General features: G+C 39.5%; 1 long non-coding RNA gene across 1 annotated transcript; it reads left to right on the forward strand.

Annotated features, from left to right (window-relative positions):
* The first annotated feature begins 109,825 nt into the window (after positions 1-109,825).
* Positions 109,826-112,558, forward strand: LOC143421765 (uncharacterized). Its single transcript, XR_013101331.1, has 4 exons — positions 109,826-109,981; positions 110,894-111,036; positions 111,738-111,902; positions 111,980-112,558. It is a non-coding gene; the product is annotated as an uncharacterized LOC143421765 (long non-coding RNA).
* The last annotated feature ends 31,621 nt before the right edge of the window (positions 112,559-144,179 follow it).

Genomic DNA, 144,179 nt, shown 5'->3' on the forward strand with positions numbered 1-144,179 from the left:
GATGTCGCTTTCAAAAAGTCAATAATATGGCAATCTTGAAACAGTTTTCTCTAAACTTGATTTATTTAGCAACTAAATGTAATTAACTAAATAAAACAGTATAGTTGTCAATTTCAAAATATCATATATCAAAATTAAATAGCAAATTAAAGCGGGTCGTATTGAGGTAAGACCCTTATTTTTCCATCTCTGAAGGCAGCGAGACTTACGATGTCCACCTGCTATATTTCAGAGGGAAAGTGCACCAGCTGTTAACCACCCATGAATACAGATCAGGAGCTTGTTGTGATGTGGCTAGAGGTTTGTGACGTGCATCAGCGGAGAACTAACTCACCACATAATGAGTGATCCTTATCAGCTCAGCGAGAGCCACACAAGTTTGAGTGAAAGGCCCATGGATACACACACAATATTCTGTCTCCACATTCTTCTCACATGCACTTTTAATGTCGCAGATGCATAGAGAAAATTTAGATTTAGTTGTCTATGACTATGAAGCTTCATATAAATCATCTAGGTGGCACAGTGTTTTGAAAAATGGAGCCTAATTCATGCAGAATATTTCATCCTTATCAGGGGAGGTGAGGTTGAGACACCGTGACACCATGTGTAGATGTAGATATTGGAAATAAATGAGCGTGTGAACATTTGCAACTCCAGCTTATGATCTTTTTACCTTTTGTTCTATTAATCGCCATGTGTCTGAACCCACTGGCTTCTTAATGATACAGTAATAGCCACTTATTGCATTATCTAACTACTAATGACAGGTGATTCAAATCGTTTAACTCTCAGGGCAAACATGAGTATTAGAATATAAAAATAGATTGCATAGAGGGGAAAGGTTTCAAGGAAGCCTTCAAGGAAGAAATTATCCAAACACTATAAATAAAAACTAAGGTCAAGCAGCCTGTGGTACAAGGTAAAAGGTTTTTTTAGAGAGGATGCAACAATGGCACTTGAAACCAATTTTGCTATTGGCTCGCACTATACCATGACAAAGCGTTTGCGCTCGCATGGAAGTTTCATCCCATTGAGTGATGTACAATGGGATGAAAGCCCAGCCAAGAGAAAGTAGGCCTTCAGATAGCAGCAGGCACAAAGGCATTATGGAGAAAAAATGCCAATTTGTATGTCTCATTTCTATAAATAACATTACACAAGTTTGTATTTATATCAAGACCTTGGGAGAAAACAGCTTTGTTGTTAAAGTAGAAATGTAAAGTGTGCAATTTAAAAAGTAGCACATTCTCTGATAGTGTAAGTAATATACAGCTGTGATCAAAAGCACTCATCAGCTTTTAATAATTTTTTTAATAATTTCTTTGAGCTTTTCCAGTGTGGAATGATTATACTGATTATTTTGAATATCTGAATATTTGACCACTCTTCTTTATAGTTCATTTAAATTGGTTGGTTTTCTGACATGGACCTGACTTTTAAGCAAAGTCCATGAATTTTCAGTAGCATAGAGGTCAGGGTTTTGGGAAGGCCATTACAGAAGCTTAATATTAGCTAAATATTATCCATTCCACAACCTGTTTTGGTGTATTTTTCATTTAATAGAGCGTGAAGAGAGGCTGAGGATGGGAGGGGGGGGCTGAGTCATTCAATAGGGACTCAGTGTAGCACAGTTACTCCTCCACAACAAAAGGAGCCAGCTGAAGTGGTTTAACCACCTGATTAGGATGCCTCTTGGATGCAATGTTCCAGACATGTCCTGCCACAGGGACACACTGGAGAGATTATAGCTATCGGCTGTATTGGGAAAATTCCAGCGTTAGCTTGATGAGTCAGAAGAGGTGGTTAGGGAGTGTGAAATATGGGCTCTGTGTAGACTGCTGCTCCTGTGACCCAGACCTGGACAAACCGCAGAAGAACGATGAAAGGATGGATGTAAACCTTTTAAGCCCATCGGAGCACGCTCTGATTTGCATAACTATTTTTAAATTCTACAAAATAAGCTGGCAAAATAATTTTATTTGGCATATGAAACCAGAGGAGTTGTACTTGCATAACATGCATTCACCGTGTCCCAATCATGGTTTCCTTCCACAAAGGGCTTTGTCAAAATCGCATAAAAAGCGCAACAACAAAAACATCATAATCTAGAAATACGCTTTGCCAATCTGATCAGCTGTTCATAGCATTTCCTACGTTGGAATAAATGTCAGCGCAAACTATCACATCCCCGCCTTTACCTGGAAAAACTGGAAGTGACTTTTCATAGAAACATACTTTTTTCCCTTTCGAAGGTTTATTTTAGTTTATTTTCAAAAATCATGTTTGCCTTTTTGTATAGTTTCTGGGATGCTTAGAACTTAAATTGCACTCTTTGGAAATAGTTAGTTTGATGCCCAATGCTGTTTTTTGTAAATTTTGCACAATAATATTTATTTTTGTTTTTTCTGCAGTTTGTAAAAATTAGTGTACCTCAAAAATGAAACTATGAAGACACTCAAAATAAATTTCATGTGGTTGAAAACAACTTTGAGCAACTTTATTGCATTTACAGTTTTGAGGGATGTACCTCTGACATTTCTTTAACTAGAAATATGTGTAAAAAAACAAAAATGATTTTCAATTTTTTGTATTTTTTTTGCACTTTTTGGCAATTTATGTAGTTACTATGGACTTAATGCATACGCAGTATTAAAAACTGGGATATAATGGTTCTGTTGATGGATAGCAACTTGAAATGCTCCAAAATAATGGCACTACAGAATTTAAAAGTTTGGTAAAGACGGCAGTTGACACCTTGAATGATAAATAAACGTGTTTGATGTTTGATCTTTTAATATTCATCTAAAACTTCGCTTGAGCTCCTTTTGTGGAACATCAGCCTTGTTCTTTAAAAAGTAGAAGGTTGTTAGAAGTGGTCAGTTGGTTAAATGCTATACTGTATATTTCTAAAAATAATCTCATGATTTGGGCTTTCCTTTGGGGAATGGTTTAAATATGTGTCAGACACCCTTTGTTTGGAACCATTTACAGCTGACATTTTTAGTTTAACATGGCATGTAATACTTTGTATTCTTGCAAATTGTTGCAAAGGATCAGACCTTAAAAGGGCAACTGTGAGAGCAAATTTACATCCCTGCCAGAAACTGTTCTGCTTTACCAGATGATTTGTCACAAAATACACTGACATTGATTTTTTTTTAATAACAATAGAGCAAATTTTAATAGATTATTAAACTGTCCGTAACTGACATAATAAAATAGCAGAACATATTTAAATGTTTCAGTTTTTGTAGAAATCTGATTTTAGGTCAAACTTCTGTCAAGAATGAAATGAAATTGAATTTTTAAACACATTAATTTTTTTTTTACCTCTAGGCCTCAGTAGACTTAAGCACTTATAAGTTGGGCTCTGATTAATGCATTTTAAAAATGACAACTTCTAGGTATTTAAATTGAAAAATGTAAAGTTTCTACATTTTACCAGGTGATGGATTTTCTGCAGTACCACACGTATGTGTTTCTCAGTCACCAACTATTTCAGTTATGAGCATCTAGTGGCAACTATTTACTATTACATTAGATTGCATTTTAGGTGGCATATTCTTGACATTCTGGAGTTTCACACTGGTAGTGAGGTTCATTCAGATGTTCTCATACTTGCATTATAAGTTAATCTAAAATGAACAAGCTCAATTTTTCACTATGGAACCATGCTTTATCCAAATGCAAACATTTTCTCGGCGTGAGGGAGCCACACTTCTTCAACAGACTCAATAACTTATGGTTTGAATCAAGAAGCATGGCCTGAGGAACACAAGGCAGATAAAATAAGTTGTCCAACCCTCTTTGGAAGTGTCTCAGCTCATACTATTTACCTGTAGAGATAGTCTAGCTCAAAAAAACCTCCATAAATAACGGGGCAAGCTTGAATTCATGACTATTTGTAATTGTGGAAAGTGTTGGAAAACCAACACAAGTAGTAGACCAAGTTCCCTCTTTTCTAAGAACAACTCGTTTATGTGGTCAATTAAAAGTCTGAAGATATCTTTGGGTTTGTTCCAAATTAAAAAGGTTTATTTGAACTTAAATCATTAACTTTTTTTAAACAAGTAGATTAAACTGAATCTAACTGTAGAACTAAGTAAATTCAGTAAGAAAAAAAAAGAAATAAAAAGAAATAGAAACAAAAAGAACAACTGGTCAAAGTGCTGACTTTCAGCTCTTGATTTTTAACTCACAAGATGAATCAGAATCAGAATCAGAATACTTTATTGATCCCTGGGGGAAATTATTTTTTGTTACAGTGCTCCATTTTAAACCAACATTAAGACAAGACAGACAATACGCTAACTAAGAATAGTACAATATATACATATATATACATACATACATACATACATAAGTCACTTATAAATAAATATTTGGAAAAGAAACATGTGTAGCTGTAGCAGCAAACAGTGTGTTAAGTGGATGCGTTGTACAGGGAGATGGCCACAGGCAGGAATGATTTCCTGTGTCGTTCAGTGGTGCTTTTCGGTAATCTCAGTCTCTCACTGAACGAGCTCCTGTGACTGACCAACATGTCATGGAGTGGGTGGGAGGTGTTATCCAACATTGTCTTTATCTTGGACAGCATCCGCCTCTCCGACACCACCTTGAGGGAGTCCAGCTCCATCCCCACAACATTGCTGGCCTTACGGATCAGTTTATTAAGTCTGTTGGCATCTGCGACCCTCAGCCTGCTCCCCCAGCATGCAACAGCATAGAGGATCGCACTGGCCACAACAGACTCATAGAAAATCCTCAGCATTTTCTGGCAGATGTTGAAGGACCTCAGTCGCCTCAAAAAATAGAGACGACTCTGGCCCTTCCTGTAAAGTGCTGTGGTGTTTTTAGCCCAGTCCAGTTTATTGTCAATGTGTACTCCAAGGTATTTATAGTCCTCCACAATGTCAACACTGACCCCCTGGATTGAAACAGGGGTCAAGTGTTTCCTGGTCTTCCTGAAGTCCACGATCAGTTCCTTGGTCTTTGCCACGTTGAGCTGCAGATGATTCTGCTCACACCACGTGACAAAGGAGTCGACCACAGCCCGGTACTCTGTCTCATCATCCCTGCTGATGCATCCAACCACCGCAGAGTCATCAGAAAACTTCTGAAGATGGCAGGTCTCTGTGCAGTGGCTGAAGTCTGTGGTGTAGAGGGTGAAGAGGAAGGGGGAGAGGACAGTCCCCTGTGGTGCCCCTGTGTTGCTAATCACCTTGTCAGACACACACTGTGGGAGACGTACATATTGTGGTCTTCCTGTCAGGTAATCAACAATCCAGGACACCAGAGAAGCATCCACCTGCATCGCTGCTAACTTATCACCCAGGAGGGTCGGCCTGATGGTGTTGAAAGCACTGGAAAAGTCAAAAAACATGACCCTCACAGTGCTCGCCGGCTGGTCCAGATGGGTGTAGACACGATTGAGCAGGTAGATGATGGCGTCCTCTGTTCCGAGACGAGGCTGATAAGCGAACTGAAGGGGATCCAGATGTGGTCTTACTATGGGTCGCAGCTGGTCCAGGATGAGCCTTTCCAGGGTCTTCATGATGTGGGAGGTCAGTGCCACGGGCCTGTAATCCTGGGGGCCACTGGGACGAGGCGTCTTTGGTACAGGGACGAGGCATGATGTCTTCCACATCACCGGGACCCTCTGCAGACTCAGACTCAGCATAAACAGTTTATGAAAGACTCCACACAGCTGGGGGGCACAGGTCTTGAGGACAAGGGGACTCACTCCGTCTGGTCCAGCAGACTTGCCTGAGTGAAGTCTCCTCATTTGCATCTCAACCTGGTATTGAGTGAAGGTGATGGGTGGGGGAGGGGTGTCAGGAATCTCACAGGAGGCAACATGTGAAGAGAGAGGCTGGCACAGTGGTGTGGCTCTGGATTCCAGGCTGACTGCAGGTGAGGTTGTGGGGGTGGGAGCAGACACTGTGGTGTCGAATCTATTGAAAAACAGATTCAACTCGTCGGCTCTATTCTCACCTCCCTCAGCTCCCCTGCTGTTGGTTGGCCTGAATCCAGTGATGGTCTTCATGCCCCTCCACACCTCTCTCATGCTGTTCTGCTGGAGTTTCCACTCCAGCTTCCTCCTGTAATTGTCCTTAGCCTCTCTGATCTTGTCCTTTAGTAACACCTGGACCTTCCTCACCTCCTCTTTGTTGCCCCCTCTGAAAGCCCTCTTCTTGTTGTTGAGGAGGGCTTTGATGTCCTTAGTCACCCACGGCTTGTTATTTGGGTAACAATGAACAGTCTGAGCTGGAACAATGGAGTCGGTGCAGAAAGTTATGTAGCCTGTGATACACTCAGTAAGCCCATTGATGTCCTCGGCGTGAGGCTCACAGAGTGTTTCCCAGTCGGTCACCTCGAAACAGCCCTGTAGTTCCGCTATTGCCTCCTCTGACCACCTCCTAACAGTCCTGGTGGTCACAGGTTCCCTCCTCACAATTGGCACATAACGGGGGGTGAGGTGAATCAGGTTATGATCTGACCTACCAAGTGGGGGGAGGGAGGAGGAGCTGTATGCATCCTTGACGTTAGCATACAGTAAGTCTAAAGTTTTCTCTCCCCTGGTGGGACAGTCCACATATTGTTTGAATGTTGGTAGTGTATTGTCCAGTGATACATGGTTGAAGTCACCCGAGATCACAATAAAGGCACTCGGGTGCTGAGTCTGTAGCCGAGCTATGGCAGAGTGGATAGTGTCACATGCAGCTGTGGGGTTAGCAGAGGGGGGAACATAGACAGCCACCAAGATGACGTGAGAGAATTCCCTGGGTAAATAATACGGCCTGAGTCCAACAGCACACAGTTCAGTGTCCGGGCAACAAATCCTTTCTTTGATTGTTATGTTGGCAGGGTTACACCACCGGTTGTTAACTAAAACAGCAAGCCCACCTCCTTTACGCTTACCGCTAGCGATGCTGTCCCTGTCCGCCCGAACAGTGTGGAAGCCTTCCACGGAAGCATTCTCATCGGGAATGTCCTGGTGCAGCCATGATTCGGTGAAACACATCAGGCTACACTCTCGGTATTCCCTCTGACTCCGTACCAGTGCTGAGAGCTCGTCGATTTTAATTGCCAACGATCGCACATTTCCCATCACGATAGACGGCAGACACGGTTTAAACCTCCTCCTCGCTTCGAGCCTCCGCTGTCTCACCGTCACCTTTTTTCTTCTCTTCTGTCCTTGACCTCTGCATCCCCGATGTGTTTTCCTCCAAATTTCAGCTGGTACTTCTGCGGGCCTGGCCAGCGAGCCGGCCGGCATCAGGGCGATCAGCTGATCTCTGGAGTAAACAGTCCGTGCGTGTAGGAGATGTGCCGCGGTCCCGTTCCATGATAAAAGTAACAGTTCCACGGCCACCAGAAGAACAAAAACTCTCTCAATCCACATGATTGAGTAAGAGATAGAAAACGGAGGAAAATACAAGTCAGAAAAAAAAAAAGAATACGTAAGAAAAAAGAGCTAAACTAAGAGAAAAGCAGGAGCGACTGTAACAGGCTGCACGCTGGTTGGCGCATGCGCACTTTAAAATGTAGAGTTATATAGTGTCCATGACAATCCCTGACTGATAGTGGTCTGTTGTGTGGTTTTCTATCCAGATGTGCAATTCCCGCATGGACAGAGCTTTGGTTAAAGGAGACAGCAGTGTTTCTGGATCATGTATACATATGGCATTAAATTGCATTTGTAGGTGTCACAGTCAGCTGTGTTCACAGTGATTTCTGGAAGTGTTCCTGAGTCTATGCAGTTATTTCTAACATAGAATCATGCCTATTTTTAATCCATGCTGCTCGAGGGCCTGAAGATCAAAATCATTTACTATTGATTTTTGGCCCTGTCTGTTGCACACAGGGATTTCTCTAGATTCTTTTTTGATGATATTATGAACTGTAAATGGTTCAGTCCTTGCATTTTGTTAAGGAACCTCTGGTAATATTTACTTCAGATAAACTCTGTTTCTCTAATATGCAGTTTTTTTTATACCCAGTCATGTTCTTGACCAATTGCTAGTTGGCCTAATTGGTCACATTTTTTTTTTTTTATCACCAATTACTTTTGTGTTTTGTTGCACTTGTGCCAACTTTTTCGAGATATTCAAATAATTATGTTAAGCCTTTTTTTTTCCCTTAAAATGATACATTGTCTCACTTAAAACATTTGATATGTTTTTGTGTGAAAAAATGTGAATTTATGATGCTTAAAATTGGCTTCCAAAACACTGAACAGTAGGGCAAATTATAACAGTTTCTAGGTGTTGCTATATAAAATGTAAATAACATTACTTGTAATCTTAAATGTATAGTATCTGAGGGATAATCATGGCTGCAATATTAGTTGAAGCTCTTATATGCAGTGGAAGTGTCAACATTTTTATTTTTACTCTACACCGTCCTACAAGCTTTACAAGGAAAGATTCAATAGTGGTCTGTATGAAAGCCAGCAAAGAGGGTCCAGAGTGTTTGGGGGGATTTTCTGTTTTTTTTTTCAATTGTGATCGCCCAATGTAGAGAGTAGCCAATGTGGTCATGAAAATTCACAAATACACAAGAAAACTTGTGATTAAAACCTTCAGTACCTGCGGGGACCTACGGTCACTAATGAAGGGCAAAATCCTGGTCCCCATGAGTTTGAAGGCATTTTTGAGGCTCAAAATGTGGTTTTAGTGTCAGGGTTACAATTGGGTTATGGTTAGGTTTAGGCTGAAGGTTAGGATTAGGCATTCATTTTTGATGGTTAGGGTAAGCAGCTAGGTAAAGCATTATGTCAGTGAGATGTTCTCACTAAGATATGAAAATAAGTGTGTGTGTGTGTGTGTGTGTGTGTGTGTGTGTGTGTGTGTGTGTGTGTGTGTGTTTGTTTGATGGAAAAGAGTCATTTGAAACATATGCTAAGGAAGTTCTTTATATCAAATTAAAGCTACTGTCACTGAGCGTTTGACTTTCAATTCCAATGTTAACTGGTGTGACAACATAACTTCATTATTTATAGTTAAATAAACAAGTCAGTGTTGCCTGTGACACAATAATCATAACAACATGGATTTTTTAAATCAATTATTCACTTTCTGTTGTGTTCTGTTCTCATCCTTTTTATTTTTTCCTTTATCCATTTATTTATTCATTTCTATCATTAATATCATTTCTGTTATTATTCACATTAATATTAAGAATCTAGTAATATAGCTGTTTCAGAGCTGACAGGCAGGAAAAAGGGAAGACCGAAAGGGCGGGAAAAGGCAGGAAGAAGAGGACAGAGCACAAGTAGAAAAGCATAGTGGTTCACAAACCCCTGCACTTGTAAGCTTCTGCTCTACATTTGAGTACACTACATGTGTTCAGCCCATCCATCCAATTTTTTTCCTGTTTATCCAATTCAGTACATCAAGGTCGTTTGGGTTGAAAGTAGACAGTAACACAGGGTATTTTAAAGATTAAGTGAGCTGTGACACAATGTATCCTGTGTTAGTGAGTTCACTAAAGAAAGATGAATGGAAATGTAAGGTCACAGTGTTTAGAAATTAGTTTGAAAGTATGAATTTGCAATGTACATTTGTACTTCAATAAACACTTTAAAAGATGATAGTTTGCGGTTTATAATGCTGAGTCTAAAAATCCTTATATATGTCACCTGACACACTTTTAACCCATCTGAGTCTGTCTCTCTGTCATTCTCTGTAAGCTCAGTAAATGGGTCACAGCCAGGTTGGGAGGAAGCCTTGATTTCCACAGAAATATGACCTTCACAAGGTAAAATCAGTGTCTACAGCGTATGTGAAATATCCACACACACATACAAACATACAATCATCTCTAATGGCCCAGTAGAAGTGGTGACTGCGGCGTGCAGCCCGGATCTCAGCTGACCCTTCCCACCCTGGACACAGTCTGTTTGACCTGCTCCCCTCAGGCAGGAGGCTCCGGTCCATTCGCACCAGAACCTCTCGCCACAAGAACAGTTTCTTCCCCTCTGCTGTTGGACACATGAACAATAACCACATGACTGTCCCCGCCACTCACACATGACCCTACGCTGTGTCACTGCATCATTTCATGTCTGGCACTGATCACCACCTGCACTCATGTATATATCCTTCTACGTAGCACTCTTAATTCTTATTCTCATGTATATATCTAATGTATATCTCATGCACATATCTTTCTTTCTACATAGCACTTTAATTCTTATTGTTTGCACTGAAGCACCGCAGCAAATTCCTAATGTTGTAAACCTCAACATCTGGCAATAAACCCATTCTGATTCTGATTCTGATTCTGATTCTGATGTATTTAAACTCCACCCTCTGCTTGCAATTCCCTTATTTTCTTATTTTCCTGTGTTTGGAACGTTTCTAGGTTGGGAGCTTTGGGCATTTTCAGTGTCTCTGTCTATGTAATAGATAAATAGATAATTGCATGTCTGTTTGAACAAACACACACACACACACACACACACACACACTCATTGTGTTTGAGAGTGCCAGCATAATGTTACATTTATCGGTTTATATGACTAAAGACTTACTTTTTGCCCACATAAGATACCCCACAATGTGACTGGAGGGAGAGATCACACCCAGGTCATCGAGTACTGCTGTTTTTTCAAAGCCACTGGCATTTCTCAAATATTCCGAAAGTGTTCCGTCATTGTTTGTGTCATGACACCCTTGGTTATTGCAAAAGCAAAAAAAAAAAAAAAAGCCTTATCTCACAGCTATTTATATATAAAGAACGGTGTGTGGGCTGTTACTTTTTTTAAAGTAATGCACTAGGTCAGCGGTCCCCAACCCCCGGGCCTTGGACCGGTACCGGTCCATGAGGCTCAGGTGTGAAATGTATGGTTTTCAGGGTTTTAAGCGTTATTTTGTTATCGTTTTTATCGTTAACTCGGTTTTCCTGGGTCTTTTCACGTGTGTTATCTTCTTTTTTTCGGTGCCGGTACTAGTTTTATTTTGTTGTATTTATCCGCGACACCTTAAAGGCCGGTCCGTGAAAATATTGTCGGGCATAAACCGGTCCGTGGCGCAAAAAAGGTTGGGGACCGCTGCACTAGATTACTTATTTACTCCACAGAGAAGGCCATTTGTAATGTAGCCTAATTACCAGTTAACAATATTAACCCTCGGATGGTCTAAGTCAAAAAAGGGTCCCTTTTTTGACTTAGACCATCCGAGGGTTAACCTTAGGCTAAAGTCTCTCACTGACACAAATCCCTGTCCCAGTGAGGACATGCACAGTATCATTCTTTCAGTGTAGCTCTGTGTTAGCATGTTGTCTTTGCAGATGTTTGCAAAGGGTCTTTGTTTGCAGCGTCAGCACAGCTTGCATGTTATAATCACAATCAGGTCCAAGATCTCTACTCTCCAGAAGTTGTTTGTGTATGTACACGCGCACACATGCATGCACAAACACACATAAATATATATGAATTTGTTTTTAGCCCCTCATTCAGACAATTGAAGAAACTTGGTGTAGTAAAGCAAAGTGTTACATTATTGCTCTATTAAAACATTTTTTAAATTAATGTATTTATTTTTTCTGCCTAAAACTCACCAAGTCCAAACAACATTAATAAGCACGTAAAACATGAACCACCGTCTCCTCTACTCCGCTGCCATCTCTCCAACCTCCACACTGGCTCAACAAAAGTCAGTCCACATTTGGAGATTGTTTAAAAGGGAACCATTATCTCTGTGTCCAATAATACACCGGCCAGTTTATGATGGCATCAACACCAAAGGGAAGCTTTTTGCACATCCCTCTGATACTACAGTAGCAATATGTCACAGAATTGCAGTGTGGGGTGGGCTGAACAGTAATATATCTTCACATGATGAGCAAGTTCAGGTTCACACAAACCTCAGATTCTCAGTTTTAGAATTCACATATTTGTCAGTGAGATGGCCTTTCTTTAAGTATTTTTTTTTTCTTCTATTCATGAAATGGAGAAAATGAACTCTCCCAAAGGATGGAGAGTGTAGGTCACTGTATTAGAGCAGGATTGGCCTTAACATAAAAATATGATGAATAGTAGGAAAGTGTGTGCAAAGCCATTTTATATATACACACAGAATATTACATGTGGAAACAGCATAAAAAGAAGATTACAACAGAAAAGCACAGCATTTGCCACTGTCATGATCAGTCATGACTCGCTGATCCTCATGTTTGAACTTACACTTAAAGCACAGTTGGACGCACAGGAGGGCAAGAAACAGCTAATGACTTTGAAGAAGTACTGTTTGAAGAAAAGGAGTGTATAATTAATTTAACTTAAAGACAAGCTATTGGTGGTGGTTTGAATCAGTTAGATATTTCATTTCATCAGATGCAAAAAATCACATTTTGTGAGGAAAGAAATTAAATGCTTCCGGCAAAGAAAACCTTTAATACAAAATATCAAATCTCAAAATCTTAAACTGTTAAATTTTAAGGTTAAAGTCTTTCTAAGAATTTTCGGATCAATTTTAATGTTTGAGGCCACATAATATGGAACAAATTTATTTTTACTTTGGTGACTAAATTATTAAAGTATACTCAAGGCAATAGGAAGAAATTTCAGACACATTATTTTAAAACAATAACCTTCATTAAGATGATAATGGACCAAAACGAGTAACTTAAATAGCAGCTGGTGTGTGTGGTAAACTAATAAAGGCAATATGAAGAAAGATTTGCCCTTGAGTTTCAAATACATTTCAACTATGTTCTGCATCTCAAAGGTTTAAAAGTCTTAAATACCTTAAGCGCAATATCGGAATTTCTACTTTTGGTGAAAGATGCTGATATTTGTGGGAACCATTGAAACTGTTAAACCCAGCTTAAAAAAATAAATAAATAAGCAAGCATAAATATTAGCAGAGCGTCTATGAAGATTCACATCATTTTAAAGGTTAAGATGTTAGGTGCTAGATATTTCTAAGAGCAATGAAAAAGCAGCTGGAAAACATGAATGTGCTTTGCTGAATCTTGCATACTAATCATATCAACATTCCATCCAGTATAGGATCACATATTGGAGTTTTATGATGTCTGTCAGCCCAAATATCACACAGGCTATTCGCAAAGCAGATGATGTCAGTTTTTGGACAAATGAAAGACACATAAGTTAATAATAAATAACACACCCTGTCAGATTTTTGGACAATTGTAATTACTGCTTTCCTATTATTATTATTTTTAACAGTGGGACCTTAAATGACAAGAAATGTCACAGTTTGAATGCCTTGAATGAAGTGCAGAGTGATTCATTTGGGGTTAAATTAGTTCTTTGTGGATAATTTCTCTTTTTGATCCATAAATAAATGCAATACTAATTCAAGCAGGAAGATGGCATCTCAATCAATCTCGTGCTTCAAGCTTGTTCCTGTGCTGCCATGATTAGTGCCTCTGTCCTGTCCTTCAGTTCAGCTTTGCCCAGCCATTGGTAGAACTTCTCAGTATCAGCCACTTTTTCTATCTGCCAGTGGTGCATGCCAAGCAGAGGCCTGTCCTTTCACAATGGTCCCTCTTCTTGCTCGGGTTTCTCCTGCCTGGGCATATGATCAGTTGTGGTCATCTACTGATATACTCATGGATCTTTGTTGATGTCTGCCACTGTGATGGTTACTGGATCCTGTTCAGAGAGGTTTCTATGGTCTGCTCTTAGCTCCACTATCCACTGAGCACTGTTGTAATGTGTTGTGTCCTTCTCCCATATGCTCTTCTCTAGCTTGATAGGACTGCTGTTCTCATATTCTTACCCTGGCACTGAGAGTACACGTTGGATGGAATGGCTTCTCACTTCTATCCTTCTATCCTCTTCAAGCGGCTGGCCAAGGCTGTGAATCTTCACTTAGCAGTTTCCAAGGCCTCAGATATGGGCAGCTTGCTGCACTTCTTAGGCATCCCTTTCTTCATCACGTCTTTGTGTAACTCCAATAGTTGGCTAACTTCCCTCCATGCTGCCTTAATTGTGGATGTGTGTGTTTGTATGTGATTCTATCCAGGTATTCTTTTACTGCAATGACAGTGTGTTTGAAATCATTGTCATGCTGATCAGTGAAGCTGTTGCTAAAATTTTAGATCAGACCAAAATCTCATCCCAAACAACACTGAAGAAATGAAACCCCAAACCATGACAGAGCCTCCGCTCTGTTTTATAGATGGCTGTAAACACTCACAATTATGCCTCTCTTCTGACCTTCATATTTACTGATGATCTTAACCAAAACTTTTGCGTTTTTGGTTCAAGTAAGATGAGTTGCCACAGATTTTCAGTTCTGTTCTTCTGTAATTTGGCATCTCTCAGCCTTTAATATTACTACTACTACTACTACTACTACTAATAATAATAATAATAATAATACTTATTATTATTATTAAGTATTATTGTTATTATTTCACTATATATTTTTTAACCTATAGGTAAGGTAATGCAATTTTAAAAGTAGGTCATTCTAAATTTAAAATTGCCAACCAGCCAGAATAAAGCCACATCACCACAGCTGTACAAACATGCATTTTTAAATGGATGAGAATGCAAGGGGAGCAGGGAGAAAGGAAGGGGGGGGGGGGGTTGGGTGGTGGTGGTGGCACTGGATTAGAGACACAGCAGGAGAGGAAACAAAGTACAACTGAATGGTGCACGATGCCTTTTGTAAGAACTAGTTTACATGGCTCTGCTGAAATGCCCAAAACAAATGAAGGCTGTTATCTCAAAAGAAAGAAAACAAATAAATGATTTGAGAGCATGAACTGCTCTTTCATTAATTGTTTTGTTATTGCTGGGATGATATCAACATTCATATTTATGATGTTCTGGGGTTGAACAAGTGTTTTGATTAAAGTCTTTTCCATGTTTTCTTTAAAAATTCTGTAATTCACACCTTAGTCCATAATTTTAGTGAGTAAAAACACATTAACTGCAATAGGACAATTTAAAGTTTGTCCATATTTATTTGATTTACTATTAAATTGATTATTAATGGAATTTTGTTTGTAGTTTCATTAGATAACACTTTTTGATCTATGAATTTTTAAGATTAATAACATCATGTTAATATTGTAAAATGTTTTCAAATTGGGATTAAACAAGAAACAGCATAATAAAACATAGATATGCAGCACATCCAGATCAGGAGTCAAAAACAGTTAAAAATACCCCCAAAACCTCACCTTTTCCTTTTATTGTAGCCTGCACTCTTTCATTGAGACTGGTAAGAATCTCACCTTACCTGTGGGTAACACCTAGCAGGCACACTTTGATCCCACTGTGCAAGAGTCAAGCAATTAAATATGTTGCTAATTTTGTGTTTTGTTCAGTGCATCATTCTCAAAGTATTGCATACGTACAGATGCATACTGTGGCTTTGTGTGTTGTGTTCAATGACAATGACAAAGACAAAGACACAAAGGAAAGAACAGGCTGCTATCACACAATGGCAGCTGAATAACAAGGCAGTTTCCTTAAATCATTACAGAGTATTTTTTCCTTTTCGTCCATCATGTCGTGCCACGTGCAGTAACCAAGTTCTGCCTGTCATCCTTTCTTTAATGATCTCCTCAATCATCAATATGTCTACATATATTAAACTTTTTCATGTCATTGCGTGGGTCTACCCTCTTCCTGACCAAGGATGTTTGCCTTCATGTTATATGACCCTTTGATCAGCAGTACCACACACACACACACACACACACACACACACACACACAGTATTCTTTGTTTACATGTATACCTATGTAAGATGCTATATGTTAATGACCCTATGCATATTCATGTAACCACAATAAAAGGAGTGCTGTGGGGAAACCTGGCTGAGAGTCTGACAGAGGTCAAGTGGTGGAACGACGCTTGGCTCCAGCCAGGTCTCCCTCATGCATGAGTAAACCAGAGAACTTTGGTGCCTTGAGTCTTGCTTTTTGCTGCGTAGCAGATTGTCCTTAACGTTCCAGCGAATAGGTTTATGCTACAAACCTATCAGTGTGCGTATGAGTTTGAATTTGTGACATGTCTCTTTCTCCCCTCACCCTCAACTGGTCATGGTAGATGACTCATCCGTCCCGAGCCTGCTTCTCCCTGTTAAAGGAGTTTTTTGTTCCCTCTGTCCCCAAGTGCTTGCTCATAGGTGGTTGTTTGATTGTTGGGTTTTTCTCTTTAAAAAACATTCTTTATATTGCAGGGTCTTTACCCTACAATATAAATCCAGTTGAGGTAACAATTGAACTGAACTGAACTCAATTGAATTGAACTGAATTTACACACACAGATACACAAAACCTTTGTGTGTGTGTGTGTGTGTGTGTGTGTGTGTGTGTGTGTGTGTGTGTGTGTGTGTGCCTTATTTGGATGATTTTCAGGGAATTTGTGTGTCCGTTTGTTTGCAGCAGCTCATTTGCGCTATTGCCTCTGTTGTTTATATCCTCAACTGATAGCTTTCTCTTCTAAAAAATAGGCTTCCAGTGTGTTTGTGGTGCTATTGTGTGGTCTGCCTCTTTGTCAGCATGTTAATATATGCGTGTGCATATTTGTGTGTGTGTATGTGTGTCCATTTGCCCAGCTAATTGAAAAGTGCCAGTGTTGTAAACAAGCTTAGAAAAGAGCGAACATTTGTCATGTGGCACACGGGCTCTGCACAGCAGGGCGGTGCATAGGTTTTGTGTGCCAGTGTGTGCGTTCAGGGCCTGCCAACCTCAGATGGAAGTCACTTATCTCGGGTACTTGCATCATTATATCTCCTCTCTCATCTCCTTCTCAACACGCTCATCTTTTTCCTCTCATCTCGTCACCTCTCCAGTCTTTCCTCTCCGTGATGTCCCATTGGTTGTGTTAACACGGTAATTCAGAATTTTGATGCTCTGTGTTTTTGCAAAGGTTTTTAAATTGATCAAACTGTTTACACAAACTAGATAAAATTCTGCCAGTGAAGATTTTTGCTGCGTCAAATAAACCAGTTAGCATGATATTCCATTATCCAACAATGGCCCACGCTATTATACTACTGCCAAATTATTTAATACTTTTCTCGCTGATATGTACCTTTAGAAACTCCATCCAGATGGCAGAACTGACGGAACTGAACATATCAGTTTAAAAAGAAAAGCTGTAATGACTTGAAACATATGATCAGAATATTTTTGGATTAGATTCTCAAGGATTGACCTCATAAAATGCTGAAAGAATAACAAAAATAAAGTAACCAATCCAGGCTTTTATCCACAAAACAGCTTACTGTGTAATTCACCAAGGTTGCAGAAAATGGCATGAATAATACAAAATTTTCCATTTTGTGTTTCATATACTGTGACATTGGGGTATATCAGCCTTAACTCTTAACAGCTCAATTTTAATCAATTGCATGCCATTTATTGCCCAATAATAACAACGGGTGTTTTTAAATTACATTTAAATTAAATTAAATTACATATACAATGTATCTGAATGATATCTTACACAGTTTTGTTTGTTTTTAAAAGTACAGTTATTCTAGTCTAGGAACAATCCGATGTTTAGTAGACAAGTTTACTTTAATGCTAGCATGGTGTGTAAGAATGCTAATATTTCCCCTTCCTGTTGCAAGTACAAAATTCAAGAAATCTTGTCATTCAGATTCATTCCCAGTCATAAAATTTTCCTAAATGTCACATGAAAGATAAATGTATACAAGTACTGCTGCAACATGTTTCAAAAGTCAACATTTTAGCCTTAGTGTCACCAAATAATAAAAAATTGCTAGTGATGGTGTCACGGCTCGGGGCAGCAGCCGTGTGAAGAGTGGAAGGAGGACTCAAACGCAGCACTATTTCAGACGTGAAGGGTGATTTATTGACAATACTGAACATAAAGTGGAGATGGCAAACAGAACTAAGGACGAACTAAACTGGGAGAAACTACACAAAGGAGTGGCAAACCTGAACATGAAGGGAGAACAGCAGGGAGAACAGCAGGGAGAGCATGCGCGTAAAGAGTTCGGGAGGCCGTCCACGAAGAAGGCCGTGACGGCGCGCAAAAAGTTCAGGGGGCCGGCCGTGCGGAAGGCAACGGCGGCCGCTCAGGCGATGGCGGTCCGGGGGCCGGCCGTGCGGAAGGCAACGGCGGCCGCTCAGGCGATGGCGGTCCGGGGGCCGGCCGTGCGGAAGGCAACGGCGGCCGCTCAGGCGATGGCGGTCCGGGGGCCGGCCGTGCGGAAGGCAACGGCGGCCAGTCAGGCGACGGCGCCCGGCCAGTAGCCTAGCCAGTGGTCTAGAAAACGGCTGTTTAGCTCCAGACCCAAACGAGGCTGGGCCAGGCGAGGCTGAAGGCACGGAAGCCGGGGCCGCAGCGGGCGAAGATGCTGAAGACGCTGCTGCAGGCGATGGAGCGGATGCTGAAGACGCTGCTGCAGGCAATGGTGCGGATGCTGAAGATGCAGACACGAAGGCTGGACCAGACGAGGATGCAGACACGAAGGCTGGACCAGACGAGGATGAAGCTGGGCCGGGCGAGGACGAAGCTGTAGCCGAAGCCGGGCCGGGCGAGGCTGAAGCAGAAGCTGAAGCTGGACCAGGCGAGGATGAAACCGGGCCAGGCGTGGATGAAACCGGGCCAGGCGTGGATGAAGCTGAAGCTGGACCAGGCGAGGATGAAGCTGAAGCTGGACCAGGCGAGGATGAAGCTGGACCAGGCGAGGCTGAAGCTGGACCAGGCGAGGCTGAAGCTGAAGCTGGGCCAGGCGAAGATGAAGCTGGACCGGGCGTGGATGAAGCTGAAGCCGGACCAGGCGTGGATGAAGCTGAAGCTGGACCAGGCGAGGATGAAGCCGGGCCAGGTGAGGATGCGTCCTCAGGCTGAGGTGTGGCCGTAGCAGGCGGTAGCACTGCCGGTGGTGGTACTGCAGGAGGCGGCGCTGCAGCCACAGGTGGAGAAGCAGCCACAGGTGGAGAAGCAGCCACAGGAGGCCGGACGGGCTCCTCGGGCCCCCCAGCCGACGTGGCAGCCGGTGTGGCATGAGGCCGGACGGGCTCCTCGGGCCCCCCAGCTAGCGAAGCAGGAGGCTGGACGGGCTCCTCGGGCCCCCCAGCAGGCGAAGCAGGAGGCTGGACGGGCTCCTCGGGCCCCCGAGCAAAAACAGCCGCAGAACCAGCGTGCACCGGGGCCCCCGGCACACACAAAACAAAACTAGGAGGCACGTGGGCCTCAGGCGCACATGAAACAAAACTAGGAGGCACGTGGGCCTCTGGCACACACGAAACAAAACTAGGAGGCACGTGGGCCTCTGGCACACACGAAACAAAACTAGGAGGCACGTGGGCCTCTGGCACACACGAAACAAAACTAGGAGGCACGTGGGCCTCTGGCACACACGAAACAAAACCAAGAGGCACGTGGGCCTCTGGCACACATACAGAGGGCTGCAGCTGCGCAGAGCACTGACCCTGCTCAGGCAGTGACAGCCCGGTGCAGTTCACAGCTGGCATCTTGGCCTCCAGGGGTCCAGAGTAAGCTGAGGGCAGTAACCCAGCCTCTGGGGAAGCCCCGGAGTGAGCAACAGTCTCTAACGTTGCCAGCTTTTGAGGAACAGGTCCGTTGTAAAACAGTTCATCTCCCTGCTTAGAAACAGCGGTGGAAAAACAGTGTGAATATTGTGACTCAGCCATTAACTGAACTACGGGTTGCGGTGATGCAAGCGGTGGTGGTGGCTGAGTGGCTAACTGGAGCGGCGGCAGAACAGGTAATTGTGTCCTTGGGGAGGCTAGCGGTTGAGCTACAGACTGGGAGGCTTGTGGCTGGACACAGAACTGAGCCGGAGAATGGCGACAAAGTCCTGGCTCAGAAGGGGCGGCAGAGAAACAGTCTCTCGGTTTTACAGAGGGTTTGTACACGCCCACTTGCGAAGGATATGTTACCACGAAGGTAGGTAAGCGACCCGTACAGTCTCCCATCCCGCTCTGAATAGCCCCAGAAAACAAAGTCCCGGAATCTGGGGAAGCCAATGCATCCCGCTCACTCACCGCCTCGGGCTGCTCGAAAGTAAATGCAGACGGGGGGTGAAGTCCAAGGTCCAAAAGGAGAAACTCCCGCTCCCACGAACAGAGCGAGTCCAGAAGCCATGGGAGACCGGTCACCAGACGCTGTAGCCACCTCTCTATAGCGCGCTGGGACGTGCCACCCGGGCTTTCCAGCCACAGGTCGATCAGCTCCTGTGTGGCATCGATGAGCGTCTCCCGTAGCTCCCTGGACGGATTAAGCGCTGCTGGGTCCATCTTGTGGTCGCGTCGTACTGTCACGGCTCGGGGCAGCAGCCGTGTGAAGAGTGGAAGGAGGACTCAAACGCAGCACTATTTCAGACGTGAAGGGTGATTTATTGACAATACTGAACATAAAGTGGAGATGGCAAACAGAACTAAGGACGAACTAAACTGGGAGAAACTACACAAAGGAGTGGCAAACCTGAACATGAAGGGAGAACAGCAGGGAGAACAGCAGGGAGAGCACGCAGGGAAATTCACCGGGTACGAACACAGACGACGCGACGAGGAACAGAGGCAAACACACACTATAAGTACACAAAGAGACACTGGGAAATCACACACAGGTGGGAGACACAGCTGGACCTGATTAACCTGACGAGACAGGGGAACACTAACACCAGGGACCAATAGAGGGAGCACAAACTCAGAACCCAGTACCTAAAATCCCAAAACACAAACCATCCCAAAACAGCCCATGAATAATAAAGAGAATAATAACAATAAAGAACATAAACACAAAGTCACTGAGTCATGGCCGCAGGACCATGACAGATGGTTCAAATTATAATACCTTAACTCATAATTCTATATCTAAATACAATTATATTTTTGTGGTATGTGTTTTGAACATGATGAAAACTTTAATTTTAGCAACTGTAAAATCACAAATCCATGTCATGACAGTATACTTTGAAATAAAGAAAAGAAGAAAAGCCCTGGATTTGCTTCTCTTTCACTTTGCAGCCTTTTACTGTGTAGACTAACTAGCAATTGTAGTGCTCTCTGCCTACTTTCAGTTTTCAGGTCAAGCTTTCTCATTGCAATCACTCTGTACCCTGAACACACATCGACATTGGTTGAGAGGGGAAAAAAAGGGCTTCATTCAACAGCTGAATTATTCTGCAGACGAACTCTGTGATACTTAAAAACTACAGACCAACCCTCTGCCCTCACATATTATAAATACTGCCAGCGAGAGTTAATTAATTCTTCAGTTAAATGATGTTACACTGGACACTTTTTTACTGTTCTGACAACTGACAACTCAATTTTACTATTTTAATGAAACCTTGAATAAAAGAAAGCTTGACTGTGGGGGAATGATGATAGTGAAGAGAAAAAAAAACTTTGATAACCTAGTCTATTTTATTTATGTGGAAGAATGGCAAATTAAACTTTTGAAGTATTTATATTAAAGAATCACTGTAGAGTAACTATGAAGAACAAAGGTCAGACTTTACATAAAGAAAAAGAAAAATTACCATGACTTCCAAGTGAAATGTATTCTACATTTACCAAACTTTACCAGGTGAATGGTAAGTAACATATTGATAAGTAACATAGCAACATACAACATTGGGGGGTATACTATAAATTCAAATGGTATAATGTATTAATATTGTCAGGCTTGTTATTGTCCACGCCACATACTTTTAGTCTGTTTGAAGGTCAGTGGAACATAGACCTCGCTCCAGGTCAGTTCTTGGTTTGGTTTGCTTAGTTTTTTGTACAGAATTCATTAAGAAATCGTTAGAAATCATGACGACTTGATTAAAGCGAGTGAGGGCTGAATGATATAAGAAGAAATGCAGAATTTTTAGCTTCTTTAATGTGTCTATTTGTTTGTCTGTTTATTTTTAAAATGATCATGACACTTTTAGGTATTGTTTTGTTCATTTCACCTACAACTCTACATTGGTTAGATTAATTTATTCATTTTCTGATTTTGCATCTTTTAGAGGTGCATTCCATGTGCAAGGACACAAGTTTAACAGGGTATTTATTGGTTTGCACTGAATGCATTATTTGATCTTAAAACTATTATTTAGTCTTTCAAAGATGGTTGCACACGGAAATACAATAAAGGTTAAACACAGCATATGAGATCTTTTGAGGTTTTGTCGTGACGTGACTGCGTTGGAGAAGTGCCATTCAAGGTGACAATGTGAAATCAGTCGTGAAAAAAAAAGTATTTCTCGACTGCTTACAAGTGGTCGCTGGAAGCTGACTGTCACTGTACTAGGTCTGTGACCCAGTGTTTTGTGTATTTTAGTTTTTTACTTTGATTATTATATTTTTTCCATGTGTCCTGTTATATTTTGAAAGAGTCTTGTGTTCTTTGTTCATTGTGTTTAGTTTCACTTCGCCTGTAGCATCATTAGGTTCATGTTTATCAGCTGTTTCCTCATGTGTTTTCACTCCCCCTAATCACCCTTGTGTGTTTTTAGTCAGTCTGTTTCTGTTCAGTTATTGCCACGTCGTCTGTTATCCACACCAGAGACTTCATAGGTTTTCCTCATTGTGTCACTGTGTTTCATAGAATTCCTAGTTTACTCAGTGCTCATAGTTTTTCATATTTTTTCACTGAGTTTCATAATCATTTAGTTAACACAGTGTTCATAGTCTTCTTAGTTTTCCTAGTTTCATGTTTTTCTTGTGCTATCAGCCACAATAAAGGCTCGCCTTGTGTTCCTCTGGGTCTACTTCAGGGTCCTGTTTCTTAAACCATTGGCGCACCCCGCCATTCATACAGACCTACAGACCAGTCAGTGACCTTGATTGCAACTTCTTTGCAACCAGTTTCACCCATCTATAGCCAGTACCCTCCAGATTTTTCCATAGCAGCCGGTGATTGAATCAGATCCAATATGGCGGACAACTCTTGAACAATGTGTGTATGGTATCACATGAGAAACCTAAATTGTTCAGTGTTCCTATGGAACAATTTGGTTATGACCTGTGAGTTTACCCAAAATTTTCTATTGTGAACATGATACAAAAACATATGGAAAAAGTAATGATGATATGATATATATATATATATATATATATATATATATATATATATATATATATATATATATATATATATATATATATATATATATATATATATATATATATAATTTGGGGCGGCTGACATTGGGTCGAAGGCAGGGGCCACGCCGAGCATGTTGCCAGTCCATCGCAGCGTCAAACGGGAAAGAGAGAGATTTTTTTTTTATTTCATTGTGATTCATTTTTGTAGTCAATGAGAAGTTTATGCTATAGTTCACAAAAATCACCAACATATTAGTGTGGGAAGAATCAGCATTCAGTTTATCATTTGATTCCCCCCCCCTACCGCAACATAACATTTTGTACAGGTATTCTGGTATTTCATTTGATCAGTATAACAGAGGTAAAAGACTGAAACTCAGCATAAGTTTATTTGCATGTGTGTGTGTCCTCTTCGTTACCAGGGAAAGCAATCTAAATGGAGATGGTTCCTTCCCCCTTTTAGAGACACAAAAAAATCTGACTACAAAATGAATGCAATCACAATTTCCTCCTGCCCTCCCTCTCCCCTCCTTCCTCCTTTCTCTTACACTTCCTCCTCCTTTGTATTATTTTCCCTTTGTCTGTCTGCTGTACATATTTAGATGTATGGCTCTGCAGAGATCTATACTCATATGAATGCAAGCTAGAAAGAAATATCAGCTACTTTAAAGTTTTTCTTCAAGTACAAGGAAGGCATTTCATTGGGGAACTTGCACCAAGTACAGGTGTGTGTGTGTGTGAAGAGGTTGGGTATACAGAATGCTCTCGTAAGAGAGTAGCAAATACCAAGAAAAAAATCGAGCTGTTCTTTCATGACACCAGTATGAGAAGCACTACGTGTTCTTTAATTTCTTGCAACCACCAAATCTCTTTCTGTGCTGTATGTGAAGGACTTTCAGCTGAACACAATCTAACTCCAAATGCAAGTGCATAATCAGATGTACACACAGGGACAGATGATTTTGTCATGTTCCTGTCAGCTACTACTGCAAATGGAAAAACTGGTTATTTATTCATTCTGACCACTATAGCATGAGTGGTTCAGTGCGTCACCAAGACTGTCACCTTTTATTTTTCACTTCATTTATCTTTTTCAGGCCCTGGAGCACATCACTAAAATAAGTTCTAAGATTATACCTCCATGTTGGGAAGAATCACACAGGGCAGTGAGGAGAAGTGCAGCAGTCAAATGAACAATCACCTGCAGGTTAGTTACTCCTGTCTGTGTCCAGAGTTGGCATTGAAATACTGAAAGTGGAAGTAGCATGAAGTATTAAAGTGTGTGAGACTGTTTCTCACATGCTCTTATGAAAACATCAAGTTATTTCAACTTTTTGTTTTACCAGGCACAAGATTGCAAGATTGGAAAGCATGGACTGAGGGCCAATAATTCATGCTGGTAAAAGGTAAAGAAACGAAAGCATTTATGCAATATACCACTGATGTTTTGTGCAACATTTTCCCAGAATTTAGTATAATCACAAAAAAAACATAAAAGAAAAAGTGCATTGTTATGTGGTTGCATTGCTTTAAATAATCTTATTTATAATCTGGTATTCAGTAACCATTTATAGCAAATGGTGCAAAGCAACATAATTGCTTTTTAATAATAATAATACTAATAATACGTATTGGTAGGGACCAACAGAAACAATTCTAAATGTATTTGGCAATACAAACATGTTTGTTCTAAAGGGTCTGGCTACTTCCCACGATTCAAAAATATGAATGTTATGTTAAATGGCAACCGGGGAAATTCTGTCAGTCGGGCGCCCTTTGGGTCATAACTTGAAAAAATTGACCTATAATAATTGCATGTCTGTAATTGTATGTCTAAGTTATTCTGCTAGTGGATTACTTAAATATATCAGAAAATACAAGTTTGCACCTCAGGCATGAAATCACAGTCATTAGTGAGGATTTATATCTCACTAAAATCCTTTTGAGGTCAACCCAGTTACAAATAATTTGAATCACATGTAATTGTGATTTGAAAAGACACTTAAGTACATTTTTACCACTATACTGGCAAAGCAACAGAAGGTGCAGATGGTTACACCTGCTGATGATCAGTTAATCAATTGTGTTTTATTAACAGCACCGGTCTGTTGCTTACTCTTCTAGTTCCTATGGTACTCATTAAGGGTATAGCTGCATAAAGTCCCTTGTAGTGATGGGATTTCCGGCTCGGCTCACTCTTTTGGCTCCGAACCGGCTCTTCGGGTTGTTTTGTTGCTTTAATTTATTTATTATTAACAATAATATAAAATTATGCACAAAAGGAATCACTAATGTAAAAAAAGTGGTTTTATTTATATATGTTTATATTTAAATATATACAGTGGCCCTTAGAGACAAAACACGTACAAACTCCAAAACACATTTCTAGCGTTAACTGAACTTCCAAAACAGAGCTACCTAGATCACTTAAATTACACAATTGAAAGCATATGTGTATTGTTTGTGTATTTATACACAAGCATTCATATATATATTCAAATAATTAAAAAAATGTTAATTTACCTGTTACTACCACACGCCAAATCCGGTCGTTGGTACTTGCTGGCTTGTGTAGCCTCTAGGTAACAAAAGCTCAACACTGCGCCTAGCATCCTGGAGCACTTCTGTTGTCTTTTCTACATGTTTTGAGTTTTTATGTGCTTCTGAGTTTTTACGTGTTTTGGAGTTTTTACATGCTTTGTCTCTAGGGGCCACCGTAAATATAATTTTATTTATTCACTCCACATGAAATGTAATAAATAAATCATATAATACAAAAACCAACTATTCACATTTCAACTTTTAACTATTTAAATTTTCAGCTTTTTCCTTTTAAAGACATTTAAAGTGAAACAACACAAAACACTGCAAACCACAACACAATTAAATATAAATTAAAATATGAAAACAAAAAGAAGATGCACATTCTCTGTCATATAGGCCTGCATGAATAAACTTTCTGAATCCTTTATCATCCGCAACTGAAAATAGTTGTGGATGATTACTATACCTTTCTAGTGTGATGTTGTTGTCCCTGGCTCTCTTTCTCTGTCTCTCCGGCTCTGTTCCTGTGCTACTGCGAGTGTAACTACCGCCCCTCCCCCCTCTTCCCAGCGCAAAGCACAAGACTCGCGTGCGGAGTGAAGCGGAAAAAAAGTGCGAGACAGAGGGTGAGAGAAAGAAAAAACAAAACAAACCCACGGCTTGCGATCTTTGACGTTGTTCACGTCAAAGATACGGCTCTAAGAGCCATTTCGTTCGCAACCGACACATCACTAGTCCCTTGAAAACATAACTTTACAAATGACTACATCAAATATCTCTATCACTTAAGTTAATTTGTGTTCTTTTTTTTCCCTGCTTCAGTGTCAATTCCCCACTATTACTAACATATTTTCCACTCTCTCTGCATTTCCATTCCATCTTGCTCTGTAACATCTTTGCCCCTGTGCCGCTGATTTTGCCACATGGCTAGTCAGGAAATATAGAACATAAAATAGAGGCAAAAAGTGAGGCAAAATCTCACTTATACATACAACAGAGTTAAATTGTCGAGCCTAACAAGTTCAATTTGTCTTTTTTTGTTGCCTTAAGAATATTTAATTTCACCTCAAAAAACAATTTCCCTCGGGATAAATAAAGTATTATCAATCAATCATTAAAGATTTCTTTTTAATATGTCCGCAACTTGCACATCTCATGAGAGTTAGAGGTTAAGCATCACTATGGTCTTTAAATGCAATAGCTGTTAAACTGTGTCTGTAAGAATGCACCTACAGATGAGCTTATTTGTTTTTTGTTTTTGTTTTGGAGCCATCCTTTTCTTGTGTTATCTTTTGTCAACCAAAGTCAATCAAAATACCAGACATTGTCTCAAAATGTTAGATTGAATTCAATTGTAGCCTCAAGATAAAGATGCTTTGCAGTCTCACAAAAAGTGTGACATCTGTGATCCAGTCACAAATTGATGCAAGTACTAGGCTGAAGAAGACACAAATGATTCCCAGATTTAGAGGTGGTCTGGGTCACATACATGTGGAAGTACAAACTTGCAATTGTATGCCTCTTCCAACCACTAAAACTATTGTTTACGTCCATGTTGGTTCAGAGCTGTAATATAAATATAAGTGTCAACAATTTAGTCTCTAACCTAATGTGAAATGTAACTTGATTTGTCTCTTTTGTTCTGGAGTTATGCCACGTGTGAACGTCTGTGCTTGGATCATCCTCAGCCCTCTCACACCCTTTGATGACTGAGTAGGTAAAATAGCAGTTTGCAGAAAACAATCATTCATCGTGACAAAATGGTTTGAAAACTGAAATAATGTCATGTATGTAGACACTGATGCCATATGGACTTGAACAACAATAGTCAGTTTAGTATTACTAAACATTAAATAACATTCATGACCTGACGGTTTACTAATGTCTGAACTTGTCTTTACTCAAACCTTATTTCCTGTCACACAGACTTTTTCTGTCTGCCTGACACAGGTGTAGCGATACATTTGAGTAACTCATTGGCATTCAGCAGGCTGGTGGAGCTGACGAGGTTTATTAAAGGGATCTGGAGCCTGATGCAGTCTCCCTTCATTAACCTCAATAGTACCTCAGACAGGTTATCTGGTAGACACACAAACACACACATGCAAATGACAGAAGAATGAGGGATGTGCAAAGACAAGGTATGGAAGAGAAACAAAAGCGATGCTGACATAAACAAATAGTGGATTTAGAGGAAGCAAACACTGAAGCACTGAAGGTAAATTGTGTATTTGAGTCAGATTGAAGTGAAACCTTCTAGAAAGAAAACAGTTAAGAATGAATGTAGCCTTTGTATGTTCATGGGCAGCTTGTGGTTCTACTGATATTTACTGCAGTCACAAAGTACCTTATTTTTGTCATTTGGCTGCAGTTTGTCCTGTGCCTACCAACTTGATTACACCATGATTAGTTGTACATTTTTTCACCATTTAGAAGCATTGACCTGAGATCTACATCGGGGTAGTCTCATTCTCAAGTCATCCCTCATGGTTGGTTGATCGGGACTTCTTGACATGATATTTTAACATGATAGTCCCCTTTAGCATCATTTTCTTTCTCATTTCATTTGGTTAGTTCAGACTTCTAGGCAGCACTATTGAAATTCATTATTATTGGGTTGCACTAAAAGCTCCTTGAAAAGCCCTATAGTTTCAAAAGTAAAATGGGAGGGAGAGCCTTCAGTTTACCGGTCCCTCTTCTATGGAACCAGCTTCCAATTTAGATATGGGAGACATACACTATCTCTACTTTTAAGATTTGGCTTAAAATTCCCATTTTTCATAAGGCTGGATCAGTTGACCCCAAATCCTCCCTTAGTTACGTGGCCATAGGTTTAGGCTGCTGGGGGATTCTCATGATGCTCTGAGTGTTTCTTCTTCAGTTACTTTCTCACTCACTGTGTGTTTATACACCTCTGCATTTATCGATTACTTATTCTTAATCGCTCGCCAAAGAGCTTGCTCATAGGGGGCCATATGATTGGGGTTTTCTGTTTTCTTTGTGTTATTGTAGGGTGTTTACTTCACAATGTAAAGCGCCTTAATGCAACTGTTTTGGTGATTTTGAGCTGTATAAATAAAATTTAATTGAATAGTCAGATTAACACCTACATTATCTGCATAAATCAAATTACAGTGTATAACAAGCACTGCAGATGCTCATATTACTTCTCTGTTCTTTCCTGGTCACATACACACTGTGTCTTGTTAGCTTCATTAGTCAAGTTAAGTCTGTCTCCTTTTTTTCTTTCTGATCATACTGACACATAAATATGCTCACACTGTACAACATGCTGACAAATCAGGTCTGACACTTACTGGGTCAGCTTCTCAGGCTGTCAACAGACAGATACAAAGACACAGACAAATACACACCTGCCCACTACTGTTCATAACACACATTAATGCATACAACGGCAAAACATCAAACATATAATTCCCATCCCTTGCTGACACACATACACACATCCACCGTGTCTGCGTCCCTATGTCTCATCTTGTTAGCTTTGTTATCCAGGCTAATTGACAGTTCATTACCAGGTTGTTCTCTTCACACCGAGAGCCACTGGCAGCTCCAAGCTTTTTTTTAATGGAGCTACAGGCTGCATTTTCAAACAGCATATTTTAATTCTAGTTGGCTGTTTTGCAAAAAGTCATAGTGCTACTTGAGACCCTTACCCAGACCTTTTTCTTGCGATTTTCATCCATCTGGGGAAGTTAAAAAGAAAAAAACGGAAAGACAATTCTGATAATCGCTATCATTATGTTACACAATAATGGAAACTGAATGAGTATAAACACAAGTTTTTAGCTGTGTTTTCTAGTCTGCGCAGTTAACACTGCCAGGCAAGAGTTTGGAAGTGTATAAAATATCTTCAGATCAAACTTTATTTTCTAATTATGTTACACTAAAACAACATTGTGCTCGGAATAACCACTTCCTTACAGTTTTTTCTAACTTTTTGTTTGGAGCTTTAGTAGATCGGTCATGTAATAGAATCTGAGATAACAAAAAACTGAGCTTAGAGAAAACTCTACAGAAAGTTTCGACACCAGACCTGCACATAGCAATCTTGTTCAGAGCATGTGTTTAATCTAATTTTTGACAATTTGAAGTGTTGTTTTAATTTGCAGTGACATTCTACATCTGTTTTTATTATATATGTCTATATATAACAAATATCTGTAACTAGACAACATTTGCCATTTATCCTAAATTAATTATGGAAACTTGGTAAAGGAAACTGACACATAGATTTTGGGATCATATCCATCTCCCCATCAGTCTGTGCCTAAAAGGTTCCCTTCCTTGCCCATCACCTGACCCTGCTCTTTCTGCCCTTCATTTCTACAACAGGTCACACCTGTCTTACAATGGATATGTACCAGCCCCTCCACTTCCATTTGCCTTGTTAATCACTTACAAACAGAATATCAGTACTAAAAAGACAGCTTATATTTATTCATTTATTTCAAATTCCAAAATGGCAGGTTTGACAGTCATTGGATTTCACAACTTCTGGCCAGCTTTTCTCTTCTTTGTTGGTATTACTTGTGTGTAAGTACTCATTGAGATGTAATTTGTCTTAAAAGTTGAAAAGTAAAACCAAACTCAATACTAATGTCTGGGAGCATAAAGCTTCGAAATAATTTCAGTCTGAAACCATTGAAGCCCCACAGTGTCTGCAATGAAAATTAATGTAGTCTTTTTCTTCTTCTTTTTTTTTTTTTTAAGCATGTGTGCTTCAGTGCATTTTGGATCAATTACTAATGAAATTTCCATACTCAGAGGCCTTCTGGGAAAATTCAGTGGTTCCCTCTCTTTGTAAGAGTATTTCCTCCCCCATATTTTCACATCCATATTCCATATATATATATATATATATATATATATATATTAGTGCTGTCAATAGATTAAAAAAAATTAACTAACTAATCTCACAATTTTCTGTTATTAATTGCGATTAATCTCAATTACTTTATTAATAGCCTGGCTCCAATTACATTTTTTTATTCTTTATATTTTAAGTAATTATCGTTGTTCACCGAAGTCCAGTGGTCTCCGGTGAGAGCGACATTCCTTACTTGCACAAGCTTGCTGGACTGCTGAGCCCTCTGGTCCCCATACAAAGTGTGCAGTCTCGACACAATGGTTCCTCTCGAGGGCAGATTGTAACACTCATCTCCTGATGCAGCACGAATGACTTCTCTCAGTCCATCATCTTCTACTATGCTAACTGGTCGGCAGTTTTTAGCTATCCAAACAACCAAGGAATTGGTTACCTTTTCTCTCACATTTTTTGTTATTCGTCCACAAGCACCATACTCCTGAAGCGTAGACTGGCGAGGTCCCGTAGAGGTGGATTCAGTTGGGTGTTTTGCTCTCAGGTGATACGCCAGTGATGAACTGCTTCTGTGGTACTTGAATTCAGCTTTGCAAATTGTGCATCTTACTCTCGTTTTGTCCAACAAGCCATCAGGCAACTTCTTAAAGAGAAACTTTCCACCCAAAAGTCCACCCTTGTCCATGCTTGCGTGTGTTAGCTAGTGTTAGCTAGATAGTAGCATAGTGTCACTTCTTCTTCTTCTTCTAATCATTTCTGTCAGGCCAAACGCCAGCATAGCACACTGTTGCCCCCTCCTCCAGAGGTGCTCATGAATTTAAAGGTCTTAGATTACAGGAAATTAATAAAAAAACAAAATCAGCGTTAAATTTTTTTAATGCATTAAACATTTCGCGTTGATCTTAACAATTAACGCGATAATTTTGACAGCACTAATATATATATATATATATATATATATATAACATGCATACACACACATATTGAATTAGCTTGCAGGGTTGCTCCATCAATGTCTTTCATTTTACAGACGTGATTCAATGTTGTATGCTTGTCCACATAATGAAAACCCAAAAAAAAGTTCTGCAGTAGTACAAATCCAAACCTCAATTAAGTATAACAAGTATGTCTGTGTTTGCAAAGTAGTTTTCTTGTCAGACAAAACAGCTGAGCTGATGTTATTGCTGTTGTAATTACACTTGAGCTCACAGGGAGCCGCTGGTTAAACTCTTACAAGCTGAGAGTGAAAGCTGAGGGGAAAGAGACATCAGAACAACACGAAACTGTCACACCGCAATATTGTCACCAAGAGAAGCACAGAGAATGTGTATTGGGGGAAATCAAGGTCATCACAATGCATCATTATTAAACCTAGCCATTGAAAAAGAAAAAAAAAATACAAAGCAGCACAGAATTGTCAGTGATATACCAGGCAGCATTTTTTTTTCAGTGGTACAGCTATTTAAGCATGTGTGAATGGAATCTGGATGGAAAATGGATTCTCCCAAAAATCTGCATGGTTTTGCGTGTCTCCATGAAAACATGTAATCATAGAGGAGAAGATCGTGAAATTAAAACTAAACATTTCAGACCAGTAGTGTCTCATTTTTTTCACTTTACACATGAATGAATGAATGAATGAATAAGCAGGCTTTTGCTTAGCCTTCTAGGATGTGCAGAGGATCACACAGCTTGGAAATCATCCCTTAGTTAATCTTATTAATCTTAAAGATCCTTTTCTTTCTTTTACCCTATACTTGCATTGCTGTGGGGGGGGGGGCTTTTGCCAGTTGCTGATATTCAACTGTATTAACTGCATTGCAAGGCAGCTACATGTTAGTGTTACTGTCATTGCAGTGACCTTGCCAGTTAGATTGGAAGGTGTAGAGCCACAGCTACTTGTATGTCCTCAGCCGATCTATATATGTAATTAAGGATTGCCGCAGGTGATTACCTGTCTGTGACAATAACACACCCACACGTTTCCTTTCTATTTCAGGCTTATGAAACACAAACATATACATACTGTAGCAGTCAGTCCTTCAACTGGACCATGATTACTATACATGGCTGTATTGATAGATCCATCTATAAAATATCACGGTAACCTCAACAGTTTTGCATTATGTAACCAGATCACTTGTGTCTTCTACAAGCTGTTACGTCACACATGATCAGCTTTAACAATTAACAAAGGGGATCCTAAAAAGGAACCCGACTGAGCATAACAACCTTCGTCATGTTCCATTTTATTTAATAAATACGTTGTTTATTTTCCCCCAAGGGCTACTGGCTCAGACCAACACTCATTAAAGCTTCTTCATGCAGGATGTCAATTATTACGGTAATTCTCTCATTTATGACCATCTATTGAATCGCTACCTTATCGTGGTGGAGGGGTTTGTGTGTCCCAGGGATCCCAGGGGCTATGTTGTCTGGGGGCTTTTGCCCCCTGGTAGGGTCTCCCATGGCAAACTGGTCCTGGGTGAGGGACCAGACAAAGAGCGATTCAGAAGACCCCCATGAAAAGAATATCGAGGGAACAGTTTACCCTGCCCGGGATAGGGTTACCGGGGCCCCGCCCTGGAGCCAGGCCCGGGGAGGGTGCCCGAGGGCGAGCGTCTGGTGGCCGGGCCTTAGTCCATGGGGCCCGGCCGGGCACAGCCCGAAGAGGAGACATGGGCCCATCCTCCCGCAGGCCCACCACCCGCAGGAGGCGCCATAGGGGTCGGGTGCATTGTGAGTCGGGTGGCGGCCAGGAGCGGAGGCCCTGGCGGACCGACCCCCGGCTGCCAAGACTGGCAATAGGGACATGGAATGTCACCTCTCTGGTGGGGAAGGAGCCTGAGTTGGTGCGTGAGGTTGAGAGGTACCGGCTAGATATAGTTGGGCTCACCTCTACGCATTGTCTGGGCTCTGGAACCAGTCTCCTGGAGAGGGGCTGGACTCTGTCTCAGTCTGGAGTTGCCCCTGGTGAGAGGCGGCGGGCTGGGGTGGGTATTCTTATATCCCCTCGGCTTGCTGCCGGTACGTTGGGGTTTTTCCCGGTGGACGAGAGGGTTTGTTCCCTGCGCCTTAGGGTCGGGGAACGGGTCCTGACTGTCATCTGCGCTTATGCGCCGAGTGGCAGTTCGGAGTACCCAGCCTTCTTAGAGTCCCTGGGGGGGGGTGCTGGAAGGTGCTCCACCTGGAGACTCTGTTGTCCTGCTGGGAGACTTCAATGCTCACGTGGGTAACGACAGCGAGACCTGGAGGGGCGTGATTGGGAGGAACGGCCTCCCTGATCTGAACCCGAGCGGTGCTTTGTTATTGGACTTCTGTGCTAATCACAGTTTGGCCATAACGAACACCCTGTTCGAACATAAGAGTGTCCATAAGTGCACGTGGCACCAGGATGCTCTAGGCCGTAGGTCGATGATCGATTTTGTAATCGTATCACCAGACCTGCGACCATATGTTCTGGACACTCGGGTAAAGAGAGGGGCTGAGCTGTCAACTGATCACCACCTGGTGGTGAGTTGGATCAGGTGGCGGGGGAGGACGCTGGACAGACCTGGTGCACCTAAACGCGTAGTGAGGGTGTGCTGGGAACGTCTAGCAGAGGCCCCAGTCCGCGAGATCTTCAACGCACACCTCCGGCAGAGCTTCAACAGCATTCCGAGGGAGACTGGGGACATTGAGTCCGAATGGACCATGTTCAGCGTCTCCATTGCCGAAGCTGCTGCATTGAGCTGCGGCCGCAAGGTGGTTGGTGCCTGCCGTGGTGGTAATCCCCGAACCAAATGGTGGACACCAGAGGTGAAGGGAGCCACCAGGCTGAAGAAGGAGGCCTATCGGGCTTGGTTAGCCTGTGGGACTCCGGAGGCAGCCGACAGGTATCGACAGGCCAAGCGGAATGCGGCTCGGGCAGTGGCTGAAGCAAAAACTCGGGTGTGGGAGGAGTTCGGAGAGGCCATGGAAAAAGACTTTCGGACTGCCTCGAAGAGATTCTGGCAAACCGTCAGGCGTCTCGGGAGGGGAAAGCGGTGCTCTACCTGCACTGTGTATAGTGCTGGCGGAGCGCTGTTGACGTCGACTGAGAAAATTGTCGGGCGGTGGAAGGAATACTTCGAGGACCTCCTTAATCCCACTGACACGTCTTCCGGGGAGGAAGCAGAGTCTGGGGATGAGGGGTGTGACCCACCGATTTCCGGGGGCGAGGTCACTGAGGCAGTTAAACAACTCCTTGGTGGCAGAGCCCCTGGTGTCGATGAGGTCCGCCCCGAGTTCCTGAAGGCTCTGGACGTTGTAGGGCTGTCTTGGTTGACACGTCTCTGCAATGTTGCGTGGAGATCAGGGGCAGTACCTGTGGACTGGCAGACCGGGGTGGTGGTCCCCATCTTCAAGAAGGGGGACCGGAGGGTGTGTTCCAACTACAGGGGGATCACACTCCTCAGCCTCCCCGGGAAAGTCTATGCCAGGGTGCTGGAGAGGAGGGTTCGTCCGCTAGTCGAACCTCGGATACAGGAGGAACAATGCGGTTTTCGTCCTGGTCGCGGAACACTGGACCAGCTCTTTGTCCTCTCGAGGATACTTGAGGGTGCATGGGAGTTTGCCCAACCAGTCTACATGTGTTTTGTGGACCTGGAGAAGGCATTCGACCGTGTCCCTCGGGGCGTCCTGTGGGAGGTGTTGCGCGAGTATGGGGTGTCTGGCCCATTGCTACGGGCCATTCAATCCCTATACAACCGTTGCAAGAGCTTGGTTCGCATTGCCGGCAATAAGTCGGACTCGTTCCCGGTGGGTGATGGGCTCCGCCAAGGCTGCCCTTTGTCTCCGGTTCTGTTCATAATTTTTATGGACAGGATTTCTAGGCGCAGCCAAGTGGCGGAGGGCTTTCGCTTTGGTGGCCTCAGAATCTCATCTCTGATTTTTGCGGATGATGTGGTTCTGTTGGCTTCATCGGGTGAGGGCCTCCAGCTCGCACTGGAGCGGTTCGCAGCCGAGTGTAACGCAGCGGGAATGAGGATCAGCACCTCCAAATCTGAGGCCATGGTTCTCAGCCGGAAAAGGGTGGAGTGCCCACTCCGGGTCGGGGATGAGTTCCTGCCCCAAGTGGAGGAGTTCAAGTATCTCGGGGTCTTGTTCGCGAGTGATGGGAGAAGGGAGCTGGAGATCGACAGACGGATTGGGGCTGCGGCTGCAGTAATGCGGACGCTGCACCGGTCAGTCGTGGTGAAGAGGGAGCTGAGTGTAAAAGCGAAGCTCTCAATTTACCGGTCGATCTACGTCCCTACCCTCACCTATGGCCACGAGCTGTGGGTAGTGACCGAAAGAACGAGATCGCGGATACAAGCGGCGGAAATGAGCTTCCTCCGAAGGGTGGCTGGCCTCTCCCTTAGAGATAGGGTGAGAAGTTCGGCCATCCGGGAGGGGCTTAGAGTAGAGCAGCTGCTGCTCCACATCGAAAGGAGCCAGCTGAGGTGGTTCGGGCATCTGGCAAGGATGCCCCCTGGGCGCCTCCTGGGCGAGGTGTTCCAGGCATGTCCCACCGGGAGGAGGCCCCGGGGCAGACCCAGGACACGCTGGAGAGATTATATCTCTCGGCTGGCCTGGGAACGCCTTGGTATTCCCCCGGACAAGCTGGAGGAGGTGGCTGGGGAGAGGGAGGTCTGGACCTCTTTGCTTAGGCTGCTACCCCCGCGACCCGACCTCGGATAAGCGGATGAAGATGGATGGATGGATGGATATTAGAATGCATGGCTCATAGCACACAGGAGAGACTGTGGCAGGTTTTGTGAATACATTTCACAGAACAAACGGTTTTCAAAAAAAGGGACTTTTGGCCTTTGAAAAAGCCTTTCATAACACTGTCCCTCTTGTAGAATGCTGTTGAAAAATAAGCTGGGATGTAAGATGACTCCGTTTGAATTGATGGTAACCTACTGCAAAAAAAATAAACACGGAAATAGAAGGGGGGTGGATCGTGGATTACATAAAGAAGATGTCTTGCTCTTTTGGCATCTCAACAAATTGTGCCAAATTGGAACAAGCAATATTTATACATAATAATACAAATGATACTAATAAGAAGTCATATACATAAATACTGTATGTAAAAGGTCAAGTTTTTGAACTTCATATATTGGCTGCATCTCATTATATTTCTCTTAATAATACAAGCAAACTATCTCCCCAGGGTACAAACTAGTGGTGTATGTGCACAAAACAAACAAATTAAACAAATGAAAGATAATAACTGGGGTTTCTTTGCATCTGGTATCGTGTTTTTTCTCAATGAGAGCCTCTCAGTCTAAGGAAAGAAAACTTCCAGAGTGGACGAGGTTTCACCAATTACTTCACAGCCTTTAACTGTGCAAACATTTTAGCATCACTGTGTCATCACCAGAATCAAAATTGGGAAAAACAAACAAAAAAAGGGCATCAAAACATACTTAATCCAAACCAGAAGTAAAATTGATTTTGGATAATTAGTTGAACGGCCTTTTGAACATATGGAATATTAAATTCAGTGGTAGGAGCTATCAAGGTTCGTATCCACGTGCCACACCACAGAGTCCCCTTTCATTCTGTGAAAGTTCAAAGTGTGTCTCAATTTCAAGATAATATTTCACAGTTATCGCATTTTTTAAAGTACATGGACTTCTTATAGGTTACTTCTGACCCCTGTTTAACCCCCATAAATCCCTGTTGAATGCGACAATGGTGTCAGACTTCTGAATAAGCACCCAAAACCTTGTAATGTTCAGCAATTCTGAGGTACTGGGCTGTGTTCATTGACTAAATTCCTGGTAAGAGAAACCACTCAGAGCAGTGTAGCCATGGTTAAGATTAGACAGTTTGAGGCTGAGAAACATCTACTATAGGTAGTTGTAGATGCAGCCACGTGATATCAACTTTAGGGAAATTAGTTTCCGTTGTGAAACTTGATTTCAGCAGTTTCACCAACACCACTATTAAGATGATTATAAAGGATACACATTTTCCAGGGTAGTCAAAGATATACCGTCACAGTTTCTGGCTATAAGATGTACTGTAAGGTGTGCTGTCAAAGGAGCTTGCAAAGAAAAGCGTCTGGACTTCTTTAAGTTGCTTGAAGACGTTTCACCTCTCATCCGAGAAACTTCTTCAGTTCACGCCCAGTTTCCCACCTTGGCTCAGGCGATTAGAGGATCATCAGGGGGTCCTTTTGTCCCTCTGTGGGGGGTCACTCCCACTAGGTTTATATCTGGGAGGCTCCACCATTTGACCTTAGAACTGAAGAAGCTTCTCGGATGAGAGGTGAAACGTCTTCAAGCAACTTAAAGAAGTCCAGATGCTTTTCTTTGCAAGCTCCTTTGACTACGATGACCTGGATGACTGAGAACCTTCACAGACATGTAAGGTGTGCTGTGTACAAGATAGGCAAATAGGGTCGACCCAGTCAAAAGCCTCTCATTGCAACTTAAATGAATGAAGATAATGGCGCAAACAAGAAGGTGCTTGTTAATCCGTCCAAATAATCTCTTATGTAGGGAATAAGAAAACGGCCCTGAGTATGCACCGGGCCTCTGCCAGCTCTGACCCACTCAAGCTGCTCTTGATAGAAAGGTGCTGAAAGACATGAAATAATAAAGAATAGTAGGTTGGTTAGCTAGATCTGAAACACATGGAATAAAAAATAACGAGAGATAAAGTGTAAAAAAGAGGAACTGAAAAATAACCGGAATGATGAGGCTAACAAGATAATATTGCAATCCAAGGGAGATACATACAGACCAGTACTGAGACTGCTTTAAATTGGTGGGGGATTGTGAGGTCTGGAGAAATCCAATTAGCAGACTATCATTTCCAACGAGAGGATTCTTCAATAATGCAGACCTGGTCAGCTGTGGTCAAATAAACCAGCCCTCAGTTTGCACCACTGATGATTACATTTCACAATAAACCACTGATCCTGAAACCACTGCAATCCATTCTCCAAATGGCTACAAGTGCAAAGAACATCAGTTTACAGCACTCTTGGAAAGAGAAGACATGGTTAACTTTTTTCCCCTCTTCTCATCTTTCTCCTTTTGCCCCAATCAAATATTCATTTCATTTACCCTTTTTATTTTCTCCATCTCCTTTTTACCTTCTTTTTCACCCTCTCTCTATAATAGCAAAATTGAGTGGAGGAGATGAAACAGCCATTAAAATATCCATTAAGAACAAATGACAGGCCAAACAATAAACTGCTCAGTGCTGATGTATTCAGCCAGCGTCTTGCACTTATCTACCTCAGAGAAAGCTGGCATTTGGTCATTGTTATTCATTTGTTAGTTACATTTAATTAAAAAAAAATCTTTACCTGTTTAGAATACATACACCCTTCCTTTTAGGTTTCATTTAAACAATACATTAAAGTGATTTCATAACTTTTAAAGCACTATTTCTCTGTTTGGTGTAATGATGTTGCAAATAATGGCAGAAAAACAGTCATAAACATGCCTTTTAGTCACCTATTTTAACTATGTATTGACCATTTGATCAGAGTATATGGCCATACACCTGCAAGAAATACATCGAGGTTTAGTCCTGTATTTCCTGTGAGGTTTCTCATTTACACACTTCATTTTCTATCCCATGATTAAACAATGCATCTGCTACTATTTCTTTTGAATACAACCCATTAAGAGTTGGCAGAAGATGCTGGGTGACACCACGTACCCAGCACTGGGATTTCACTACAGGCATACTCATGCAAATAAGTTCACGCATGCACTATCAGTTTTTGGGAGCTGAAAGACTTAGTAGTGTGTTGTAATATAAACACTTGCCACAGCCACACAAATATCCTGGGAGAGTCAGCTGGCTCTGAAAGCAGCTCTCTTGGCATCAATCATATTTATCCTTAACAGCTTGACTGAATCTTGCCAGTGTGTCTTTTCTATCTGTGTGTGTATGTGACTGATTTCAGCCTTCATTTAATTTCATTTTTTTTACATGCAATGTGTTACGAAAGCAGTTTCACCCCGGTTCATAGATTCCTCAGGCCTCCAGAAAGAACACCGGGACTCAGTAGTCAATTCACAACACTTTTATTAATCGACACTCACTGATTACACCTTCTAGAAGGGAGATGTACAGGACCCCGGAATTCCTCTGCAGATATCAACTCCTTTGTCTGTTACACACAGTCCTGCGAGGTGCCATAAAACTAAGCACTATGTTTATATGTTTGTGTGTGCGCGAGCACGTGAGTGCCTGCGTGTGCGCATTCCTGTGTGTAAGTGCATGTGTATATATGCGTATGTACCTCTGCGTACGTGACTTCCTGGGGGTCATAAAAGTCCATCTCCCTTCCAGAGCAAAGTTATTCGATACAAATGTTGAGACCCCCACCCAGGTATCCCCTGGGGAATTTCCACTCAACATTAACTCCTTTTTGTCTTACTTTCACAGTTCAAGTGGGGGAGGGTCTCCTGAAAATCTACTCCTAGGTTTATGACACACTCAGGTCTTTATTACATCCAGGGCAGTGTCAGTGTCTCTACAATAATTGTACATCCTATCTAACACATTTCTAAACTCTCAAATAAGCCAAACATTTCTTCAAATGTGATACATGTTATTACTTGAAAATTTAAGACTGGAAATAGCACCAGCTGATTCATGTCCTAGTTTACACATTCTCATGTGGGCAAGTGCATTGCCAGCCTGCACCACCATCACAAGGGTGACACAATTTATTCATTTATTTATTATTTTTCAAGCAATGTTTACAGCTTTTCAGTGTTCAATCAAATTTAGTCCCTTGAGATAATTTTGAGATGCTACAATGTAATGAAGCAATAATGAATAAAGATATCTAAAATAGGTTGCTCACTTTCTCAAAATCTGTAATAATCAATGGGAATGTCCCACTTTTGTTGATTACAGTCTTAAAAAAGGCACCTGTAACAGATGCTGGGAGACGTATACACCCCCTACCATTCAATAAATCCATCCATCTTTTTCTGGATTTATTGATTGTTGCAATCTTGGTTTTTACTGTCATTCCCACTCAACGTTTACTATTAGTTTTATTTGGTCCCACTTTTCTCCATTTAGTATTTTCAACTTCTCTCTTGTTTCTGCCCCCTGTCTTCTGTAACTTTAGATTTTCTGTTTACAACTCTTTTCACCACCACCCGCCTCTCCTTTGTCGGTAACTCCCCACTAACCTTTTCTATCATTTTTTGAAAAAATGCCTGTTCCAAGATTCTCAATATGTCAGAAGGAGCCAATTCAAAAATCAAAACGTTCCACTCAGAGAACATTGCAGTCGGTCTTTGACTTGTTTGTGTGTCCAAATAACCTCTTATGTAGGGAATAAGACAACAGCCCTAAGTGTGCACTGGGCCTCTGCTATCTCTGACTCACCCTCAAGCTGCTGTTGATAGAAAGTTTTCTTGTTTTCATTTGTGAGTCCCCTGAAAGTCAATTGTATTCATAGAACAAACTCTGTTTGTCACAAAGTGATTCAGAGACAAAGAAGCAGATAAGACTGGCATTAATAAAACAAGTGATAGAATAACTACATCACAAGCTCAGGGAAAGGACTTGCTTTTAATTCTTTTTATACTTTAATTGCATTGCTTTAGGCGATTTCCTGAAAATCAGCCTTTTTACATTATTTATACAGAGAATGTTGCAGAACTACAGATTTTTTTTAGAAAAAAAACCCAGAAAAAAAGATTTCTTAAAAAAGATATATTACTTATTATATGTTTTATTAATGAGTATACTTATTAGCTCACCTATTAGCATTTTTATCACATGTAATCGCTCTACAGCAAATGCCATTGGTCTGAAAGAGATTAAATTCTGTGGTGAATCCATTTTTAGTCATGTCATATTCAATCATGAAAAATGGACCACTGAATTACAGATTAGTTCCCTTATAAACCACTTCAAATATATTCCTGATAGCGTCTGTCCATATAAGCAGCCACACGATTTACAGATTGGTAAACTAATTGATTTTTCACATCAAATCCAATTTGGATAGCCTCAGGCTACCAGTAATAACTTCAATCTGACACCATCATTATTTTTAACTTGAAGAGATCCAGTGTATCTCTTTTACTTCAGTGAAAATTATGTACGAGCTATGAAACAACACATGCTTTAAACAATGTTCATCTTCTGGATAATCTGAGACTGAGGAAGAATAAACGCATTTGTCATTGTTCAAACAGTTCTGTTTACAGCTGATAAATAGCTCTTGCTGCTAGATGTTTTTGTAACAGTCAGGAGCAAACATTAAAGTCGAATGCTGATGTTTTCAAGAATAAAAGCTAAAGTAAACTTCAAGTCAGGTGACATATAGTTGACTATGGTTGCCTATCAGCAGTAAATATTTTCCTTTTGTCATTGTTCTGATCTTTCCCTCAGATTAGATTTGGGATTTAGATTTGCAGCCACAGGACTTGGGCACATTGGGTCAACAATGACCTTTCTATGCACCAGATTAAAGAGTTAAATGTGATGCCATCTGTCCAACACCTAAAGCTTGGACAAAATTGGGCCATTTAACAGAATGATGATCCCAAGTACATGTTTTAGGGTATTGCTGCTGAAGATGGCTCTATAAGCTCTACAATACCTATACCTAGTTACCTAGAATGTCTAGTGTTTCTGCTGTTTTTGTATTTTAATATGTTTTGTTTTTCTTTTTAAGAAAACGGAGACTCTTATATGACAGAGGCTGTGCTTTCTTTTTACCATGACTTTATATTAAATAACTGAGTAAAAAAATAAATAAAAAGAGAGAAGTACAAAAAAGACAAAAAAACAATTGTGTGTGTGTGTGTGTGTGTGTGTGTGTGTGTGTGTGTGTGTGTGTGTGTGTGTGTGTGTGGCTGGTCACACACAATTGTATGTGACCAGCCATTAAAACTGTTTTCTATTAATGAATGCTCAACTCATCTGGAACTCTGTTAGCCTGTCATGCCATTTGCTTTAGGGGTGCCATGACAACAAAATAACTAAGATAAGCAATGTCATTGCTACCCATTGTGACCTTTGCCATTGTGGGAAGGAAGGGGGAAGAAGACTGATACTGACAGAACATATGAGAAAGAGAGCTGGTGAATATGGGGACGGGAAAATGAAAGCAAGCAGGAGATGCTGGAAGAGAGAGTGGGATGAAGTGAAAACATTGAGAAAGATGCCAGCATAGAGACAAGAAGGAGATCAAGGGAAGAAAAGTGTAATGAAGATGTTGGCCACAGGAGTGAGAGAGGAAAAGGGTGATGAATATACATCTAGATAATACTGTAATGACCTCCCTGGGGAAATTAAAAATTATGGTACAATCATTTATATGTTACATTTGTGTCACTGCTGCAAGAGCATGTCATCAACTAACCCAGTGTCATTAAAACACACTGGCTCCCTTTACACCCGTCATTAACGTGTGCATTATATTTGCATTATGTCCAAATGAATTGTAGCTGGACCCTTCTTCAACTTTGCCTCCTTTAAAATATATTTATGTTTTGCTTATTTAGTTGCTTTTTCATAATATTTTCACGTGTGAATACATTTTTCTGACTTTGTACAATTTCACAACTCTATAAGCTGATGCAGCATCTATAGTGCTGTATTGGTCACTAGCAGACAGTCCAAGCTCTGTAACCATGTGATGTACAACCCCAGTTTCAAAAAAGTTGTTAAGCTGTTTAAAATGTGAATAAAAACAACATAATCTGCAAATCCATATTTTATTCACAATAGAACAGAGGAAATATATGAAATGTTTAAACTGAGAAAATGTACAATTTTAAGAAGAAATTGTATATTAGCTTATATTGAATTTGATGACAGCAGCAAGTCTCAGAAAAGTTGGCCATGTTTAGCACTGTGTGCAGCATCACCTCTATAAACACAGGTGAACTGAGGAGAGTGGTTATTGGGAAGGGAATATTTTCCCATTTTTGTCTGATATGGGATTCTAGCTGCACAATGGCACTGGGTCTCCTTTGTCATATTTTTCATTTCATGATGCTCCTAATGTTTTCAGTTGGTGAAAGGCTGGACTGCAGGCAGGCCAGCTGAGCACTCAGACTTCTCTACTGCAAAGCCATGCTGTTGTTTTAGATGCAGTATGTGATTTAGTATTCTCTCGCTTAAATATGCAAAAAGATTTCTGGAAGGGAACATATGTTGCTTTGAAACCTTTAGGTACCTATTAACGTTTATGGTGCCTTTCAAGCTGCTGGTTCCATAGGTACTAATGACCCCCATTACATCCAAGATAACAAGCTCGATGGTCCCTCTGATCTTTAGCCATGAGGACGCGGTGTTCATGTTTTTCTATAAGATTTTAAATTTCAGTTCATCGTTTGCCTTAGTCCATTTTAAATGAGCTCTGGCTCAGTAATTATGGTAGAATTTCTGGATCACGTTTCCATATGGCTTCTTCCTCACAAGATTGAGCTTTAACCTGCATTTGTGGCTCCCCAGCAAACTTTGTTCACAGACTGATTTCTAGAATTGTTCCAGACTCCATACAGGTATTTCCATGACACGGTCATGCCTGTTTTTAATGCAGCGCCTCTGGCAGCCCAGAAATCCTGGGCATTAATTCTCAGTCTGGTCACTTCTTGGACTCTTTTGATGATATTATGTACTGCAGACGATGTGATATTCTCTTTGCAATTTTGCATTGAAGAAGATTTTTTCTGAAATTGTTCCGCACTTGATAGACACAGTATTTGCAGACTGGTGAACATTTACCCAACTTTACCTCTGAGAAAGTTGAGTAAATGGGACTGACTAACTTTGCATCGTCGGCAGTTGATTGTCGTTGATTAAATATCCTAAAACTGATTGCATCTCATTCTGGCCAACAATCTGAGTGTAAAAACAGAACAAAAAAAAGAAACCTGACTATCTCTTTTTAGTGTATTATATGGTAATGGTGCACACTTTTATGTAAAAGAAAATAACAATCTTTCACTCCTGAAAGTGTGGGATTCATTTGTTTTCACCTGATTTTCAGATTTGTAAAAATAGCAGTAAGCTTCACAGCTAGTAAAAAGACAAAATTACTGCCTGCATTTTATAAATTGTGTTGATCATTCTTAAATTAACTGGAAGCCAAGTTTCTTTCTTAGTGTGTGTGTAATTTCTGGCACAATATCTGACACTTTACCTCAACTGACAGTAAAATATTTAAAAAAATCATGAAGGAATCTGCATTGCCAATGCAGACAAATCTGTATGTAATTGAAGGCATGGCTGTGAAATATGCGACAAACAAAATTTTGAACATATGTACTTTCTGAGGTTGAGTTACAGTTTAGTCTTTTCCCTCTAACTCACTACACGACTTATTGCAATGTGATACATGAATGTTAACACAGGTCGAAGGACTGCCATGTCAGTCAATGTGTAATCTGTTGTGAAAATATACTATCACAAAGAAAACTGAGACAGTAACTGCAGTCACTCATACCTGACTGCTTCCTGTTATCAGCATCAAGCATTTTCGTATGATTTGAAAATAGAAATTGTACCTGTCACTTTCCATAAATAGATCAGCAAGCCTCTTTTTATTGCATTTAAAAAGCTGACTGAAGTGTGCTTCATCAGTCTGCCATCTTTTGTCTGACTCGCAATGTAACTGGTTTGGGCATCCAGTACATATATTTCATTAGCCTTGATGGTGAACTCATGATACTGAGCCAGGTTCATTAGCCATCAGTCCTTTCTGCCTTCCCAGATGCTTATCGGACATCAGCACAAATCTTTGCAAAAGTATCCTTAACCTTGACGGTCTCCTTACCGTGAACAGGTAATGGATACACAGGCAGGTGAATGCACTGCAAGTCAGTTCATATTGGTTTCACACACGCACAGGAAAACACACACCTCAGAGTCTTTTAATGTGGCAGACAAAGGAGATGCCAATCGATTACTGGCAAGGCCAGACATAAGAAAAGCACTAGTCAGGAAATAATGCCTCCCCGCACACCCTGGTCGGCTGCTCACCGGGTGAGCTAAACGCTGATCGAGGCGTGAATACCTTGTGATTAGAAAGCCCTGATGACATAGGAAATGTTCAGAGACATTCTGCTGGCAGTTAGCAGCTCGTAGGCCAGGAGGTTCATTTATCACAGACTCTTACCAGGGTCTCTGTCAGTATTCTCAGGGCCTGCAATAAAACTTGATGTTATGGAGCCAAGTCTGATGTGCCAGATTGGCACAGCATAGATTTTTAAGTCTGCCAACACAGATACGGACACAGGCACCAGAGTAAAAACACTGGCTGTAATGTTTGTTCCGGCTGTGAGCTGGAGAGAGAAACCCAGCAGGTAGTAAAGTCTCAATCTCTGTTGGGGGAGCATCAGATTTTTAATATAAGGATTTCACCTCTTTATTTAATTCTTATGCTTGAACTTTGAGGGGAGTTGTAGGAAGTGGATCAGTCAGAGATCTCAGGAGGAAGGTAAGCAAGAAGAAAATTTCTTTATAGAAAAATAATTACACAAAATTTCTGTTTTGTTTCATATGTATTCACAGTATTTTATAATTACACATGCTTGTCAGTCTTTGCTGTGTCTTTTCAAAAGATTTGAGTGTGACTATGATAATATGCTTTGACTAGTTTGTCATATGTTGCAATTTAAATCTTTTCATGACAACATAAGTGTATATATTGTAACGGGAACATAAGGACAACACTGTCAAAACAGAACTGAGAATAAAACATATCTCATGGTTTGAATAGCCTAAAAATAGAATGACAAAGCTTACATATTTTTGTTATTGAAAACCTAATCTTCACCTTTTTGTCTTGTGCAGTACTTTAACATGTTTCTAGATTATCCCATTGTTCATATCATGTTCTTTGAGCTATACATAATACACACCTGTCAGAGTGTGGAGACTGAATTGCATTTAACTTTGACATCTAAAGTCTTCCTCTGTCTTTTTATATCCCTGAGCACTCTCTTTCCCTCACTTCACTGCACCTTCAGCAGAAGAGCAGCTTCATCATTACAAAATTGCTACGCTAAATGTTCTACCTCAGAAATAAGAGCAAAGAACACCTATAAAGTCTTAACTTTGTTATATTTAATATGTCAATGTCAAAAGAAGTCCATTCAGTACATATATCCAAAAGTTTGTAACATAAAGAAAAAATCTCTTAGCCAGAGCCCTTTTTCCATTGCATAAGGATGAAATACTGCATTAAATAGAAAAATGAAGTAAATCATTTTAAATGAGTCATGCTCTTAACAAACTTAAATAATGCCACAGACGTAAGACCATAGAAGTTAATGAGCTCCTTAAAAGGACAATAAACCCAGAGCTCAAAACGTATTTCACTGACTGCCCTCCAACCCATCACAGCAGTGATACTGAGCACTAACACACAAAAAATCAAGGCACCATACTTTATTTTCCTGTAGCTCTGAATTACAGCTACCCACAAAATACACACAGACACACACAGATACATATGTTGGGCTAGTGACCAAACCCATATTTACTCATATAGGAATTATTGTAATTTAGTCACATTTTTTGTCTTGAGAACAAAAAAACAATTCTATGTTATAGCTGATCCAGGATGCTACTGTGAGAGTACGAACTGGGACTAGAAAGAGGCAGTATTTCTTTGATATTACCTTCCCTTCATTGGCTTCCTGCTGAATTCAGAATTTTATTTAAAATCTTTCTCATTGAATACAAAATCGTCACTAATCAGGCCCTGTCATAGCTTAAAAATAGCACCTTATTATCTTGACAGAGGAAGTAAAATAATTAAAGTAAAATTTTATTTATATTGCATCTTTCAAGACCGAGATCACAAAGTGCTTCACAACAAAATATCAGAACATTAACAAAGAAAATAGTTTGTAGTTGCTTCTTGTAAGACCACAGCTCTCAAGCTTACAGGAAGAGAGTTTCAGAGTTGGGGGTCCACTGTGGTAAAAAGTTCTGTCTCCTATACTTTTCAGCCTCATTTGATGTACATCAAGTAGGCCCTGATCACAAGACCTCAGGGATCTGCTGGGGATATATGGCTGTAAAAGTCCGCTGACATAATCTGGTGCTAGTCCATGAAGAGCTCTAAAAGTCAGACCCAGAATCTCTGTTTTTAATGGGGAGCCAGTGCAGCTGGACCAGCAATGGTGTGACATGAGAGTACTTTAAAGAAGCCTCGCTGCAGCATTGCAAATGACCTGCAGACGTTCCAGGAAGTTGTTTCTTAGAACAATAAATTACAGTAATTCAAATGTGATCAAAAGTGACCCCAAGGTTCCTGATAGATGATTTAGCAAATGTTGCAAGGGAACCAAGAGCTTTCATTACCCCGGGCACAAATCTGCCAGAGGCACAAACAAGGACTTGTGTTCTTTTCTTCATGAAATTGGAGAAAGTTATCAGTCATCCAACTTTTAATGAATTCTAAGCACATATTCAGGAAATGCAGTTCAAAATTATCTTGAGGCTTAACCTCCTAAGACCCGAACTCTTTCATGGCATGCATTTTTAATTTCTCTTTGATATTTGGGACCTGATGAATGTAAAAGCAAAGAATTACCAGATGTTTGTTCTTTTTTTTTTTTTTTACCTGATTTTTGTTTCTAAGAAAAATGAGAGCCACATATAAGGATATTAGTTTAACATTTCGATAGGACAGCAGTATATTGTCCTCATAAGTGGATATCAGGCCCTTGTAGGGCAAAATTTAGTATTTTGGTCTAAATAACCCAAAATGTGATGTCCACATATGTGAACGCCAGGTCCTAGGAGGTTAAAAGAGATGACTAAATGTCATCTGCATAGTAGTGATAGCAAATACCCTTAATGGTGGTCAAAATGTGCTGAAAATGGCGTGGATATAATAGAAACTATAAGGGCAGCAATACAGAACCTTGCAGGACATCATGCGTTAGAGAAGAGGATGAGAACTTAGAAACAACCACAAAGAGGCATAGTTCAGGCAGATATGATGCAAACCACTCCAAAGCAGATCCAGATACAACCGCCAAGTACTTCAGCCTATTAAGCAAAATATGATGGTCACCATTATCAAAGAAGTAAGGTCTAACATCAGGAAAACAGAACATTCTCCTTCATTGCTTTGCATAAAAATGTCACTAGACACTCTTAGAAGAGCAGTTTCAGTGGAACGAGCTCTAAGAAAGCCAAAGTGAAATGTGTCAAGCATATTGCAGGCTTACTGCACCTGTGCTTCAAGTTTAGATTTGAGAGACAGACACTTTGGCTGCTCAGGGGCTTCTCAGATACTCTTGGTCATTCTCCTCTTTCAATCCCAGTATGTTTATACACCACGACTGTATTTAATCATTAGTGCCACTGTCACCCAGTACTTGCTCATAACGAGTCCTGTGATTTCTGGGGTTTCTTTCAAATATTGTAGTGATTGTTTGTGTGAATTGGTGCTATATACATAAAATGGAATTGGATTTAATAGTCTAGAAAATTTAAAGTTTTGTTGTAATTTTAACCACAGAGAAACAATTCAGGTTCACATCAATGATTCATACTTGCAACCATACATGTAGCTAATTCTGAATCACCCCTTAACCTAAAATGCTTGTCTTTGGTTAGGGACATTTCTTTTTCAAAACTGATGTGAATTCAGATCAAAGAAAAACACACTGCACAGTCACTAAAAACATATCAATTTGAAGATATTCTTTTTTCTTTTTCCTTTTTTGAAGGAATATCTAAGGAGAAAAACAAACTGTCCTTCTCTTGCATTATAAAATTATCAAATTTGATGGACAGATTTGAAATTTGAAAGTGTTTGACCTTGTTTTCCTTCCTGAGAGATAGTTTACAGATACTACTTATCCTACAAGACCACTATTATGCAGCCTCATTTTGCTTCTTGAAATCTTACATTCTTTATTAAGCAAATTTGGTATCTCGATGAAGTTGCCTTGATGTATTGATCTTCTGATGGTGTGGTCACTTTTTGTCTGGCTGATCGGGCAATAGATAGAACCAATCCAGTTTCCATAAAGTGTTTTAAAGTGCTTAGTAAGCAACAGTTGTACATGGACTGCATTTGAATTTCCTTGAACAATCCTCTAATGTGTCATCTTAGAGTTTATTCAATGGAACTTGATTGCTTACTGAAAAAAAGAGTCCAGAATTTAGAAAAGTTTGCAGAGTTGCTGTTTGCAGCCTATTAAGCATCCAAATATCACTACACTCATTTCCTTTGTTTGAGGCTGCTGTATTGTAGACAAAAAGGCTCCTGGCAGGAGTTTAGTAAGTGCAATGACACACTAAACTAAGCTAGCCATTAACATCAAGTGAGAAGTCACAGATGTTTCTGAATCAGTGTAAAAGAGGTGAAAGGATGCACGCTCCTCCTGTGCAGATCCAGTTGGGATAAAAGCATCCATTAAATGTTTTATGTTGAGACTTTGAGAGTGGAGAAGCTCAGTTAGTCAGTTTGAGGAAAAAAGAAACAAAAGATGTGGTTTCTTATAATTCTGATCTATCCTGGATAATGTTTACATGTGCGTGCAGATACTGAACTTTGTAAGCGTCTTATAACACCATTTCACTAATGTGGCCAGACTTACCTTTTATTGGTAAAACATAAAGCTACTTAATGACACAGCAGGAATTGGGTTTACTCTGCTCTAATAAAATCTAGGGAGTGCTGCAATACTAGCCTACAGTACATTTGACTTTAGATACACAGGTTAAAGGTGACATTAAACACTTTTAATAAGGGCCATTTTATATACCTTCCTCATAACTAAAGAGGGGCACTGACTCTTGTTGGCTCTTGTAATTCTCTCTTAACAGCCACTCAGGGAATGGGCAATGGCATTTTCATTCGTGCTTATCATGTAAAACTCTAATATTAAATCTAATATTCAGTTTCTTCCATACATTCTCGTCAGACATATCATGTTTGGATTACTGTCAATCTCTGTTCATGAAAAAAAAAAAAAAAAAACCTCCTTGGGACATCTGCAGAATGCTAAAAAATAAATATTTGCCTGTATTATTGCATATCCTTGTATTTTTTTATATGCTTCATAAGAATTATTGTCATTCCATTTTCTGAACTTCATCTAAGCACTCAACTCACTAAGTTTGATAAGCGGTTGTAAAAACAAACCTACATGAAAGGTCTCTCTCACTCTAAATTCCTTGAAATAAGGCCATGAAAGTGATTTGTTAAAATAGCTATAAACCAGTGAAGTAACATACAGAATTTTCCTTGAGGTCACTCTGACTGTTCTGCTGTGCAGTGCATCCCAGAAATTGCATGGAAAAACCATACAAACACACACACACACACTGGAAACAGTAAACACTGAAATCAATGTTCACAGCAGGGTCAGAATGGACTGCACTAACCCAACTAAAACTATTATCCTCTAATGGGGAAAACCAATATGGACTGGTGTAGCACTTCCATAGCTTGCTCAGAATGGGGCATTAACACACACAGTGAATACTGACTGTCAGCAGGCTAACTCTATTAGCAATGTGGATTCATGCTGGTTATGGAAATAGGATTGACTGCACGATCATAGGGAAAGACTTAGCATGCTAGCATGAGATTTTCAATAGAAGTCAATTGAAGACAAAATGTGCAAGTGTGAAACGCTGAATTGAAATACAGGCTTTTTGTATACTAATATTACTTGTGCTGTTGAGACATAAAGCTGTTGATGTAGTAATATTAGGATTACATTCCTTAGCCCTCAAACTATGAATCATTAAAGTTTAAAGCATGTTAAATCTTATGCAGTGAAATCTTATAATATCTGAAACCATATGAAACAGTTAGAAAAAAAAGAGAAGCTACAGGTCAGTCACAAGAAATACAATTAGATGACAAAATAAACGTGTTCACTGGGTTTCCTTCATTTTGCTGATTAGTCTAAATCGGTTCTCATCTCAGGGATCAAAAAATGAGCAGAGGATGCCTTTCCAGTGTTTTTTTTTTTAATGAAATATGTGTGAAAGTTCGTGATATTTAATGTACCAATTATAGCATTATGGAAAAAAAATATGTTCGCAGGAAGCCTGACCCATACCAAATTCTGATCACCTATCCTGAAATCCAAGAGCAAGTTTGTGCCAAATGTAATGAAATTCCCTTGAGGCTTTACTGAGGTACCACTTTCACAAGAGTGAGCTGTATTTGAGGTCACATGTACTGACCTTCGACAAACAAAAGCTAATGTGTTTCTCCTTTAGGCACAGTGAAGGTTTGTGCCAAATCTGAAGAAATTCCCCTAAGGCGTTCAAGAGATATTGAGTTTATGAGATGATGATGGAATGACAGAAAGAAAAACATAAAAGTAAAAATTAATAAATACATAATTAAAGATGCATAAGAGAGAAAGAGAGATAATTAAACTTGTGAGGGTAGAAAACCTGAGATGTACTAATATTAGGATTACATTCCTTAGCCCTCAAACTATGAATCATTAAAGTTTAACTTACCATGCTGTCTTCACAAATTCTCACTGTGAAATCATTCAGAAATACTTGAAAAGTTTACAAAAATAGTGCACTATGCTCCTTACTTGCATTATTTTACACCTGCAACAGAAGGAGGGTATCCATAGATGTGCACTGAATTGCCCTTCAAGCTCAGTTAAACAAAAGGGAATGATGAGCAGTGTCCTGATAGGAATATGTACCTGATCAAACAAGCCTCTAAGTACATCAGACATTTGGTGTACATTCAGAAGTTAACCTTAACATGTACTTTAATATTAAGAATGATAGCTGGACCTTACACTGTCACACTTCAATTTCGGATATTCACCTCCGACAGCAGCCAGTTCCTTTGAAAGTAAGGTGTTTTCAAACATGATCACAGCCTCTCAAATCTCGCCTTGACCTCTTAGATGATTTCAACGTAACTGCATAATACAAAATAGTAAATAATTTATCTCTGGCTTATGTCATTATTCATACATTTTATATTTTAAGACTTTTTTTTAAACTTTCCACTACTGCGTGACTATTGATTCTTTTTTATATTACAAAATGAATAAAACTCAAAACCTAAATGAAAAACATGGCATTGCAAACAAAAGTGTATGAAACATACACTAACCTTTTTATTTAAAAAGTGAATTCTTACTTAATTTATAAAGTAATTCATTAGATAACATGCTTTGCATTACTCAGCAATAGTCTGGGATACACGGTCACATAATTTTAAGTTAACAATACTTTTGGACTAAAATTCCACCCATTGGCTTCAATACTTATGTGCTTCCAACCATTCCTAAGAGCACCTTGAAAATGTTTGCTGTCTCAAAACAGTTATGGGTAGAAATGGAGGGTGCAGTCTTACAAGTGTGATTGCTCATCATTTTGTTACCTGATTTAAATCAACCCATTATTTTGGTGCCGGGTTCTTCATTACAAGATTTGTGCTAGCATCTTGTCTTTGTCAATGCTTGCAAGGAGGTGATGTCATCAGTTTTCATACTGAGAATGGATACTTTTGTGGGCAAAACAAAGTTAATGACATTCCGCCATCCTTAAATGCCACTGTCCTTATGATAATTCAGATTTTTGAGGCAGTCCTATCAACACCTTCAGTAATCATATACTTGGGCTCAAGACTGGGTAAAATTACATCCCTATCAGCCTTAAACCACTATTTAGCATGCCAACGTGCTAAAGTGAGATAGAAAAGTTGGGAACATCATACCCACTCAGCTTATGCATATTCATACTCATACACAAGGCAGAGAGAACACACTACCAGTATTTAAAAAAATGCAGAAATGCGTCTAACAGTTTTAGCAGTATGCCAAATGAAATATATATTTTATTTATCTACTTTTTTCATCACTACACTGCTCGAGTAATGTTATTTAATGACTTTGACTGCATGCCTCACCTTCAAAGCCACAGCGAAGCTCACACAGAGGTCGTACATAGCTGACTGATAAAAATATAAATATTTATTTATTTGTAGTAATTTTAGTGTTTAAAAAACACTGGATATTGCAGCTTTAATTTACACTGACAAAAAGCAGTGTCATGACACTTGTCATTTTTTCCCCAATACTTTATATATTTGCCAAGTACATTTCTTAGTATACTGTTTTAGCTTCTTTCATTTGACAGATGCTGACAGACAGAGGGTCAGTGTCAGCAAACAAAGTGACAATGAAATGACAGCTGGGTAAGTTGTGAAAGATAACATGGCGTCCTTAGGGGAACTTCTAAGGGTGAAGGTCAAATGGGCGTTATTTCTGAGGCGTCAACTGTTCTAATGCATAAATACAGATGAGCAGAGGAACACTGCATAGCTTCTTTAATCACAAACTAAAATTACTCTGTGTAACAATGAGTACAATTGAAAATGAACACTTTTTGTTTATCTAAAACACCATAGCAGAGACAGGTTGGCAGACAAAGAGCACAGAACTGACAGTTGAACATGTTGTAGAAGACAGTGTGGGAGGTAGTGATGTTTTTGCCTGTCTCCCAGTGAGTCAACTCTAACCCCATATGACTCCAGTACAAACAGTGTGCCTTCAACAATCACAGAAATCTGTTTATCTACCTCTAGGCACCCTGGCTTCTCACCAGTCTCAGACACACACTCTACAAGTAATAGGTTGGAGCTCAGCTCGTGACCTTGCTTGTCATCCTCAGTCTCCTGTACAGTCTCAACTACAGTACAGTGCAAACAGAAATTCCCATATGATAGCCATGAGTAGGTTGGAAGCAAGGTGAGGAAATAGTGACACCCAATTCCCATTTACTTTCATTTTTCTCTGTTCTCTAGTTTCATATGGGGATAAGAGTAACGCTCTGATGGTAGCGACTTTAGTAATCTTGTGATCAAACAGGATGCTTTTTCCTGTTACTCAAGTTGTTATTGACACCGTACGCAAGAAGAACAGAAACAAGGTGGGTGCAAGGCTTATGACATCATTCTTTTATGTAACTAAAGAGTTTTGGGCCACTCGCCATCTATAAACATTACAAACAGGCTAAATGCAGGAACATTATCTCTACCCTTGACCAGTAAGAAAAATCTTTTCTACTGATATGATTGTAATGCCACTGACAGGTTACAGGTATGGGGGTGCTGGGTGTCAAATGCTGCTGTTTTGTGAAAGCCTCTAGCGTGTCTGAGAAATAATAGTGGCCTTGAACATTGCTGCCACTAGCCGCAACAAATGCCTCATAATGAGCTAAGAGTGCTGGAAGGTTGGTGAATCATGAGTTTTGCAGTTATATTAAGGGTTGGTGGTACATGTCAAAGTAACTTCCCCAGAAACACTAGGACCCAAGGTTTCTTTGCAGATCATTGTCCATGACGTTAGGTTAGCTCTGTGATGCAAAAGAAAACATGATTCATTGGACCAGGCCAGCTTTTTCTATTGCTGAATTCTCCAATTTTAACATTCAAGTGGGAAGCTGTGATGCACTTTTTGTTCGCACGCCATTTAATCAGAGCCAGTATAAAGGTTTTTTGGAAAGGTTTCTCCTCCAAGCTGGGATCACGGACGACAGGCTTTGTTCTCCCTGCACATTACTGAGACCATGGTCATGACACTATTGGTCCTTTGTTTGACCGTTTTTAGTTGACGATAATGATAACATACCAAGAAAACTGCGTCAGACTTGCTGCTGGGCAGACACTTTTAGAGTGAGTCCTCACAATTTAGAACAATTATCAACACAGTACCTAATACACTACTTGATGGCACCAATGAGCTGTTAACAAAAATATGTCCTATACTACCTTTAATTAGACTTGAACAAAATTAGTTATAAAAAATCATGTAAACACTGTGATCAATTTAATACTAAACAGAAAAAAACATCTGTGTAACAAGTTCAAAGTAAAATATTGTTCAGTAACATTAAGAAAAAAACAGATGGTTATACTTCAGCAAAGTATGCTTAGCAATATGGTTGACAAACAAGAAGGAACTAAAAGGAGCTAAAACTGCAAAGACAAACAAGGCTGACGGGTGATGCCAAATCAAAGCAAAACAAATCAAATCAGAAGATGCATATGAGTGCTCCATCTTGCTAAGTAGAAAAAAAATAACAAGAACTAGTAAACGTCCTACCAAAATTAGAGAACAAAGTGAGGCACTCAAACTCCTAGTGCGTCTGACAAAAAACCTCCCCAGTGTGTATGTGTGTGTATGTGTGTCTGTTTGTGTAAGAGCCAATTCTGACTTAGTCATAAGGCAGTGAGACGAGAGCCTTAGAAAGTACAATTTAACAAAGCTAGAAGTAACCACTCATAACATACAGAATACATAAAAAACAACTACAACCACAAGTAAACAAACACAGGCATTCTCAAAGTAACAAGTGATCGTGCAACACACAAATGACAACATGTAACCACAGAATAACAGACCAAGTAATAACAAACTCTCATAAAACCAGAGTGTGCAGTAGTGATTACAACTATGAGAATCACAGGAACTGACTAACAGATTATGCTGTGTACAAATTTCATGTTTACATGTGTACACATTTCTGGACACAAGGAAGCAGCATTAACAAGGAACGAAGCACTGGCTCATTTTAATATTAGATAATAAAATATTTTATTTATCTTATGTATGGGAAAATCTTTTGCTGCATAATAATATTCATCATTATGTACAGGACAACAAGTAAAGCATTTCAAAATCAAAAAAGCAAAACAAAATGTTCAAATAAGAGAGCAGGTGATTTTCTGCAAGACAAGAGTTGTTATATTCATAACAATGAGTATGAACGTCAGTCCCAGCCAGAAGCCCACATACAGGGAGTGCAGAATTATTAGGCAAATGAGTATTTTGTCCACATCATCCTCTTCATGCATGTTGTCTTACTCCAAGCTGTATAGGCTCGAAAGCCTACTACCAATTAAACATATTAGGTGATGTGCATCTCTGTAATGAGAAGGGGTGTGGTCTAATGACATCAACACCCTATATCAGGTGTGCATAATTATTAGGGAACGTCCTTTCCTTTGGCAAAATGGGTCAAAAGAAGGACTTGACAGGCTCAGAAAAGTCAAAAATAGTGAGATATCTTGCAGAGGGATGCAGCAGTCTCAAAATTGCAAAGCTTCTGAAGCGTGATCATCGAACAATCAAGCGTTTCATTCAAAATAGTCAACAGGGTCGCAAGAAGCGTGTGGAAAAACCAAGGCGCAAAATAACTGCCCATGAACTGAGAAAAGTCAAGCGTGCAGCTGCCAAGATGCCACTTGCCACCAGTTTGGCCATATTTCAGAGCTGCAACATCACTGGAGTGCCCAAAAGCACAAGGTGTGCAATACTCAGAGATATGGCCAAGGTAAGAAAGGCTGAAAGACGACCACCACTGAACAAGACACACAAGCTGAAACGTCAAGACTGGGCCAAGAAATATCTCAAGACTGATTTTTCTAAGGTTTTATGGACTGATGAAATGAGAGTGAGTCTTGATGGGCCAGATGGATGGGCCCGTGGCTGGATTGGTAAAGGGCAGAGAGCTCCAGTCCGACTCAGACGCCAGCAAGGTGGAGGTGGAGTACTGGTTTGGGCTGGTATCATCAAAGATGAGCTTGTGGGGCCTTTTCGGGTTGAGGATGGAGTCAAGCTCAACTCCCAGTCCTACTGCCAGTTTCTGGAAGACACCTTCTTCAAGCAGCGGTACAGGAAGAAGTCTGCATCCTTCAAGAAAAACATGATTTTCATGCAGGACAATGCTCCATCACACGCGTCCAAGTACTCCACAGCGTGGCTGGCAAGAAAGGGTATAAAAGAAGAAAAACTAATGACATGGCCACCTTGTTCACCTGATCTGAACCCCATTGAGAACCTGTGGTCCATCATCAAATGTGAGATTTACAAGGAGGGAAAACAGTACACCTCTCTGAACAGTGTCTGGGAGGCTGTGGTTGCTGCTGCACGCAATGTTGATGGTGAACAGATCAAAACACTGACAGAATCCATGGATGGCAGGCTTTTGAGTGTCCTTGCAAAGAAAGGTGGCTATATTGGTCGCTGATTTGTTTTTGTTTTGTTTTTGAATGTCAGAAATGTATATTTGTGAATGTGGAGATGTTATATTGGTTTCACTGGTAAAAATAAATAATTGAAATGGGTATATATATGTTTTTTGTTAAGTTGCCTAATAATTATGCACAGTAATAGTCACCTGCACACACAGATATCCCCCTAAAATAGCTAAAACTAAAAACAAACTAAAAACGACTTCCAAAAACATTCAGCTTTGATATTAATGAGTTTTTTGGGTTCATTGAGAACATGGTTGTTGTTCAATAATAAAATTATTCCTCAAAAATACAACTTGCCTAATAATTCTGCACTCCCTGTATAATGATACTGTAACGTTCACAAGAACCAGACGGTTGGGGTCTCAGTTTGTCCGTTTATTCGGCACATAAGCCAGCGGGTTGTTAACTCAGGGGGAAGCGCTCTCGAACTACACCTCTCTTCAGCCTGGCACACACACAGAACAACCAGGTCCCCCCACCCCTTCCTGTACACCACCCTCACTACTTCCTGCAGCCCAACCAAACATGAATCTTAAAGGAACAACAACAGTGTGCAGAGAAAACCAACATGTCACTGTCCAGTAACACTTAACCATCGTTACACTGCCCCCCCAGCAATAAGTTCCTCGTCCCCGAGGGAACGACACAGTCTCTGAGGCGGGGCGGTAGCCTACGTTCCCTCCTTGACCTCCTGAGCCCCTGAGGAGGACGCGGAGCTTCGGGGCTTTGGGGTGAAGAGTCCGAGGGTCATGGACGCTCTGTACACGTCCCTCTGGAAAGGAGGGGAGGGACTGTCCTCTGTAGGGGGCCATCCGGTCTCTGTGCAGCGCTACTATCCTCCCCCTAGGAGGCAACTGCACCCTGTAAACAACCTCCCCCACTCGCTCTAGGACGCTGCAAGGCCCCACCCAGCTGCTATCCAGTTTAGGACACCGTCCCTTCTTCCTCTTTGGGCTGTAGACCCACACCAGCTCCCCAGCACGGAAGTGCCTCCCTTTAGTGGTGATGTCGTAATTCCTCTTTTGGCGCAGGCCTGCCTTCGCCAGCTGCTCTCGGGCGTAGGAATTCCTTCCTTGCGTAGTCCCGGCCCGGTGGTGCCTCTGGCGCGTCCGGGGGTTTCCCAAAAGCCAACTCTGCAGGAGTTCTCAGCTCTCTCCCTAACATGAGCAGGGCAGGCGTACATTGGGTGGAGTCCTGCACTGCCGACCTGTAGGCCATGAGGGTAAGGGGAAGATGGTAATCCCAGTCCCGTTGGTGTTCTGAGGTAAGGATGGCTAGCTGCTGGGCCAGCGTCCTGTTAAACCTTTCCACCAGCCCATCGCTTTGGGGGTGAAGTGGGGTGGTGCGGGTTTTCTTAGTCCCAAGGCGTTCACACATGGCAGCAAATACCTTGGACTCAAAGTTACGCCCCTGGTCACTGTGGAGGGTCTCTGCTGTTCCAAAGCGGCTGAACATCCCCTCCACTAATACATCAGCGACCGTCTCAGCCTCCTGATCTGGGATGGCGTATGCTTCCGGCCACTTGGTAAAATAGTCCATGGCCACAAGAACATAGCGGTTTCCTCTGTCGGTGCGAGGAAATGGGCCCATGACGTCCACAGCTACTCGCTCCATTGGGGCTCCTGCTGGTTGCTGCTGAAGCTGAGCCCGGGACTGGTCCTGTGGCCCTTTGTGTGAGGAACATGCATCACAGCTGCGGCAAAAGTCCTCCACATCCCTCCGCTGTTGACCCCAGTAATAGCCCTGGCGGAGGCGGCGAAGAGTCTTGGAGACCCCAAAGTGGCCAGAGCCAGTGCTCCCATGGCAGGCTCCCAGCACAGCTGACCTCAGCGACCTTGGCACCACAACCTGCCACCTCTCCTCCCCCGTGGCAGGATCCTTCCAGGCACGCTCCAACACCCCCTCCTTCAGCCTGAGAGCTGCAAACTTGGCCCACAGCCCCCTGGTACAGATGGAAAACCCAGTGACCTCATCCCAAAGGGGTTGCTCCCCCTTCTCCAGCCACTGCAGGACCGGCAGCAGGTCTGTGTCTTGTTCCTGCCGTGCCCTCCACTCCGCTGCATCCACCACCAGAAGAACCCTGCAGGCGAGCTGTGCTGCTCCGTCTATTGTCGTGAGTTCCCGCTCTATTTCCTCTCGCTTCTCACAGTAACGGCAGCCAGCTGCAGCACATGGGCGGCGAGAGAGGGCGTCTGCGTTAGAATGGTGCGTCCCTGCTCTGTGCTCCACGGTGAAATTGAAGGCTTGGAGCTCCTCCAGCCAGCGAGCCACCTGTCCCTCTGGCTCCCTGAAAGACATCAGCCACTGAAGGGCAGCATGATCAGTTCTGACAACAAATGCTGTGCCGCACAGGTAGTATTTAAAGTGTCTCACCCCCGCCACCACAGCCAACAGCTCTCGTCGTGTGACACAGTAGCGCCGCTCGCTCCTGTTCAGGACCCGGCTGAAGTACGCCACCACCTTCTCCCCTTCCGGTCCAACCTGCGACAACACCGCTCCCAGCCCCACATTACTTGCGTCAGTGTCCAGGACAAAAGGCAGGGCGGGGTCAGGGGGGGCAAGGACTGGGGACTCTGTCAGCGATCTGCGGAGGGTGTCGAACGCCTGCTGACAGTCCTGGGTCCAGATGAAGTCACGGTCCTTCTGCAGCAGGTGGAAGAGTGGTGCGGCTATGGAGGAAAAGCCCTTCACAAACCTCCTGTAATAAGACGCCAGTCCTAGGAAGCTTTTGAGCTGTTTCTGGTCTGCTGGTGTGGGCCACTCGGTAATGGTGTGAATTTTTTCCTCCAAAGTGCTGATGCCCTCACGACCCAGCTTGTGGCCCAGAAACTCCACCTCCCTCCTCATGAAGTGGCACTTGTCGGGATGCAGCTTCAGGCCTGCAGCCGCCACCCTCTCCAACACTTGTCTCAGGGCATCCAGGGCAGCATCAAAGGAGCTCCCGTGCACTAGAAGATCATCCAGGTAAACCAGACACCGTTGCCGTGGGACGCCAGCCAGCACACTGTCCATGAGCCTCTCGAAGGTCGCAGGAGCGTTGCAAAGGCCAAAACTCAGGACTTTGAACTGCCATAGTCCCCTGTTAGTGCAGAAGGCTGTCTTCGGTCTGGATTCCGGGGACAGTGGCACCTGCCAGTAGCCACTCCGCAGGTCCAGGGTGGAAAACCAGGAGGACCCGGCTACTAAGTCGAGGGACTCATCAATCCTGGGAAGGGGGTAAGAGTCTTTCTTCGTCACTTTGTTGAGTGGTCTGTAGTCCACACAGAAACGCATCCTAGGACTTTTTTTCTTAGGCACCATCACCACCGCGGAGGCCCACGGGCTATCAGATGGTTCTATGATGCCCGCCTTCATCATTTCACTGCAGCCTCCTGATGAGCCAGGGGCAGGCGGCGGGGGCGCACTTTAATAGGCTGGGCATCCCCGGTCTCAATGACGTGCTCTACCAAGTGTGTCAAGCCAACATCACTTTCTTTCAGGGCAAAAATGTCACTAAACTCTTTTAGTACCTGCCATAGACTCTCTTGCTGCTGTGGAGTCAGCCCCTCACAGTTCTTTGACCAGATACTCCTCACTGCTGAGAGCCTCTCCTCCTCCTCCTCCTCCGCTCGCTGTTCTGCTGGCGGGTCTGCAGGGGTCTCTGCGGTGGAGGTGGACGCCGCGGCAGATGCTGTGCAGACCGGGGGAGGAATAAGCGGCACCTTCTTCCCATCAGGGAGTACGAGGAGGCCTTTGCCTAAGTCCAGTACACCACCAATGGCTCGTAAAAAATCCAGCCCAAGGATGCAGGCGTCCTGCACGTCAGCCACCCAGGCAGCATAAGACACACCGAGGTCCCCCACCTTGAACTGGAACACTCCCTTCCCTCTCATTGGGGCCAGATCACCGGTCACAGTCTTAAGTTGCACGTTAGTCGGTTGTACAGCAGCTCCGGTTGGGACAATATCGGGTCGGACCAGCGTTGCATTGGATCCCGTGTCCAGCAGGGCCGTACAGGACACCCCCGCAATCGTCACTGGAACATGGCAAAAGCCGCCAACCTGGGTCCAGCCCACAGTGATGGCCGCACCGGGTGGAGGTGGCGGTGGTGTGGGGATGTCGTTTTCCCAGGCCCGTGTACTCCCGCCTACACGGGCCCGTGGGCGTTTCCCTGAACCGCTGCAAGCTTGGGGCACTGCCTGATGAGGTGTCCGACTTGTCCACATCCCCAGCAGCTCTGAGGTCGGCGGTGTGGGCCAGCCCGAGGGGAAGGCGACTGCAGCGAAGCTGTCTGCACCAAACTGCACAGGCCCGCTGGCGTCTCCATCTGTTCCACAGGTGCTGACACAGCCCTCACCACGTGTGCGTCGTCAGCGCCCCCAGAGGATCCTGCAAGCATCTCCCTCTCCAACGCTAGCTCCAGGGCTGCACTGAGTGTGGCCGGCCGAGCAAGCTGAGTTTGCATGCGGAGCTCTTTAGGGCTCAGGGCCTGCAGGAACTGGTCCCGAGCTAACTGCACTGATGGTGGCATGCTGTCATACGCCCTCCGGCAAAGGCACTCGACTTCATGGGCCAAAATGCGGAGGGGCTCACCTGGCAATCTGCGTCTGTTGTGGAACTCCGACCTCAGCAGCACTGGTTGGTTATACTGCCCGAAGCGCCTCTGAAGTGCTCCGACCAGAGTATTATAATCTCCCCTCTGCTCCTCGGTCAGCAGCAGCAGGCATGCAGCTGCATCCTCACACAGGCACAAAGCCAATTGGAGAGCTTTATGTTCCTCAGACCAGCCAGCTGCAACAGCTAACAGCTCGAACTGTGCGATAAACACTTCCCATGGCGTCTTGCCGCTGAACTTAGGCGTTTTTATATTCGCTGCAGCTTGCTGGGCGCCGCCATGTTTGTTTACATCACGTGACGGCGCGCCAAGCGAGGTCGACTCCTTCCCGCCGGAATCGCGGCCGCTGTGCGAACAGTTCCCGAGCCTAGTCAAACCTGGAGAAAATCCAGCCTCGGCAGACAGCCGCAGCGCCGTTTCCCTCACTCCATGGGCGGGCGAGCGCGGACGAACCTCCCTCTCCTCCGTCTCCTTCTTAATCCTGCGGATGTGGAACTCCGACCTCAGCAGCACTGGTTGGTTATACTGCCCGAAGCGCCTCTGAAGTGCTCCGACCAGAGCATTATAATCTCGTCTCGTAACGGCAAGCGTCGCCGGCAACAGGGTCTCGGGCGTTCTGGGGTTCTTTTTTCTTTCTTCACTTCTGACACCAATGTAACGTTCACAAGAACCAGACGGTTGGGGTCTCAGTTTGTCCGTTTATTCGGCACATAAGCCAGCGGGTTGTTAACTCAGGGGGAAGCGCTCTCGAACTACACCTCTCTTCAGCCTGGCACACACACAGAACAACCAGGTCCCCCCACCCCTTCCTGTACACCACCCTCACTACTTCCTGCAGCCCAACCAAACATGAATCTTAAAGGAACAACAACAGTGTGCAGAGAAAACCAACATGTCACTGTCCAGTAACACTTAACCATCGTTACAATACAATGGTTTCATACCAGAGATTCAAACATAAAAGAGGTGAGGTGCAAGGTCATAATCCACCTTAAAATCCACCACGAGTCTTGGGATTTTAAATGTATAATATATTTGTAGTGTAACAGTTGTAATGAGATACTCAGCAATATGAGTTATTGTACATTACCAGATATCCATACATAAACAAAACAAAAAGTTTTTTCTGTCATAGGCAGGTTCCTTTTAAGGCAGAAAAAAATGTTTTTATAAAAAAACCTTTTAAACACTGTTTGTAAAATTTTCCCTGAATGACAAAAGTATCAGGAGTCCCTGCCTTTCGCAAATCAAGTTTAGGCATACATAAAAAAACAAAAAAAACAACCACTTCACCAGTGTCCCTACAGCTCACCACAGAGAAATGCTTTTGCCATCTGAGAAACATGTCACCTAATATTCAGTGGCCAAAGCGTAATACTTCTAAATTTAATAGCAGTGATGAGAGCGATGGCATATGAATTTATCTCAGTCATTCATATGTAGAGCAGCATGCTGACTTTTGAATGTTTGAGGCAAAGCAGCCTTTCAATGTGTTGCTAGCACCTTTGATCTTCACTGCTTTGACCTTGTCTGCCCTTCTCAACTTTCCAAGCGAAAGTTGAGAAGGGCAACTTTTGTTGAGTTGAGTTGTTGTTCATTACTCCCATGCGGTCATCACTGTGACTAGGCATCTGTTACATCTGTTAAAGCATCAAACTCTCTGGTGAAAATATATGTGCCCTACGTTTAACAATCATTTAATGTAATGCACTTGCTATTCAACAAATAGTTTCAACAAACCAGAGTGCATCCAACAAAAACAATGAAATAAAAAAAATATCAGTTTGCAGAAAGTTCTACTTTTACATATGAAATCTAAATAAATCTAAATCCAGTGGTGGTGGCAGGGAGGTACACAAGTTCCTGTAAGAGTGAAGACTTGCAGTTTTACAGCTGCTGGTCATTTGTAGTGTAAGTACAGACTGTTCGGGTTATGCAGTGAAATCTTATAATATCTGAAACCATATGAAACAGTTAGAAAAAAAAGAGAAGCTACAGGTCAGTCACAAGAAATACAATTAGATGACAAAATAAACGTGTTCACTGGGTTTCCTTCATTTTGCTGATTAGTCTAAATCGGTCCTCATCTCAGGGATCAAAAAATGAGCAGAGGATGCCTTTCCAGTGTTTTTTTTTTTTAATGAAATATGTGTGAAAGTTCGTGATATTTAATGTACCAATTATAGCATTATGGAAAAAAAATATGTTCGCAGGAAGCCTGACCCATACCAAATTCTGATCACCTATCCTGAAATCCAAGAGCAAGTTTGTGCCAAATGTAATGAAATTCCCTTGAGGCTTTACTGAGGTATCACTTTCACAAGAGTGAGCTGTATTTGAGGTCACATGTACTGACCTTCGACAAACAAAAGCTAATGTGTTTCTCCTTTAGGCACAGTGAAGGTTTGTGCCAAATCTGAAGAAATTCCCTTAAGGCGTTCAAGAGATATTGAGTTTATGAGATGATGATGGAATGACAGAAAGAAAAACATAAAAGTAAAAATTAATAAATACATAATTAAAGATGCATAAGAGAGAAAGAGAGACAATTAAACTTGTGAGGGTAGAAAACCTAGGAGGGAGAGAAAATGTGGAAAAAAAATGAGGGTGGCAGAAATAGGGATCGGATTTAAAGAGGACGAAAAAAAATGAAAATACAGCAGAAAGGAAGATGAATGAGACATTTTAGAGCTCTCAGTTGTTTTTCAGTTATATGACAAACAGTGACGAATGATGGATGAAATTAAAAGAGAGATGAGTGAAAGAGAGAGACAACTTTGTCTCCAGGCTCCACATAAAGAGGTATTGTCTTTATTACTTTCCAATACCCAATGCCCTCTGCATTGAGTTAGTGCTGTATACATTTACAGTATGTATTTGTCTGTGTATCATGGTGCAGTATTGTTATGTTGCTATTGCAGTATAGCAACATTGTAGATGAAAACATTTTTGTCAGTATAACAGCAAACATTGCTAAATACAAATGAAAACTCATTTCATCTGATGGTATAGATGGTATAGTAAGCAGTATGCGTCTTTTGCATTTCTCAGTATATTTATGTGTGTGTCCTCTCTCTGCCTGTCCATGGGGCCTATTACTCAGGCAGGGTGTTAATTATTCTGCTAATGCTTAAAGTGCAACTCCCTTTGAAGACACGCTCATCATGAAAATACCACTTTAATCAACGGTGTGTCCCCACTCGTTTACAACTCTCCTAGTGGCTAATTAACCAAAATTTGAATAGCGACAGCTGGGACACACATATATGGGTCGTCACAGAGGAATTCATGGCATGGTGACAGCACACACTGACAATGCACAGTAAGAAGTGGACAGATCAAAGTGGCGTGCATCTGTCAGATGTTCTCGCAAATGTAAAGGGATTCATTCATGTTTTGTTTTTCAGTTTTTTTAGATAATCTATTTTTTTTTAAATGAAGCGCTAAACCTGATTTACCAACTCTGATTAAATGACTGTAAGAGAACTATTACATTTTTTTATGTGTTCAGTTTATTTTCATGGTGTCTGGGTAAAATGCTGTGCAGATTTCTTCTGTCAGGCAGTGGAAATTGCTATGTGCTGTTTTATCTGGAGGTATTTGAATTTATAAGAAGTTACATTGGTCACAATGGTGTTAAAATACAGCGCTGCTGCGTAGGGCACTCTAAAACAGCGAAAATGACTTAATAGTTAAAATGTGTGTTTAACTTGAGTTAAATTTCTATATAACAGTGAATTGGTTTATGTGTAAACACATTTTGACTTGATAAAAGTCACTGTAGTTGGATTTCAACACAAGGATCAAAGTTTTCCTACTTGTTACTGCACACTTTTCTCAGTTCTTTCCTATTTAAAATGCCTGGACTTAACAGCAAATAATAGATACATGAAAATGAGCTCCTCAATTAAGTCTTTGCTGTGTAAAAACTTCTTTCTCTTGATACAACAAAGTAGCCAGTTGCCCTACATCTGCACAACAACAGTAGTTATCTTGTGTTACAGGTGTTATAAATGCCCTTTTCATGGTGTGTATTTGTTTCTACGTTTGGTAGGGAAATAATATTGTAATTTTAACACCCACACATCCACACCCTCTTGGAAACCTTCAGGGAATTAACTTGTTGTGGTAGTTTTACCACAATTAAATGCAGTGAACGTTGTACTTGTATAATTGTTATCGGGCTATTACAAGTTGTTTCTCAATTAGGTTAATAGCTTTTAAGATAATGAGCAGCTGTAGAATCTAAAGGCTACAGTTCTTCATTGTGTTTTGTATCTCCACACATCTAAATGAGATCATTAACTGGAACATAGGCTTCAAAGTTAGTTCAGTCAGCAACAAGATCTATTATAGTTGGTGGCGAGTGATTCTTGTGATTCTCTGGAACAAATCTGTGCAAGCATGACACTGACTGACTGCGTTAAACAGACATTAACATTTATTGAAAACATTCAAAATTCATAAATGCAAAATGCTAGGAGGAGGGTGCGTAGGTGAGGCCATCTCTGATAGCAGGCAACAGCATATAGTACTAACTAGAAGAGTGTCAAGTGTTACAGGCTCTGCCTAATGATATGTTGTAGAGATACATAGTTGAGGAGAGTGCATCTGTAGACTGTGTTTTACAACTGTACTTCCTTGCTTGTCTGTTTCTCTATATCTATGATACAAATTTGTTCAACATACATGCGTTGCTTAGGTACTGCCAAATGTTAAGTATAATATAGACTTTTTATACTGTTTTACCAGTATTTTCACAGTAAAAAAAAAGCCCTTCCACTACTGCTGGCTTATAAAATTACATTATCCCAGTCAGATATCACTTGAGGAATTGATTTTTGTTTTCTGCAAATGTAGAATATATGTTTTATTTTCTTTTTTTCCCTCCTAGGCATTGACCTCATCACCTCAAGGAATGTCAAGGTCACCAGGGAGTAAGGCATGAAAAAACTTTTACTTTGGTGGCGACTGTGGAGCAAGAAAGTGGTGGTTATTTTTGGTTATCTGCTCTATATACCATTTTGAGATACGCTGGTTAAATGTATGTTACAGCTCGACTTGAATATGTTATTAGTTACTGATATTAAAACCAAACACACTGACCTTCTGTTCCGCCTACATAATTGTTGTGTCCATATTTACATTATAAAAAACTGTCTGTGGTGCTATGAAAAAGAACAAGCTTTTACAGTTGGAATTAGGTTTGAGGCAGAAGGTCCCCAAAAGAATAGTTATGTGTTTTAATAAGGCTAGTTCCCAGAATGCAAGTTAAATTTCCCATTTGGTTCTTTAAGATGAAGGGCAAAAACTCTGAATTAGATTTTGACAAATAGTTATGACTCACTCTCTTCAACTCCATAACTCTGTCTCCCCTTTAAAAAATTTGAACTTTGCAGTATCATATATTTGTATTGATTTATTGTGGTGGAGAACTTTTAAACCAACCTGCTTGTCCTTGACATCTTTCTCTCGCAGGTCTGGTGAGGAGGGAAAAAAGTGAATAGTAACCAAAAGCAGTTCTCAGTGCAACTTTGATGAATCTTTCAGGAGTTAGTTAGTTTTCAACGTCACATATACCTTATTTATCTTGTCAAAATTCCGATTTAGCTGATGAAAGTTTGACTTTTAATATATTTATATAAATAAGATATAAATATAAATGAGACTTCAGTGGCACACGTGTGATTCAAGCCTTGATTGTACTCTGTTGCGGACACAGCAGCTGGAGACACCACGGCCGAGTAGTCATTCCTGTTGTACTTCTTTGAAGTTCACTGCCTGGGGTGCTTGCACAGTTGGTGCATTGTAATGTAAAGTCTCTGCAGACAAGTCTGCATAGTCATAAAAACATTGGCAGGTGTGCAGATGTCTGCATTATACTCACTATGGTGCTGAAATGTATCCATGCCCTAGAACAGCGGTCCCCAACCCCCGGGCCTCGGACTGGTACCGGTCCGTGAGTCGTTTGGTACCGGGCTGCGAGAGTTGAGGCTCAGGCGTGAAATGTATGGTTTTCAGGGTTTTTATCAGTTTAGCGTTATTTTGTTATTGTTTTTATCGTTAACTCGGTTTTCCTGGGTCTTTTCACGTGTGTTATGAATAAATCTTCTTTTTTTCGGTACCGGTACTAGTTTTATTTTGTTGTATTTATCCGCGGCACCTTAAAGGCCGGTCCGTGAAAATATTGTCGGTATTAACCGGTCCGTGGCGCAAAAAAGGTTGGGGACCACTGCCCTAGAAGACTAACTCGAGGATTGAATCCATCTTCTTGCTCAGTTGAAATGTCTTTTATTTTATTTTTCAGTTGTGTAAATTAGTGTACAGTTTTTCAGTTGTTTGTGTGAATGTCTTGGCATTTTTGTATCATCTACATGTTTAGGCTTCACTATAGTATGTGAAACACTGACACACATGGTGAACTAAGGAGCTACAGGGGCTTGCAAAAGTATTCGGCCCCTTTGAACTTTCCCATATTTTGTCACATTACAGCCACAAACATGAATCAATTTTATTGGAATTCCATGTGAAGGACCAACACAAAGTGGTGGACACGTGAGAAGTGGAACGAAAATCATACATGATTCCAAACATTTTTTACAAATAAATAACTGCAAAGTAGGGTGTGCGTAATTATTCAGCCCCCTTTGGTCTGAGTGCAGTCAGTTGCCCATTGACATTGCCTGATGAGTGCTAATGACTAAATAGAGAGCACCTGTGTGTAATCTAATGTCAGTACAAATACAGCTGCTCTGTGACGGCCTCAGAGGTTGTCTAAGAGAATATTGCGAGCAACAACACCATGAAGTCCAAAGAACACACCAGACAGGTCAGGGAAACTCACAGGCTGAACAAGGAGAGCGCTGATCAGAAATGCAGCCAAGAGGCCCATGGTGACTCTGGACGAGCTGCAGAGATCTACAGCTCAGGTGGGGGAATCTGTCCATAGGACAACTATTGGTCGTGCACTGCACAAAGTTGGCCTTTATGGAAGAGTGGCAAGAAGAAAGCCATTGTTAACAGAAAACCATAAGAAGTCCCGTTTGCAGTTTGCCACAAGCCATGTGGGGGGACACAGTAAACATGTGGAAGAAGGTGCTCTGGTCAGATGAGACCAAAATGGAACTTTTGGAACAAAATGCAAAACGCTGTGTGGCGGAAAACTAACACTGCACATCACTCTGAACACACCATCCCCACTGTCAAATATGGTGGTGGCAGCATCATGCTCTGGGGGTGCTTCTCTTCAGCAGGGACAGGGAAGTTGGTCAGAGTTAATGGGAAGATGGATGGAGCCAAATACAGGGCAATCTTGGAAGAAAACCTCTTGGAGTCTGCAAAAGACTTGAGACTGGGGTGGAGGTTCACCTTCCAGCAGGAGAACGACCCTAAACATAAAGCCAGGGCAACAATGGAATGGTTTAAAAAAAACATATCCATGTGTTAGAATGGCCCAGTCAAAGTCCAGATCTAAGTCCAATCGAGAATCTGTGGCAAGATCTGAAAACTGCTGTTCACAAATGCTGTGCATCTAATCTGACTGAGCTGGAGCTGTTTTGCAAAGAAGAATGGGCAAAGATTTCAGTCTCTAGATGTGCAAAGCTGGTAGAGACAGACTCTAAAAGACTGGCAGCTGGAATTGCAGCAAAAGGTGGTTCTACAAAGTATTGACTCAGGGGGCTGAATAATTACGCACACCCTACTTTTCAGTTATTTATTTGTAAAAAAATGTTTGGAATCATTTATGATTTTCGTTCCACTTCTCACGTGTACACCACTTTGTATTGGTCTTTCACGTGGAATTCCAATAAATAATTGATTCATGTTTGTGGCTGTAATGTGACAAAATGTGGAAAAGTTCAAGGGGGGCGAATACTTTTGCAAACCACTGTAATTGTGCTACTTGAGCTACATATCCAAAGTGGGCAAAGTGCCAGTCTCATTATTAATAGACAGTTTCAAAGGGAGAGACTAAAATAAAATGACAAAATACAACAGAGCAGTGCAGATTACAATACAAACACTGGTAGTGATTGTTTTCCTCGGCTATACCATCATTTCTTTATGTCATTATATAAAATTTCATTCATTTTTTAGAATATTAAGACAATTATTGAACAATCCCTCTGTGTGATACTTTATTCTTTACGTCTTGTCTAATGCAAAACATTTGATTATTATAGTTGGTGTAACATAGATAAGTTAATGCTATGTTGTGTTACATACACACTACACACTGAACAGTGAAAAATTACAGTGAACTCTATCACAGTGGTCCACCTGCTGTTTAACCCTTTGAAGCCAGTCGGAGCGGGCAGGCTCTGTTTTACGTAAATATTTTTAAATCCCGGTAGCACTGAAACCACGTAAGCTAGCGCAATAATTTTTTTTGCATATGAAACCGGAGGAGTTGTACTTACATCTTAACCCATTAGCTTGTCCTAGGTCACAGTTTCCTTCCACATATAGCTTTGCAAAGACTGCATAAAAAGCGCTTGCAGCAACAAAAACACAATATTCCAGAAACATGCTTTGCCAATATGATCAGCTGTTTGTAACACTTCCTACCTCCATCAGGTGAACTATCGCATGTCCTCCATGTCCCGCCCGAAACCGGAAGTGACGTCATTTTGCGGAAATGTAGTTTTTTACCATCAGGGCCTTATAAGCCTTTACTGGCGTTTTTAAAAATTATGTTTGACTTTATGACTTTCTGTGTCATTTCTGGGATGCGTATGACTCATATTGCACTGCTGGAAATAGTTTATTTTGATGCATATGCTGTTTTTTTGCAAATTTGCATTATTATATTTATTTTCGTTTTTCCTGCAGGATATAAAAATTAGTGTATTTCAAAAATAAAACTATGAAGACACTCAAAATAAATTTCCTGTGGTGGGAAACTATTTTGTGCAACTTTTTTGTATTTACAGTTTTGAGGGATAAGCCTCTTAAATTTCTCTAACTAGAAATATGTTAAAAAAACAAAACTGATTTTTACATTTTTTTGTAGTTTATTGCACTTTTTTGCAATGTATGTAATTACTATGCACTTAATGCAGACATATTATTCAAATTTGGGCTATAATGGTTGTATTGATGTATATCAACTTGAAATGCTCCCAAAAATGGCACTACAGCATGTAAAAATATAATATAAGCTCTGGCGGACTTGGTTCTATGGTAGGTCTTAAAGGGTTAAGCAGTAACCACCAAACTCCAAGGTGTTTTCTTCTGATGAAACACAACCACAAAAGCTGAATTATAGAGCAGACTGAAGTTTTACTTTGATGTTTATTACAGTGATTTAAAATGGATGAATCTGACATATAAACAGATACACCCACACACATATTCATACACACACATTCAGAAACGTGTATTTGTGAAAGCAGGGGTATTTACCAACCGAGAACCTTGTGTGCATAGATGTTAGACTGTGTCAAATCATGAAATGAGCATGCTCTCAGTTTGATAACTCTCTCTCACTTTCTCTCGTTGCTGTGTGTGTACTTGTACTCGGCCTACATAATTAATTGTGCACAGTTCAAATGTTACATTTAAACACTGGATTTCCCAGAGTAGCTTGGTTGGATATGAACTGCAGCTATGTAGCCAAGTCCATGGATTTGAAGCAGTTTAGTTCCCCATAGTAAAATGTGTGAACTCAGTTTTACTGTAAGGACATTTGGATCAAGGAATATGTTAAGAAATTCAACACTTTAGCACATGCTTTCATGTTCATTGGCTGGTTATATGCTCTAATTGGTTAACCCTCTACATCCCAGTGGAATGTTTTTCAAAGCTTCCAGATTACTGTGAACTCTGAAAAAATGAGAAAATCTGATGAACATTATGAACATTCTTTTTTCTTTTGCAGTGAATTTGTTTTCTTAGGCTTGGCTTCAAACTAGCTTGAATACATGTAAAGACCTGGCAGTTTGTTACCACAGCATTAGAAAAGATTTGAATCAGATGACTTAGACATGACATACCAGTTCTTCATAAATCATCTTGAAGAATCATCTTGAAGAATAAAAGAAAGCTAAGCTATGTAGGCGGCAGGTGGCACATGATACAATGTCTAATTTCAAGCGTATCTTATATAGAACTTGTTGATTTCAAAGAAAGTCAGAATTATAAATGGCTTTAAGAATTTTAAAGAATTTAAAAAAAAATTCATCTACCTTGGAAAATATAAATGTTTTCACCTTTAAGCTTGTTTCTTTTCACTTTGAAAATCAATATCTTTACTTTTGATAAAGCTTCTCTTCATCAATTTGTGGCACATTTCAATTCTTTTCTGATTAAAGTATTTCTGCGTTGCACACAGTTCCCTCCATATTAACCAGTCTGTGTACTTCAGCAGACTCTCTTCACATGCTCTAGCACTTTATTATTTCAGGGTAGGGCGTAATAACTGTGTTTATATTATTGTTTGAGTTTTAGTGTGATTCCCTGTAAGCAGCACAAAGAACCCACTGAAAAAACATTTCTACTAACATGTCTTTGGTTTGAAATGCAGCATTTGTATTGTGACTGAAAATAACACAATTTCTTATGATGTACTGTTTTAAGATTTTCACAAAATGAATGACACATTTTAATAGAAATGGAAAATCGTAACTTAATTAACTCAAATAACCAAACAAACTACCCTTCTCTTGTTAGTTTTGTTTTTTGACTACTGCTGATATGAGTCCCCCAATCTAAACAAACACTGCAAAACAGGACCCAATTAACTATTCATATGTTAGAGTTTAAATTTACATCTTTATAGTTATGTTTACAGTTTAAAAAAAAAAGAGAGAGAGTTGACAGTGTTAAAAGATACTGTCAGTTTGAAACAGGATGCTGAAAGTCCTCTCAACACTAATTTATCATTTGTCTACGAAAATCTGCACCGATGGATACTTCCATAGAAACAGCCCAGACTCCCGAGTACTAGTAATTGGCCAGTTTTGAAATGGAAGGACAAAACTCTCTGTTTTAGAATCTTTTACGAGACCGTTCCTGGTTTCAGCAGGCTGATTTGTTGAATACGAACAGGATGTACCTACAGTGCTCCTCCATTTTTGTTTTGTTGTATGACTTTTCTGTTTTCGTGCTTTATTGCACTACATTGTGGCACACAGTCTTTTAGTCGCCTGTTTACAAATGGAAAACTTTAAATTTTACTGACAATATTGCTGCAGTAATTTCCAGATATGCAACTGTAATTACTAAAGCTTATGAGATGGGTTTTAATATCAAGTAATTACTGTCTATCTGTCTGCTGGGGCACAAAGACAGCTTTATATTGAAGCTACAGCACTTCAAAACCTGTTTACTGGTCAGACATGATAGGATGTATAATTATCAGACAATTTGCCCCATGGAGAGGAAACGTTTCACCAAACCAAATCAATAACGGATTATGTGCTACATGATGAAAAACAGTACTTAAATTGCACTGATTTTAGACATCGGAATTTGTTCTCTTATCAGGGGATTTACAAAATAGCATTTTCATCACTATTTCTATGGCTCTAGAGGGAACTGTGCAAATTACCTCCGTGTTGTCAGCCTTGTGTTATGAGATGCTGTGGGGAATGAGGCTTTAAGTTTGACAAGAAAAAACAAACAAAAGCTTCAGGGGCGTAGATGAGACAATGTAACGGCGCATGTTGTAAAGAAACCTACAAAGATTTAAACTTATTCGTTTGTATTATTCTGAAATTGCTTGAACTACTTAAATTCAAGTGTAATGCAGATGTTCTCCCATCTGTATTGCAGGTACAGTGGCGAGTGAAATAATGTATTCAACTTTTCTGGTACAACTTGATGTTACATGACATATTGTCAAATACAAATGGCATTATACTTTTGAATTTATATAGACAGATAGTAAAAATGAGATGGTAAAAATGTGCACAAATGTAGCTGAGTGAATACATTTGCTTTTTAATGAAATTGCAATATTCATGCATTTTACAAAGTACTTATAAAACATCCTCAAGCCCAAACACCAACAAAAAACCCCGTCTTGCTCAGGCTGTGGAATACATCCATTCATATTCTAGAGTGAAGATCAGTTTTTCCGTGAAACAATGATGAAGCCACATTTCTAACAACAGCTTTACTGCTGTTGTGTCTTCAGCATCTGGCTGCTATGAAAGGCTTTTCAGTTCATTTGGATGAGCTATTTGCTTTCTATTTCCTCTTTCACAAAAAAGCAAAGTGCTTAAATACAGTGTGACAGTGTGTGTGTGAGTGTGAGTGTGTGTGCGCAAAGCAAAAGGCAGTGATGTAGAAATATGATTCTGTTCATGCTTTGTAGATAAAAGGACATTACATGTATGTGTATGTGCTAACATGATATTGAACTATAGACTGTAATGAGATGTGAACAGATGTGTTGTATGTTTAAGAATGAAAAGCATGAGCTTGTTTACAGACAAGCTCATTTCTGAATATGAATATGGTTCTACATGCCTGCTTGCTAATATTTCTGTGTATTTAAGAAGTGCCGAAACTGACTATTAATGTGTGTGTATCTCCAAGTAATGTAGTGGTAGGTGTTGACACATGGCTCTAGCAAACAGCTTTTTATTTGAGGTTAAAGAAAAGAAAACTGAAAGAAGTGACTCAGAGAGAACTAATAAACCTTCACAGCAGAAAGAAGGAATGGAGGAAGGAAACGGGAGCTAGATACAAAATGGGAAAGAGATAGAAAAGTAAGCTGGAAGGATATTAGCAGAGGTGTTTGTTGCTAGTTGAGGCTATTTATCTGACTGCAGCTAAATGTAATCTGCGCTTCCCCGCCCCTTCCCCTTGTCTCTGTTATCAGTGTTTGATGCAATTAATTCTACCGCAGGGCCAGCTCGCCAACATGAGCTAATCTGGTGAGCAAACACCCAGGGAAATATACCATGACCCTGAAAGACAGATAGAGAGACAAAGAAAGAGCGAGAACAATCAAAAGCTAAAAATGTAAAGACATGTGCCAAGAAAAACAAAAAGATAAGAAGTGATGGAAAGCAAGAAGAGAAGTGAATGAATGGGGAGAAACGTGAATAGGGAGACACAAAGCAGAGAAGAGAACACAAAGAAGGAGGAGAAGAAGGGACAACGAAGAGATTTCAAGATGTGATAGATGATTTTACATTTCATCCGTGAGTAACAGACCGTTTTAAACACTATGAGCAGACAGCCTGGAGGGACTAGAGCTGTTCGTTTATCTGTGTTTTTTTTTTTGTCATCTTTGTGCTTTTGTTTCTCTCATTCATCATTCAGAAACACTGTATTATACAGCATTTAAACTTTAAACTTCACTGATAAATTTAACCCCTCTATCATGTAATGCCCTTCATTTGAATTTCTATCTGCATGAATTGATTTGCTGTCACATGGGGGCAGTGAAACTCCACAACATGTTACCAGACAAATAGTCCTGTATTATTGCAAATTGTAATGCTTTATATGTTGATTAAAAAAAAGTATAGTTACATTTCTACATTGCATGTCCTCCTGATGAATACAGCAAAACTGTTGTAAGCATAGTGTCTCTAGAAAATTCAGTTTACACTGTCAAATCGAAGCAAAGGAAACATGTTGAAATGTTAACCATACATTTCTATTTTATTATTTCATTTTCAAGTTGTAAAAAAAATAAAATAATTCTTGTCAGAATGACTTGTCCTTGTCAGGAACCCATTTCCTTGATAATATTGTTAAATCGCAGAGTTAAAAGTTTGGGCTTGGAAATTATTAATCTTTCATGTACAGTACAACATTAGGAGTAGAGAGTCAAAGGCAGTCACCTATATTTTTATGTTGCTCATAGAAGAAGAGATGGAAAGGACTTGCTCCAGATTTCTTGAGTTCCAGATGATAGCTAAGAGCCCTGTTTATTGATACCAGTAAACTCATTTGACTTATGACTTAATTTATCTCATGATACCAGACTGTTTAGTTAGTGCTTCTTTCTTCATCAAACCATCACCTATCTATTCTGTAAACACCTGTGATCTTTAACTGAGAGTATATTCATTATAAGCTTTGTTCTTTAATATAGCTGCTTACTGCTAGTAACAACGGACAGACTGAAACAAAAATCAATAAAAACCTTAGACCTGCTCAGTTTAAACGTGAATGTTAAATGTTTATTGAAACATATTGATTACTGCTACTTCCTAAATCATTTCATTATTCTTTTTTTAAACAAACACACAAACACAAAATAAATAAATAATATAACTTAAATGAACAAAATACATTTTCTCCATGTATAAATAATAAACCACTGGGGTGTAAAGATGATTTTATTTACAATTATTAATATGTCAAGCCTGTGTCTCATGTACATAGAGATGGAGAAATTTTGGTTATTTCTTTGAGGTTCATTTTCATTATAAGTAAAGGAATAGAATAAGAAACACATCTGATGTTGTCACACATCTACTTTGAAAGGGAAGAGCATCACTCGACACATCAAATGAATGAACAATGGATCTTGGATCACAATGGTTATATTTCTTTTGCATATAAAGACGGGGAACACAAATGTCACCATTTACGCTTGCTAGTTTTCAAGGCTTTAAAATTTTCTGGTCATTTTATTTGAGTATTGGCAGGTATGTGAATTTTTTTTCTGCGCACCCTGCAAGGTTTTGTGGTTTCCTGCATGCAAATGATTACATATTGATGTAGAATCCCTTAATAATAAACAGCTCCGGGTATTGTGGGTGATAGACACAACAATTATCTAACTGGTCCATTAAACTCCCTCAAGGCAAAACTTTTACAACACACACACTTCCTTTAAGATATAGAGCAGCTGTGTGAACCCAACGGTTCACAAAATTAGTGATAGCCACATGCACTGTATGATGTTTTACGCAACCCTTTGGTGGTCATACGCTAATCAGTATTCCTGAACATGAGCAATACTTGCCCAAAGCTAGACACCAGAGAACCAAGAATCTAATCTATTATGTTTGTCTGAACTCTCACATTGCTCTGAGCTCAATATTAAAGTAGTGCTATCACTTCTGAAAGAAAACATGCTCAACATGCCCTAGGAAATCAGTCTGGGCTCCTTTTTGCAGTTTTATGATATAGGTTATATGACCTAAACGGTCTAATCCCAAACAGGCTGGTGCTGACGCAGTGACTTTAGGGAAATCAAAAAACATGACGATGACAACGCTGCAAAACTTATGCATAGTCCCCACAGTTGACTGTCTATTTTACTGTATTGTACTATTGAAACCATCCAGGGATTGTGATGTCGTTTAATTATATTCTGACCAACGTTTGTGTTCCTTCAAGTTTAAGTGAGGCAAATATTCAAAGTGTGTTCAAAGCTCATATCTGGGCAACAGCTGTCGTTGTGTCCATGGTACCATGGGTATGGATAATGTAGCTGTGTTGTGGCTGCTGCAGTAAAACCCAAGTAATCATCATTAGACCTACAAAGATCTGAGTGTACAGCATCTATATCAGAATGTGGTACAAGCAGCTGCTTCACCACAATGCTGAGCTACCACAACCTTGTTAGTGCACTTCACATGTACAGTCCTGGACTGTAGGCTATGTTAAAAAATGAATTAATCTTTTATCAATTTTATCAATGTGCATCCATGGCTACAGCCATATTCAGCAACGGGATGAGCAAAAGATGAGCCTCTTGAATATATTCACAGCTGCAGTTTGTTAAATCAGATACAACAGCAGAGAGCTATAAAGTGGAGACAAGAGGATAAAGAATGTAAATTATAGATCAGTTTAAAAGCTAGTTTTCAATGTAACTGCAATGATAAATTGGACGAGGCTTAAACTTTTGTTTGTTATTATGCCCACAATTTCTTTAGGGGTTCATAAATGATTGTGAACATGATTAAGTCTCAGTAGATTATTTCATTACTGTACATGTTTGTCAGCAATGTCAAGGCTTTGGTCTGTTTATCTGTATGTTTTGCGTGCTCGCTCTCCCACCAGTGCTTTTGTCAGCACGCGTGCACCAAAACCTGCCTGTGAGTGCCTCCCCCACAAATGTGTGTCTTCGTGTTTGTTTGAAAGTGTGTATGCTAGAAGAGTATGCTAACCTTTTCAGAGCTACATTGTCTCGGTGGGTTTTTAATTGTCCCTCATCTTTATAAAGCGCTTGACCTTCGCTGCTCTCGCTTAATGATTTCCTGCTACTGCAATGGCCTGCTCATTAGACGCATCAGCTCTGAAGGCGGATGAGGAGAGGAGGGAAAACGTTAGAAAGAGTAAGACACTGATTTAGTGCTGCTCAAACAGGCAGTTAATTTAGTCAAAGAAGTGGGAAGGAGACATCAAACCTGTGGCAATTCAAGCAAATATGTTTACAAAACTGTACACGACCAGGAATGTGATCATGTATCTTGTAGTACCTCTAAGCTTTTTGGAATGGATATTCCACCCACTCATTGTTCTCTTGACAGAGATCTTCAGAAAACACATTAACTCGGGGAAGTTGTTTCATATGGTTGTACATGACTTTCAGGGAGTCAAGTATGTGCTTGAGGGCATGATGGATTCCGATATTAAGCAGCCTCTTTTCTGTCAGAGTTGTGATGAAATGTTCTTTGGTTGATTTGCTGTTGGAGGCTGTGAGGAAAGTGTCTTGGACCATTATTAGTTCTGCTTAGTATGAGAGTATAGCAAATCTGTGTTGTCATATAAGATGATCCATCAGACAGCCAACCTGTTGTAATATAGCTAGATTTAATCCTGCAAGTGAAACTATGGGAGCTGTCAAAAATAAAAATAGGGATTTCCATTTTACAACAGTAGATCCTACAAATAGCTCTGCAGGGTACACGCCTCTGTCCAACATATACACTCACTGGCTACTCTGTTAGGTATACTTGTTTGACTGCTCATAAGTGTAAATACCTAATCAGCTGGTTATTTAACTCAATGCAGTTAGGCATGCGGACATAGCGCATATAACCCGCTGAAGTTCAACCATAGAAGAACCTGAAATTCAAACCTACCTAACACAGGTATTTTCAGTGATGCAGAACATGTCGTATTGTTTGATGCCAAATGATCTGAGAATTTCAGAAACTCAACTAGTTGGATTTTCCTACATAGCCGTCTCTAGGATTTCCAGATAAACTGTCTAAAAAGAGAAAATGTGCCGTGAGCAGCAGTTCTCTAGGTAAAAATACCTTGTTGATGCTGCGATTGACCTCACACTTTTGAGCTGACAGGAAGGAAACAGTAATTTAATTAACTACCTGTTACAACTAAGGTTTCAGAAGAGTATCTCCAAACTAAAAACTAGCAGATGGGTTACAACAGCAGAAGACGGCACTACTTGCTTCTCCTGTCAACTAAGAACAGGGAACTGAGGTTTCAGTTTGTACGAGAAAATTGGACAATGAAGACAGAAAAAAAAACTTGCCTTGTCTGATGAGTTTCAATTTCAACATTTGGTTGGTACAGTGAGAATTTGGTGTAACCAACATGAAAACATGACTCCATCCTGTTTTATATCACTGGTTCAGACACCATAGTGGTGTAATGGTTTTGGGGCTATTGTCCTGACACATTTTGGGCCTTTTAGTACCAGTTGAACTTTATGCAAATGACACAGCCTACCAGAGTGTTATTGCTGATCATGTATTCCCTTTATGACCACAATGTATCCATCTTCTGATGGCTTCCAGTGGGAAAACACACCATGTCACAAAGCTCAAAAACTGGTTTCTTGAGTATGATAATGAGTTCACTATACTCACATCTACAGGAACAACATAATTCTATCATGCCAATGTGGATCAACATCTCTGTGGAAGGATTCCAGCACATTGTTGAATTTAGGAAGAATTAAGGCAGATCTAAAGCCAAAAGCAGACTCCAAGTAGGTACTGAGCCCAGTCACCCTTTAACTTCCACTGAAGGGTGGCTGGGCTCAGCCTTAGAGGTAAAGTGAAGAGCTTAGACCATTTCAGTGGGACTTGTAGAGTCGCTGCTCCTCCACATCTAACAAGCCATTCTAGGTGGTTCAGGTATCTGATCAGAATACCTCCTCGGTGGAGGAGGCACCGGAGCAAACCCACGATACTCTGGAGAGATTATTTCTCTTGGCTGGCTTGGGAATGCATTGGTGTAACCCAGGAAGTGGTGGAGGACTGTTTGGAGCAATTCAGATTAAGATAGAGTTGTAACTAAGACCTTGTAACTAATATTTTACACTGTAATCAAAGCCTGGTAAACTTCAACCCGGCAAGTGTTTTAGATAAAAATGTATCTACCTTGAAAAAAAAGATGAAAAAGATGAAAAATAAAAATAAATAGGAAGCATTCTTAATCTGCTTTCAGTGGCTGCATATGTTTGATAACTGCTACTATCTGCCTTGGTTTATTTATTATTCAGCCCCTCACTAACTAAACAGACTTTAAGGACATATTAAATCAAAAACTGAATTTTAATCAAGACTGTGTTTTGATCCAAGAGCCTTGAGTGTGTTTTTGTGTCGATAACATTTGGGGATTGAACCTTTAACCCTACTAATTCTTCTATGGCAGGTCTGCAACTTAGGTGATGTTACAGCTAGCTCTCATTGTGAAACATTCAGATTTTCAAATTGAAACCACCCACAAAATTACAATTAAAAACACTGATAAATTAAAATAATGAAGCTTTTACGCTAAAATACAGAGGGGAGAAGGCTGAGAAATATTCTGCATATTCAATCAAAGCTCGCAGGTATTGGTATGCCAATTGAAATTCAGCCTTTGACACAAGGAACAGACATGTATGACCCGATGAAGAATCTCAGCATCTGATGAATATAAAATGAGTAATAATTTGTAAAATTTGATGGATGCTCTGATCCAAAGTGCCCTTTAATGTAAGTGATAAATGCCCTGTAATAGTCTTAAAGGTTTCACAATCCAAGGACAGGCCTGACTTCAACCCCCATCATTAGGCTGAGTCAACATCTAAAAGTGAGGGCAAAGCTGATGAAAAGGAGGAAGACTGTCAGCTGTACTAGTGATACTTGTGCTAGTTTTAGGTATAGGAGAACATACAGATATACATTATGGAAGGCATTTGGCTCGACAGATTGTGTGTGTGTGTGTGTGTGTGTGTGTGTGTGTGTGTGTGTGTGTGTATACAAAAAAAAAATATTGTGGCTACAAGCGAATTAAAGGTGTGCCTACACAGTTACCTGGCCTTTGAAGGGACTATTTAGCAGTTATTATCCTAAAATAATGACTTGCATACATCTAAGTAAAGCAATCTCACATAACTGCTTTTTTATCAACAGCTCTACACACCTGGCTAGTGGCCACCAGTCATTTGAATTATCATAGCATAATCTATCATTTGCTGTTAGATTTTCCTGTTTGAAAATGTCTACTTATTGTATAATTATAATTATATAATACTTCTCTCAGCAATAGGCGATTTATGAAATCTGCAGTGAATTAAATTGTCGCTTTTCCACAGAAGAGTAACACTACAGTAACACTACAATAAAAGCTTAAGATGGCCACATGTGATGAGCAGGGACATCACTCACTTATATTTTCTTTTTCTATCTGGAGCAGTCTTAGTCAACGCAGCAGTGAGTGAGCAGACACAGCTGGATATTTGGCAGCAACCTTGTTTGATCAGAAAAGCAGGTAATAGTTCACGGCCAACACATCACATCAATTAATTAACAGACTGAGTATTCTGTCCAAGAATATTTGCTTTCTAACCATCCAAAACTGAGCTAGTGCTGAGAAAGATGTGAAATGTCTTTGGATTAATCATGTGCCAAAATCTAATTTATCGTAGCCAGTAACTTTCATTTTTTGGCATCAATTAGTTTATTTTATTATATTTTATTTGGTTGATACAGTCACTGTAAATACCTGCAGGACCCTTTTGGCAAGAATGTCCCATATCTTAATTTACATAAATGTCTCACTGAATAAATCAGAAGCCCAGAGGTGGGAGCTTGTGCATCTGAAAAGCAAATGAACACTTTGCAGTTAAGTCTGACTGAATCCAAGTCTGCTGAGATTTCCTGTTAACCAGACAATAAGCTAATGTCGTTTCTAAACTCAAGCCAGCCACTCGTCCACTCAACAGTCTGTCAAGTGGCCACTTAGATTTTGTGCTCGCAAGTGGGCACTCAACTGCTTTTGTGTTTTGGTTGAAATTAGAAATTAACACAGTGGACACTCAGATTTGCAAATACAATTCAGAAGCCCTTAAAAAATTGACACACTGTTTTCATTAAACAGCAGTGTTCGAACAAAAGTGCACGTGGAGTTGCTAGGATACAGTGGTGTGATGTTTGGACAACCCGAAAGTGACACCTTTACACGGACACATGCAGCAATTGCATGCATGCATACACACACACACACACACACACACATTTATATATATATATATATATATATATATAAATGTGTGTGTGTGTGTGTGTGTGTGTGTGTATGCATGCATGCAGCAATTGCATGCATGCATACACACACACACACACACACACACACACACACACACATTTATATATATATATATATATATATATATATATATATATATAATACAATCTATGGATCTAACTTAACCCCCTCCCCTCCTCCCAAACATCTCCCAGTGTCACAGTGGATCAGGTCAGGAGGCAACTGAGGAAGCTTCACCCCAGAAAGGCAGCAGGCCCAGACAAGGTGTGTCCTAGGATGCTTAAGGCGTGTGCTGCTGAACTTGGGGAGCCGCTACAACGAGTCTTCAACCTCAGTCTGCGACTGGGGAGAGTGCCCGCCCTATGGAAGACATCCTGCATCGTCCCGGTCCCCAAAAGGAACCGGCCCAATGAGCTGAATGACTTCCGACCGGTGGCACTGACGTCACATCTTATGAAGACTCTAGAGCGGCTCTTCCTCAACCTCCTCCGACCACAGGTACAACATGCCCAGGACCCACTACAGTTTGCATACAAGGCGGGTGTCGGAGTGGAGGATGCCATCCTGTACCTCCTACACAGAGCCCACTCACACCTGGATGGGGGAAAAGGCACGGTCAGGATACTGTTTCTTGACTTTTCCAGTGCCTTTAATACCATCCGGCCCTGTATGCTTCAGGAAAAACTGAACAGGATGGAGGTGGACCACTGCCTGGTGGCCTGGATCTCCGACTACCTCACCGACAGACCACAGTACGTCAGGCTGAAGGACATCACGTCTGACACTGTGGTCAGCAGCACAGGAGCACCACAGGGAACTGTGCTGTCCCCTCTTCTCTTCACCCTGTACACCTCTGACTTCTGCTACAACTCTGAATTATGCCATATTCAGAAGTTTGCAGACGACACAGCCATCATGGGGTGTATCTGGGATGATCAGGAAGAGGAGTACAGAAGTCTGGTGAGGAACTTTGTCGCATGGAGTCACACAAACCACCTGCAACTCAACACCTCAAAGACTAAGGAACTGGTTGTGGACTTTGGGAGGTCCAGAGAAGGTCCACTGCCGGTTCAGATAGAGGGGGAGGAGGTGGAGGTGGTCAACAAGTACAAGTACCTCGGGCTGTGGGTGGACAATAAACTGGACTGGTCATGCAACACAGAGCACCTGTATAAAAAAGCCCAAAGCCGACTGTACTTCCTCAGGAGGCTGAGGTCTTTTAACATCTGCAGGAAGCTCCTGAGGATGTTTTACCAGTCGGTGGTTGCTGGAGTACTTTTCTATGCTGTGGTGTGCTGGGGGAGCAGCACAGCAAAGAAGGACTCATCCAGGCTGGAGAAACTGATCAGGAGGGCTAGCTCTGTGGTCGGCATGAAGCTGGACACTCTGGTGACAGTGGCAGAGAAAAGGACACTAAAGAAACTGCTGGACATTATGAACAATGCTGGGCATCCTCTGCACACGGCCATAAACAACCAGAAGAGTCTGTTCAGTGACAGGTTGCTTCTCCCCAAGACAAGAACTAACAGACTTAAAAACTCCTTTGTCCCACACGCCATCAAACTGTTTAACTCCTCTCTGGAGGGGAGAGGGAGGGGAAACAGGAGGACAAAGGAGGGGGGAACAACTAAGCTGTAGTGCCTCTTCACCTCACTGTACAATACCTTGTGCAATACTTTTTGTAAATAGTCAACAGTGCAATAGACTCAATACTTGAAATGTGCAATTCACTTGTATTTTTATTTTTTATTCCTATTTATTCTATTTATCCCCTTTGTATATTTTATTTATATTTGTTTCTGTATTTATATGTGTGTGTGTGTGTGTGTGTGTGTGTGTGTGTGTGTGTGTGTGTGTGTGTGTGTGTGTGTATATATATATATATATTAGTGCTGTCAAAATTATCGCGTTAATTGTTAAGATCAACGCGAAATGTTTAATGCATTAAAAAAATTTAACGCTGATTTTGTTTTTTTATTAATTTCCTGTAATCTAAGACCTTTAAATTCATGAGCACCTCTGGAGGAGGGGGCAACAGTGTGCTATGCTGGCGTTTGGCCTGACAGAAATGATTAGAAGAAGAAGAAGAAGTGATACCATGCTACTATCTAGCTAACACTAGCTAACACACGCAAGCATGGACGAGGGCGGACTTTTGGGTGGAAAGTTTCTCTTTAAGAAGTTGCCTGATGGCTTGTTGGACAAAACGAGAGTAAGATGCACAATTTGCAACGCTGAATTCAAGTACCACAGAAGCAGTTCATCACTGGCGTATCACCTGAGAGCAAAACACCCAACTGAATCCACCTCTACGGGACCTCGCCAGTCTACGCTTCAGGAGTATGGTGCTTGTGGACGAATAACAAAAAATGTGAGAGAAAAGGTAACCAATTCCTTGGTTGTTTGGATAGCTAAAAACTGCCGACCAGTTAGCATAGTAGAAGATGATGGACTGAGAGAAGTCATTCGTGCTGGATCAGGAGATGAGTGTTACAATCTGCCCTCGAGAGGAACCATTGTGTCGAGACTGCACACTTTGTATGGGGACCAGAGGGCTCAGCAGTCCAGCAAGCTTGTGCAAGTAAGGAATGTCGCTCTCACCGGAGACCACTGGACTTCGGTGAACAACGATAATTACTTAAAATATAAAGAATAAAAAAATGTAATTGGAGCCAGGCTATTAATAAAGTAATTGAGATTAATCGCAATTAATAACAGAAAATTGTGAGATTAGTTAGTTAATTTTTTTTAATCTATTGACAGCACTAATATATATATATATAACAATTCTGTAACTGTAACTTCGGTCGTTGCTGTGCTTTTTTTGGAAATCGAATTTCCCAGAGGAACCCACCCGAGGGATTAATAAAGTTCTATCTTATCTTATCTTATCTCTTAACTTTAAAAGCCTGCCTCGTCCTGTGTCTTAGTCAGTTCATCCCTACCACTTTTTCCTGTCTTCTCACCTAACTGAATATCTGGCTTCCTTTTCAGTTTATTTTGTTGCTGTCTTCTGTTGGATGATCTTTTGGTTGACTACTCTTAGATCTGTTAGCTTGATTTGAGGTTAGCATTTCTTTTATTTCAGCTTCAAGTGTCCTTGTATTTGTTGCATTTGGGTCCTCTTCAAACCTTAAACCCATAAGACACTTAACAGCTTGGAGTTGGTGAGATCCTTTTTCATGAATTAAGCTGCAGGTCAGAGCAGTTTGTTCTCTCTTGTTACTATGGGGAATATTTTCAAAGGCATAATCAATAAAAATGTACTTTTAGAAAGTTGCACTTGTTTTTGCTTACTGAAATCTTTGAACAACTTTTAAATGTTGTGCAAGCCACAAATATCAACCAAACACAAACACGTAAACCTGTATTTGTGGTGTGTGAATATGAATTCTTTTCCGCATTATATATCATGCTGCAATGTATAAATAGTGGTGTACGTGCATGTTTATACGTGTTTCATCTTTCTTGGATTGAGTCACTTAGATATTCAAGCTTTTATTGTGTTCAGGTGCATTGTTACCTTTACTACAGTGTGCTTCAGTCCTCCTGCTTAAAGCAAGCCCTGTAATAGGAAAATCAACAATAAAAATGAGTAAGTTTGGGGATATAATAGGATGTAATATTAATGTATCGTGCTTAGCTGTGATGGTTGTCTTCTTGTGAAGAATTTGGCTACATCACTATACATTATTGCTTTATGTGACAGTGGGTCACTATGACAGAATTTAATGGTTAATTGGTTTCTGTAGTGCTAATCGCCTCCATCAAAATTAGGTGCTGTTTCCTTTAAGATCGTTCTAACAGCTGTCACAAAAGTTATACAACTTCAATCCATTCACCTAGACATCTGGAGTATTTTACTACCATCCAATGTGCAAATTAATTTGTGAAGTAAAGTATGTTATAACTCTAAGTTGTACGCTGTTTCTTAACAGCAGGCAGCTGTGGAAAGAGTGGAAGACTTGTTGGCAGCAAAAAGTTTTGAAATACATGACCTACAACAATATTCTTGTAAAATGAAGGCACCTTTTCTCTAACCAGATGATCTGGACTGATATACTGGTACCCTCTAGTTCAACCTAAGGGACCATTAGCAGCCAAAGAAAGAGCAGGCTCACCAGCTAATGGGCTGTTTTCACTCTCATATTAAGAAATAATAGGTGTAGTTTGGGAATGATGTCAACAGTAATTTTGCTGGAAGTGGTTTTCAGGAATTTTACAAGGCCCACCAAGACTAAAACCATGTATAAATTAGATTTGGCATAATATTTTTGAGAACCCAGTGGTATCAAATCAGATGGGAAATCATTAAGAGTAATATCCTTTTCATCGAAACGTCAAATTCCACACTGTCTTATAGTGTCTTCTTTACAGTACTTGTTTTATTGAATGACTAATTATTGATTGTTCAAGTTTACATCCTTTTTAGCAGTTACTGATGATGACTGAGACTCAATAAAAATTCAGACTGTTTCCAGCTATCGATTTAAATAAAGGACTATAGGAAGGTGAACAGCCATATTCTATAACACCCGTCATCACTGAGAGAACTTGAATTCTACGGGGTGGGCCATTTATATGGATACACCGTAATAAAATGGGAATGGTTGGTGATATTAAAGTCCTGTTTGTGGCACATTAGTATATGTGAGGGGGCAAACTCCTCAAGATGGGTGGTGACCATGGTGGCCACAGAATTTGCAGAATGGGCAAAACAAAAATTTGAACAGGACCCTCAGTTCACGCAGAAGATTCTGTTCAGTGATGAGGCAAACTTGTATGTGAATGGTAAAGTTAACAAACAAAACCACCGCTATTGGTCTGATGCTAACCCACATTGGATGGATCCCTCCAAGACTGTTGGAACAACAAAAGTGATGGTTTGGTGTGGTATATGGGGTACAACGACAGTGGGTCCATTCTTCATCCACTGGGCCACTGGATATTTGAAATTGCTACATAATGATGTGTTTTCCTCTTTATGCACTGAAGCTGGCACGTTCCTTGAGTTTTTCCAGCAAGACGGTGCACCACCACATTATGGGTGCCAGGTCTGAGCATTCCTAGATGAACAGTTTCCTGGAAAGTGGATTGGTCATCGTGGGCCAGTTGAATGGCCACCAAGGTCTCCCGATCTGACCCCCTTAGACTTTTATCTTTGGGGTCATCTGAAGGCAATTGTCTATGGTCTTTCATGTTTGTTTTAGAGTTAGGTTAGTCGTCTCATGTCTGTGGACCTTTTTATTTTATGCTTTTTAGAAACCATATTTATGATGTGTGGACAAGCAACCTACATGGTACTGTTGGAAAACTCGTTGACTTAAATGGTGAGGTCATTTGAAACATAGAAACAAAACTTCACAATGGACATTTACAGAATGGAGAAAATGACAGCCGATGTGAACTACAAGAGGGACCTGTTTGTATCACGATGGAAGAAATGGATGGACTACATTAAAAAACGTAGGCCAGTTTTTGCTTTTGCTTTAGATTTTGACTGTTAACTACTAGAAGACTAGAGGAAATATTAGTTATATTAATGGAAGCAAAAACACACTCCCTACATTTTTTCCTTTCCTTTTCCTTTTCCTAATGTATCTTTTATTTATTTATTTATTGTTTCCTGTTTTGCTTCTTTTCTTTCTTCTTCTTCTTTCATTCTTTTCGTATGGATATTTTAGTTGTTTAAATATAGAAAAAAAAGAAACATAGAAACAAAACTTTCGAAACATTTAACTGAAGAACAAATTGTACAATATCTTCTTCACATGGACAGAAGTATGCAAATTCATTAAGGACATGCCAGCTGCAGAATCTGACAGATTGAGATGTCACCAGCACTATACATTTGTTTTAACCTGACACTATGAGACACATGGACATGATATGGTCAGTAAATAGGATCCAGGCTTTAATGCCTTAAGCTGTTTGTTTTATTTTCAGTGTAGAAACACAGCAAAATCTTACAAACATCCATTTGTTTCCTGTGAGGCTGCAGTCCAATCCATGGACAGTCAATAAAAAACTGTCTGCCAACAAAAGTTGGCATTGTCAATTAGCAGTCAGATTTCTACATTTTTTTTTCTGTTTATTCAATGAGTAGCAGAAACTGCCAAACACACAATTTGATTACTGTTTTCTGTTTATATTCTATTACTGCTACCCAAGTAGACCTAGCAATTAACTCATTAAAATTGTTTGATTATGATAAAACATTAAACTTGGAAAAAATACAGAATAGATGCCTAAAAAACCATTAAGCAGATGGAAATGAATGCTGCATACATTTGGCTGAAATAGCTCAAACCATCAACCAAATTTTCAGAGTGCCAAAGCAGTTAGAACAAAAATTATTACTGCCAGGTCCTGCGCTGCATGTGCTATCCATATCTGTCTCTATTAGTAGCCCTCAGAATATTTTTTTCATACTCTATTCCCTTCCCAGTGGGATTCTCTCAATACTGAGGTGATCCTATTTTTAATCCTTTGATTTTCTTTGAAATCTTCCCAATTTTCACCTCTTTTTGCTTCTTCATTTTCCACCACTCCTTCCACCAAGTTTACGTCTCGTTTTTTTTGCTCTGCCTTTCTGCCTCACCCACCTCGTCCTCTCGTGTTTCTTTTTTCTTTTCCTCTGCTCTTATCGCCTCTCAGACTGCCTTCTCATGCCTCTCTTTCTGTTTCTCTACTCATCTTCTCGGCCCCTCCTTCTTACCCTGTGTAGCTGCCCAGCTCGCTTCTTTGCTGTGTACCCATGCATCACCGTGACCACCCTGCCTGCACGTGCTGTTAAACTATTCCTAGGAGAGCTCACCTGTGAATGCAGGCTTCTGTTAAGAAGAAAGGACACAGGAGCAATGGAAGTAATGGAAAAACAAGTCAGTTTCCCATGAACAACTGGAAGTAATGAGATACTGATTAGTGAAAATGTAGTGTACAGAAGTTATATTAGGTCTAAAACCATACATGTAGTTTTTGGATAATAATTGGGTTGCTCTATGATGTATTCATTTTTTCTTACAGTTTTTTTTACAATAGAATAAAGAAAATGATGTGAGTTTTGTGAAAAGCAAATATGTATTTCATAATGTACAGCCCTGTTACTACTGAGTTGCTATGCACATGGAGTCATAGAGAGTAGGCAGTGTTATAGAGGCAGAGGCATTGTCAGTGCTTTTAGCATGTGGTGATGTTTGAACAATCCTGTGATTTGTTGTGATCTAGTTGAGCTGAATACAGTGAATTAGACGTATTCTGTTACCTCACAACTTCAAAATATAATGTATGTAAAAGACGCACACACACTGATAATTGACATTGCATACATGCCTTTAAAGTAGTACCGTAACATGTGAAATATGTCCAGCTTCATAGGTTTTAAAAAATTAAAGACGAAAAAATGATTATTTTAAATTTATGATGCTTTTAAAACATATGCATTTCATTACAAGTGTTAATACACAATGCTGAATCAGCTGTTAATACGTAATGCTGAGAAGAAAATATAACAAGTGTAATATAACAAATTATCAAAATTAATACTATAACTAGAATAATGACACAGGGGTGCTTACTAACAGCTGAGTAGTTATCTCCTAGCAACTATTACTAATACTGACTTGATTTTCTGTGTTTAGTATTGTTCAAAAAGAAATGCATCATAGAAAACATATTTTGTGTGTGTGTGTGTGTGTGTGTTAACATGCTCCTACTACAGATTCAGTATGTAAAGTATGTATGCTGGTGCAGTGTTAGTACAGTTTCAGTGTATATTTAAATTTCTGATTCTGTAATGAAACAGCTGTGTTTAAAAGTTGACAACATAATGCATACTTCATCAAAACCTGACGTCTCCTGTCCACCTTCCATTTAGTGTGTGACAACATTACACTTGCCTTCCTGTCCCATGGTCTGTGGTCTTATGTTAAGTTAACTTTGAGTAAAAACGAATTGGGTTTGCTGTATTTTAAAATGAAATGCTGTCGCTTCACTTAAAGTGACTGGTTTTGGAATACAAGGAGAGCAGAATTATTAGGCAAGTTGTATTTTTGAGGAATAATGTTATTATTGAACAACAACCATGTTCTCAATGAACCCAAAAAACTCATTAATATCAAAGCTGAATGTTTTTGGAAGTCGTTTTTAGTTTGTTTTTAGTTTTAGCTATTTTAGGGGGATATCTGTGTGTGCAGGTGACTATTACTGTGCATAATTATTAGGCAACTTAACAAAAAACAAATATATACCCATTTCAATTATTTATTTTTACCAGTGAAACCAATATAACATCTCCACATTCACAAATATACATTTCTAACATTCAAAAACAAAACAAAAACAAATCAGCGACCAATTTATCCACAGCTGTGGATCTGTCGCTCAATTCGCTCATTGCGGATCTCTTTGAAGCTGACTGGTTGCTCGCAGATATTCTAGGTTCTGGTTACTTAGGTAACCCTCTAAAGTATTTACTACCAGGTCATATGACAATCAACAGTATGGTGTTGTCATTTGTAGTCACCTAATTTGCTCAGTTCGAAATTGCGAAAAGTTTATCTGTCCCCATCCGCTTTGTGTTGCCAGCATTTTTCCACCTGGAGTTGCTTGATGTTGCCAAATATCATTCATTTTCTGTCCTTTCTGGATGTCACATTGCTGAGATATCACTGACTGTCAATGCGCATTCTCATTGATCTTTACATGACTAGTCCCTTTGATTAACATTAGCCAATATATCGTCATGTGCATTTTTTAATTTTAGTGTTAAACAGCAATTACTAAATACATTGTTAAACAGTTCAAGGTTACATGAGCTCCAACTGTGACTAAATGCAGCTGCATCCATTTTTTTTCTAGACTGTAGGAAAATACACTTCTACGTATATACACACTGTGTAAACAAAATGAGATGTTTCTCTTAAAATATTCTCTAAACACACTTATATGTGTATGTGTGGATTGCACGTACATATTGAACAACAATATTTCCTCCAAGAACAGCAGATAGGTACCACTGTGTTATAATGCACCTGCTGGGTGATAGATAGCAAGGTTTCTTCAACACTTCAAGCAGAAGACCTTTGCTGGGTAAAGGTAGTCTCAGCATAATAAAGTGCACAAAAGTTGTCCAATTGAAAAGTGGACCAGTCAGGTCAAGTCATGTCAATGAAAAAAATGCCTTCTAGCCAGTGGAAAAATACTAGGAACTTACTGGATCAAAACGAAAGAGGAGACAAAAGAGAAAATGTAAAAGCAAGGAAAGGAAATAAGTCACAGAAAACAAGAACCACAAACTGGTTGGTGAAAAAAGTAAGCGTGTATGTGTGTGCGGGGTGGGGCAGAAAAGAAACGGAACAAGATAAGGATAGAAGACAGGAAAATGGAGGAGAGGAAAGGCTGATTTCATACATGGGAAGAGGAGTTGGGCGAGACTTCAAAGAGGCAGCTGATTCAAAAGTGGACCACCTTTTCATGGAGACTGCCTACTGAGAGACAGATTGGGAGAATGCTGAGAAATGGAGAAAGAGGAGCAGGTGGGTATGACGAAGGATTGATGAACGCGTTGAGGGAGGTAGAGAGAAACATGGATGGGGGGCAGCAGATGTAGTCTGGATCTGCTGGTGGTATGTATTTCCATAAGAATGCTAACACTTTGAGTCAGTTTTGTCCTTTGGTGCTTTGACCCTGGAATATCTCATGCATGCAGCTGCACATCATTTCACATTTGTTTCTCTGATGCTGACAGAATATTTTACTATGGACAGCCGACAAAGTCCCCATATCTTTTATTATTTTATCAAAAGAAGACTTTATTCATAGTTTTTTCTGCATGGGCAGGAACAGAATGCATTTTACCTCAAAAATACAACTGTCAATTCAATTGTTTTTTTTTTCTTTTTTCTATGCTAATGCTTGTGCAAGAAATCTAGTTTATATTTTTGTGATTATGCTGAACACAAAGCAAACTTTAAAGACAGCTCAACTGTAAATCCAAAGAAAATGAAAGTGGATACAAACGTATTCAAACGTGATTTAGGAAACATTTAAGGCAGTTGAGAATGTTTTAGTTAGAGTAGTTAAACATAGTTTTTAAGACCGAAAATTTTCAAAATACAGTCAATTATGTTTGAATGGGTTTCCAATTCTCTTCATTTAAACTTTGTTTACATGTGAAAGAAAGTGAAATGTGTGAGTGTGAGTGTTAGGAGTGCAAATGACAAATTTCGGCAGTAGCAGTTTGACAGGTTGTTTTGATGCTGGTTGACACTGTCTGCCTTGTAGACACCGAGTGAACGTCTTCAAAGGGCTCTTATCCACCTTCACTGTCCAGCAGCTCAGATAACTTCAGGTGTTTGTGAATGTGCGTGCTTGTTTTTTCCTTATAAGTACTGCTCTATACATAAAAGTAATGCTTTAAAAGTCCCTCACCTGTAGCTGTCAGTTTGTGTTGTTCAAGTATGCGTAATAAGGTACAAATGCATGTGTGTTACAACCAAAGAAATGAAAGGAGCTGAGCTAAGTGTGTTTTGTGTGTGCCCCAAGTACTTTAATTGTCCAGTTCCCTGGGTACTTGTAATACAGCTACAGTTCATTTACTGTCTCTATCTGTGACTATTAGAGAACAGTAGAAAAGGATTTAGTCATCACCTCTTATGATCACTACATAACCAGTGATGCAGAAGTAATAGTATTGCTATCTCTTTTTCACATGTTGCTGCGTTCACCTTTATTAATCCAGTGAAATATTAAAATGAATGAATGAATAAATAAATAAACACATACATGCATACATACATAAGAATAAAAAATAGTATCCAGCTGCATTCAGAATGATTTATTTCTGAAAGGTTTATTGATGATTTTCTCAAGTTTTTTTTACAAGGACCAAGAGATTTTTAACATAACATTTCTAAACATAGTAGTTTTGTTTAAAAAGCATAAATTATTTCTATTTGCACAGTAACAGAATTATTTCAGAAGTTATCTTAGTTATCAGTTATCTTATAATTTAAACACATTATAAAAGCTTCAGCAAGGTTTTGGGCTGTCACTTGAGGACTCATCATGCCAAAAGAAAAGAAATCACCATAGACTTGAAAAAAAATTGTTGATGCTCACAAAGCAGGAGCTGGATATACGCATCATCAAGATAATTAAAGAGCACCACACAGTACAGAACAAGCCTCAGTCTCAAAGAAGACAATCACTCAGCCCTACACAGGAATGGACTGCAAGGTTGCAGACCAAGAAAAACCCAATTTATGTGCTAGTGACCGGTTCAAGCCAGACTAAACTCTGCAAAGGAGAACCTGCAAAATGGTTATTCATTCTGGACGCACATCCTTTGGTCAGATTAGATGGAAGTGGAGCTCTTGGAGAAAGAAGGCAGAGGCGTACAACACAAAGAACACTGTCCCCACAGTGAAAAACGGTGGTGGGAGTATTATGTTTTGGAGATGCTTCAGTGCATCTGGAACTGTAAATCTCATCAAGGCATAAGTAAACGAAGAAAGAAGAATAATTAGAAGATTTTGAATGAAAACTGCAAGAAGTCAGCAGCAAAACTGGGTCTGTGTCATTGCTTTGTCTTCCAACACGACAACCCAAAATATATGTTGCTCCTGGTGAAGAACTACCTCCAGAAGAATAAAACGAACAACTCTGACTGACTGCACAAAGCCCTGACTTGATTCTTGTTGGGTAAACTGAAGACCAGGGTCCATGCCACAAGACCATCAAATCTGAAGACACTTGAGTGAATCGCCAAAAAAAAATGGGCATGGATTACTCAGAAGACTTGTTAAAAACGACAACATATACAGGTGACTATTAACATCGAGGAGGAGGGGTAATTTTGACCCTGGAAGGTTTTGGTTGTAATGATACTTTTTTAGTTCAGTAACACAAAGTACTGACACCCTGGACAGAAAGTTTTGTGTATTGGAGTGTGTATTTGAACTAGAGTCATTTTTAACACATTTTTTCCATTTGGGAAGAAATCTAGAAATTTCAACAAGACAAACATTTAGCTGTTACCACAATGCCACATGCTTCTGAAAGCTACATTTCGGGCCAGTCTGATCAGAGCGGAGAAAATCTTGGAAAACAAATGTTAGATAACTGCCTGTCCTCTGTTAAGCTGCTGCCCTTGTTTTTTTTGTAGGAGTGTGTGTGTCCAAAGTGCCTTTCACACCCACAGGAATTGTACAGAACCATCAAACAACAAGCTTTAAAAACCCTGAACACCCCCTAAACCCTACTTAAAGCTGCTTGTAAACCTCACAAGTCCTGTCTCTTAAAACTCTCATTCACACTACTGGTCCTCCTTTCTCTTCTCATCACTACTGCATGCTGCCCCTATTCCTCAATCTTTAATTTCACACTCTCTTAAGCTTTCTGTCTTATTATCCTTGTTAGTTATCTTCTCATCAAACCTTTCTCTACCCCTATTTCTCACATTTGTTCCTTCTCTCTGTTTCCGTGACCCTGAAAGTTGGGCTTAATGAGTCCTCTATTAGTGTGCATGCGTGTGTTCACGTACATTTAAGATTACATCGGTTTCATAGGGTGTTGTGAAGTGGAAGCTAATCATAGGGTAATTAGTACACAGCACTAGTAGTAGTCTTTAAGTCTAGTAGTTGTAGTTTCATTGTTCATATATCATTAAGAATAAAAATAATCTTATTCAGAGTAATGTGAACTTGATCCTGAAAATGCAAGATAAGTTTTGGTAATTTGTTAGCAGTCATTTTGTTAAGAAAGTTTCATTTTTCCAGTATTATATAATGAAAACAACATAATCTCTTCTGTCTTCAGTAGTCATGCAATATGTACACATACCATCAGTGCTTAATTTGTTGTTATGATTTAGAGCTTTGATTCCAGAAGTGTTGGCAGGGCCATGAAGGTACTGCAGGTAATTTCACCTGCAGAAATTCAGTTTGAAAGAAATTTAATTTGAAAATAATCAATTACAATTACATGTTCATATAAATTAAATTATTTATATAAAGTAATTATATATTTATATAGAAGTGAATAAAAATTAATAATAGTGGTTACTTAGTTTGTGAGTTCTCATTACTGTGACGTAAATTTACTGCTCTTGTATTGAAATTGAGGAGACTTAACACTTTGCATATAGCATTAGAAATTAATAGCCAATAGCCTTTTCAATACAATTTTTAAGGAAATACTTAGGAAAAACTTTCTCTTATATGTTGCTTACAGTGAAGATTTAAGATTGTGTGGCCAACATGGTGTTTTCTAGTTTTTAAGTGGGCACTCTTGACTTTGTGAATGGCTAATCTGGAGTATATGAAATATGGGACGAACCAGAGCAACAAAAATAGGGTTGTTTTTAAATACTTGTTGGATCTTTTATTTGAATAAGATAAAAATGTAAAAAAAAAAAAAAAGAGCTTGAATTCCCAGATCTACCTTGCCTCAGAAAGCAGGATGAATTTTCTGCCTTGTGAAAGCATCAAGCCAGTCACCTGGAAATATACAGGGTCAAACATATATAGTTAAAGAGTGAACGCGTACTTACCCGACTCTGACAGCTCTGACCTCAATCTGATTTGAAACCAGGATTGACTTTAATATTTCTGGGGTTTTTTTATTGCCATTAGACTTTTTTTGTCTTATTTAAATATGTTAACTGGTTTTGGCAGAATCCATTATGCTGTTATCATCAGTAGACTCTATTTAGTTCCTTCCCAACCTACAGAGATGTTTTCTCAAGTAGTGGGTTATCTTTTTTTAACACTGTTAAATTATTTTATAAGTTCTCTTTTTTTCTTTGAGAGAATAATTGCAGTGCGGTTTGAGTTTGACTGACACAGTTGGAAAAGATATCTATGTGTTTTAAACGTAAAAAGTAAAATGACCTACTTTAAAAAAGTGTTCATATCATAAACTTGGCATTTTAGATTTTAGTAACCAAGCTACATTAAAAGATGAAATATGAAACCATATTTTTACTTCTGTTGGAGAAGACAGAAAGAAGATGAGGTCAGTAAGATTTTCTTCCTCTTGTCTTCCACCTGACCTGTCTGATGGGAGTTGACGGAAGATCACAGCTTACAACTACAAAAAGAAGGAAAGCTGAGAGGAGGGTGCTGCTAGGCTACAGAGGTAGAAAGTAGCTGTTGGAAGAAAGGTTTTCTCAGAAAGAGGAAACTGTTCAATCCCTTCTGGGCCAACAGATTACAGAAAATTGGAATCCAGGTGGAAGCATGGGTAGGGGTGCTGAATATGAGGCGACAAACCAGCTACCACTGTATATCTGCCTGGTTTATTCTGACTGTGTAAAGACAGAAGGGTAGATAAAGATAAAAAGGTATGGTGGAGTCTTAATGCCCAGCTCGTTTTGAATAGGGAGGATTTTATTTTCTGTCTGGGTGGAATTTTTGACGGAGAAAGACAGACTTTAAAAGTTTTTATCATCTGAAGTAACTCTGTTCCTCAGAGTCTTGGAGCTGGAGGCAATTTGAGCAATCAGAGGACAGAGTTTCCCCTTCTTTGGCACAAATGATCAAATAAATTTGTTTTTCAAAGTTTAAATTATGTGTGAGCGTGTGCAGGTTTTAAGGTTTAATGCCGATGAGGACGTCCCTAAACAAGAGAGAGGCTAAAGAAGCAATTTTCAATTTTGTCACAGAAGTGCAGTACGGCTAAGGTATTAATGTGGTTCAAGAAAGCTTCAGCAAGTGTGAAGCTATGGTAGGTTTTAATGGCAGTCATTTAAATCCAATAAACTGTACAATGATAGGTAATTAGTTTATATGAACAATTCAGGCTGAATAGCCTTTCTGAGGACCCACAGATTTTTGAATATGTAAAGTTCTGTAAAGTTCAACAGACGCTTTTCTTTATAGCTGTTATTAACAGTGACAGGTGAACATCCAGTGAATGGGATACTGTTCACAATGTGCATACTTAGCAAGCTATATTGGAAAGCACATTGTAGTTATGTATGAGGAATGAGGACATCTGGAAAGAGGCTGAACCATAGTTCCTTCATGTTTAAGAAAAAAAAATCCAGCTAAACGGTCACATATCTGATCAGGATCTTCTTCCTGGAGAGATTCCAGACCGGGAGGAGATCCTGGTTAAGGTCCAGAAAGTACTGAATGGATAATGCATTCCATCTGGCCTGGGATACCTCAGAACTGATCCAATGAAAGGAAAGAAGACGGTGTCTTGGCTATTTTGCTTACACTAAATTTAATTTATATCATTAAAGACACTTAAGAATTGGAGGAGCTTCTTTTTGTTTTACCTTTGTTCACTTTATTTGCTTATTCAAACCCACAATTTTTGATTCCTTGCATTGTTTATAATAAAAAAGCTGAAATGTGACACAGAGCTCAGCAGTACTGTTGGGAGGTCAGACGCAATCCTCACGTTTGTATCTGACCTCCACTGCTTCTTGTTAGCATAGCTTCACCTGCCACTCACTCTCTCCTCAACCCAGCATATATTCACAATGTATAATACATACGATATGATCCGGCTCCAGCACAAGCTAACTTCATTACACATGACTAAATGAAGACCATATGACATCCCGCTCGCGGTATACATGTCTGTGGTGTTTGCAAGGGTTAAGGAAGTTCACTGGGAAATCTAAACCATTTAAAAACATTACAGGCATATTATGTCTGGCTACTCAATACCTGTGACTTTTCTGTGCCTTTTATTCAGTCTGAGGTCAAGACCTCTGAACCGTCACCATCTGTTGCATCCTATACATACACATATATTATATATTCATACTGATATATGAATATCTATACTTGTATTTATGGGTAAGGAAATACAGTACTGAATTTTATGTTAACCATCATCACTCTTTTAATGATTTTTTTAAACCATTAAATATCTTTGCATTGGTGGCAGATCCAAGTACTAATTCATTCTGGATCATTATTATAATTTACTTTTTTTGTTGTTGTCAAATCATTTATTGCTCTCCCGTGGTTTTATTTCTGTCTAAATCAAGATTAGCGTTCTCTTCTAATCTCTTCATGCTCTATTCAGTCAAACAAAAAACAATATGAAAGTAAATCATATGCATGTCAACTGTAAAATTGACCTTTGATGATTCATCTACTCTTCCTTCTTTTTTTCTTTTGATTCCAAATCCACCAAGTTTTCCTTAATATCCATGAGATTTAAGAAAAAAAATTGTGATGAAAACACATAAATAGACATTCTTGTATTTTAGTTTATTTAATGGTGTGCTTTTGCTAGACCCAAGTAAAGAGTGTTGATGCCAGATTTTTAAAAAGACAATAGGAAAATCTAATTCATTTTCTGGTATCAACATCTTGAACTGTAAACCCTGAGTGATCAATATCGAGGGTACCGAAAAGCAGAAACATACTTGTTCTTAAATAGTTCTAAGTAAATACTGTTTTTTTAAGACTTTGAACCAGCAATAGCAGTGTGTGCATGTGTGACTAGGAGTTAATAATCACTGATGTCAGAGATGTCAAGCTAGTGCTGACAGGAGTTGAGAATGTCAGAAAGGCTCCAGATGCTCCATCAACACACACACTCACACACACATACTGATTGTCACATATAGCAGCTGTGCTAGCTGGACTTAAACACAACCTTTAAGTGTCATGTAAGACCCACCTAGTCAATCACGATCCCTCTCACTCTCACCCTTCCTGAGTCCATCTGTCTGTCTCTTTCCCAGTAGGTGTGCCGGCTCACCCCTGGTCAGTACACAGGCCGGCCAGGGAATCCGTTTAATCTCTATTAACTGTCAAACAGACACGCACACACACACAGACACACAAACATAGTGGTGCTGTCGTCTCTTGTCCCAGTATGCCAGTGAGTCATTTTCAACCCAATTAGCATACAGAGGATTTCAATTTCTCTGTTTCTCTCCCTTCCCCTCTAACACACACACATACATACATGTCATGAGCCCCCCACCCCCCCCACCCCAGCGTTGATGTGCCAATGAATCAACCCAGTTTCCATTGAGAGCACCCCACGAACACACACACACACACACACACACACACACACAAATACACATGTAACTAATTAAACACCTGGTGCTTCTTGGCCTGGCAAATCGGAGATTAATTGTTTCCTTGTTGAAAAGGACCTGTGTGTGTGTGTGTGTGTGTGTGTGTGTGTGTGTGTGTGTGTGTGTGTGTGTGTGTGTGTGTGTGTGTGTGTGCTATTTCAGTTTAAACTCTATGAAGACATATAACAAAGTATAGATGCATAACTGAGTGAGTATTTACTCAGTATGAAGCTCGTAGCCAAAAGCCCAATACATTTTCAACCCAATAAATTACACCCTTTTAGCCTCCTCTGGAGCTAAGTTGTTCTTAAATACAGTTAAGGTGCAGTCAATCACACTTTAACAAAAACATCAATACTAACCCAATACATTTCTCGTATTAAAATATATCAATTTGTTTACATAAACATTTGCTTAAAAAACCCATACCAAAGTACAAACAGTTTATTGGTTAAATTATGGTTAAAAGATCAGCAAAATGATCTAAAACGCACAAGTATCATGATATACGAATTAAAAACAAAGACAATAACTGGGATGATGTAATAAAAAAGAATATATGCAAAGAGGAGGAAATGGAAAAAGGTAAAGGAAATAAATGTTAAGTTAAATATGAGTGCTAAAAACTGCACACACTCACACACATTCCCCACATACACCCCATCAAGGTTAATGCATTCCTAACAGAACATAATTTGTTCCATGTACGACAGGTAACAGACTTTAATGCTTTAATAAAGCAGTGCTGAACACTGAGTCTTTCACTTTAGCTGCTGCTGTGACTGAATAATCATTTTTATGGGTGAAACTTAATCTACCTATAAATTGCTTTGTTACAGCCCTCAGTGCATTTACAGTGAAAGACTCTCATAACCCATGGAGTGCAGCTCTAAAGGTGCTTCTGTCTGGATGTCTCCTGCTAGATTTACATAAATTTTAGTCCTTAACCTTAACCATTTAACTGATGTCAGCCTAATGAATGATTTCAAAGGTATACACACATATTTTACCATTAAATCTGTTTCTGTCAAAAGTCAAAAAATAAATAAAAAATACCATCCTAGATAGCCTCTTTAAATTGGTACTTTTGTCCATTTTGAGACTGAAACGACAGTAATCCAGAACAGAGGAAAGTGGACAGTTTTTCCTTTTAAAAAACAGAGTAAAACAGTGTTTTTCACATCACATTATGTGTCTGTGGGCTTTGAAACTTTGTGGATTTCCTATAAAGAGTCATCAAGGAAAATTTGGAACAAATAATCAAACTTACTGCTATAGTATTTTATGCCAGAACTCTGTACTGAGCTTTAATGTCTGTTGGATTTGCCTTATGTCTACTTATTATTGTATATGTCTTTTTGTCATATATCACTAGACTTGTTTGTATTCAGTGATTTTAAAAATTAGAGCTTGTTTTGAGCAACCCAGTTTTTCTCTTACTTTAATATTACGCTGCAGATCTCCATGGAGAAGATTTAATAAAGACACACTGATTTGTTGTTGTTTTGTTTATTGTTACCTGCTTTATTAAGTTTTTTTTTTCTTCTTGAATATTACATGAAACCAGAGTGTAATTCAGACAAATTGGGCCAATTATAGGGTAAGAATCTGGCATGTTTTATCTGGTGAGACGCAAATCTGAACATTTAGTTTATTTTTGAAGAAATGAAATCCTGCACTGAGAGAAAAAAAATGTTTATGTTCTGGTAAATTTCTCTTCCAGTTTTGATTTTATCATGTTTGGTTTTATTTCGGTTTTATACTCGATTACCTTTGCCCTATTTTCATCTTTGTTATCTGTCATCTGAGGTTAATTAATCCCCCAGTTTCTGTACTACTCGTCTCAGGTCTATTTTTTTCTACATTTCGCCTCATACCATCTATTCTGCATACTGTTTTCTTTATTTCCATTCATCCCACCCTTCCTGATATTTTTCAAAATCATTTCCCATTACCTCCCAGCTCTCTGAGATCCCCAAGTCTGTTTTCTTTGGACTTTTCTTAGTCCATTTCCAGTCTCGCCTTTCCTTTTTTCATCAATCTGCGGCATTTTCTTTGGACAGTATCCATGTTTGATAACATATTTTTTTCTTTTTCCCCCTTCATGTCAATCTGCTTCACTCTAAGGCTCTCACCTTTTTACATTTATTAATGCTATTTTATTTTATTTATTTATTTATTTTTCTATCACATATCTTTGTCTCTGGCTCCTGACTTTGCTACTTTATATTCCTAATCCCTTCTTGAACCCTTTCTGGCTTCTCTTTTTCAGTGCTCATCTTTCCTTTGTTAACTCTTTCGTGTCTCCTTACTATTATAAAAAACAACAACTCTTTCCTGATCATGAAACAGAATTGTCTCCTTTGTTGTTACTATCATAAAAATTGAACAAATAAAGTAGTTTTCTAGCACAAATGTCCAAAAGGTTCAAAGGTCACAGCTGTTAACGTTCAGTCAGGATTTAATGAGGTCGCACATAACCTTTGAATCCAGCTCCAACAAGCTGGTCCACTTGGTTAAATAACCAGAGAAGATCTGGGTTCAATGTTTAGTATAAAGTCTGTAAATGCTGCCAGCGACATGCGTCCATGGATATGGTGAACAACTGTTTTTCTGCAGTTGCCAAAAAAAAGAGAATGAAATTGAAAGATTAGGGTTAGCTGTAGGAAAATACACTTGGCGATGCAAGTGACTAAAACCAAGCTCAAATGCATGAAATACATTTAATGAGACGAGAAGATTGTTTTCCCAAGACTGTTGACTAAAAATGCTTATTCTTCTGTGTGATGCATCAACAATCCCCCAATAACCACTCCACTAAGCCCCGTGAAAACCTGGGCTTTGTTGTGAATAATCGAGCAAATGGAGCAGCTGTCCCATTTAAAGTATACAAGCTTGGCAAAGAGGTCTCTTTACATCATCCAATGCGTGGATTTTGTGTATAGAGCAGGTAATGTAAGAAAGCTGATACACTTAAAGTGCAAGTAATGGAAGTCTCAAAGTTGTCTTTCACACTTGATAGGCACGAGCCACTGTTCTCTTTTGGAAAAATTCCCACAGAAAAAAATCGTTCACTGGTAGCGTTACAGTGGCAACCAACCAAATGTAACAGCAAGCATTAAGCCATGCCGATAAGGAGATTTTAAGTAAGTAAGTAAATAAATTAATTAATAAATGGACACAATGTGAAAGTGCCAACATATGCAGTGTGTCACTTGCTTTAGATTCAAAATATGGGACACAACTGTAGAAATAGTCTAAATTAAGGTTTTTTGCCTTAAGTCAGCTGTTAAGAACATCCTGATACTGCCTTCTCCCTGTTCACAGTCTTCACTACAAACTATTTTGCTTCAAAATCTTTGAGATGGATGCATTAAATAAATTACATAACATCCTTTCTTTCTCTAAATATTGAAATTCTACTGTGAGCATATGTTGGAGTCTGGGCAATTGAGGGAAAGATTCTAATCTGCTGCTAGCTTCTAAACAGCAGAAGATATTATAGGGTGGTTACAATGAGTGCATTACTTAACATCAAAACAAAAAGTCTCTGTAGCCATCTGGCACCATCTCAACTTGCTGCAGCAATATGTGCCAGAGCAATCATCCAGTAACTCAATAATCTACTCCTTTAGTGATGGACCATGTACTCAGAACAGTGAGAAGGGTAATTTTCCCGCATTGTTCAGTGAGTTGAGTAATAGAAGCTTTCAGGTACATGGAATTTCTTAAGGCCAGTCATGGTGGAGCAGTACCTGATTGCATAGGTTGGTCATTACAAAGATGGACTGATTAGTTGGTGGGTCAGTACCATGACCTACCACATGAATGGACTCTTTATCAAGCCCACCTGAAGATGAACGCTGTACTGAAGCAGCTTCTTTGACAATACACATAGACAGAGCTGGCAAACTTCCCAGCCACTATGCAATCTGTTCTGTAGTAATGAGGATTCATCAGGTGGGAGCAATGGGGAGGAGCAAAGTCATCAGGAAAGATGTTAGATGTCTAATTGCCACCTTGCTACCCAGGCCTCTGAGGAACATGGTAAGTAAACATTCACAGTATGCAGAACTTTACTATGTTTTCTCTCAGGCACCCGGGGACCTCTCGACCTAACTGAGACTGTATCTTTACCAAGCTGCTCTTGGTAAAGATACAAAGGTATTTTGAGAGACAGTGAATGCAATGGCAACTAACTGAAACTGTCATGAATTTGACAGAATACTACTTCAGAGTCTTTGACAGAGTAAGGTTTTAGTTACTAATGTTATTCCAGTCTTTGCCTTTGTGTCAATTTCTGCCCCTGACATAATTTTCCAGGTTAATAGTAGGGCTCCTCACAATGTGCTGCTGGCATGCAGGTCCAAATGAGCTCATACTTAAAAAACAAAAAAAGGCTCACAGAAAACTGACAAAGGAAGGCAACGTCAAATGCCCTTTGAATGACCCACATCATTATTCTCCCCTTTTACTTTCACCCCTCCCAATTCTTCATAAGTCCACTGTGTTTTTGTTGGACTCTCCTTGCCATAATTTCTTCCTTTGCCGTTCTCCTACTTCTGTTTTTCCATCCCTGCTTAGATCTCTCTGTCGTGTTGTTTTCACTGGACTGCTTCGTGATGGGACAACATTCTGACAGGGAAAAAAAAGAAAAACACAGCTGACTTCCATTAAGGAAAACTGGAAACCAAGACAATCCCTTATTGTCAGGTAGAATTTCAGGCCTTCGTCTGAAGGAGAGGTTCAACTTACAGCATGTTGACTGACCCTGCCAGAAAGCCACCATGAGAAAAACACTTGAGCAGTGCGTCAAGACTCTTACAGATTTATTTTTTAACACTAAATCTCTATATTTTATATAAAACTCAGATATTTCTAAGATGTTTCTTAAAAATAGCGAACAATTTTTAAACTATAACAATACTTCAATGGCAAAATAATTGTAAAAAGTATTTTGACAGTAAGTACAATTACTGTGAATCCCACAATGTTCAGAGCCAAACATTTAGATGCGAACTAAATCCCATTGTTTAGTTTACTGCAGATAGCTGTCACTTTTTAAAAGTAATGTTGTTTGGCAACTGCCTGAAAATTAACCTTTGGCACAGCTGTTCTGAAAATACTTGGCAACATGAGTGAGTAAAGATAGTAATTATCACATGCAGTCAAATTTTGACACTGATATAATGTGATAAAGTAGCTTGTAAAAGTCAGAAAGAAACAAAACATCGTCTTAAACCAAACTTGTTTCTCCTTTTACAAAACTCTAACTCTGTATAACAATCCATATCCATAGAATAAAATATATGTGGATTTTTCTCTGAAATGGATGGAGTTTTCTCCCACAGTTTAGACTTTTAACTTAAAACACAATGTTTTTGTTTTATTCAACATTTTAGATAAAACAACAATATTTTGTATTTCTAATAAACCACAAATGACAAAAAGCTATATAGACATTTGTGCACTTTTCCAAAACTTACATGGTTCCTTAGGGTGCTCCATTTTTCTAAAGACATAATTGTTAGATTAATTGTGTTTCTAAATAGGTGTTAATATATTTGAGTGTTTGGTGTCTCTCTCTCTGTGTTAGCCTTGTGATGGGTTGGTGATGAATCGGGTGTCCAACTCCAAGCCTCAATAGACAATAGTGTCCTGCAGGTTTTAGATGTGTCCTTGATCCAACTAAATTACCTCCTCAACGTGTCTTGAAGTTCTCCAGACACCTGGTAATGAACTAATCATTTGATTCAGGTGTGCTGACCCAGGGTGAGATCTAAAGCCTGCAGGACACAGTACTTGAGGCCTGGAGTTGGACACCCCTGGTCCAGGGTGTACCCTACCATCCCCTTTAAAGCCTCTTTTCCATTAGCAATTACTCGGATTGACTTGCCGCAAATCGCCACGACTTGACTCTAATCGACTAGTTTTCCATTACAAGCCAGTACTGCTACTTGTGTGCATGCTTGTCATCATAGTGACACATTTGCGCATCCTGCGACATAATTAACATGCAACATGAACGCTACAACAAAAGTGGACGTCGAGGTGATGATATAGCTGCTGCTCGGTCTGTGGCTTTTCGTCAGACTCAGAGAAAAAGGCATTGTCTTTTGTAGCCATTTCCCTCGTTGCGGAGTTTTAAAAGTGGCGGTTTTGAGTTTCGTGAACGAAACGCTCTCATGACTCATCAAGCGATGCTACTGACCAGCTAATCGGTGGCATGCAACCTGTCAACGTCACATTTTAGTACCTGCTCGGATTGCATGGATCCCCGGGCGAGCAGGTACTTAGAAAGTACCTGGTACCAGGTGCTATGACTTAATGGAAATCCTGAACCATGGTGAACCATGCCGAGTCGATCCGAGTAAGTAATAATGGAAAGGGGCTTCAGTAAGCTGGGGTAAGCTCCAGCTCCACCTGCAACCCTACCAATACATACAATACAATATTACGTGGTGTGGATCTCTGAAAAATTATCCACACGGAATAAAAGGTGGATGCTTGTTAGTATGCATTGTAATAATGGATTGGATTTATATAGCGCTTTTCAAGGCACCCAAAGCGCTTTACAATGCCAATTCATTCACTCTAGCATTCATACACTGGTGGAGGCAAGCTACGGTTGTAGCCACAGCTGCCCTGGGGCAGACTGACAGAAGCGAGGCTGCCATTTCGTGCCATCGGCCCCTCTGGCCAACACCAGTAGGCGGTAGGGTAAAGTGTCTTGCCCAAGGACACAACGACCAGGACAGAGAGCCCAGGGATCGAACCGGCGACCTTCCGGTTACAGATACGCTTCCCAACCCCCTGAGCCACGGTCGCCCCGTAAGTCATGTTCAAAATGACAGTGATTAAACCAAAAACACTTGGTACCAATGCTGAGGTTCAAAGTTTCATTTGTAGAAAAAAAAATAAAAGATTCAAGTTTGTAAGGAAAACTATCCAACATATCTTAAATTCCTTCTGATTCAAGGTTCTTATGGGCCAGTTGATTAAGATGGAACAGATTCCCTACGCCGAGTGACCGTAGCCGTCAAGTTCTCACTTTCTCGCTGCTGCTGCTGTGTGTTACTTCTGAGTGTGTTGAAGCAAGGGTTTCACTTTACAACAGGGTTCAGGAAGTTGAGAAAGCAGGGGGAGACTGTCTGAGACTGTCAAGCCTGGCTTATAAAAAGACCCCAAGAGGGATGGAGGGAGTGATTGAGAAAGGGAGGGAAAGAGAAAAAGAGGAAGGGAGGACAGAGGGAAGGGGAGAAGGAGGTGAAGGGAGCAAGAGGAGGAAGACAATGAGCCTTTTGATGAGGCCTTTCTGGGGAGCATATGTGGGTCATGGCATGAATAAACAGACTTTCACTACCCTGAATTGATGATTTACACACACATCCAGACACACACACAGAGCCACATTGTGTTGTTTATGTTCCCTTTCTTGCCATTTACACACTGGTTTACACATATCACTCTTATACAGGCAGAGGCACACACAGACGCACACACATAGCCACGTTGTCTTGTATTCATTGTTTATGCCTCTCCATTTCACTCATTTATGGCTGTGGCCCCATTGCGCCCTCTCTTTAAATCGGTTGGGTTACTCATACACATAAAATTTGGCCATGTGTCTCTCTCTTTTACTAACACACCATCGTTCCTACACACATGCTCATTGTCTTGCCCTCTGGCTCACTTTCATATTCCCTGGCAGAGCTACATAGGAGCTGCAATATTTTAAGCAGATCTGGAGATTCAGATGTGTTTTAATGAGATGGGAAGATGCATAACAGAAGGGCACAGCTCTTATGTTATAGCCAACAGGGAGACAACACTTCAGTCTTGTTACAATACTGAAGAATCCTTGAGCAAAATACTCTATTCTCACCAGGTCAGCTACTGCTTCTCTGAACGGCTAACCTGCACCAGGCATGCAGGCAGAAGCATTTGAGCTGCTTTATTTTTTTATTCTTGAAACCTCAATCTAAATGCTAAAATTCATTCCATATCATAATGACTCACAGACCATAGTGTAATTGTCAAGAGATCAGTCATTTTACAGTCAGATTATTAGAAGATAAATATTGTAAGGGGTCCTGAGGCAATTACCATTTCTATTCAGTGGCAGTTACTCTCCATCATTCCATCATTCACAATCATGTTCGCTCTACTGGGGTTATATTGCTTATGGCTTTCATTATACTTGCGGGTTGTTTTTCTCCTGTTCTTCGCATTGTTAACTCTTGATGTTGTGGGTCAAATTCATATGTGTTTGCCATCTCGCTTTTTTTTAGCCTTTTCTTCACTACTTGAAATTAAACAAATGTATTCAGTCCCATTGATCGTCACATTACACTGTTCACTACATTGTAGAACATACAGAGTCTAATAGTTATTTTCACAGTGTGAGCAAAACACTCAACAAGTCAGTGAAGTTTTATTCTTTCCAATGAATCTGAGCTACCAGGGAAACCTTCTCAGTGTCTAGATGCTGAACAAGCCAAGATTAATGCCAGCCAAGAAAAACTGGCAACTGCTGAAATTTTTATAGCCATCTTTTCTCATTTTTTCCCCCCTGAGAGATTTAGCGGTATGAACAGCACAAAGGAGAAGAGTTTTCCAGTCAATCACAGCTTTGTAGTTCTTTGTGAAACTTTTATTATAAAGACAAAAATTAGTTGTAGCTAAAAAAACTGACAATTTGAATCCTGTCTTGAAATCGTTGAAGTGATATCCTGTAAATAGTAATGTTTTTAATTTATAGCAGTTTTCAGTCATGCGTATAATACAGGTGAGATGCATGTTTGTCCTGGAAAAAGACATTAAGAAAATAGCAAAATCTCAATAAATACTATTTCGCAATTTGACAAGTGGGTAAGCTACCCTACAGCCAGCCTGGAATAGCACATGAAATGATTGTGCTGTGTACTGTTACAGCTACCTGAATGGTAGCCCCTTCCAAAAAACGTGTTTATAGGGAATTTGTCTTTTCTAGTCATAAAATACCAAACGATACTGATTATTTATTTTAATCCTTCTCTATCAAAGTCTTTAGGCCTTGCCTCCCTTTTTTTACTGACCTCTATAATTTCCAATAACACCATTCAGAGCTCCATTTCTAGTTCAGTTTATTTTAAAAATGTATTAAATCTGGAGTCATGTGAAAGAGGCTTATTTGAGTTATTTGAGGACTGCTCTTTTAACCGGCCCCTCTGTTGGTCTTTTGTAGTTAAATCCTCGCATCAAATCCAAGACAAGCTTCGGGAGGACAGAGAAGTGTTTTTACGAAGCACTCGCTGAATGTCTGACAACATTTTAAAGACATCACAGAGCTGATGTTTTCGTTACATTTGTGGTTCTTTCGGGTTTTTTTAAAAATCTTTTTTGTCAGTCTCGCTCTTTCTCACACTCTCTCATGCACAAAAGTCAGTGTAAATATTGATCAGTTCTATCAATCTCCATGAAGCAATTTAACTTATTTTCGTGTGTTATTATTCAGAGGGTATTGAGAATTTTGGAATGGTTTACTAACTGAAATATAACGCATATTATGCCTAAAAATTATGGTTCTTAAATGGTTCTTCAGATGTCTTCATGGTTCTTTAAAGAACCATCATACGTCAAAGAACCTTTTTATTTTGTGGATGGTTCTTCAGCTATTACAAATGGTTCTTTAAAGAACAAAAGGTTCTTCATCCTTAGCAATCTAAGTTTGATGGTGTAAATGGCATAAATATTTATTCACTATAATGAGGCTGTGAATTATACTGTGTGTTTTCTTTGTGTGCATGTGTGTGTGAAGGGGGAGGGCGGGATACCTGGCAATTACCCTTTAAGAGAAGATGGTAGGAAGCTGAATATTCAAATAAAAGTTAGAAATATTTGCAAACAGTAGACACAATACACACATTCAAATACTGTACTTTAGTTTTAAATTTTAATAAAGCATTACTATTTTCTACTCCAAGGCATTGCTTTTGAGATTATTATATATTTTTGAAAATATAGTATAATGATAATACTAGTTATTGTAAACTTTACAAACCACCCAGCAGTATGTAAAGTCAAATTATAAGATACAAGTAAATAACAATTGCAGAACAGAATGTCAGTGTAATGAACACACACTTCGTTTTGACAAAGCGCACTGCTTAGGTAAATGATCTGAGTAGTTGTTCATCACTGAGCAATTTGTTAATATGTGTTTCGAGCCAAATAAATGACAGGGAGAGAGAGAGTGACGTCAGAACACGTCATACTATAACCTCCCGGGAGCGGACGGAGGGGTCCGTCGTTGGGATGCGCATGCGCAGACAGAGTGTGCGAGCGGCGGGCCTTGACCTTTCGGGAAAAAAAACCTCACGGACGGTGACAGCGAAACGGATAACAGTCTTCAGTACCTGCTGGACTTTGAAGCTGTGGATTCTGGGACTGTTGGAAAAGGTAAAACATTTTCATTAAAACCTTATTACTGTTTTGTTTTTGTTAGTCGTCATTGTAGCTTGCTGTTAATGTTGTGCTAACAGTAGCGATTAGCTAGATACGTTAGCCGTTGATGTCAGCGCAATTTAGTATCCAACTGTTTTCCTAACAAAACCACTGTTATAATTAAGTGAAGCTGCTCCCAGCTAATTTGAACCTTTGGCTTCTAAAATATGTGGTTCAATTGCGTGCTGCGTACATAACCTAATGTCAGCTAGACCGAAATTAAAATTTAATATATTGTTAAAGTCACTAAAATGGCGCCTGAAGCCTGTTGTGGCGTGAGCTCTGTGTCTGCTCTAGAAACTCTGAAATTCTGTAGATCTGAGCCGTACATTAAATACTCACATGAACCTGTACTTTGAATTCTGTATGAGCTGTATAAAATGCAGCTATGCATAAGAGTTTTGAATGAATAATTCGATTAGATAACTCTTTATTGTCTAATCAAATTATATAGAAATGAATAGAAATGTGACATGAGAAGGTGTCTTTGACTGTTCCTGCATAACTTAGTTTCGGACTAGTTGACAAGTTATGCTCCGGTCATTTGATGTTTCCAAGATAGATGTTCTTTTGTAATATAGTTAATTTGTTTTTATATTTCATTTATCCACCATCATACATACAAGCTAAGAAGAGGTCGTTATACTAACAAGAGGTATCAACGCTGGGCCAAAGTTCAGCACATGGTTAAAGTTTGTAATCCAGCCAGGGTGTAAATATCACTCAGCAGCCAGAGCTGAAGCAGGTAGCATCAACAGATAAATCTACTCTACCCGGCTTAAATCACAAGAGCACCTCTGACCAAAAAGCTGTAGATTTTTCTTGTTTGCACAAATTAATCCAGATTCACATTAATTGTGTTCACAGCTCCAACAAAATGAGGAAGAGGAGGGGGAGAAACACAATTAGGTTGAATTACAATTGGATGGAAGGCGAGGACAAGGAGAAGGAAGCTTAGGATGAGGAGGAAGAGAAGCAGCAGGAGCATCTTTAGGGCTCCCTATGATGAGGTTTGTTTCATTAATATGGTCCTCTCACAAAGAAAGATGACTTGTTTTAGTTCACCTACTTCCTGTATTAAATAGTGATGTGCAAAATGTTGTGAAAAACCATGGAGCAGGTATGTATAGTGCATCTGCAGGTAAATGAACATCAAATCTCTAAGACAGACTGAAATCTGTATATTTATCACCCTTATGATAAAATCCACGTCAGCCATTGGTTTATGGACTTTGTATTTTGAAGCCTCAACATTTGCTTTATTGCTGTTGCTATGTTGGGACCATATTAGGATGAGGGATCAGAATCTGGAGTCATGCACACTATTGTTTCATTTAGTGTGTATTCATAAGATTCGTGCAGCAGATCCAAGTTGTGCCTTGAAAACAGGAAAGTCGTCTGCATAGAGGAGAACTGTAATAGCAGGCTTTTACAAAGTGAGGCTTTGTGCACTCGTTTTACTTCTGTCACCCTGTTTTGATGCAGATTTCACTTGAAATCAGGCAAGAACTGGACTTATTTTTTATAATGTGTTCTTGTGAATTAATTGTGTATCGCATATGTTTGATTTGACTTTCTGCAAGACAACAGTCGTCCACTGGCCAAAAAAGTTTTCCAAATACCTCCACGTGATCTAGCCTGGATTTAGAAAAGAATAGCACAAAAAATCTGCACCTCCTGCTTCAGATGAAATTTGTGTTTCTGTGTTCAGAGGCAGCGGTGAGAGGGGAGACCTCGGCTCATCCAGCTGGAGAGCCTGACCAGGAGGAGTCGAACATTAACTCAGCTCTTCCAGGGCACCCTGCAGACTCGGCTGTTGGCAACAACGAGGGATGACGTGAACGCCAAACAGGAGTCCATCACAGGTCAACTGCAGGTATGCGAGTCAGACCTTCTGAGGAGGGTTTCACTTCTCTCTCTTCTTTATAATTGACTCTTTTCTCTCTCTTTCAGCTCCTTGTCTCAGAGTGGGAGGGGTTTGAAGCACAAAGGGAGGAACTTGTCGTTTGGTTGGCTGATATGGATGTCTGCCTGAGTGAGGTTGACCAGCTGACAGGAAACACCAGTGAAAAACTGAAACAACTGCAGGTGTGGGCTTGTTTTGATATGACATATTTGATATGATACATACGTCAGAGACATTATCCTAAACTGGACTAACAAAGGACCATGAGTACAACATGAAACGTACATTACATAGCGTAAGGCTGAAGTTCATTGATCATTTTAATCATAAACTTGTTGAAATATTTTTACTGAACATGCAAACATCTGCTGATGAAAATGTGTTGATTTATTGGTCTGTTATGAAGCTATTGCTATTTCTAATGTGTTTTATCACTTTCTGATGTTTTATTAATTAAACAATACATGTATTATTTGTTGTGTTATCTGTAGCTATAGTATTTATATATATTTATTTATAGTATAGCAAATATATTTAATTATTACTGTTTAAAACACTAATATGTGACATGTATTAGTAGTGATGTTGTGCTGAGGGTTAAAATGCCTTTTTGTCTTTTGGTAACTACAAAATGAAAATAAACCATTAATATATGTCTATGCTGTGCTAGTATTTATTTTGCCCTACTCAAATTCAATTTATGATGCATTTTATTTTGAAAGATTTAAAATGGTTTTTTAAAGAACCACTCAAAAAAGGTTCTTTAAAATGGTTCTTTTAAAGAACCATTTGAAGGACCTTTTTAAAAATGGTTCTTTAAAGAACCATTTTTAAAAAGGTTCTTTGAAAAACCATTAAAGGTGCCCCAAAGAACCATTTCTTGATGGTTCTTTGGGGCACCTTTAAAGGTTCTTCAATGAACCACTGAAAGAAATGGTTCTTCAAAGAACCATTGTTTGAAAGGTTCTTTGTGGCACCAAAAAAGGTTCTTCTATGGCATCAGTCTAAAGAACCACTTTTGGTTCCAGTTGGCACCTTTATTTTTCTGAGTGTACCTCTTTACTCATTTAGAGGCTATAAAGTGTATATGTTAGTTTGTTATTTGAGCTCTGTGGCTTTCTAACCAAAGCAATTCAAAATACATGTTTTTGCAGTATTTTTTAATTGTTGTTTTGGGGAATGGAAATTAAACTGAATTTCAGGAACTGCAAAGAAGTAAAGAGATAATTAAACATAAAAGTTGAAGCATATACTAGTTTTTGTAGTGCTGAGTCTTACCTTAGAATTGCTTCTTTTTTCCCAGAAAGGACAGGTGACACTGCTTTGACTACATGATGGTTTTCAAACCAGCATTTGTGCAACGCCTGGTTTTGTTAAAGAGAGAACATGGAAGCAAGAAGAAACCCAGAGATGAAAAATGTGGCGTACTTAATTAACGTCATTTTTTTAGCTCTTGACTCATCCTCCTGTGTGCTGAGGATCCCTGAGAGTCCAGATGAACTCTATGTTACACTTTACTTCCTTCCACCCGTGTCAGTTTAGCTGGTCCCCATCACTGATTGCCAATCCCAGTGGCCCAACTGGACATATGATACCTAAAAAGGCTGACTCTGTGGTGACGCCAAGTCTTTGATCTGACAGCCAAGGCAGCTTTGATACGTGCTTATCAGTGGAAACAAGGTTCTTCACTCCTCTCCTGCCTACTCTTCCTTTTCATTTTCTCTGTTTCATTCCATTCTGGCACCTTCTCCCCTTGCTTTCTTGTCTTCTCAGTTCTGTGCTTCTCCTCTTCCTTCTTTCCTTACCCTTCCTGTGCCCTTTCTTCCGCCATCACCTCATACTTCTCTCTTATCTCTGCCTCCTTCCGGGCTCTTTTGAACTCGAGCATTCTTTCTTTCCCTCTACTTTTTATTGCACTTGTAGACCTGCTCACATCCCCAAGGCCTCTACAGTTCAACACTAGTTTGTACATTCTCTCTCTCTCTCTCTCTCTCACTCACACACACACACACACACACACACACACACACACACACACACACACACACACACACACTGGGGGATCAAATTTAAGTTAATTATCTTCTAAACTAGTAAGTTAAGCTGATGGGCAGAGTTCCTAACTACTATGTTACCTAACTGCATTTCTATCTGCCCCTCTTTAACTCGCTCTTTTATCCAATCTTTCTTTAATTATAAAGTAATCACAGAAAAGATCTAAAAAATAATCTGGCCCTTTATTAATCTGTCACTTGTCTACCCAATCTCTCTCTCATTGCCCTTATGGAATAATATAATTAAATAAAATTTAAATTTTTCTATACATTCACAAAGGCAAATCAAAAAGCTTTTTGGAGACATAAAGGCCGGTTCTAATGAGGATTACAGAAACTGGCCAGTTCACCTACACATCACATCGCCTACAATGCAATGTTCTGCAACCTTGGCTTACTGACATTCATATGGATTTTACTTGGACCTGTACCACCCACCTAAGCATTGTTTGTAAAGCTGCTGTTGGTGTTATATTTTCGATGACTGGAATGCAGCTTGTGCTGAGAAAGCATTGCAGCGGTGCATGCTTTTTCAGCATCTAATGCAATTAGCCTAAAAAGGGCTTAATACATTTTAAACACATCTATTAAAAAGAAAGAAACTAAATATAAAATCACAATTGAAGTCAGCCATCCACAATCTAGCTGATGATTTAAGAGGAGTAGGTGTTCTTGCACATAGAGTCTTCTGTACCACTTAATTAAATAAAAATATGCAGAGACCACCAACTAGTCATATTTAATTACTAAATTATTTAAATGCTGCCTCAGATGAAAGAATAGTGTTGAGTTGTTTCTTTGTTAAAACAGTTTCACAGTCACTCAGTGGTCTTATTTGTAGTTCTGGATGATATCTTTCTGAAGTTTGCTAATGTCTTTGTATATAATAACCATGCTAAAATGCCACCTTTCTAAACTTTTTGACAATTTAGTTAAATAGAGCTTTGACCCATCTTATACTTCACCATATCCTTCTGTTTGCTCAAATAATATCAGGGTGCCCACTGACAGAGGTGGGACCAAGTCATTGTCTTGCAAGTCTCAAGTAAGTCTCAAGTCTTTATCCTCAAGTCTCAAGTCAAGTCTCAAGTAATGTCAGGCAAGTCAGAGTCGAGTCTCAAGTCACTGGTGTAAAAGTCCGAGTCAAGTCACAAGTCTGAAACTTTGAATTTCAAGTCCTTTCGAGTCTTTAAAAAAAAAAAAAAAACGAAAAAATAATGTTGCAGTTATGCTAAATGTAAATATTAGACCATGTAATTTTAAAATCTGTGTTTTTCTCAACACATGACAAAATAGTGAACTTAGAAAATATACACAAATTGTGAAATTGCACCTCTTTAAAATGCAGCTCAATTAAACCTAGCTCCAAGAATAATTTTCACCAACAGTTCTGAGATACGCTGCATGTTATTCTTGGATGCGGTTGTAGGACCAGCTTTAAAATCGCATGACAAAAATATACACATTAAAAAAAAACTGTATCACCAACGTAGCCTGGACAACATTTGCTAGTTAGATGAAGTCAGCTATCTCATCTTAGCATATTTATTTCAATTCAATTCAATTCAATCTTTTTTTTTATTTTTTTTTTATAAATTTTATTTTCAGTCACAGCAGCATGTTAACAACAAAACATTGAACATACAGTAGTTTGCTGTTCAGTATTTACAATACCCCAAAAGATAACAGAAATAGAGAAGGAAAAAACAAACAAACAAACCAAAGAAACCCCTACAAAACAACAAAAAACAAACAAACAACAACAAACAAATAGAAAAATAAAATGTATAAGGGACATTCAGCGTACAGTTAGCTATGATAGCGATATAGAGATATGGTATCTGGTCATGATAAGGTGGTCATTTTAAATGTTTCCATGTACATCAAGAATGGCTGCCATGCCCTAAGAAATTTGGTGGTTGAACCTGCCAGTGTATATCTCATCTTTTCTAAATGTAAAAACCTCATGAGCTCCGCAAGCCACTGTTCATGTGTGGGAGGAGCTTCCTGCTTCCATCTTAAAAGTATAAGGCGCCTTGCGATAAGTGAAGCAAAGGCAATAGAATTCGAATAGCATTTTGGCAAAGTGATGTCTTGAGGTATCACCCCAAAGATAGCCGTTAGAGCAGAAGGCTCATATTTAACGTTATACATCTCTGACAGAGTGTTAAATATAGACACCCAATAGGTATGAAGATTGGGGCATGTCCAAAAGGTATGAAGGAGCGAACCTGTTTCTGCTTTACATCTGTTACACAGAGGGTCAGCTCCTGGATAGAACTTGGCTAACTTTTCCTTGGAGATATGTAATCGGTGTAGGACCTTAAATTGAAGGAGCCCATGCCTGGCACATATCGAAGAAGAGTGTACCCTCTGGAGAAAAGATTGCCAGAGCTCATCTGTTATAGTCATCCCAAGGTCTTTCTCCCACTGTGCTTTAAGGATGAAGAGAGAAGGAGATTGAAGATCTAATAGTATAGCATAGATTTCTTTAATCGCCCCTCTCTTATGAACGTTTATATTAATAATTTTATCCAAAGAAGTTTCCTCAGGTAGTTCCGGAAATGAAGGAAATCGACTCTTTACAAAGTGACGAATTTGTAAATAGCGGAAAAAATGTTGCCGAGGAACATTAAACTGCTTCAGGAGCTGCGTGAATGAGGCAAAAATCCCATCTACAAAAAGGTCTTTGATATTTCTAAGGCCATTACTTTCCCATATTTTAAAGGCAGAGTCCATCATGGAGGGTGGGAACATATGGTTTGAGCAGATAGGTGCTTTAATTGACATTAAGTGTAACCCCAACCTTTTCCTACATTGCACCCAGATTCTGAGCGAGTCATACAACAAAGGGTTACGTTTATAGGTGTATAGTTCTAATGGGAGAGCTGAACTCAACAAAGCTGATAGGCAAATTTTGCCACAATTGGATGACTCAATTTGGAGCCAAGCTGGAGTCTCTGTAGTAACATTACTCATCCAGTACAGCATATTACGAATATTTGCTGCCCAATAATAAGACTGAAAGTTTGGCAAGGCTAATCCACCCATTGGCCTAGTCCTCTGCATGAAATCTTTACGAATTCGTGGACTTTTGCCATTCCAAATAAATGCAGAGATATGCTTATTCAGTGTTATAAAATACTTATTGGGTAAGTAGCATGGGATACATTGAAATAAGTAAAGGAACTTGGGAAGTATGTTCATTTTGATAGAATTGACGCGGCCAGTTAATGACAGTGGTAAATTGTTCCACCTCTGAAGATCTGTCTCAGTATTTTTAAGCAGCGGGACAAAGTTTCTTTCATAAAGATCTTTGTATGAGTGGGTAACCTTAACCCCCAGATAGGTCACATACCCTGATTTAACGCTAAATTGAAAACCTGAAAATGAAATCTTTCTGGCTATAGAGTTGACACAGAGAAGTTCACTTTTATGCAGATTTAACTTGTAACCTGAAATATTACCAAAACATTCAAAAATGGCAAGAGCACGGGGAAGAGAGCATAAAGGCTCTGACATATACAGCAGGAGGTCGTCAGCATATAAGGATATTTTGTGCTCCTGGTCACCTCTGAAGATGCCCTTAATGCAACTGTCAGCTCGCAGTTTAATCGCCAGTGGTTCAATTGATAATGCAAAAAGAAGAGGGGATAAGGGACAACCTTGTCTCGTACCACGGAGAAGTGGGAAATAAGAAGAGAATAACGAATTTGTTCTAACACGTGCCATAGGTGAGGAGTAAAGTAACTGAATCCATGAAATGAAATTAGGGCCAAATCCAAATTTATGCAGAGTATAAAACAGATAATCCCACTCCACCCGGTCAAATGCCTTCTCAGCATCGAGTAATAAGGCAATTTCAGGGGTTGTAGTTGACTTGGTGTGTAATATGTTCAAAAACCTGCGCAGGTTGAAAAAACCATGCCTACCCTTCACGAAACCTGTCTGATCTGGAGAAATTAACAATGGTAGATGTTGCTCTAGCCTGAGAGCAAGTGTTTTTGACAGTATTTTTAAATCTACATTTAAGAGTGATATAGGACGATATGATGAACACTCTAATGGATCTTTATAATTCAATTCAATCTTAATTGGCAGACTTCATGTCCATAAAAACAAGACAAAAAAAAAAAAAAAAAACACACAACACTCCCCCCCCCCCCCCCCCCCCCCAACACAAGGTATACACCATTAAATATATATATGTATATAAATAAGTATCTAAAACATTTGTAAAAACATAAAACCATAATATACATAAAACACAATTACTTAAAATAAATCAATAAATACACAAACACTTTAACCAGTGCTTTCTGAGACTGGATGAGTAACGGGAACCACTCACTGTCGGATCTGTGAGTGCTAAAATTATACTGTTACTCGAACCATCCAGTCGTTCTCTAAAATTGAACATTAGCTTCCTTAAAAGTGCTTTAAAAGTCCAAACACCCACAGCTACAAACATCTGGCTGGCACTACCACTTCTAGGTATCCTGCAAAGGATTCTCATCGCATCATTATATGCAACATGCAGCTTCTGCATGCTACATTGTTTGTAGGATGACCACAAGGGGGCAGTATATAGCGGTGTGCAATACGCTTTAAACAAAGCCACTTTAACTGGAAGTGAACAAAAGCTGAATTTGCGTGCAATAGTATTTGCCTGCACATAGAGCTTACACCGTTGTCTGTATATGTCATCATCATCATTCATTTGCTCAGTAATAAAGTGACCGAGGTATTTCACCTTTTTATGAACTTCAAGAGTTTTTTGTGCCAGTTTAAACAAAGGGAAATTTAGCTGTTTATCCTGCTTGGTTCTACATATCAAAACAGCACTTTTAGCAGCATTGTACTCAATGTCATATTGCACACCATATTCAGTACAGACATTAAGAAGATCCTGTAACCCAGCACTGCTTGGACTAAAAACAACCAGGTCATCTGCATACATAAGATGATTTATCAGTGCTTTACCTAATATACACCCAGTGTTACAGGCTCTCAGTTGTATGGACAAATCATCAACATACAAATTAAATAAAATTGGAGACAAAATCCCACCCCGTCTAACACCATTGCTGACACCAAAGGGGGCAGAAATACTGCTTCCCCATTTAACCTGCATGTTCTGATGAGCGTACCAGTAAGAGAGAATCCTCACGATGTACTGAGGAACTCCCCATCTCTTCATTTTATCAAAAAGTTTTCTGTGGTTCACTCGATCAAAAGCCTTAGAGGCATCAATGAAAGACATGAGGACAGATGAATTTTTAGCGCTGTACAAACTGACTATTTCCTTGAGTGCATATATGCACATGTCAGTGCCGTGCTTTGAAGCCAAACTGATTATCCAGAGAAGAGATGAACACACTAACTCTGTCAAACAAGATTCTTTCTAACACCTTAGATAAAATACTGGCTAGTGCAATTGGCCTGTAATTATCCAAGCAGCTCACTTTTGCAGCTTTGTCCTTCATAACTGGTACCAGTAAAATACACAGCATTGAGTCTGGTAATATGCCATGAATCATAAACCCAGTGAAACAGAGTGCTAAAAGAGGAGCTAGCCTTACACTAGCATGTTTTAAATGTTCTGCAGTGATGTGATCCAAACCAGAGGATTTATTATCAGACAACCTATGAATGGCTTCATATACTTCATGTGTCCTTACACTTATTGTGTCATTACTCATGTCAAGATTGTCCTCATATGGTTCACTTTTTATACAGTTAAACAACGCACTGTAATGCTGTCTCCATAATGCTGCAATGTTATCTGCCCCAGAAACACCTTCAACAGTTGATGGTAGAGATGGTTTACAGTTATTAAGAGCTTTCACCTCTTTCCAAAAATCTGCCGTATTATTACACAGCATTTTCCTGGCCAAAGAATCTGCTCTTAGCATTTGCTCATTTTTAGTTATAAAGCGAACAGCGTACTTATATCTGGCATTCGCACATTTTTTCTGTTCAAATTCTGGGCCTTGTTTAGGTCTTCCAGCCATGGCCCAACATTTATAAGCTATGCGAGCTTCATCATGGTACATGGATACATGTTCTTTCCAGCCAGGTCTGATGTTAGGTTTCTTATGCTTATATTGTTTATCAAGCAGTGTGCCACTTTTATACAGAGCAGTCACTATATCATCATACATGGAGCAGAGTAAATGTTTATGCACAGCATTCTTACAGTTGACATCTTTGCACAAAATAGCTTCTTTATTTATATGCATATTAATAATCATACGGTTCTTGGAGTGAGTGCATACACTCATGAAGTTTAGTAACTTCCGGTCACTGCAACAAGTCCAGGTACAGTTTACCGACGGATGGGTACAGGACCTTGAAATGCACCGTGTAGAAAGTAAAGACCATCGTACGTATCATAAGTTTACCAATCTCACAAATCGTCGTCATAAATACACATTCCTTAACCGTTTATTAATATAACCTTTGAGCTCAACGGTAATTAATTAGTAGTGGAAATAATTTCTGGTTCATCACAGAAATGTAGCAGTGACAACAATACTGTATGCTGTAATCGCATTGGACAATTAGTGATACAAAAAACCTGTTTTATCCTGTGAATAAAAGTATATGTTTTTGTCAATGTACCATAATAACATAAGCGAAACGCAATATTGTGTCAGGACAATTCACTATTTATGCACAATAAATAAAGGAGCATAGCGCCACAATTTCTGTTCAGCGCCAGACTTGCTTGTAACCTATATCACCAATTATGTTATGAAAATGACGTATTAACTACTAAAAAACACTGACCTTCGTGTAAATGCTTGGAGCAGACTAACCTGTGAGCTGGAGGGTTCTGGGACGTTATATTTGATCTTTGAATGGCTGCGATCCAGGCCATCCGTCGCGTCTTTGTTACTTCGGAAACATGGCTCGAACAATTTCTCTTCAACGACGTAATCCGATAACAACCGATCTCTTTACCCGTCGGCTTCCCGTGGCTGTCATGCGACCGGCTATTGCAGTTAATCATACAACGACTTCTTGACATTTTTGTGTTTCTTTTTATCGCTGCGTGACTGATTTTAATTGAAAGCCTGCGTGCGCTAGTACCGCTTGCCACGAGTTCCCAGAATCCTTTGCGGTTCTACCCGTGAATGACGTCACATTTTCAATCTCTATATAATATGCATGTTAAATTTTATATTTGGGGTAAAATATCAAGTCTTTTCAAGTAAACCGGTTCAAGTCCAATTCAAGTCCCAAGTCATTGGTGTAAAAGTCCAAGTCAAGTCACAAGTCTTAGAACATTTTTTCAAGTCAAGTCTAAAGTCATAAAATTAATGACTCGAGTCTGACTCGAGTCCAAGTCATGTGACTCGAGTCCACACCTCTGCCCACTGACACAGCAGCACAAAGTCTGCTTTTAAAATAACAATAAGTGTATTGTTGTCCTGTATCACAGTAGCTGTAATGACAGGTTTTCATACTAGCTGAAGAATGGATCTGTCACCACTAAAATGTGCCTCATACATCTACTTTACACTTCCACATAGTAGCAGAAAATCAGCCAGCTATTTATGAGTCCTTTGTGTGGTAAACACCCCAAAGACTCTCCAGCGTGCGGCTGGTAAGTTACACATCAGAAGCAGCCGAGTGGGGAAATACTGTGCTATACTGATAGATGTCAGCTCACAGGGGTTACGGTACAAAATGTTCCCTGTGCTTCTTACATGATGTACTCCTAAGACTCTTCTAACAGGTGGGTCTGACTTCACTGGTGTATATAGACATGATCCCTAATAGTTTTAACTGCTCCAACCTGTTTCAGCTTTTTTTCCTGTATTTTAATCATTCGTGATTTAAACTGATTTCAAGCAGATATGATTCACACTCTGAGACAGGCAAATAAAAATGCATTGTATGGTGTACATGGTGGAAAAAGACATATGTCCAAACATTCAGATTCATAAAGCATATGCATGCCCCTTTTTAAAAAAATTCAGACATCACAAAATTCCACCCACATTCACAAACCTTTTTTACACCCCCAGCTTCAGCCATGATTGGACTTCCTTATTTCCTAATTTGCATATAAAATCACTCTCTGCAGAGATAGAGTAGATGTAATATGAAAAACTCGCTGCAGAACTGAAGAAAAAAAAGAACGCCTGTTTGTTGATCGAAGTTCTGCTCAAGCAGGGTTCAAATGTTGGGTGTGTTTTGATTTATGTTTATGTTCTCATTTCCACTACACCATATCAGGTTTGTGTCACTGTAAAAGGATGTGTAATGTTCTGAAGTATGACTGACACCCATGAATTCTCACAGCATATTCTTTAAACACCAGGTTATGTGTGGGAAAAGGTGTACACATTTGTTTTGTAAGTGTGTGTGTGTGTGTGTGTGTGTGTGTGTGTGTGTGTGTGTGTGTGTGTGTGTGTGTGTGTGTGTGTGTAGACATTGATACATCAGGTTCCAGATCTCTGAACTTCCCGAGAAGTCCTGAAAGACTGATGATGTGTGCAAAGCAAATCGTATTCTTCTGAATATAGTAAAACAGGAAAGTTTCATACTTTCATACATTTTATTCACCACTTTTGATGTTGTGTCTTACGAAGTGCTGTATTCACTCATTTAAAACTAAAACCTCTACATATAATAAAGCAATGCATTTCACGTGAAGTCAGCAAATGACTGTCATGAAGCAGCTTTTACAGTAAATGATCTGGAAAACTGAGAGTGAGGAACTTGGGCAGAGTTGTTCAAAAGATGTAAATGGTATAAAAAGTTCCAAAATCCAATGCACTTTTGTACTGGTTCTTTAACAAAAAAGTACTAACTAGGATCACTCTGATCCAGGATTTTCAGGACTAATACATATTAATATTCACACAAAATTCAAGATCCTTTATTAATTACACTATCAAAACTCACTCAGTGAGTGGATTTTAGCATGACTGCAAGACTTTTCATAATCCATTTAGTGGTGAGTTACATTAAATTCCGTTGTGGAAACAATTTTTGGTACCTGTACAGGACACATACGTTGAACGTGAGACATGTAAATGGGGAACGTAACATCACATTTGCAGGTATATACATATATATCGTTTTTTCCACCTACAAAAACATGTCTTCTTGTGTCATGTCTTTCCTTAACTCTTACTCATCTCCCAAAAAATAAAATAAAATCATAATAACAATAACAGCTGTCTTCAGATTGCCTACTTTGTTGCCCTCTTATCAATTGTATGGAAACTGTATTACAGCATGAACATTAAGCACTTTAGTTTAAAGAGGTCAAAGTTCAGCTTGTGGCCTTCATCGGTGTAATCAATATATCAATATACTATATTGCATACAGCAATTTAAATAATGTCAGTTCTACCTCTCATTCAACCTCAGTACATTTTCTGTTTATTTTCCTGTTAAAATGTTTGCAAAAGACTGACTGAATCAAATTACTTGTCAATGAAATCATGTAATGTGTAATGTGAAAACTCAGATGACTAACGCTTTAGCTTGCTTGGGAAATCAACTTGATGACAAACAAATTCCAGGAACCTCTCAGGTCTAAACCCATCACGCCTAGCTTCTTAAGCATTGAGCTGGTTTTAAAGTGGTCTGAATTCACAGAGGCACACATTCTCCCTTAGGCAAACGTAGAAGCACAGGAAGGCAAGTGCTTTGCACCTTACAACGCAGTTGCAAGAAGGTCTTTTTTTCTTAAGGGAAATGCTAAGTGATGTGCATTCTGCAATTGGTTTATGTGGTAAGCCAGTAAAAATGTAGCAGCACCTAAAATCATCCTGCAGAAACTGTGTTTTAATCACAGCGGTCACGCATCTCTCGCTGTAAATGAGAGGAAACGTTACACCTGAAGGGAATTATGAAGTCCAAAACAACTATTAAGGCGTGTTGCTATTTGCATAAACATTAAATCTCACTACAGCTTACATATAGAAATTACACAGTTGTAAATGCATCGTTGGCATTTAAAGTAGCATAATGGTTTAAATTGCAGCAATTGCAGTATGGGTTAGACTATTATTATTTCAAAAGTGGCAAAAAAATCATACACTGATTGAAACGTATTATTGTTTTTATTTTCACAGTGAAACTTGAGTGGATTTATTTTATATTGTTGCATCTAAATAATATATTTGAAACAGTTACAAGAAAAATCAAACCTAAAGAGAATATGAGCTACAACCAAGAGAGTTTCTGCTTCTGAGAGAATTTAATGACTTTAGCTATTGAAGAAGAGTTTTAGAGCATGATCTGCAAAACATTCTTTCAAAGAACTTGTTTCTGTGGAGGATTGCCGTGTCACAGTGCCATTTTATCATCTTCCCTGCAAAGAACTGCTCTTTTATTTTCTCAAAACATACTTTGAATTCACACACATAAACACTGAAGAAGACATCTGCAGGTCGCCCTGAACAACCGCATCCTGTTATTGTGTGCACTGAACAACTACACTAGAGAAAAGAGAGATTATGAACTTTCCTAAGGGCAGCGGGAAGCAGAGAGACTTTTTATTTCTTCAGGGTACTGAATTCTTGTAAAATCTTCTGAAATCCCCAACCTTCCTGTTCAAAGTGTATTTATTTATTAAAATATTCATTTATTTGAATTTCTTGATTAGTACCATTGCTGAACATTCTTGAAAAAAGAAATAAATAATTGATTTAAAGCAGCTTCTGAAACTGTGATTCTGTGGACAGTTGTTCCACTCTTTACCTTTAACATTTTACAACATAGCAACTTTAAAATAGATAAATATTAAAAAAAGTGAAATACCTGTCCCAAGCAGAATTCACACTACTCTCTTCTGGTTGGAAGTCATTTAATTATTTCAACTGCCATGCAAGGTGCATGGGTGTGTGTTGGTCTTTATTATTCCCTATCTGGCCAAATAACAGCCATTATAAGCCTACATGTCTGAAAATAACACCAAAAAGTTCCAATTATTTTTAAATGTGACAAGAAAAGGTCCCGGCCAAGAGTAGGAGTCAGCAACATGATAGCAATTACACTGAAAGGATCCAAATACACAGGCTTGAAAATCATTTAATAGCATGTCCTGTAATCAGCATTGTGTATAAAGCTGTCAGATGAAAAACAACCCACTAAAATGTACTCCATAAATGAGGTTGAACTGCTATTTTTACAACGGGAAATATGTTAAAATCCCCTGATTTACTGTAACTGTTTTTTTGTGTGTTGAATGTGACAGGGTTGAATAAATGTTATGTCATTGTGAGTATTTTAATCATACTAAAGGGGGACAAAACCAACAAAGGACGAGGAAATCACGTGGGTTGCCCTGATTGTATACAATGCAGTAGCTCTTTATAGTGCATCAAAGAAAGAAGATGAGAATAATGCCCAACATAATAAACTAATGATCAGTTGCTGTCTCACACATGAGATTTGTTACACTGTACACATTCAAAGGCTTTTGTCAACAATGAAAGACTTGTTGAAGTTGAAAGTGCTTTTAGAGGCAACTCACTCTTTCTTTTCATTTGATTTCTTTTTATGTGTAGATTAAAAACAATATTATTAATGCACTTGACTTTGAATCTGAAGTTTCTGGCCCTAACTGATGTGGATAAATGTTTAAACATACATGTAAGATGCCAGAATTTTTGCATCTTCAGTTTGTGTGCAAACAACACACTTGGATTAAGAGAAGATATGATCAGCAATAAAAAGGTGAAACATGTTTTGAGTGATTTTATTACATGGACAATTTAAGGCAACTTCCTGTAAGTTTGGAACTGTCTATTAGTTTGATGCGCTCGGCAGAACGCATCATTCAATCAGAGCTCCCTGACCTGCTGTCCATCTACACCAAGCGGTGCAAGTCCAAAGCTAGGAAGATTATGATGGACCTCTCCCATCCCAACAATGGACTCTTCTCACTGTTGAGGTCTGGGAAGCGCTTCCGCTCCCTTAAGGCCAAAACAGAGAGAATGAGGAGGAGCTTCTTCCCCCAGGCTATTCGGGGCCTGAACCAGGTGTAGGACTGGACTCTCCCAAACACGTCACTATAAGACTGGACTCTCACACACGTCACCACACGCACCACCACACATTTCCTATAATCCTATAATTCCTATAATTTATAATCCTTATCTTTATAATCTCTTCTGCTATTTGCACATTCTTTACTGTAAATTCTTAAGTTAATTTGTAAATTTTTGTAGTAAATTGTAAATATTGTAAAACTTTTCTTCTGTCATTTAATGGTCGGGCATTGTACAGCTACAAGCATTTCACCCCCATGTCATACTGTGTATGGTTGTGTGTGTGTGACAAATAAAATTTGAATTTGAATTTGATTTTTATCTACTCTACGACAAACAGTCTCTCTTGAACACTTGTGGTATCTATGCAAACTCACATATACTCGCATTCCTCCACCTAGCTCCTTGGAAGCAGATTTATGAAGTAATAAAAGCTCATCTCTGTGCAACAGTCATACGTACAAAAGCACACACAGACACTGGCACACATGATAACCCAGCCAAGTGCAGGGCTTTGCATATACTTTTTCTCCTTCAACACATGGGAGACAGATGTTTTCTGTGATTTTACATCTGTTTCTGCAACACACAAATTACAGAGGCTCATAGACGCACACACACCAACAACATCATGGTGTTGAGAAGGAAATAACACATATTCTCACTGGAACAAGACGAAGGTTCTCTGTCCAAGACTGTACAACAGATCCTGACTGCTGGCTCCGAGAGAGTCACTGGGAAAACAGAAATGTATGTAGAGCAAGATTAAAAGAAAGAAACACAATGAAGGACAGGAAAACAGAGAGGAGATCAAATTTGTGAGTGTGCGTGTCCGTGTGTGTGTGTGTTTGCCATTTAGGCTGCTTACATGAGCAGTTCAATTACTTTTTGGAGCTATGGCCAAAATGGATGGAGGGATGGAGAGATGACTAGCTGGCGAGCTGCTTCAAGGACTCCTTGGCTCTTTGGCTGGTAGGCTGTGTGGAAGGATGGATGAGTGCCCTTAAGCAAGGTGCCTAATCCCCATCAGCCGCGTCCTGGCTTTGTAGCTTCAGTTCTTAAAATAAACATATAATTTTGAAGTAAATATTGAATGCGATTGTGTACATATTTTATAAGCTATTATGACACAAGTTTTAAATAATGATCAACATAGACCAGCTCTCACTCCAGTCCTTTTGCATCATATCTAATGGCGTAACTCATGAGCAGCATCCCCGATTTGATTTCTTTATTTCAAAATAAGACAAATAAAATTTACTCAACCTAAACAATATAAAAACAATTGGTCGCTGATTCCTTAAACAAAAGTATTGGGGAGGATCATTGCACCAACACCAAATGAATGTGTTTAAGAGATGCAAAACAACTGTAACTGACAGCTTAGAAAAGAGAACGGATTGACAATATGTTATTTATTATATTATTTAAAATGTGTATCATTAGCATTTTTAATAAGGCATTATGCACACCTACAAATTTTCATTTGGAGGAGACATGCTGGTGACACAGATCAAACATTTGCCTGTCAAATTAGACTTTGGCTTGTTTCAGATGAGAAAACTTTTTTGTTTTATTCATTAACCTCCTAAGACCCAAACTCTTCCACAGCATGCATTTTTAATTTCTTTTTGATATTTGGGCATATTGGGGCCCAATGAATGTAAAAACAAAGAATTACCAGATTTTTTTTTACCTTATTTTTGTTTTTATGAAAAATCAGAGCCACATATGAGGATATTTGTTTAAAATTTTGATAGAACAGTAGCAGTATAATGTCCTCGTAATTAGATAGCAGGCCCTCCTAGAGCAAAATTGAGTATTTTGGTCTAAATAACCCAAAATGTGATGTCCACATATGTGGACGCCAGGTCTTAGGAGGTTAATAATATTTTCCTTTTTTTCCAATTAGTAATTTCTTTTATAGCTGCTGTTTGGTTAAAGTTAAGTAAGTAAGTAGAGCACTAACCCATCTGCCAGAAGTTCCCTGCACAGTGTCCCACCCCAAGTGGCAGCATCATTACCACTGAAAAGTTTGGGAGATTAAACAAGATTGTTTTCTACAACTGTTCGATTTCTTCAGTGCTGTCTAGCTAGGAGACTAATTCTGCAACTTCAAAAATAGTCCAAAAAAAGTTCTTTTGAGGAGAAAGTTTAGATTATACACGCTTTTTATATCTTTTGTGGTTTAAATCAGCCTTGGCAATCAAGCCATCAGTCAAGCCATTTTTAAATTCTCTTCCTCTTCCCCTCCTCTCGGCCCACCACCTGTCACTCTTAGCATGCATCATGCATTTACAAATTCACACACAAATGTGCACAAAGACACCCTACTCAGCCCCCCTTGACAAGCACCCCACATTTTAACTTCAAAATGGGCTTTTTTGTGGAGCTGTCACAAAGTCATCACACCCTGGTTTAGTCAGAGATGGAGAAATAGATTGAGAGAGGACGGGATATTGACATGAGAATGAGTAAGAGTGTGACAGAGAGAGATGTCACCCACGCTCCTTTGCTCTCTCTGAACAAGTCGCATGGTACCAACTAACTGCCGCGGCTCCCATGTTCAACTTAAAAAAAAAAACTGACGCCAGACTTTCTGCCTTTTTTCACTTGTTAAAAGGCTTTCATGGTCTTTGTAGACTTTGGTAAAACGCAGTAGAAGAGCAGAGGTGTATGCAGCTTCCTAGTGGAGAAAGAAACAGTAACTCAGGTGTCTAGGGTGCTGCTGCGCAACTGAAGAAAAGTCTTGTCAGCGCTGAACTGTGTGAACCGTGATGGTTTGCATTTCAGAGTTACCTTTGGCAGTGGGTTTGAGTTAAACAAAAGAAAAATGTAACGTCAGAAACAAGTTCTCTGTGCTTTTCCAACTATAACTACTTATATGATTTCTGTTGTAACAATCCGTCTGTGTATTTTCTGTAAGCTATATTGTTAATGACCCAAGTTTTTTTTTTTTCCTAGACAAAGAAATAACTCCAGGTTTAAAATGTATTGCCCCATAGAATTTAAATGACTAGACTTTAAACTTGTGATGTATAAAACTGGGTTTAATCCCCATGCAGGCACGATGTGAAGAAAAAAATATCTGTCTCTCAAGGGGCAAGTGCTTCTTTATAACAGCTAGCAGCTGTTGATTATGGCAGTCTCACCAGGATCTGTCTTTCTTAGTATATAAGAACTAAGCACTAGTGTCAAATAGTGTACATTTCTGGGTTTTTAGGCAGAAACAAAGCAAACTCCAGGATAAGCTAGCAAATGAGCAGCTCTAAAAAGTTTTACTTGGAAATAAATTTACTTTCATATATACACAACCAGCAGACACGTAGCAAACAGATAGTCAATTAGAGTTACATTTCTCTCATTTTAGATTTGGGTTGTGCAGTTTCATGTGTTGAATAGCATGCAGAACATTACCAGGGCTTATTTCTGAAAATAGGTACCTGTTGCAGGAAACTGATGTGATAAAAGTCTGTATAATATGTGGTAAATGCGCTATTCAGAAGAAGAAAAAGTATGGAATTGGAAAATTGGTTTAAATTATTTGAGTCATCACTGCAATGCAATTCTGAGAAACGTATCAGTTTGATACATTTCTATAATCATTTTTAACATGTGAAAACAGTAAGCGCATTTCTCAAAACAGTTTTCAAAACCATCATAACATAATAGTTAGTGTTAGACATGTTAGTCATCAGATCAAAGTTCTTGTGTCACTGTTTAAATAGCATTTGCTAAGCAATGCTTAACCATGCTGTCAGTGTTACTGTGTAGTATTTATTTATTGTGTGTTTTTTAGTGTAAACAACAGTTAAAATTTACGTGACAATTATTGAAATGCTTAAAGCTGCACTTTTTCTGTGTGATATGTTAATTTCAAGGGCAGAATGTTATTATACGCAACATATTATATGGATTATGAGAGGATGTGTAGGATTTACAATTTCACCTTTAATGTTTATACTGCAGTTTGCTCAGAGACCATGTAAAAAAGAAAATAATATTTTACAGCACTGTATAGCACAAAAATCTATCACAGCAAATGCCTGCAGAGGCTGGATAAGATGTTCCAAACATCCTTTCCACGCTGCACTGCAAAGGGAGATATCCGTAGTGATGTGGGTAAGCCTGAGAGATGGGAGCCTCAGGAGACGTTTAATAAAAGCACAATTTACCATTTAAATTTTGGCCTAAAAAGTGTTTCCTGTGTTTATATTTCTAAGGTTGTATTTTTTATTGCTATATAATACAATACAATATGAATCAAGTATTATTTTTATTATTATTATTGCTCTCAGAGGGGTGGATTTAATATATTATATTATACATTTAATTATATTATATTATAATATATTTGTATCATGTACATAGACATTGATATGCATTTACAGTTGCATTTAATTACATGTTCAAAATAATTGCTTTTATTATGTGTAACTCAATAATGTAGAGGTTAAATAAGAAATCTGATGACTAAGAAAGGGACTAAGAAAAAAACACACTAACCATATAACTACATTCAATAAATCAACATTAAATCTTGTTCAGCCTATCATCTGTTAGTGAGGAGTGACTGGTAACAAGGTTCTTCTGTTTCAGTTTTTTTCAGTTCATCTTTAAGGCATGGACGCAGGTATTTTGTGGCTAACCTTATTCGATGAGTTTCCTGTTCAGAGTGGAACATTTGGGGAAGAACGTATTTAAATAATGTATTTTGATGAAACAGGGCATTTGGGTGCCAGAAAGAGAGGGTGAATCCCAATAGAAGATGCATTTTGTTTTTTAGGTAGCCAGGTAACTTTTTACATTAAGTGATGGGTTTGCAATGTTTCAACAGTGAATGAGCCACTTTTGTGTACTTTCTTCTCTATGTAATAGCGCATTGGTACCATTATCTCCTTCTGAATTTTACTTAAAAAAAAAAAAAATTAACAATGCTGGAATGTTTTTTCTGACGGGTGCACATTTCAAAATAATAATGTCAAACTCACGGCAGGTGAGCTCTTGGACAATTGAGTGAATGGAAGCTTTTATCTACTCTGTGTTTAGGTGCAGGTAATAAAACAGCTGTGCTGCTAAGATGTGTTTTTGGGGCATCGGTTGACAAAGTTAATGAACCCATAGCAATTGGACCTTGAACCAAAATAGTTTGTGCCATAGATATCAATTAAATATCAACATCATAAATTCTCTCTAACAATATTATATTGTATGCTGTTGCACAATCTTTTGCACAAGTTTTTTTTTTATATTAAAAGATTAAAACACAGATACGTTATGTAAAACTAAATTATATTTGCATCAAATTTGATTTATAATAAGTAAAAATACATCTTAAACAATGAAGAATTCAATCTGGGTCACAGTTTAGATGCCAGATAAACAGAAATTGCTGCTCCTGAGTGAATGCTGCCTTTATGAGGAGGAGTAGCAGTGTTTAAGATTCAGCACATCTCTGTAGACTGTCACCCACACACGCATGTTATATATGAGTGTTCAGCAGTGAAAAATGTTTTAAGCCATCACCAAAACACTCAGTCATCCATAGTTTCAACCATCATAGATGAGATGTCCTAAAATGAAAACAGTTTTTTAGGACAGCCAGACATACTCTTATGCAGACACAGGCATAGACCCACAAAGGGACACAAAAAGACACATTCTTCTTTGTAAATGTGTGTGCAATGGCCAAAAGCTGGTTTTCAACTGTCAGCAAATGACCAAGGACTGTTTTCAAAGGCATGTTAATTACCAAGTGGCATACCCCAGAGCCTGCATTTTTAGAGCCATTTATGTAAATCAAACGATATTGTGCTATTTCCCAATATGAACACTTGAGGCACAATACAGTAAGCTTTGAATGCAAAATAAATTAAAAAATATATATATATAAATTTGTGGTAATCAGAAGAGACCCACCTGTAGTTATAAGACTTTTGTTATTTTTCCTTCTATACAAATTATTGATTTGTACTTATGTGTTGCTTTAGCTGCTGCTTGATCTCCATCTCACTGCCAATCTTTAAATCCCAAATTACCAACCCTCTGTGTTTTGCATTCAAAATTTTCGAACATATTTTGAAAGTGCATTTTAAAAATGCACATTTTTTAAAATGTGCTCTTTCCTGATTTCCTTCTCCAATTTCTTTCCTCAGTGGGGTCCATACCAGCTTGTGTATTTGTGAATGAATGACTAAATAAATATCTGCCCAAGGCACCCCATGGCTCAAATATGGGATTTTAACAACAGAAATTTTTGAATCTTTGAGTCATATAATAATTCAAGTTCTTTATTTATTTATTTTGTTTATTTTGCTTGTTTGTTTCTGGTACCTTCAGTCTTCTATCAAACCTTTTTTTACTACTTAAACAGGCAACCAGGCAGTTCCCCTTGTACTTGACTACCTATAGAGTGCCCACTGAAAATAATTTATTTCCACTGTAAACCTAGTTTACCTGCCAATCATTCGACTGATCTGTCTGCCTGTCAGTCTGTTACAAATTCAGGCATCTTCTCTGCTTGCTGCCCACACACTCACCTGTCATGTGTATACAATGAACAAGTGAGCTCAACACTTGAAACGCTGGAATCCTACAGTGCTCATATTTATAAGTCCTTTAGCCATCTGTGCACTAGCCTCAGAGTGGGCTCAGAGTTATTTAGCCCCTTTTCACAAACCACCAAGTAGCTTTGGGGCCTATTACTAAATCTGCAAAATTTGGGAGTAACACTTGTTATACCTTAGCCAGAATTAGCGTAAAACCATTTAAATCTACCAGCAGGAGGTGTTATATAGCCTAGGGCAGTTCAGGGTGATTGTACAAATTGAAGCACTGGATGAACCCAAAGAACAAAGATGATTCATAGGTGGTCTTTTTTTGCAATAAAGTCTGATTAAATCTTGCAACTTGCTACTAGATATGTGGAGAAACCACCTGCAGTGGGGGAATGACAGTTATTCTTGCTTGACTACCAGAATGGTAGCACATGATCAAGTAAAACAAAATCCACCATGGTTTGTGATATCCTGCTGGAAAGCCACCATTTTTAACACTTTTAACACTAGAAGCATTACAGATTAACTTTGTAAAATGAAAACACCATCATCTCATATTTCATGACTTTTCTTAAAATAGGCTTATTCAGCAAATACTGGATTTTTGGTGCATGCGATCAAAAGAAGAAATTGTATCACCACTTTTACCTAGAACCGTTGAGGATGTAATTTTGACCCAGTAGAAATTAATGTAAAAAAACACAACTGTTTACATGCACTTTGTGAACCTAAGAGGTTAGGAATTGCAGCAATGTGGATGCTGGATGAAAGACTAGTTTGGTGACCGGAGGCAGATGTGGACAAGATGACAAACTTTGACTGCTCTACTTTTACAGTCATGATTTAACCCTTGTGTGGTGTTCGTATTTTTGTTACTCAGCCAGTGTTCATGGGTCTGGTGGACCCGCTAGAGTTTTGGCTTTCCAAATTAACACTATCAAACAATTTTATGTTAAATTACTCAACAGATGTTTACTTCATCCCAATTACAAGACATATGAACAGCAAACATGGTTAATTTTTTCCCTTTACCTTTGTTAGATCAGATTTATGAATTAATGTGCTTCTCGTTTTTCTTTTATATAAAATGTTATAAATAAATCAGTTATAATCAAGTGGAGTGAGTGGAAAGACACAACACATTTACACGTGAAAAAATAATTAATTGTTTAATTTTTCTTTTGAAAAAAACTGAACACGGGTCTCACAGATGTGGGTTTGTTTTTTTTTTTTTTTACATATTTTTGTAGCCAACTTTAAGGTCAATTTTAAATTGCAGGCAATCAGCTGTTCAGTCTTTTTCACATCGAGCTCTCTGTTTTTATACCATCTATATTTTAGCACAACTATTGCAACACATTATCCAAAATTCATTTTTTTACTTTTCATAAAGTTCTTCTTCTGTAACGAAGAAAATGACCCCTCCTGGTGGTTCCGCGGAGTTTGAATCCTGCTCTCGTGTTAAGGAGATGTGAGCCAATGCAGCCTGTTAGTAGTATTAAACATTTTCAAAACCATCCTGTGTCTATTTAAATTTTTGGTTGTGGAATCAAAGCGCTCTTAGCAAAAATGCCACCGGTGTTCACAGTCAGCCCGTTTCCCTTTTATGCATGTGGAAAGTCTGCTTTCATAATACCAGTTATGTGTCTCTTTCGATATAGTGTAAGTCCCAGAATTCATACATAATAACTGTTTTAATTTTTACTGAATGTATAAATCATAATGTTTTGGTGGATGCGGTTTATGGCTCAGCTGCAGGGAAGGGGAGAAGCAGACTGTTCAGGGCAGTGCCAGGTTAGTCTGGCTCCCCTATTTTACCTCAGTAGGACACTGGGACCGGGGGCGTGGAACAGAAAGGAAAGAGAGCAGTGGAGGCGGATGCTGAGGGAGACGGTACTGTAAAGTGTGAAAGCTGCAGACGCAGCTCACAGGTGTGAGAATAAGGGTTTACCTACACAGTTAAACGTTTCTGCAATCTTGTGGTGGATTCCTCATAACAGCTGTGTTACACAGAGATGTTATTTGTACACTTTATAGGCTGAGTCTCTGCATTTATGTCTTTGTAATGACTAATTACATGTAAAAATCAGATCAAAGTACACACGAGCCCCTTAAAAAAGTCAGGTAGTAATCCAGTTATTCATTGGAACCCCTTTTACAGTCAGTCAATCACACATCCAACCTTCTAGTCAGCCACACTAATGTCCTTTAGTTGAATTTGAAGGTCTGTTATCAGTGAGGACACGCACAGTTAATCACATTAATTAATCTGACAGGCTTTATCAAAGACATTATGAGCACAGAAGAATAGAGAGGAGGAGAGAGTGGAGGAGCACGATGATGTGGAGAGGATAGAAGACAAGGTAGTGAGGAGAAGACCGGAGAGAGGCAAAGATGACAGGTTTATAAATTTGTCATTACAGGAAAAGAGAGACAGAAAGGGTGAGGAGGAGAGGAAATTAAAGAAAGACAAAAAGATAAGAGGAGACAGATGTAATGACAATAGACCTGAAAAGGGTTAGTTTGTGGTTAAGCCGGTATAATTCTGCTTCATTTAACAGGCTGAGAGTTTCCACAGGAGCTCATGATGGGCTTATGAATCCAGGATGTCTAAAGGGCCAATGTGTAATCTCACAACTGTTTGAAACAATATGTACATAATATGGTTTCATATGGTGGAAAAAATGACAGATTAAGACACTGAAGCTGACCACTGAACCAGGTTTGACATCCTGGACAAAAACAACTGCATTATGCTGCTTACAAATGCTGCTTACAAAACTTCGTCTTTTTCCAAGCACCTGCATGAGCAGCTAAAGTAACGCTAAGCTAACCAAGAATCCAGAGTCATGTTAAAGCCCAGCAGCCACACCCTGAACATCAACAGGTAACAAAAGGACGAGCGGTCAGGCTATAGCCTCTGTTTCTAGTTGTTCATGTTTCTAAAGTAGAAGTCTATTTGGGCTGGTTTTTATAATTGCTTTGTGCAGCTGGATGTGTGTTCATACCTAAATACTAAGAGAAAGATAGGTGCGCCCTCATTAGGAAGGGGATTTGTGTTGTGTGTGGGCCTGTAGCCTAGAGTTGCCAACTGTTTAGCCGAGATGTATAATGAGCAAAATTCGTTCCTTATTCTATCTTTGATGTCCCGTATATTGACCGTTACCTGCAATGTCACTTTCTGACCAATAGATGGCACTCCTACAAATACCAAGTCTGATTTGACCGCGGTTATATCAGATGAGTGTTTGTGTCCAGTCACAACTGTCATTCACAGCCCGTCACTTGCACTAAGTGTGAGGAGTAATATGTGATTCATAAAAAGAAGGTGCCGTTTGGTCTGCGTAACATAATAAACTGGATAACTGATCCAGTATTTAGAGTATTTTATTTGAATATTTTGTCCTTTTTTGCTTATATTTCAAAGAAAATGCTCATGTGATTTCTGTTATTATTTACTGTATTTTTCTTTCATGTTTTATACGACTAAATATCAACATTTTACTGCATTTTTATTATAAGAATATGAACATAGAGTGCATATTTACACTATGCCTAGCTAGCTGTGCATTGTGCTTCCGGCACAACTTGGCAACCCTACTGCAGAATAAAATTTATAGTTTTGGTAACTGTGTATTAAATGGCATATGTGAAGCTTCAAGACGTTTTACAGAAACACAAATGTAAAGTAACAAGTAGCATAATGAATTACTTTGTCCTGGGAGTAATTAAGTTATGTACTTCATTACTTTTAGGAAAGGTGTTCTGTGTAATATCTGTAAAACATTATTTTGACTAACGACTAAATCGCTAAATTTTTATCAACTCCCATCCCTACTTTTATCGATTGTTAAACATGTTTTGTTGTTGTTTTTTATGAAAAAATGAGAAATGCTTTTTTTCACGCTTTTTTTTTCACGTTCTTAAATCAAATCATTTGACAAAAAAATGACTGATTTGCAAGTAGTTTAGAAGAGAGCTGTTTTTCATGACTTACACTTAAACACTGTAATGAGTGGATATCATTACAGTCCAGTATTACACAGAAGGTCATCATAACAAGGTCAACTGTGTTTCATCATCCACAGGGCATGCGGGGGTGTCACAATAATGGGGACATAATGGCTGGGTGTCACTACGAGGTCTCAACATGGCAAGGTGTCCCTACTAACTGCTCTGAGTGTTTACCCCAATTAGACATAAGAGACACAGACAGGAGAGAGGGAAATGGAAAGACCCCGAGGGTGGGAAAAAGAGGAGAGAGAGAAGAAGACAGGGAAAAGAAAGTGAGGGGAGGCATATGGAGAGGTAGGAAGGGTGGAGGGGATAAATGGGAGGAGAGGAGATGGAGAGTGGCAGGGTGAAAAAGAAAGATGAGGAGAAAAAGAGATTGAAGGGGCAGGGTGCAGTGATTAGAATATGATGGCCTGTGTAGACCCTGCCGTACCCGTCTGTGTGTGTATGTGTGCATGTGTGAGTGCACTTGGAGGTTTTGAATTAATGAGAATCTCAGATGAGAGGAGAGGGTCATCATGACCTGCATGCAAATGACACCAAACACACATGTGAAAACATCCACTCATATGTGCACACATACTGACGCACCCACAGTATCTTCCCCACACAACACATTTCCAAATGCAGATAATACACACAAGGAAATGCATGAGGCAATACAAGAAAGGAATATTCTCTCTGTCTTTTTGACATAGACACAATCTATCTCACCGCTTTTGCTTAGTCTTTAGGCATGGCATGCATCAGTATGTCACAGTGTGAGTGGCATCGGGCAGCACAGATGCTCTGCCTGCTGTCCTACATGACACAATGTCATTCATTTCTGAGTTTTCAAAATATGTGGAGAACCTTAGGCTGCTTCCCATCACTCAAGAGTCAGCCAGTCACACAGACAGACAAACAATATTTGTTTATCTGTGGAAGAGGTTGACTGTCCACATGTTTCAAGAGAATTGTCAAGAACAAGATACATGTAGGAATTATTAAGTGAAAGAAAATTAATAAAATTAACAAAATTAATTAAACAATAAATATGTATTTGGAATGAATGAATAAATAAAAAAGTAAATCCTTGCCTGAATTTAATTAATATTTCCTAAATCTAAATAGCTGTGAAATAAAAGCATTTATTTATGTAATAACTTTATTATATAATCTCCTGTAGTATCATAGTAACCTTTTTAGAGTGCTAACACGCATCCTTGGGGACAGATATTACTAAACCGTTGCATAAAGTGTTGAACTGGCACATTAGAGCACCTTTGAGTAGGTTTCACCTGTTAAATAAATTGTGTACTTACACACACACACACACACACACAAAGGATTTTAATACTCAATAACTGATCCTCATCTCAGATGTTTTCTCATTATTGTCTTTCAAATCTGGACTGTATGTACTGTTCATTCTTATTTGATTTATTTTATTACTGACTGTTTAAGTGCACGACAAAGGACAGTTATGCAGACATATGTAGCCTTGGTGGGACTCTTCTCATATTGCCCCCCCTGCTACTAAGATTACACCTTGGATAGTTCGCTGATTTATTCTACTGCCTTCTATCGCTCCTCTTCAATTTCACTCTCAGAGATCTTAAAAGATTTAAGAAAGAGATGACAGAGAGGAAGATTCAATTGTTTTTCTTAACATTTTAAATTTTAGGAATGTATGTCACATATTGCTAAAGTTATCTTATTTCTAAATGAAAAATTATTTAAAAAAACAAATTGAATTAGAATTTTTTTTGTGTTATTCAAATGATATGAAAATGCCAGGCAGTTTAGTAATGGATTAACAGATTAGTCTGTAGTATTGTGGTACAAATTATGTGAAGCACTGTGCTGGACTGGTGTAGAGCAGGCTGTGATATTTATGGCCACCATTGGGTTGGACAGTTATTGTCAAGCAGTGACAAGCAGATGAAAAATAGAAAACGAAACTAAGGTGAATAAAAGTGTTTCCCCCCCTTTTTTCCTGATGTCATTGTACTGATAAAATTAGAATTCAGCACAAACCTTTTATTTTAATTTTTATGTTAAAAAATGTTTCTGAGGCAGGGCATGTCAGAAAAAGTCTGAAATCCACTAGAGTGAATCTGGGGCAGCAGTCATCAATTTAAATTTAAGCTGATTGTGTTATTTACTTTCACTTTCTAAATTCTACCTTTTATACAACGATTGTTTGTGATTGCATTACTGCCTCAGGGACTAGGAAGCTTGCAGTCATTGACTAATTTTGCAACACATGAAAGAGCACTGGAAGAAATAATGAGAGGCTTGCTAAAGGGGGCAACACTATCTTATGAGGCCACATGAGACTATCTATTGATAATTTTGTTGACTAAATGATTGAAAGCTATTTTGTTCTTGTTTCTCTGTTCAAATATATCAGTGTAGATAAGCATGGTGTTGTTGTTTCATATCTTTCAACATATCTGACAAAAAGTACAACTATCATCTCAAGTAACATTGTTTTTGTTGTTGTTTTCTTGTTTTCTTTTTCTTTTTTTAATCGATCGTACCTACAGTGGGGAAACTAATTATTAGGTCCCCTGCTGAAGTTCTAAGTTCAGACACATTTCAGAAATGATCAGTCTCAGTTACCTTTTATATATCATATAAAATATCAATTAAAAATCTAGAAATAAAATAACATAGAAATTATACATTAATTTGCACATCACTGAGTGAAATAAGTATTTGATCCCCAAGCAAAGCATGATTTAGTATTTGGTTCAGAAACCCGTGCTGGCAAGCACAGCAGAAAGATGTTTCTTTTCGTTGGCCAACATTTTATTTCGGGAGGGATCATTATAGAAACTCTCTAAATCCTTTAGGTTTCTTGGCTGCTTCTTGGCAACTCAGAGTTTCAACTCCCTCTGCAGATCTTTCATAGGATTGATGTCTGAAGACTGGCTATTCCACTCCATAACCTTAATAAGTTTCTTCTTTAGCCAGTCCTTTGTTGTTTTGACAGTAATTTTGGGTCATTGTCATCTTGGATGACCCATCCAAGACTCGTCTTCAGTTTTCTGGCTAAATACTGTGAAGACCGAGACATTTACTGTAAAGTCCTCCTGTACATTAGCATACAAACAACCCAAAAGCATAATGTTTCCACCACCATGCTTGACTATGACTATTTCACTTCTTCTCAACGAAGTGGGTTGAGCTGCTTCCTAAGCCTTACAAACTCAACATATGCCTTCTCAAGCAGTGGGATCTTGTGGCTGCTGCAAGATTTCAATCCATCATGGCCTAATGTGCTATCAACAGTGTTCCTGGTGACTGTGAGCCCTACTGCCTTTAGATTATTAGGAAGCTCTTCCCATGAAGCTTTGGGTTGATCACCTATCTTTCTCATGATCATCTGCACACTATATTTCTTCCATTTCTCAATAATTGCATCAGCAGTTGTCACTTTCTTGCTAATGTGTCTTTATTTTTTTTTTTTAAAGAGCTCAAATAAATCAATACCCCAGAAAAGAAGCAAATTTTTAAATCGCCCTCTCTTTGTGTGAGGTCATTTACTTTTTGAATTACATTTATAGCCCAAAAACCTGTCTACAGATTAATTGCTAAAGACATCAGCAGTCACCTCTGTCTCTTTCTGAAATACAATGTTATGATTTCTCACAATTTGAAATCTGGGTGACAGTGAAGAGTGTCAAAAATAATGGTCAGTCCTGTCAAGGTGACTGTCGATCAAAAAAATAAAAATAGTGGCATTTCAGAGATACACGAATGGAACGATGGGACAGGGGTGTGTACACAGGTTGTGTTTTTTTTCCCTCCTCTCCATCCCACCTCTCCTCCAGTATCTTTGGAAAGAGCTCAGCTTCCATCTGTATCTATCATCCATTATGCATGACCAATTTACAATGTTTAGAGCAAGAGACCGAGGATGGACAAAGAAAGAAAGATAGAAAGAAAGAAAGAGGATTTATTTAATGGAAAGAAAGAGAGAAAGAAATAAGTTTATTTAATGAAATTGTAAATTTATTTAAATTTATATCTGTATTAGTAAGGATAATCAGGATATTGGAAATGTGGCCTCGTTTGTATTACTATTCATAATGTATGACCCATTTACACTTTTATTTATATCGGGGGAGAGAGAGCAAACTGAAGAGAAAACTATTGCCATTCACTGCCCGCAGTCGATCCTATCTTGGAGCATCATTGGCAAAAGTCTGCCGTTATTGCTTACCTAACACACTTTGGTGTGTGGTTGTGTCTGTGTGTATTGGTGACAGTAATGACCCTTTCTCCTTGAAACAGATGCCCCTAGCAGATGTCATTCAGCTACTGACAGAGAAAGTCAATATGACAATGAATTGTAGCTCAGCAACATACTGTGCCCATCCACAAGAGCTTCACAATTAACCTAAAAAATAAAAAACTAATAATAATCAAATTCTAGCACTGACTGTTGCTGATTTTGGCAATGCAAGAAGCTGAAAGGTCTTTTTTATTAGGGGGGAAGGTGCTTCAGCAAACCTCAGAGAACATTGCTGTGAAGGCATACACTTGCTGCATTTCCGCCTTAACAAAGCTATTAAATTTATCAAGGTGTGAAGATCTTGTACATAGGGACTCAAGGCGTATGTTTAAGGCATTTCTAGATTTTCCCTTAGCGCCTTTAAACAGCTTGCTATTCTTTAGACTGTCCCACATGGACGAATGAACAATGAAAATAACATCTTTCTGGGTTACCAGGATATGTATCCATGCATATATTTTATATAAAATGTGTCGTTGCTGTTTACTCCTCATCTAATGTATGACAATGCAAGAAGCTGCAGGCTGCTGCTGTCAACATGTACATTACAAGTGAGGTGGGGATGTTTGAACTGTGCCCTGAGAGGATATAACTTTAATTTTAAAACACAACACCACTGGATAAGATGTCTTGTACACAATTCTCAGAGCCCTGCACACCCACACAGGTGTTTTCAGTTATTGAGGTAGATTTGAGTTGAGTAGAGCTCTGCTGGGAGTTAAGGTTTTTAAAGGGGCCATAAAACTAACAGGAAAGTTAGGGAGCTGTCAATAAATTACAGTCTGCAACCACCCACACAGTCCTAAAAGAGGTCTAATCAGGTAAAATAACTAAAGACAACTGTAGGTTAAGCAGATGTTTGTCAACTGACATTTACAGATACCAATACAACAAGAAAGTACAATACAGTGAGATGTCTGTCTACCATATATTATGTCATACAGTAAACAAAGGTTAGGATTAAGATCTAAAGTGTGACATAAATTAATTGTAAGTTGCTCACTGGCACTAAAAGCCCAGAGGAAAACATGCCTGGTAGTGCTTTATTTCACATGCACATGTATGTGCATTAAAATGAAAAGAAATAAACCAATAATATCATATCTTTTACCAGTTATCAATTCAAAAGAAATGACATTATAAATGCTCCCTTCATTTCTGTCTGTCTAGCTCGGTGTGGCTGTGCTCTCAAACATCTCTCTCTGTTTTGTTTTCTTTTTTTGTTTTTTTTTTTACCTCACTTTACCCACGTCCTAAGCAGTCGAGTCACAGAAAAAACAAATCTTATTGGTTATATGTATTATAGATTAGCAGAAAATTGGCTGCTGCATTTCTGATATCCTTAATTAACAAATTTCGATGTTACCTTCTCCCCTCTTTGGTCCTCCTCCTTCTCGAGCCATTTTCTCCTTCAGCTATTTGAAACTATGATAGCTCCCGTGATGACACACCTGTGCCTCAGTCAGTGTATGGCTGTGTGCAGAACAGATAATGGCAGCGTTACTGTGAGCACCGTGCCTTAGAACTGGACGTAATAAGGCCCGTGTATAATGAATTGTTGAACACAGTTGATGCTAGCCAGGTCCTCACTGCCTGCGGGCTGTATCTCGGATATGGCATGTTAGCACATGGCTGAACGCTCATGAGTGCAAATGCACTTACACAAATTCTGCTGCGGCCAAGTCTATCAAGAGCTATCCGTGCCACACACACTGTCACCTGAGAACATAAACCATCAGCACAATCACATAACACAAACAAATATCTGGTGGGACAAATGGCTACCGTCATAGCTGGACTGGCCATCGGGCATACCGGGCATTTGCCCGGTGGGCCGCTGGCGATTTTTTGTTTTTATGGGACGATCGATTTTTTTTTTTTTTTTGGAAGGGTATAAATAATGAAAGGTGTTGGATTGGCCAATTGGTCATGATCGACTCTGGGCTGGACCAATTACAGCCGAGGAGGTCGGATGCACCCTCCCCCTTGTTGAGCAATCTTATAGATGAACTAAAGAAAATGGAGAACAAAAAAAGGAAAGGAGGTGCAGAAAAAATTAGGGCCAAAAAGAAACAAGCCCTTCAGGCAGACGCTGCCAAATGTGTAAAAATAACTGAATTGTTTGGTGGTAGCTATGGCATAGCTTCCACAGATTTAGCAACATCAGCAAGTGGTGGAGGCCAGCAGGTGGATAAGGGAAAGGGGAGGCAAGAGGAGAGACCCGAGGCGGCCGCCGGTCATAGTGGCAGAGGAACTGAACTTCAGGTAAGAAGTTATGACCTGCTGTCTATCTGTGTCAGATATAAACCAAGTTTAGTTGTAGTTTGTTTTCGTTGTGCTGACTTTTTACAGGCGCTTAGAATAACTGGTAATGCGTACTAGCTAGCATGACGGAGTTTATATACTGCTGGGCGGGTGCTATGAAGTTACTGATAGTAAATTTTATTTTATGCTTAAGGTTAGTTTCTCAAACTCCTCAAAATCTTAACAAATTGTGCCAATCCTTACATGTTGCACCAGGCTGATTTATCATCAAAAGTGGAGAAGTCTGTGACAGAGGAGACAGAAGAGCAGCAGAGAGAGAAATAAAAGAGCAGGAGAGAGAGATGGAGATGGAGAGATGACTTTATGTCATCCATGAGGGATGCATTTGACATGTTTCACATATTATAGCCCAACAAGTTACTTATAGCAATTTAAATACGAGCAATCAGTTTTTGGCAGACACTTTTTGGCACAACACCGGCTATTGCAGTTAATAATACAACAGCTTCTTGCCATTTTTTGTGTTTCTTTTTATCGCTGTGTAACTGAGTTCAATTGAAAGCCTGCGTGCTAGTACCTCTTGCCACAAGTTCCCAAAATCCTTTGCGGTTTTATCCCTGAATGACGTCACATTTTTGGTGGGCCGGTCTCTAGTCAAAATGCGATTTTTTGTCCCAGTCCAGCCCTGGCTACCGTTTAAACTAATTATCAGGGTTTGAAGTAAACAGCATTTTAGTTTCCTCAAAGAGTAATAATTCATTTAAAACACACACTAACTTTATACTTTGTGATTATAGTCTTGGAATGGACAATTCACAAATGCAGACATTGAGTTTTAGTCACAAGCTCTCACCCAAATGCTGCATTACAGATCATTAACTCATTTAATTAAAACTTTAAAGGCATTCATTTTGATGCCTGTAGTTTGAAAATGCCAACAGGAGCAATACTTAGCTAACTAATTCATTATATTAATATACTTTCTAAATTAATTAGCTAACTTTCATTCCTATAGAAGGACTGAGTAGTTTGTTAACTGATCCCTGAGAATT

The sequence above is a fragment of the Maylandia zebra genome, linkage group LG13 (genome assembly GCF_041146795.1).
Source record: "Maylandia zebra isolate NMK-2024a linkage group LG13, Mzebra_GT3a, whole genome shotgun sequence".
Taxonomy (NCBI): Eukaryota; Metazoa; Chordata; class Actinopteri; order Cichliformes; family Cichlidae; genus Maylandia; species Maylandia zebra.